At 39.7% G+C, this 107,658-nt stretch overlaps 1 protein-coding gene across 1 annotated transcript; it reads right to left on the bottom strand.

Moving 5' to 3' along the window:
• Window positions 1-7,802: 7,802 nt before the first annotated feature.
• ndrg2 (NDRG family member 2) lies at window positions 7,803-85,839 on the bottom strand. The gene is made up of 15 exons (XM_038291913.1): window positions 85,554-85,839; window positions 30,609-30,694; window positions 21,695-21,739; window positions 18,979-19,084; window positions 18,771-18,891; window positions 18,265-18,327; window positions 18,088-18,148; window positions 12,591-12,677; window positions 12,331-12,387; window positions 12,133-12,236; window positions 12,018-12,056; window positions 11,884-11,935; window positions 11,747-11,794; window positions 11,629-11,664; window positions 7,803-7,916 (listed from the first exon to the last, which is right to left on the bottom strand). Exons 2-15 carry the CDS (start codon window positions 30,681-30,683, stop codon window positions 7,818-7,820), a joined length of 993 nt encoding a protein of 330 aa, XP_038147841.1. The 5' UTR covers window positions 30,684-30,694; window positions 85,554-85,839; the 3' UTR covers window positions 7,803-7,817.
• Window positions 85,840-107,658: the final 21,819 nt, after the last annotated feature.

Raw genomic sequence — 107,658 nt, 5'->3', positions numbered from 1 at the left:
AATTCTATGGGTTCATTTTTTCAAATGTATCCTAAAAGTCTACAGATGGTTCCATCTCTTAACCATTACACATTTTGTTCCAATTATAAGTGAAAACGTTGATGTTTGGTTGAATTTAATTTAAAGAAGAATCTGGTTCTAAATACAATCAGTGAAATGCAGCAGTATTTTAGCCGCTTTGCTCTGAAAGCCTCAATTAAGATGCTTAATTAATAAATAAAAATAGATTAATAAATGCAGACCATATGTGAGCAATTCAGTCTCACTATACACTGGTCAAAGAATTTTTGGTGAACAAACATCTTCGTGAAGGTTAAGTAAAACAGCAGACTGGTTGGGAAAATAATTTTAAAGTGTTAGTTATGTTCTAGAACAAGCTGAGCTTTAGATTCTCTGCAAAGAAGAAAAGACAGAAATGTGCGTCTGAAGCTGCTACAGCCAAACCACTACCCACATGCCGCTGTAATTGCAGGTTATTACGGCTTTGCAAACTATTGACCCAAAGGGGATGAATATTAAGTATATTGTTTTCTTTTCACATCAAAAAGCAATAAAATGCAGTAAAAGCTTGGTTCTAAGTTTAAGAGATGTTTAAAAGATAAAAGTTTTGAAATGTTTTCAAAGGTTTTGTAAATAAGGGATAGAAATCTGGAGTTAAAAAGTTCATTTGAACACCAGGTACGTATCAGAAGCAGAACAGTAAAATATTAACTTTCTTTTTTTATCACCTGCAAGTAAATATTAGTTTTTTGCTTGTCGTCCTTCTTAAAGCCCCCAACAGTTCAATCTTCAGATCATAGTTTTAGGAAGAGAGATCAGGCTCTAATCAATCCCATAAAAACTTTACTGCTAAGAGCAGGTGGAATGGAAGGTTCAACAGAGCTATGGCTCTGGGTTTATGCTTTCAAATGGCTAAACCGACAAAATATCTTTGTGATTATAAATAAGATTGATTTTATTAAAACTAAGATCATTAGCACTCCTCTGTCTACGACTGGTTTGTCTCTCAGGAGGTGAGGCAGCATCTGAGGTAGTCATGGAGTCTGAACCGGGTTTAGACTGCTTTGATCCAGTTGAACTTTCAGAGTTAGCAAAAATATTTTCATCATCTAAGCCTTCAACTTGTATTTTAGATCCAGTTCCAGCCAGGTTATTTAAGGAGGTATTCCCTTTGCACTTGCCGTCCATTTTATCTACTTGCTCCCCCTCGGTCAGATCATCCGCAACCACGGACTCAGTTTCCACTGTTACGCAGACGACACCCAACTGTATGTCAGCACTACGCCCTCCTCACAACTCCCACAAATACAACTTAACCTCTTACACCCTAAGGGGGTATAAATAAATTTCTGCCTGACAAAAACACACAAAAGTAAATAACTTATAGCCTCAAAGCTATTAGATTTAAGAAGAAACTTTTGGTACGTCTGTAAAGGTAAGATGTCATAGAATGGTTTTCTGGTGTCGGCACCATTGTAGCTTTGACCCTGCCTGAAATATTAGGGACAAAATACAAAATATTTTGCATGTTTTGAACCTCGCCAAAATTTTCTTTGAAATAAACATTGCAAAACACTACCAAAATATTATTTATAGCACAAAAAAGTAGTACAGACTTTCAAATCTAAATGTTGTGTAAAAATATACAAAATGTGGACTCAATCAGATGAATCATATTTATTTTAGAATGGTATTAGTGAGAAATTTCTTAGGCGGAGAGGCCATTTTGGCACATTTATCCATAAATGTCACCAAACTGTGCCAAATATGTTTTTTACATCAATACTGAGGGTTTGGTAAAACTACGAGGTCATGTAGCAGCTGGACCCGCCGGTGGGTCCGTAGGGTTCAAGGGGTTAACAACTGTCTCCTTGATATCAAAACCTGGATGACCAACAACCTTCTGAAACTCAACACCCACAAAACCGAGCTCATGGTGGTGGCCCCAGCACCGCTGCTCAGGAAGGTTGGAGACCTCACCTTGGTCATTGATGGCTGTTCCACCTCCCCATCGCCCAAAGTGCGGAACCTGGGTGTCATTTTGGACTCCACACTCTCACTCAGTTTCCACATCCAGAGCATCACTAAATCTGCCTTCTTTCATCTCCGTAACATCTCAAGACTCCGGCCGTCACTTACCGACTCAGTCACCGAAACTCTCATTCATTCATTTGTCACCTCCCGTCTGGACTACTGCAATGGTGTCCTGTCTGGGCTGCCCAACAAAGCCCTAGACAGATTGCAGTATGTCCAGAACTCAGCTGCCAGGGTGTTAACCCACACCAAGCCCTGGCAGCACATCACCCCCATCCTCAAGAAACTCCATTGGCTGCCAATCAAACAACGCATAAGCTACAAAATCCTCCTCCTCACTTACAAAGCACTTCATTCTCTGGCACCCAAGTACATCACTGACCTTCTTCACCCGCTCACTCAGTCACGGTCCCTGCGCTCCACCAGCAAGAACTTACTTTCTATCCCCCGTACCAGACTCAAGACCTTTGGCGACAGGGCTTTCTGTGCAGTGGCCCCGGCTCTTTGGAATGCCCTCCCCCCTCCTATCCGTTCCGCAACTTCCCTGACACAGTTCCAAAAGCACCTTAAAACACACCTTTTCTCTCTTGCCTACCCTTCCTAACCCCCTCCCTGTCCCTTACCCCCCTTACTTCACCTCTTGTAAAGCGACCTTGGGTGTCCTGAAAGGCGCTATATAAATCAAAGTTATTATTATTATTATTATTATTAGATGTGGTTAATCTATTCCTGTTAGAGAGATATATACCAAAGGCTTTTAAGGTTGCTGTAATTAAACCTTTGCTTAAGAAACTGTCTCTTGAACCAGATGACTTGGTCAATTATAGACCTAAATCCAAACTTCCTTTCTTATCTATCTATATCTAATGATATTCTCAGGGCCTCAGATAATGGACTTGTATCTGTGCTCGTCCTGTTGGATCTCGGTGCTGCATTTGATACAGTTGACCATAATATTCTTTTAGAAAGACTTGAATATTTTGTTGTAATTAAAGGAACAGCACTAGACTGGTTTAAATCATATCTATCTGATCGAATTCAGTTTTTTCACGTTAATGGTTACCTGTGGAGTACCACAGGGATCAGGGCTAGGCCCAATTCTCTTTACTATATATATACATATATATATATATATATATATATATATATATATATATATATATATATATATATATATATATATATATATATATATATATATAGATAGAGAGAGAGAGAGAGAGAGAGAGAGAGAGAGAGAGAGAGAGAGAGATGTTGCACAGGGAAAAATATGATTTATGTTTTTCTTTCATTTAAATGTTATTTTTTTTTGCTTTGCATGTTTGGAGGGGAAGATATGATTTGTTTTTCTTTGTATTTTCTTGAGCTTTGCATGTTTTGATGTTTGTTTATATGATTGTGTTTTCCTTTATTTAGACTTTTGAATTTTTCCTGCATGTTGGGTTGTTTTGGTTTTTGTTTTTCCCTTGTGACAATCCATGTGCACTGCACTGAAGTGGTTGTCTGGGGAGGCGGAGTGCATTAATTGCGCTGCCTAATTGCTGCGCTAAGGTGTGAGCAGGAGCTGATTAAAGCCGACATAAAAGGAGTCTGAATGAAAGGAGGAGGAGAACTGAATCTGCAGGTGACAGAGACGGACGTGCTGCCGGAGGAGAGGCAGGCGGGATCCGCGCGCCAGGCACATCCCCGGGAGCTGCACAGACGGTCCAGTAAAGAGTATCAGGGCAGAGGGGGAACCTCTGCCCGCGCCTATAAGTAGCGCTTCCTCTCGCTTTCAGCATAAATGGGAACATACACTATATTGCCAAAAGTATTTGCTCACCTGCCTTGACTCACATATGAGCTTAAGTGACATCCCGTTCCTAATCCATAGGGTTCAATATGACGTCGGTCCACCCTTTGCAGCTAGAACAGCTTCAACTCTTCTGGGAAGGCTGTCCACAAGGTTTAGGAGTGTGTTTATGGGAATTTTTGACCATTCTTCCAGAAGCGCATTTGTGAGGTCGCACACTGATGTTGGACGAGAAGGCCTGGCTCTCAGTCTCCGCTCTAATTCATCCCAAAGGTGTTCTATCGGGTTGAGGTCAGGACTCTGTGCAGGCCAGTCAAGTTCATCCACACCAGACTCTGTCATCCATGTCTTTATGGACCTTGCTTTGTGCACTGGTGCACAGTCATGTTGGAAGAGGAAGGGGCCAGCTCCAAACTGTTCCCACAAAGTTGGGAGCATGGAATTGTCCAAAATGTCTTGGTATGCTGAAGCATTCAGAGTTCCTTTCACTGGAACTAAGGGGCCAAGCCCAGCTCCTGAAAAACAACCTCACACCATAATCCCCCCTCCACCAAACTTTACACTTGGCACAATGCAGTCAGACAAGTACCGTTCTCCTGGCAACCGCCAAACCCAGACCCGTCCATCAGATTGCCAGATGGAGAAGCGCGATTCGTCACTCCAGAGAACGCGTCTCCACTGCTCTAGAGTCCAGTGGCGGCGTGCTTTACACCACCGCATCCGACGCTTTGCATTGCACTTGGTGATGTATGGCTTGGATGCAGCTGCTCGACCATGGAAACCCATTCCATGAAGCTCTCTGCGCACTGTTCTTGAGCTAATCTGAAGGCCACATGAAGTTTGGAGGTCTGTAGTGATTGACTCTGCAGAAAGTTGGCGACCTCTTCGCACTATGCGCGTCAGCATCCGCTGACCCCGCTCCGTCAGTTTACGTGGCCTACCACTTCGTGGCTGAGTTGCTGTCGTTCCCAAACACTTCCATTTTCTTATAATACAGCTGACAGTTGACTGTGGAATATTTAGGAGCGAGGAAATTTCACGACTGGATTTGTTGCACAGGTGGCATCCTATCACAGTTCCACGCTGGAATTCACTGAGCTCCTGAGAGCGACCCATTCTTTCACAAATGTTTGTAAAAACAGTCTGCATGCCTAGGTGCTTGAATTTATACACCTGTGGCCATGGAAGTGATTGGAACACCTGATTCCAATAATTTGGATGGGTGAGCAAATACTTTTGGCAATATAGTGTATCTTCCGACGGGGTTTTGGTGCGTGGATGCTGGCGTTCTCCCTGTTTCTCTTTTAGCTGGATCGGTCTGGAGAGGGGTGTGGCACGCCAGAGAGTGGAACAGTGCTGGAGCGTCGCACAGTCAGCTGTGGATCAGTCAGAACGGTTCGGACGTTTTCATAAACCGTTCCATCCCTACATTAGATTACAGGCATGTCTCGAAGACATAAAAACATGGATGACTCTTAACTTTCTGCTTCTGAGTGCAGACAAAACAGAAGTTATAGTCTTTGGACCAGAGTCTTTGAAAAAGAAGCTGTCAGCTATCAGGAAGTCCACAAACTGTAGTTAAAAGCCTTCAGCTGATCCAAAATTCTGCAGCCAGAGTTCTGATGAAAATTTAAAAAGAGAGATCATATCTCTCCTATCCTAGCTGGGAGGCAGATCTTTTAGTTATCAGGCTCCTCTCCTGTGGAACCAACTACCAGTTTTAGTCCGTGAGGCAGACACCCTGTCTACTTTTAGGGCTAGGCTTAAAACTTTCCTTTTTGATAAAGCTTATAGTTAGAGTGGCTCAGGTTATCCTGAGCTATCTCTATAGTTATGCTGCTATAGGCTTAGATTGCTGGAGGACATAGGGACCCCCATTTCATCTTTCTGCTTCATTCTCTCTCTATTCTCCTATTCTGCAGAATCTGTTAGTTCAATCTCTAACGTTCTGCTCTCTCTGCTTTTTCTCAGAGTAGCTTTGCCTCGTCTGTTCCTGTTTGGCTGTGACACCATCCTGGAGAGAAACATCAGCTGTGCTGCTGCCATTAACACCCTTGTTTATAGATGCTGGAGATCAGCCTGTTTTCCAGTGTGGTCCTGTTTCTCTGACTGTGACTGGCTGGATGTGCTCTCTTCCTCCTCTGACATGGGAGTTGGCCCGGACTCTGCCTGGCTGTGTGTTTCCTGAACAGGGCCTCCTTTTATAGCTGCTTTTTGTATCTCTGCTTCTGTCTCTTTGAACCACAGTCGGCCTCGACAGATGGCCACTTAAATTGAGCCTGGTTCTGCTGGAGGTTTCTTCCTGTTAAAAGGGAGTTTTTCCTCTCCACTGTCGCTACAAGCATGCTTAGTGTGAGGGATTGCATTCGGGTCAATGAGTCGATGCAATAAACTAGTTTTCCTTAGATAGGAAACTTTGAATCAATTTGACTGTATGATCTGATGGACTGTAAAGTGCCTTGAGATGACATGTGTTGTGAATTGGCGCTATATAAATAAACTGAATTGAATTGAATAAAGGATTCTGAAAAAAATCTGATGAGGCCAGTTTCATGGTTCAGTGTGTTCATGCAAACTGCAGCTTTCTTTTTATGATGAGGCCGTAGCTCCAGCTTCCTCTCTATGTGCTCTTAGCCATCATGCTGCTGTTTACCTCTCATAAGCTGCCTGCGGTTTGGGTGTGGTGCTCGGGGATGGTCAGAGCGCCACCAAAGGGCAATATGTAATACAGCGTTTCTACACTTGTGAGGATGTAGCCATTTTCTTATCAATTTGGGGGAGAAAAAAAAAATATGTTTGACTGGACCTGATTCTCATAAGGTGGAAAACTGACTAACCACCCTTACCTTTCTAATGAGTTATATAGAAAGGTAATATTTATAGAATAATTTATATAATGATACCCAGTAGCCTGGCAGGCCTGACTGACTTCCCCTGTATACACAGTGTGTTAAAGGAGTGGGTAAAACTGATGTCAAAGGCAGAACTCAGAGGAAACACAACTAGTGATGTTATCAGATGAGCCGTGTGTTGAGTAGAGGAGGGAGTATTTCCACCAAGTGCGTATTGAGGCTTGAAATGGATGACGTCTGAAGTCTCGCTACCGCCATACCACATGACCGCTTCAGGAAGTGGTTAGGTTTGCCCATGGACTATTACAGATATTTCAACAGCCTCAGTATTTATTGAAGATGAGGCAGTTAGTAGGAGAGTTACGGTCAGTTGGACAGAGTTTGGAAATATTTTTATAGATTGATTAGAAAAATAACCAATCTAATATTAAATAAATATTTGAACTGTATTGATCTCACATTGGGGGAATTTACCTCTGCATTCAACTCATCCCCTTGGGGAGCAGTGGGCTGCCGTCGTGTGGCACCCGGGGAGCAGTGTGGGGTTAACGGTCAAAATAAAAATGAATGGCTGACTGTGTCATTGTATCATAAAGACAGACACCATATAAAAGTTTATACTTTATGAATAAGCATCACAAACATCATTGATGAATTCATTCAGTGCTCCAGACACCAAAGCCATAGTGTCATAATCAAACTGCACGTTTTACATTTATTGTCCACTTGATGGCACAATAGAGCAAATTAAGCTTCTTGAGGCTTTGAAACATGAACAAAGCAAATGGATAGAAGGCTTCAGTGCTTTCTGAAGCTTCATCTCCAGTCAGAACCAATCAGTCACCTACAGCTGTGACGCAAGTTTTTTTTTTTTTTTTCTATAAAGAAAAGCTCTCTCAGAAGCCTGTTTGAAAGATATACTCTCATTCAGGATATAATAAAATGGGAGCCGGACTGTTATGGTTACAGTAAACCACTGTTGCATTATGGGTAATAATGGAATAGTGCTTATAATGAAGCTAACTCCTGAATGCTGTGATTGGTCTGGTTACTTTTTACAGTATAATAGTTGTTAATCAAATACAGTTCAGTGTGGCTTTATACAACATGAAACATCACATGGGAGGTATGATCAAGGACTAGGATGTTTCACTATGAAATGATTGATCAGAAAAAATGAACTTACTGTAGCCCATGCCTTGGATGAAATATTTGAAAGCCTCAGTGAGTTTAGCTGGCTGCAGACATGGAAAAAAAACAACATCAGGAAAAATGTAAAATATAAAAACAACAGTTATGTTAAAAAATAAAGTAATTTCAGAGGAGATTTATTAACAGTAAAAGCAGCTTCCTCACAAAAAATCTAACAAACGTCCACTTCTGCTGCAGAAATCAGATAAAAGTCAGGATAAAAACAGAAATAAGTGGCAAATCCTGTAAATGTTTCGGTCTCTGCTGGATTTAAAGTAGAGCAGGGAGAGATCAGATCAAGCTTTTAAACCCGTCAGGACTCCTGTTTTTGTGTTTGTGTTTGTCTCTCTTCATCCACGAGAAGGCGCCTGGTTCTGGTCCGCCTCCTCACACACCTGCTGATGGTTTCCTTGTTAAACGGAGCGTTCTTAAGCTGCTGACTGCCACTACTTCGACGCTAGAGTGTTTGCCAGTTTAGGGTACTCTAGCCAAGCTGAGTTTTTGCTGAGTCAAGCTGAGTTTTTGTCAACCTGAGTTGACAAAACTGCCTCTTGGCAGGAAGTCATCCTACAAACTGGATTTCTCTGACCTTCACTCCCTGGAAGGATCAACAGAACTTCAAACTGAGCTGGGGTTCAAAGAGGAGGTTTGGATCCACTTTCCCTAAGAGATCATTTGAGCTTCTCACTGAGAAAGGGATTATTATCCACTACGACCCGTTCAAGTACCGCAGGAAATCTGAGTGGCAGTAAGTTTCTCCGTTCACCAACTATCAACCGCATTCTGGGTAAACCCTGTTCCGCCCTCCACCGAATCACACAAACACTGGAACCACGGCACACAGACAGGAGTCAAGGATTCAACAACTTCTCTGGAAACGTGAGTCGGCAACCAAATCCTCTTCTCCAAGCTCAAGAGTCATTTTCCCCACTGAGCCTGAATTAACTGCTGTGTCTTCCCCTCACTTTACAGTTCCGGTTGAGCAGTGTTCAGAGCAACACTTCTCCCTCTGTTTAACTTCTTCAATAAAACCCGTTAAACCTTTCTCTGGTCTCTCTGAATTGGTTTCTCTGCATGTGGGTCCAAGCTTTAGAAAAGATCATGACAAAACCTGAGTGTAATAGAAGTGAAAAGATCGTAGGAATTTTATTCTTAATGCACCTTTTTCCTAGCCTGGGTGCCAGTCCGAACTTAGTCCCGCCCACAAGGTTTGAGTTCGGGGAAGTTCGGTCTGGCTCTGCTCCATAGTAGCGCGAGTATGATCGCCCACTGTCAGGCGATCCAATCAAATTGTCAGGGCGGGCTTTATACGATGATGGACAGATGATCAAGAGTAACGTAATCAACCACGTGACCAAAGCGCGCTTGGGTGACAACAATAATGGCTGCCGCTGGAGAGTTTGGGTGAGTAGATTCTGCTATTAGGTCTGTTCTAGAAGATATCGACAGCAAATTAATTTTAAAAGAGGAACAGAGAAACGCGATCAAGTCTCATCTTCTCATTCTAGGCGTGAAACTGCACGCTTTGATTTTTGTGGACAACAACTATGCCTCGCTTAACATACGTCACGCACTCCGTTGCTCTTATTGGTTGTAGATCTATCCAATTAAGTGCAGAGGCATTTTTTTTCCTGGTTCGTTCGAAACACGCCCCATAATCACAGCTCTATGGAGCAGTATCAGACTCATATTCTGACTAGAATTGAGTCGGACTACGTCAGGCTACCTTTTTCCCCCTTGTTTGCACCTTATATATTCACCATGCCAATTTGTGATGAGAATTGAATGAATGAATTTCTCCTCTGTGAGATCAATAAAGCTAATCTAATCTAATCTAATCTAATTATAAAACACAGCAGGACATCTATGTATGGAGGTTACACAACTGTGTAGATCTACGGCAGATGAAGCATCGTATTTCAGCGTACTTTGGCTGAGCTCCCAGTATTAACCAGAGCGTCGTCAATTTAAGTTAGTTGTTTGTTGTTTATCCATTTAACTTATTTTGCTTTCTGTTGTGATTTTTGTCTGATTTTCAAGATGGAAGTGAACATTTGTTAGATTTTGGTTCTGGTTCTCATGTGCCTAAACATGTGATCCACATGGTAAGGCAGATGAGAAACAGAGAATGAAAAAACGTCATAAAAACATTATCTCCTTCTGTCTCTCTAGCTGCTGTCTATAGAATACATTTTAGCCTAGATGACAGTGAATAAAAAAACACTCCCAGAATGCACTGCAGTCTGACATCTGTGCTCAATCCATATTATTGGTCGGATTGTGCAAACAATGCATTTTAGAATAATTGGATAGAAAACCAGAAGCTCTACATTAGTGAAAGACACTAAAGTAAGAAAAATACCAGTGTATTGTTAAGTAAATGGTCACAATCTAAATTAATTCCAGGTTCTAAATCTAAAGGGTCAAATAATCACATTAACCCCAGATTTGTGTGGTAAATATGTTAAAATATTCTCCTAACTTAACAGAAAACGCTACAAAATCCCAGTTATTCAGGTGTATTTAACTGATATAAGCTAATTAAAGTATGGCAGAGCTACTAAAGGATTTATTTTTGACCTTTTGTTGAGATATAAACATTTTTACAAAAAAGGATCAAATTAAATGGATTGGGGTGGGGGGTGGGGGGGATTCTTTAGCACAAAAATCAGGGATGCCACATTCTTAAAATGAAAAAGCATTTCTGGAAATGCTTTTTCATTATAAATATGTTAACGATTTGCTTCCATAGCAAACAGGCTAGACCTGTTTGAATTCACAGCCAAAACTCAGGTCTGCTTATTTTCGAGGACTTTGAAGGATCAGGTCCAGCTGGGCCGCGTCTGTTGGGATCCTCAGGCTGGCCCACCAGAGGGCGCCGAGGATCCTCTTCTGCTCTTTGTTGTTTTCTTTCAGGACTGGAGTTACTGTTGGGATCTGGAGATTACCTTCTGTCTCCAGCAGAGTGCGCCGTGGTTCTCCTAGGGCTGGAGTCTTCCAGCACACCTGTTATGCATCTACTCATCAGGAGATCTCCCCTTTATAAGCTCCTGCCAGACCTTGCTTCCACGCCGCAGTGTTGATCTTAGTTTGGTTAGCAACCTGAGCCTCTGTTACTGGAAGAATCTTAGTTGTCTCTAGTGTGAGATCAGATTCTAATCTCTCCTTTGTCTGTGCCTCACAGGAAACCTGTCGCTAGTCTGAAGCTCTGGGTGAGCTTAACCTGCTAATCAGCCCTGGTTAGCCAACCTGAAGATTCCTATGTGGAATTAACCTGAAGACTCCTATGTGGAGTTTACCTGATGATTCCTAAGTGGAGTTAACCTGAAGATTTCCTATGTGGATATCCCCTGCTGTTCTCAGTGAAGAGCTGGTAGCTCAGATCAAGGTCAGCAATGCTAAGTCTGAAGCTAGATGCTTTAGCTCCTCATGAACTCTGCTAACCAACAGTCTCTGGTCCCAGTCAAGACTTCTGTGAACCAGCCCAAACCAGTTCCAGATCAGTTCATATTCGTGTGTTTTTGTGAAACCTTAATAAACTCTGTTGAACCTTTATCCAGCCTCCGTGTGTGTTCTGCATTTTGGGCTAGCTCAGATACCCATCATGACAGCGTCATTGGAAGACGCAGCCCATGAATTCAAACATAGCCAGCATGTGCCCTTTTTTCCATACCTGCCTTTCAAAATATCTGCGTAGACGTATGTTCTGCAGCCCTGCTGAATACTGATATTTCTAAAGCTTTCAGGGCTTTCTGTTACCTGAGTGAGCTGAGGTAGGCCGCCTGCATCGGCCATCTGCAGAAGGGAAAGGTAATAAGAGTTAAAGGAAGAAAACTGAATAAGAGAAGCTTAACAGAGGCACAAAATGATGTTTGACCTTCAGGAAGGAAGTGGATGTTGGGTCCAGCTTGCTGTTGCACTCCACCTAGTATACAAAGGAAGAAAAGCATGTGAAAATTCTATCAGTGTAAATCACAGAACAGAGGAATGTCTGGAAAGAGGTGGGTCACTTACAGCGGCCTCTTCGTATGGAGCCTGATCACCCACCACCAGCATCACTGGACACCTGATAAAGACACACATTACAATCTCAGATCATCTCCACCCAAACATCAAAGTCATTGTTAAAAACAGAAAGGTGTAGTCACTTGAAGGTGTAGTTGCGATCCAGGTTCAGATCTCTGCGGCTGCGTTGGGCAGAAAGGCGGGTTTAGTCTGCGTTTGATTTAAGTTAGTATACTTCCCCCTGATGGACGTTGTTACCTGTTGTACGTTTTCCAGAAGAGCTCAATGTTGGCCAGATTAGGCGCTTTGGAGATGCGCTCTCTGTGAGACGTCACTAAGTCTGTGTTCGATGACAGCTCCTCCTACATTACAAAAGAAAAAGTAAAACATCAGGACATAAACATATGAAGTGATTTTCCGCCAGATGAATTGTGCCTCTGTTTGCTGTGGCTGTACCTGACTAAAAAGGTGACACAGGATCTGCTCTGTGAGGGAGGAAGTCACCGAACTCAGCTACAGAGGACAGAAAGAACAAAGATTAAAGCCTCACATCATTAACATAAAAACAATCAATAATACAGTAAAACAGAACATGCCCAAATGAATATCCTTAAACTGATTAACAACTCTCATCTGGCCAGACTCCATTAGTACATCACATTTTTATTGTCCTGTCTCGGCAGGAAGACACCAAGTCAGAGGACAGGGAGACGAACCTTGTGAGCGGCCCAGTCCATCCATCCTTTAGCGTTAGTGTCGATGTTAATCAGAACCAGACCCTCCACTGAATCTGGATTAGCGAGCTGTGGACAGAAATCCAGTTCAAAGCAGATAAAACTTCTACGTATACATCTGCCCCACACAGTTTCCTGTTTTATCTGCTTTGTTTGCAGAGTTTATTATACAGGACTTTAGGCTGAACGTGATATAAAAGACAGAACAATAAGCTTTTTAACACTTTGTAAGGCTCACCCTTTTCCTTTGAATCAATGTATTTCACCCTTTCAGATTACTCTCTATTGTGAAGATTTCTGAATTAAACCCAATCTCCCACCTTCGGCTTGTTTAAATCTCCATGCAGAAAAGTGTTTTATTTTAAGGTGATAGTGTCATCAGGTCCCTCCCTCTATTCCTGCAATCTTTAGTCACTGTTTCAATGATCATTTGGGCCCCAGATCAAGGGAGATTTGTTCATCAATGGTCTTTAATTTTCCTCCAATTGCTCCCAGAGTCCATTTATTTACGCCAACCTACCTGCCTATTGTAGATTCCTCTTCTCAGCCTACTGCAGGTCTACAGTTTTCTTCCTGCTGTCCTTCGACATCTCTTTGCTCTTGGGCAGGGATGAGACACTTTAATGTACCTCACCTTTCCTGCAGCCTGCTCCTCATTAAGCATTTGTTCAAGTAGAATTACAGCTTCAGCATAATAACCTCTCAGTTTATTCCACTCTTTTTTAGATCCACCTGTTATATACCAATAATGCTGATGTTTTTTTTCTGGTTTTCATCCCAAAATACCAATTACATCATGCCTGCCTGCTTGTATGCGTGTTTTCTATTCTGTTTGTATGAATACATGAATAACCTGCAGATAACGGAACGTTTGATGTATTACTAAATGTAATGAGGCTGACAGGAATATATTGGGGTTAAACTAAGGATAAAAAGCATCTTTTCAGTTAGGTGTCATTCTGTTTGGTGCAGCAGCTGTTAAAATGAGAAGGTGTAGAGATTAAGAGGCCTTAGGGTCTGATCTCAAAGAATCCAAATAAGGAGCTGTGAATTGTGTGGACAAAAAGAAAGCACGTTCAATAAGTGGGCGTGTTTTGGGTGATCTCTAAAGATTGGATAAGCAGGGGTGAAGATATGCAAACCGGTTCGGTCCACGCCATGTAATAAGCACATTGCAAGAAGCCTTCATATAAACAAATTTGTTCTTAACACTTTCATCTGGTTTGGTCTGCCGGCTTCCGTAGCGTCGTGAACGCGCACGCGCATGCTTTCAGGAAATCCTATACACTACTGTTTATGCTCTAAAAACATTCTAAATGACTTTGTTTCGAGTAAATTCTGGATGCTACCCATTCAGGACACTTGGAATACATTGGACGAGCAGTATGGAGGAATATTGACACGTTTTTTGTGGACTTTTATGGACCTTTCTGCCTCGGGCACCATAGACCTCCATTATTTGAATGTCAGCAGACAGCAAGAAGCCTCCCAGATCTCCAGATGCATTTGAGATATCAAAAAAGTACTTGAGAGTGTTGTTCAGCATGGGGGTGAGTAGAAAATGAAGGCTAATCATGTTTTGGGTGTACTATTCCTTTAAGCTGTTTGTACAAAAGATATAGGAAGAAATGACACATTCCATTCAAGAAATCTAAACTAAAATGAACTGTGGATCAGTTTATAGAATATACGTTTAAAACCCCCGCATTGACCCAAATCAAGCTAGGGATCCTTGCAAGCAGTTTCTTTTTTCACATTTGTTTACATCAGCAAATGTAACTCCTGATCCTACATGCAAAATGTTTGGGGTGGAATAAAGCCCTCCACATTTATTTGAACACACCATGTACATTTTAAAGCATGGAGGTGGCAACATCATACTATGTGGATAGCTGTTTTGACAGAATGTGGAAATGATGGGGGTAGAGCAGTGGCAGCTAACCCACAGAGGACGATAGGGCACCGCCCCACCCACCCAATGATCTTGATTAAGCCATTTTTTAAAATAATTCTATTTTTAAATTAAAATGTAAAATATTTTGAAATATATTAGTATATATACAAGATAAATATCTAATCTTTAATGCCTAGTAAATCGTCATACCATTTTTCGTCGAATTGGTGACAGGGGTGGATCTAGAAAAATATTTATGGGGTGGCAAGAGGGGGGCAGGAATTTTTTAGGGGTGGCAACATATGGCATTTGTTTACACTGAATTTAATCACAGTTATCACAGTTTGGTGAGAATAGTATGTACAGTACTAGTGTTTCATGTGAAACAGTTCATATTAATAATACATCGTACAATGTGATCTCAACTGATAGGAGATAGAAGAATGATAACACTACTTCTAGAGGGGCCTTATGACAGGAAAGGTATTAAGGTAAGACACAGGTGCTGAGTCGCAGATGTGTGAGATTAACTGTCAGAGAGGCAGCTTTGCAGCATTTGCACAAGAAGAAACGATAGAAAGAAAAAGTTTCCCATCAGAGATCTATGGACTGAGCTGTACTAAAGTCAGCATAACTACACAGTAGAAATAAATGGGTGAAAGCACCCGAACAAGGTACCGGACATCCATGTATTGTTTACTCTGAACACACATTTACCCCATTTGTTCCTTAGTAACTTGACATACAGCAGTTAAGGCAACATGAAAGGGACATTTCATGCATGTAAATATGTTGTAAATAGAGCTGCATATGGAGGACCAACTCCACCATATTTAAAAATAAATACAGAAATAAATAAATGCTCCATAAATAAATAAGCATACAATTGATTGCCACCAAAAATACAATCAACAAATAAATGTAATTAGAAATTATATTATAATGGCAGGCAGAAATGTTAAAAGGGCAGGCAGAAAGAAATAGCGGCGAAGTAATAACTAGGGTAAAAAAATACAAAGGAAGAATAAAACAGACAAAAATATTATAACATGCACATAAATAAATACTCAAAAATATAAGTAATTAAAAAATGAAGTTGAAGATAATAAATGACAAAAAAATAAATAAGGTAAATATTAAAAAGGCAAAGAAATAAAGAAGCCAATAAAAAGAGTTATATACCTTTATGACTAGCTGTATAATTTAATTTCTACTTACATTTATTTGTTGTTTGTATTTTTGGTGGCAATTAATTGTATGCTTATTTATTTATTAAGCATTTATTTATTTCTGTATTTATTTTTAAATATGGCAGAGTTGGTCCTCCATACTGCTGTATCAACAAATCAACAAAAAGGCAGGTTCTGTATGTTACATCAAAATCTCCACAAATCTGAAAAGAAGCAACATAAAAATACATTTTGCTTGTGAGTAGGTTCATACAGGTAATTTCTGGATAGTTTCATATTATATATACAAAAAAAGAAACAACAACACTGCTTCATATTAAGCAGGATTTACACCAGTATCACATTTTTAATTTTTAACACTTTTGGTTTTATTAAAGGAAATATCAGATTTTCTCAGGTGCCAAAACAAAATGTAACAGCTCTGTAAAGGCTCACCAGAGAGCATAACATAAAGTCAACATGACTATAACAGCTGAATGCAGTGATTTCCATGTTGCTCAGCAAAACGCTTCACAACTTTATTTAGATCCAATGCCTTTGTGCGTTTTGATTTGAGTACAACCAAACTTGATCGTCTATTTTCTGTCATAGTTGACCACAAATATGTCTTTATGAGCCTGAGATGTCAGGCCTAACTAACATCATAGTTAGAGAAATAACGTTCTGCAACCTGATTTTTATCATCTGTAAATCAGCATTGCAGCTATGCTAGCAACATTGTGCTTTCATTATGATTTCATTTCTCGATAGATAGTTAATCAATTTTTACCTGTTTCATCCCGTTTCTCCTCTCCCCATCACCCCTGGCTCCCTCGCTTTGCCCCATTCGGTTTCAAAACTAATCAGTCTCAGTCGCTCTCGCGTCATCTCGTGCTGCATTCACTGCAGTCCGACATTGGAAATTAGCGGTCGTAATTCTCAAATGATCCATAATTTATAAGCCTCGCCCACCCCTACCGCCAACTGGGGTGGCAGCTGGGGTGGCAAGGCTGTCATTTAGGGTGGCATTTGCCACCCTATGCCACCCCAGTAGATCCGCCTATGATTGGTGACATATTTCCACCCTGGAGCGCAAAAATCTTTGGCCATTGACTCTGGTTAAAAGTTGTTGTGCATGTGCAGTAGCTCCTCTACAACACAAAGGCATAGGACAGCGCATGGTGCAGCTACTCTGTGACCTGAGGTGACAGGAAGTGTATTTGCTCACCACCTCCTGCCACGGCGCGGACGTTTTGCGGATGATTGACAGGTCGATTCGCGGTAGTTGGAGACGCATTGGAGAAAGAGAGAGAAATGGTGCAAGAAACGTCCTTTTCCAGGATCCGGTTTAACAAGAAGGCTTGGCTAACTGCATGTAGCGAGGCTAACACTTTATTGTGCTTTCCCTGTTTCCTTTTTTAAACGTCAGGATCTGACCCAAAATGGATAATGACAGGTGTGACTGATTTAAAGCACTTTTTAGAAAAGGCAAATAGGCGTGAACAATCTGGGATTCAAAAGGAAAATAATAGAATATAGTGTACTTTTTCTAGATGTTTGTTAGTTTGGATACTTGCTCTTAAATAAAGACATTCTCAGAAAACAATATATTTTATATATTAAAAAATATAAAACCTAAACTAATAGGTTCTCCATTATCAAAGTGGTGCATTATACTTTTAGGTTTGTGACACCATATTGGACCATGCAAAACAAAGATTTGCCTTCATAAAGCCTCAGAAGGGCAAGATTTATGTACAAAAAGTAAACCTGTACATGAAATAATGTTTTTCTTTTATAAAATGTTTTTATAATGTTTTTTGTTGTTGGCATTCATATGAGTATACTAGTGTGATAACTGAGTATACATTTGATTGGTTTTTGGTATACGTCTATTTTTAATTCATAGCCCCCACTGGAGAAAAGTCCACCAGCTGCCACTAGAGTAGAGCTAAGTAAAGGTCAATGATGGGACCAAAAACCACTTTACACAACTTTGTTTTGGTCTGTAACATGAAATTATAATAAAATCCACTCATGTTTTCTCACTTCAACCAGGAGAAAATTAGTAAAGTTGGTTCAAAGGAATGGAATATTTTCCAAGTCTCTGTACATTCAGGAATAATCCGTCTATTTTTCCGCATTTCTAACATTTGGACAAGCTGAGCAGCAGCTACGAAAATTGTTCCCAACAGTGGTGGAAAACAGGACTGAAAATAGCTGAAAAAAAGTACAGCCAACTTGTTTTTTAGCTGCCAATTAAAACTTCCATCATTTCCCTCCTTCCTCAGGACTTTACCGTCTTCCTCGTCAGCTTGAGAGCTGAAACAGCGTCTGACGATGACAGCTTCTTTAGACTTCAGCAAAAGTCCCTGATGGTAAAAAAATGACAGCTCCAACAATAGAAGCTACTCACTGTGAACTTGGAGAGGATGTACGCTCCTGCTCCCACCCCCACTCCAATGACGGTACGGAAGCTGACAGACGGAGACATGAAGTTAATGCAGCACAGGCGTATCAGAAAATTCAAGAAATAGCTTTATTTAAACAGATTTTTATGCGGAAGGATTTATTCAAATGATCTCCGGCTCACTTGAAAAACTGCAGCACAGCAGGGATCATCTCTGCGATGGTCTCCATGGTGGGATACTGGTAGCTACGAAAGCAGAGATTAATCTCATGAAGTGGACAGAGATCCTCTTTATTTTAAATTAACCAGACTCTATGTTGATAGCTAACAATGGAGAGGCTCTGATGGTTCCGATTTCAAACAGTGGCTCACACTTCCGCTCACATGGATTTAAAATGAAGAAAGAATAAGCTTCTATTGGCTGAATAAGCATCAAACACATCATTCAGATAAACTTAACCACGGAAGAAGAAAGAGGAGCTGAAAGGTTGGATAAGACGCACAGAGAGAGAAGCGAGGATTTTGTTTTCACCTTAGCAATAGCGGGGAGGGGTTAGGAGAGATGGTAATGTTGAGTATTTTTAGCAGGGAGTATTTTACAGCCAGAAGACTGTTCACAGAAATGTACTCTGAGGAAATAAAGGGTTACATCGGGACACATTACTGAGCTGAAGTGGGTGGAGTCATACCCTGGCGGGTAGGCGGAGGCCCCCTCCTCTTGTCCCGGAGCGTCGATATGAATCAGGGTGAAATTCTTCACGATCTCCTGCATCTCCTCGAATTTAAAGAGAGGAGAGAAGCAGCTCTTACCTGCCGGAGAAACACAAAGGGGTGAGGAGGAGGAGGATGGAGGAGAGACGGAAACGAGGAAGCCGAGACAGGAAGAGCTTCACTCACTGTCCAGACCAACGTCGTGGAAGGTTAGGATGGCGGGCCTGCGGGTGGTCCGTGTCCCATGCAGGGTAACACGTAGAACACCATGCGGGGTCTCAACGCTGTGTTCCTGAGCAGAGGAGGCAATTTGGATAGAATTTTATAACAGTGTATGATAAACCTACAAAAGTTAATCCCTGTTCATGTAAATTCCTACCTCACCAAAGTTCTTAAACGCACCATATGCATAGCACTCGATTCAGAGCAGACATCGGTTTAATGACTGCAGTGTGTGCTTCCATAGAGCCGTGAGTTAATATGTTTATGTTGTGTATTTCATGGTAAACAGTTTTATTTGCTGATAGCTGCTAACTAGCAATAGGCTTAGAGTTTTATGTTGCAGGATTGATAATCCCTGTTGATTATACTGTGCATGCTGAAGGCTGGTATGATATTTAGGCCTGGGTTTGATTTATTTTTCTGTTTTCCGAGTCTGTACTGAGTGTTTGTATTTCAGAATTTCACACACGCCCCCACAGATCCTTAAATGCAGAAAAATCAATCAAACCTGATTAAATGAGTCTTCTTCTTCTTACTGCAAGCACCTGAGCTTTCCTACAGTGTCCAGATCCGACACCCTGAAGTGATTGCTGCTTCTAACTTCCATATAGTCAGTCTATCATACAATAAAGGTTAAAGTGGGTTTAGAAACATTTTTTAAATATAGACATTTCTAACACATGAAAGCGCTTTGATTTAAGCAGCAAACGAAACAAACACCATCAGTGTTCAGATAATCCATCTACTTTGATTTTCCAGAACATTGCAGCAAAACAAAGCCATATTTGTATATATATATATATATATATATATATATATATACCATAAAATGTTAATAAATTAGCTTATTCAAAGCTAATGGCTGCAAAACTTCAATAATCATTGAATCCAGAGAAGAAAAACAAAAGTCTTTGCTCCAACTTTATTACCAAAACAGACTGTTTGAATCCAAAGAGCTTAATTTTGACACGTTCTATTCTTTCTGTTTCATAGCATTCAAGCAGAACACAGAGTGAATTCCTTTAACTCTGGGGCCAAGGAAACTATTCAGACATTAAATTAAATCTAGTTCTTAACTTTGCATAGATATTGAATGCTTATCTACAATTATGCCTGATTTTATTCCTAAATTTATTGGTTAATTAAAACAAAGCTTTAATTCAAGCCAATATATCTTTGAACATGGTTTGTAGCAAAGGAAATACAATTGGCTAATTCATAGAGGAATACATCAGCGCAAACTGCAGCCTGCAATATGTGGCTCTATACTTAAAATAGCTAGTATTTTGTTGTTAATTTCTAGAAGAAAGCTTACCTACTAAACCAGTTAGCACCTCCCAGTGGAGGTGTGAAAACGATGAGGAATACTCCGTTTATGTTTATGTTATCAGCCCTAATTATGTGGTTTTATTTACATTAAAAATAACTTAAAAGCGCTACCAGGACAGATGCTTGGTGTTTATAACCGCATTTATAATGATCAGATGGTTTTCTGTCCTTTTAAGCCCTCCTGAATGCATGATAGGGAATCCTTTCTTTTTTTTTACTCCAATTGCTACTGGTTGCAGACTGTTCCCATCAGAGAACCGTCTGGATAATAACAGGCCATTTTTGGAGCAGATCTTAATGAACTGTGTCTCTCTGACATGCCGGTATATACTGGGATAAAACGTAAGGAGTCCTGTCTGTTAATGGGTCTCTGTGCAGCATAAATACACTTCATCTGCACATGCATCCTTTAAAGTCGTAGGGAAGCGGCTGTTCCAACCGTTGCAAGCGACTTTACACGAGTGAATAAAGTGAATCTGATTGGTCGTTTATCGAGGGGCGAGATTGTTGTGGCAGAAGGTTTGCAAGCAGGTTTATCGGAAGCATTTGGCTAACCAGTTAGCAACTTAGTGCTAGTAGGTTCCCAATGGGAAATTCCATTGGGACCAAGTAGCACTAAATTGGTGACTTAGCAACGACACTGTCAAGGAACGCTATGGACAGAGGAAACATGCAAGAGGAGGAGAGGTTTGTATCGGAGGTTGTGGATGAGTCTCCTCCATCCTATATTTTTTATTTAGAGGAGGAAAGCGGGGATGAAGATATTGTGGAAGAGGACGCCAGGGCGACAGACGCTTTGTTTGGTGTAGAATTCTTACAGCCGTACATGTTTGAGCCCTTGCCTCGCAACGCTGCCAGTTCTGTTAGCTCTACGCCTGCCGAAGACACAGATGTCCATCCCTGTGAACACTGGGATGGAGCTCAATGGTTAAGTAATTTATTCTTATCTCTTTTTTCAACCCTAAACCTATGACCAAAAAAATGTTATTGACAGATGGCTGTTGATATATGATTGGCCAGATTTAGGTGTACAAGCTCATTTATAACTAACTGGCCTGCTTAAGATGACAAAAAAACCAACAGATATTAAGACAGTATTTTGTAACGACTAGAAATTGCGTCTTATTGGCAAATATTTGATATTTAGATATTGTTTTTCAGCCAATCTGATGCTTTTATCCTCTAGAGTTGTGTGTTTTTCCCAAAAACTCTTTTCGGGAAAATGTCTGAGCTTCACTGCCTGACAATCTAGTTGAAATCATTTTTTTTCAGAACGGTTGTTTTCTAAACATTTGTTATATTATATTTAAACCCGATACATAAATGATTTATATATTTCCTGCAATCTTACCTGTCCTTGGTCCAGAAGTATCCTTGCAGCAAGTTCAGCTGCATCCTATTGGAAGGAAATAGTTTCATTAGCAGAAGCACAGCTCATGTGTTTGTGTTTTTTATTTTTATACAGTGATTATTTAGGGATGGAAGATTTTTTAATTAGATGTTAAAAAAAAACTAGTAGCGACTTCCGGTTTGCCATGCGGACAGGGTAGACGTAGCAACGAACTGCTCCAGAACAATTCAACCTTTTAACTAAATTCGCCCCACGGAAAGTTAATTTTGCGTCTCCCAGCGATACCAAAACATCTTGAACTGTGCTTTTGTTTAATTATTCACTACTAATGGCCAGCAAAAGCGCGAAAGGAGGGAGGAAAGAGGATGCTACAGTAGCTTAACGCTGGAGGCTATCACCGCACTGCTTCAGCAGCATAGGGAGGATCTGAAATCCGAGTTCAAATCTTCTGCCAACATGCTTAGCTCCAAGCTAGACCAGATGCGGCAGACCCTGGAGGAACAAGCAGAGCGAATCTCCTCCTTAGAACTCGCTACAGAGGATCTGAGCCAGCGAGTGGCTAACCTCGAAGACTCGTGTGCTGCTCTCCGTGAAGACAACGCCAAGTTAAAAGACAAAGTCACTGACCTGGAGAGCCGCAGTAGACGACAGAACATCCGCATCCTCGGTCTCCCTGAAGACACTGAAAGTGGGCGCCCTACTCTTTTCTTTTCCAACCTTCTCTGCGAACTGCTCGGGAAGGAGGCGCTCCCGACCCCACCGGAGCTCGATAGGGCGCACCGTTCCCTGGCAGCTAAGCGACCCGCGGGACGTCCACCTCGGCCGGTTATCCTTCGCCTGCACCGATACCAGACCAAGGACCTCATTATCCGGGAAGCCAGGAGGAGAGGAACGCTGGACTACAAAGGTGCATCTGTTCGTATTGTGGAAGACTATAGCCCAGACGTCCTGGCCCGATGCGCGGAATATAAGGACGCAATGGCGGAACTCTACAGGCGGGGGTTGAAGCCGGCTCTTCTCTTCCCGGCCCGTCTTCGTATTACGCAATCCGCCGGTGCCAAAAAGTTTCTGGGCTCGGTGGAGGAGGCGCAGCAGTTCATCAAGAGGCTCCCGAAACCACCAGAAGACCAATAAAGGAGCAACGCTGTACTGAGAGTTCACTACATAAAAACAGGCGGGCTGGTTTTCTTCAGGGCGCAGTAGGTACTGTAAATACAGCCTGTTAACATATTATTATTTTTTTTTTTTACAAATTGACCTATTCTGGCCATCCCTTTTGTTGGTATTGGACTTTATGAATGAAGGAGCAGCTCTAATAACACTGGTTTGTTCTGTCCCAATAGTGTCGGGAGCCTCCTTTTATCTGGTGTGGTAGCTTAATTTTTTTTTTATTATATTTTTGCCACATTACTATTTTCTCTTGGTGTGCTCGGTGGCCAGTAAAGTACAAGATAAATATTTACGTTGGGGTGGGGGGGTTATCTATTCCATGCCCACTAGGAGCAGTGGTTGGTTTGTTATTGACAGCTGTTTTTTCTTTTTTCTGCTAATCTGAGGTTGTTGATTACTGGAAGATTCGATTTTTGAGAATGTTAATTTTGAAGAGCTTGCTGCCATGTTGTTGTTTGTTTTTTTTTTGTTTGGCAGCTGTTTACGTTTGGAGGGGGGGCTTAGGGGGGAGGCTAAGGTCACAGCCGGGGGTTTCGCATAGTGCTGTAACTGTTCTTTACATCTTTTTTTTCCCTCAATCTCTGCCTGCCATACTGTTATTATACCTATCAAAGTAAAATAGCACCTAAACTTTGAGACCATGAGTCGGTATTTAAATTTTCTAAGTTGGAATGTTAAAGGTTTAAACCACCCAGTGAAGAGAAGGAAGGTTTTCTCTCATATTAAACGATTTAATATAGATGTGGCATTTCTTCAAGAAACTCAAATCAGGAGCTCGGACGGAGGTCGTCTTCTGACATGCTGGAAGGGACAATGTTTTCATTCCCATTTTCAGGTTAAGTCACGAGGGGTCTCCATACTTATCAGCCAGAATACTCCGTTTGAGGCCGATAATGTGGTGGCTGATAAACACGGCCGATTTATAATGGTGAGTGGGAAGCTGCACAACACTCTGGTTGCTTTGGTCAATGTTTATGCTCCCAACATCGATGATGAGAACTTTTTTAAGCAACTATTCTCTTCATTACCAGACCTCAATAAATACTCACTGGTCCTCGGGGGTGATTTCAATTGTTGGCTGGACCCAGCTTTGGATCGCTCATCCCTTAAAAGCAATGTCATAAGCAAGTCTGCATCAGTTATACAATCCTTTCTATCTGAGTATGGGCTGTGTGATGTGTGGCGAACTCTAAATCCCAATAAGAGGGACTACTCATACTTTTCACATGTACAAAAAACATATTCAAGAATTGACTACTTTATTATGGATGCAAAATGGCTACAGCAGATACGTTCCTGTGACTACCAAAGCATAATTATTTCAGACCACGCCCCACTCACTATGTCCCTGTCCCTTCCCCATCTTACCCTAAGAACTGGACAATGGCGTTTTAATTCAACTCTGCTGTCAGATGAAAACTTTGTAAAGTTTATTCAAGGCGAGATACGTTTCTTTTTTGCTACCAACTCTTCCCACGAAACCTCCAGCCTCGTGGTATGGGATGCCTTTAAGGCCTACATCAGAGGGCAGATTATTGCTTATTCTGCAAAAATTAAAAAACAAGCCACCTATGAACAGAACAACCTAACGCAGCAAATCAAAGAGATTGACATAAAATATGCTTTGAATCAATGCCCAGAACTGTTTAAAAGACGGGTTGAACTTAAAACAAGGCTCGACCTATTGACAGCACACTCAGCCGAACGCCTGCTTTTACATAACAAATCTAAATTTTATGTGCATGGTGACAAACCTGATAAACTGTTAGCAAACATGCTCAAGGGTTCTAGGGCAAGGCAAACTATCTCCAGAATTCGAAAACAAGACGGTAATGTAGTCACAGACCATTGTCAAATTAATGATGCATTCAGGGACTTTTATGAGGAGCTTTACAGCTCACAATTACAAACCAATTCTAACATGACTGATGATTTTTTAGCTAAGCTTCACATTCCTGTAATCTCACCAGAATTTAAAAATAAGCTGGATGAACCTATTTCTCTTGCAGAAGTATCCCTAGCAATAGCCTCAATGCAACCTGGCAAATGCCCAGGACCGGATGGTTTCCCTGCAGAATTTTTCAAACAATTTTCAGACTTACTCTCTGTGCAGCTCAGCTCTACTTTTAGTGACTGTTTTAAACATGGATCCCTTCCCCAATCCTTCTACGAAGCTTGTATCACACTTATAAAAAAAAAAGGCAAAGATCCAGTGGAATGCACCTCTTACAGACCTATCTCCCTCTTAAATACCGATGTGAAAATTCTGGCCAAAATTCTTTCCCGTAGACTTGAAGCGGTTTTACCCTCAATTATTTCCAATGACCAAACAGGCTTCATTAAAGGTCGGCACTCATATTTTAATATTAGAAGACTGCTCAATATTGTTTATTCTAGTGCCACGGATTCGGCTGAGTGTGTGGTCTCTCTGGATGCCGAAAAAGCCTTTGACCGGGTTGAGTTCGACTATCTATTTGCAGTCCTTAACAGATTTGGCTTTGGAGGAAACTTCATTTCATGGATTAAATTATTATACCAGCAACCGTCTGCCACAGTTCGTACCAACCTTCAGATCTCAAAACCATTTAAATTACAAAGAGGCACCCGTCAGGGATGCCCTCTTAGTCCCCTGCTTTTCGATCTGGCCATAGAGCCCCTTGCCATTGCACTTAAAACCAGTAAACAGATATCCGGCATTTGGAGGAATGACATGGAACACAAAGTGTCGCTTTATGCAGATGACCTTCTACTTTTTATCTCCAAACCATCAACTTCATTGCCTTCTGCTCTCAATATATTTAGCCAATTCGGTCAGATTTCAGGGTATAAGTTGAACCTTACCAAAAGTGAGCTTTTCCCCATAGGTAATGAAGTTAGCATGTCAGACTTTGCTAACCTGCCGTTTAGTATTGAAAGACAAAAAATGTACATACCTTGGTATCACAGTGACAAAAAAGCATAAACATTTGTTTAAAGAGAATTTGATTAAGCTGTTGAACCAAGTGAAGGAATCCCTCACAAAGTGGACACCCCTTTCCATGTCCCTTGTGGGACGTATCAACTCAATTAAAATGAATATACTGCCCAAATTTCTATACCTTTTTCAGGATTTACCTATTTGTATTCCTAATACTTTTTTTTAATGAGCTAGACTCAACTTTTTCATCTTTCATTTGGCAGGGTAAACGCCCAAGGCTTAATAAATTACAACTCCAAAAACCAAAACCGCAAGGGGGGTTTGCCCTCTCCAATTTTCAGTTCTATTACTGGGCTGCCAATCTTAGATGCCTAGTGTTTTGGTTTTTCTATTATAATCAAGGGGGCTGTCCTGACTCGGTGGCTATGGAGCTATGCAGTGGTAACAATTTGCCGTGCTGTGTTCCCCACTGTCACTCTCCACATCTAACCCTACTTTAAACCCAGTAGTGAAACACTCGCTGAAAATATGGGGCCAGTTTAGGAAACACTTTAAACTTCACGATTTCTCCTTCTTAAGTCCACAATTTTTTTAAACCATCTGTTCAGGATGGGGTGTTTCTAGAGTGGCAGTGACTGTTTCCCAATGAAACAGTCCTTACTTACTTTAAGGACTGTTTCATTGGGAAAAATTTGGCATCCTTTGAGGAACTTAGCAAAAAATATGGTTTACCGGTACCTAAATCCCATTTTTTTTTTAGATATTTACAAACCAGAAACTTTATTCAGTCTCACTTGTCAGGCTCAATCTCTCTGCCAGAGCATACACTGTTAGAAACCATCCTATCATTGAACCCAACTTCTAAAGGGCTGGTTTCATGGCTTTATAATAAAATGTTTACTATGAAAGAGACCTCCACACTTAAACTTAAAGCCTCATGGGAAGAGGACTTGAATATGACCATACCGGATCAGACATGGGACTCTATACTCAAACTGGTGAATACCTCATCTCTATGTGCGCACCATTGCCTCATTCAGTTTGAAATAGTACATAGAGCCCACCTCTCCAAATATAAACTATCCCGTTTCTATCCAGGAGTTAGGGCTGCAACAACGAATCGATAAAATCGATAAAAATCGACTTTTAAAAGCGTTGGCAACGAATTTCATCATCGATTAGTTGTGTCGCGCGATTAATGCGTCATCCGCTGCCGCCATTATCACTGCCACTTGACTGAAGGGGAAGAAAAAAAAAGATACGGCAGAGCGAGTCAGCGCCGCAGGTGCGCAGTGTTTCCAACTCAGCGACTTAGTCGCTATATTTAGCGACTTTTCAGACCCCTCCAGCGACTATTTTTTTTTTAAAAAGTGACTAGCGACAAATCTGGCGACTTTTTACGGTGTCATTGGCGGCTTTTGGAGACTCTTACGTGAAAGCATGTATCGTTCCTACTCTTGTCCTCCAGCGGCAGCTGCTGCCGTGGGGCGCCTCCCCTCTCCCAACCCCGTTCTCCCGCAGGAATCTCTCTCAGCGCTGCAATCAGAGCCGCAGGATGTACTTGGAGAAGCATCCCGCTGCAGCCTGTTTCAGCGTCCAGACTGCAAATGAAGCGCCCATGTGCCGGGATTGACGGTGCAAATTGATCACAATAATTAAAATAGCCTTTATAAATAAATTATCTTGCAAATTATGAGGGCAAGGCTTTTGAAGTTTAAATCTTCTGGCAAAGATAAAGTAAAGAAGATCCTGCAATTTATGGAAGTAAAGCAGAATAAAATCCAGCAAGATCAGTAATATGTCAATTAATTATCTGCCACATTCCCATGTAAATATCTGTCTTTGGAGGATGTGTTTTTTTAGCACCCCTAGTTCTCTCATTTTTATTCCAAATACAATTTATAATTTGAATCACAGGGCTATTTTTATCTCTATGGTTCAGTATTTTCTCAAGTAGCAACTTTAACTGCTATACTTTCCTGTCTTAAAAGGCAGAACTCTTCTAGTAAAAAAAAAAAACTCATTTGTTGAAATGGGGGGGCCTATTGTTTGAACCCCTTAGGGGCTTTAGAAAACAAAAATGCCTTTTTTTGCGCTTTATGAAACAAAGTAGCCTATATTTTGTGGATGTACAGCTACATTTTTCATGTAAGTTTGCGTAGTTTTAACACAAACATTTATTTTTCATATTGCACCAGTACAGTTAATGAGCAACATGTACTTGTGTGCTTGTTTGTTCTGTCTAAAATGTTTATTTTGGAAAAAAATATTAATATTATAAAATATAATATATATATATATATATATATATATATATATTAAATAAAATAAAAATATTTTTTGTCCGATTCATCGATTAATCGATAAAATAATCGGCCGATTCATCGATTTTTAAAATAATCGTTAGTTGCAGCCCTACCAGGAGTCACCCCTTACTGCGATAAATGCAAAACTGCTGTGGCCACACTGGTCCATATGTACTGGTCCTGCCCCGCTCTTGGTCATTTCTGGACAGATGTTTTTCATACAATGTCCGGGTTGGCGGGAGTGGTGATAACACCTGGCCCTCTTCTGGGTCTGTTTGGTTTTAGTGGTGAGGGGTCACCTTTACCGGCCTCTAAGCGGCAGGCACTGGCATTCTGCTCACTGTTAGCGAGGCGCACAGTTCTAACCAGGTGGAAGGGTGCGGCTCCTCCAACTCACAAACAGTGGTTATGTGACCTCATGTCATGTCTGAAACTGGAAAGAATTAAATGTTCTATCCAAAATTCAACTGGTAAATTTGAGGAGATATGGGGGCCCTTTCTTGACTCATTCCAAAACGCAAAATAATGCTCCGGATTATTTATAAAAAAAATAAAAAAATAAATAAAAAATTCAATAAAATGTGTTCTGTCTCAGTAAGGGATAAGAAAGTACAGGAGTGCGCTGACCTCTTGGTAGTGACCTGGGTGGGCTGAATGGGATTTTTTTTTTTTTTTTTTTTTTGTAGGGATTGTTTTTGCTGTATTTGTTTTTATATCTTGTTGGATAATTATATATATATTTTTTGTATTTACAAACTGTATGTATAAAAGGAATACTCAATAAAAAGACAGTGATTAAAAAAAAACTAGTAGCTCAATGAAATAAACTCAAAAAGATGAAAGACAAACAATCAGAAAACAAAACTACTTAAAAAAAAAGCTTAAGTTAGATAATGTAAATGTATTCAGAGTCACATTAATATTATCTGTTATTTTCTGTCACCTTTACCAGCAAAAGGAAAATCTACCAATAAAAGGGAGACAAGTGATTTCAGTTCTGTGTGCTTCTGTTTTCTTTCAAATAAGGCCGTGCATCCTTTAAGATGACGGGCTTTAGACTCTTGTGACCAACCAGGGTTTGTGTCCACTGTGGCAGGAGTGACTGAGGGAAAGTGTGGTGATTTAAGGTCATCCTAAATGTTCACCTTACTGTTTTAAAGATTGCTTCTGTATCCTTATGAGGGACCTTAACAACCTGGTTATTTGCTAAGATTAGAAGATTTTTGCCTTCATGGGGTCATAATAGTTGTAATACCTGGAAGAAAATAACATGAAGGTCACCTGTTAATCAACAATTTTAAGAATATTTTTTCAATGTCTATTTTAGATTTTGTCTCTTGTGTATGTCATGATCGCAGTGTTTTCTGTTTCATTAGTTAAGTCCATGGTTCATGTCCTGAGTCCTGGTGGCGTGCGTGTCGACAGGGTTTTAGTGTTTGCTTTCTCCTGATGTTTCCCGGCTCTTCTCCGCTGAGCCCGTTCTGGTCATGTTTGGTTCGGCGTGCGGGGGAAGCCAGTTTTAAGTCCCGTGATCGTGGCTCCTAGATGAAGCCAGTTTAAAGTTCTGCAGGTTTTCCTGGTACCATGTCTTCTCTCTGTTGCTATCAACCACTGGGCCCGCCTTTCTCCATCTGAGTGTTTCTCTGAGCTCGTTGCTGGGCTCATGGAACTCTGAACCTGCCTGGGCAATCCATGGATTCCTGAAACCCTGGATCTGTCAGTTCCTGTTCGGATCAGAACCCTGGGTCGGGTTACGGATTCCTGGATCTTAGAAGTGTTCGGTTCTGAACTGTTTCCCTGAACTGCATCTGATCCCTGCCTGCTCACTTGGGTTGCAGCATCGGGGCTCGGCTGGATCCTGCCTTCCTTAGAGTGGATGGACTGAACTGTTAAACCAGGTAAGTGACTCACATCATCAATCATCTTTTATTTTTGTCATTGTCTTTTTGTCGCCTGAATACTGGGTCCATCTACCCCATTATATAACAGTTTAACTCCCTTTTTGCATTTTAAATCTTTGTTTAATGCCCCTTTATGATTATCTAGCAGGAAAGACAAACCATCTCTTCCTTGGCTTTTATTTTGATCAAGATCATATCGGCTTTTCTCCTCAATAATCAAAGAAAGATGATCAATGTTTTACTAGGCTGTTGACTGGTGCAGTTCTTTATTTGACCACAAGGTGTCGTTAACAGCTGTTGTTACAAAGCAGAGCAGAGCAGGGTCTGCTTTCGCTCCCTCAGGGTTTGACATCAACGCTGAAGCTCTGCTCTGAAAGCTGCACACAAACCCTCACCTTCTGCACCAACCCAAAGACTTTTCACATTTCTGCCTGGAATACAAGCTGTCTGATAAAGGATTTGCTGAGATTTAAGAGTGCAAACACTGATCTGGGTCACACACAAGTTAGACTTTCTCATTAAGTCTTACTTCTGACTAAATAAGTTCCCCATGCACGCTTATATAAGAAAGTAATAACACAATGTATAATGTGTGTCTATTATATGTGGTAGAAACCGACCTTGGCAGCATCACCCTGACCCGTAAGCAGAGGCTTTTCCTCTGTGATGGCGATTTCCTGCATTTCTGACGTCATGATGGCTCCTCCTGTGGGTAAAGAAAAAAAAAACACAAAATAAATCTAATTTCCTCGTCCTTTTTAAATCTTTAACAGATAGATACAAACATGGATTGTAGCTTCTGCATTTCTGCACAGGAAGTGATTAAATACTGCATGAAGCTGTTGTCCTTTGGGACTTGAAATGGGCTACAGGGCCTTATGAAAGTTAATTAGTAATTAGTGCCAGCAGATATGAACAGAAAAGGATTGTGGGGAGAAAAGGCAGGTCAAAAGGAGCCAAAGGAAGTACTATCAGAGAAGATGGGACACATTAAAATATAGGTCAGAGCAGATTAAAGTATAAAACACAAATATAGGGATAAAAAAAAAATGCAGAAAAATGAACAAACACAGAGAACACAGAGAGGTATAAAATAGCCGAAGAAGAAATGACAACGCAGTGTGAAATGACAGCAACCTAAGGGGACGGCTTATTGTGAGAAACCAAAGCCTCCGACGGGGATGAGAAAAACACCTCAGCAGTATGATGCTGGGTGTTACTGTTAGGGTATGAAAGCAGTCATGAGCTAAAATGACGAGAAGAAAATCAGAATCAGAAACAACTTGTTTTAGTTTGTTTTTAATCAAACAAGAAATTGACTTTATTCGACTGATCATGTTGTAAACAACCAACCACTATCTGTATCAATGACCATACAAGGGGCAACATCCAAACACTTTGTAGTTGATAACTGAGCCAACAGCAGGATTAGCTGATGAGATCTCTCTTGCTTAAGAGAGATCGCTCACACGCGCACACTTTACTTGTAGAACTTTTCATTTACTTCCATTCATTTGTAAACTAATTTCTATGGCCTAACCCTAAACTTAAAGGTATAGTGGAAGATGTTCTTTTTCCGGGTGGATCATCAAAATAAGTGGTCCTCCTAATTGTCAATCATTCTAGTGATATGTTTACATAAGGCTGTATGTTTACGTGCTTGTCTGCATTTTCTCTTACCAGTGGCGCATCTGACATAGTGGGAAAATTTTAAAATCTTCTTTTGGAAAGTTAGCTTGTATGAGCGATGCAAACAGCAACCTTTAGACAGAGCGTGCACGAGGAGAACCTGGCTGGTGTATGCTCTCGCAAGCGTTTAATAGGCATTCCCTCTCTGGAGCGGGTACAGGGTTGTGCATGTGCAGGTTTTAAAAGTGGAGAGGGCTGGTCTTTTCAAACATTTGCGGAGATCCTCCACTATACCTTTAACCCATACTCAATTCATACCTTAGTCCTAAAGCTGACCCCCATTTAAAGAAGAGAACCTGTCCTCATGGGACCAGTCGTTGGTCCCCACAAGTACCTATGAGTACCCAAAATGTAGCACATTCCTGTGAAATTGCCTCCACCAGGTAACAAAACATGGCCACACACACGGGTACTGACATGTGGTATTGCATTACAGTCGCCCAACTGTTCCTCATGAGATACAATGATACAATTGAGGAGGTAATGTCAAAACTAGCCCTTTTCAAAAATAAAGTAACAATTAGCATTAGCTTACTCCTTATCCAGAAGTTATGTTCCATTTTATCCCTCGCCCCCAAAAAAGAAGAGAATTACAAGACGTATGCCAATTTTTCAATTCACAAGAACGCGAGTACGGACCCGTGTTATATCCGAGTGTGTTCTTGAGAAGAGCACAGGAAAATCTGGATTCTGGGAGAATGGGAGCAAGGAGCATAAATATGAATTAATTGGAACAGAAGGGTACTGGTGACGTCTCCACATGACTGGCTCGTGTGCAGCTGCATTTCACCTCCTGTTATTAATAATCTCTAGATAATAATAAATACTTACTTTTTAATTTATTGGGGTGAATAATAATGAACAAAGTCATATAAACACAAATCAAATGAACATTTTGCCAATTAAAACTAAAAACTCGCCATCAGAGCCAGCGGTCCTTCACACATGGCTATGCTGAGAGAGGGCTGCTGCAGACGGGCTGCGGTTAGCCAAGGCTGCTGCTCGCCTCGGAGGTCCGCTGGTTGCCGCGGTCCTCTCAACTTCTGAATTTCTTTTCTAACTACGCATTAAATCGGTAAATGGGCCATATAGTGACGCTTAAAAGTATAATGCTCTCGTCTCAAATGATCTTAAAACAAACTTTTATTGAACAACAGCATCAGAAAAGATAACCTTTAACTTAATACTCTGAGCTCTGTAAGCTGCTTCAGCCGCCATGCATACTGGGACAGCTGTCAATCTGAAGAACGGATAAGTGTGCTTTGATGCATGCTGGGTAAATAGGGAGGGCAAGTACAACATCCAGGGACTTTGTCCGTTCTCAATTGTAGCAGTACTATGGCTGAGGATGATGACGTTTCACGAGCACATGAGTACACATATATAGAAACGGCAATAGTGAGACACAAATGGGGCCTAAGATAAGTTACCACCATCACTGACAAAATAATAACCTGCGTCTTTATTAAACGCAGGTAAGTCCACAGTGAGCACATCCTAACAATATTGTCCAACACTTAAGGCAGACCAAGAATTAACTTCTTAAGTGTGTGGATTAAAATAAAACAGATATCTAAATAATTCAATGTTAGCTAACATTTAGTCACTGACATTAGTTATCTATTACTAACAAGATAAAAAAAAATATTATATGATAATGTTAATGTAATTACAAAGAAATTGTGTTTTCAGATAAAGATTCTGCAACTAGCATTAGATGTAGTTTAGTGTTCCTCTGTTTTATATCAACAGTAGCCCGATTTATACTATCCTTTTGAAACTTTGTTGAGAGTGATCCGAGCACAGTTACCCAGGTAACTGTTGAGTGTAAATGGAAGTGGGCCGTGCAAGACTCAACCAAAACGCGCTAAATCTAGTACTAGTTCAACAGTAGGGCTTGGTTGTGGCTCGGTTGTCTGATATCAAAGAGCGCATGTACAGACCGCGTCATCTCCTTACAGTCAGGTTCCAGTAGTTGGCGGTAATGCACATCAGTTAGCTGCTTGCCAACCACCCGCCGTAAAACAGAAGAGGAACTGTAAACAACGAGTGTAGTGTGACCTTGGATAACGTCGAGACTGAGGCTCTTATCGCGCTTCTTCAACCTGACTCTCTGCAAGATACAAAATATCACAATTGTAATGAAACATAAGGAACCAAGCTCGGCACGGTTAACTGATCCAAGCTCGGTCCGAACTCGGCACGGATCGGTTTAAGCTAAAGGGCTACATGTATTTTTTTTATTGCTTTAATTTAAAAAAGTTAATTATTTATTCTGCAAGTTGTATTAAATAATTATTGCATAAGCAAGAAAAAAAGCTTTTTATTACACATTATTAAACTTATTTTATAGGATTAAAAAGGTTACTGAATAAAAATAACTAGGTCACTCTGACACTGTATCAGACTATTTGACACCAAGTTTTACTTAAGTGGACTCTAACTGTAAGATAGCTCACTTTTTTTAGTTCAACCCAACAGTCTGATGGAAAGATTGTTACTAGGGCTTTTGAACGGGCTGTTGTGGTTGTAATTTTTATTAAGGACTCCCATTAGCAGTTGCTATGGCAAACAGCTAGCTGGCGCTAAGGGGGATTTTAAAACTCGACTCCATACTGTGTATTAAAACACAAAAGCCTTCCAAGACTACTGTGCTTGTTGTTAGCATGTCCTCTTCTTTCTTGTTAAATGTTTTGCTGTAATTGACTCATTTTATCATCACATCCCCAGCTTTTAAACACAGCAGAGATGTTGACGCTACTCCATGATGCAGTCGGAAATTTAGATCACTCTTTACTCATATATTTAGTTATGCTATTTATCCAGGGAAAAATTTTTTTACTCAGTTTGTTTCACCTGCAAGGCTGAAAAAATGTCTGACATAGGGGTGGTTTTAGACAAATCATACTTGTAATTTGTTTTAACTCTGACACAACCTTCACAGTTTTTTCATCAACATAAGTAAGAGGGATAAACTCTGTCTAGTCAGAACAGGGCTGATTACTGTCCCATAAGGACTGTATGATGAACTGGTCTCTCTTTGCAAAGATAAGAAAATAAAGTGCCGACTGAGTGAAATCCATCGATCTCCATTTATTTAACTAGGGTGAATAGTTGAATAATTTTTTCCCTCTACTACAGCTATAGGGGCCATTATTCAGGTGATAAGGAGTTAATTGAGTGTTTATATTTACAAACAGCCAACATAACATGCATCCTGTATCCACCTCAATACTGAACAATGTAAACAAGCCTTAACTTGACTTTCAATCAGTGCATGTATTTCTGCTTAAGCATCCCTCCCTCCGCTCTGGCATTACTCCTCTTGCAAATACCAGTGAGTTTCCACCTAAGGATGAACAGTGTCGCCCTCTAGGGGATGGTCATAAAACGCTAATACTAAAATAAATGTATTTCAAGCGCATGTTATGAACAAATCAGGCACAATATATCACAATCTAATGGTAATTATTTCTTTCACACCTAGTTTGCAATAATTCGTCTTTTCCCGTTATATTTTCTATAGCCCCATTTACTCTAGCCTTCTGAAACTGAAACGAGATTGGTCCGAGCACTGTAACCGAGATAACTGTTGAGTGTAAATGGCAAGCACAACTGAACCGGACCGCACCAGACACAACCAAACCATGCTAACATGGTACTAGTTCATCAGTAGGGCTCTCAGATAACAAAGAGTGCATTAGCAGACCATGTCATCTCCTTACAGTCAGTCTCTGTAATCATGAAATTTCAGACGTGATGATTCTGCTTAGCAGTGTGAATAACCTCAACTCCCGTTGTTCCCTGGGTCTGTAAACCCTAATTAGACTATTGTATGTCGTATCCACTTCCCAAAATCAGACTCTGTCAAGTAAATTCACTAAAGGCTGCCTTCTTCGCCTGACTCTCCGCAATCTTTCTGAATGTTGCGTGCACCGTCATGATGATTTGCGTGTTTACCTCTAAAGAGCAGTAGTACCATAGATCGTCACTAGGAGGTGAAGGAACTGTGCTAGTGTGGTGTGTAAAAGGGTAAAAGGAACTGAGCTCGGCATGGATTGGTTTTCAGAGGGAAGTGTAAATGGGGCTTAAGAGCCATTGGCAGCTTTTGCAGACAATAAAAAAAATATTTAATATTCAAACCACCTATACCTTTAAATAGCTGTTACTATTTTTAATATAGTTAAGTTATTCTTATTATGGAAGTCATTGTCTAACATATCAAAAATCATTCAGAGTGCAGCTTTAGTCTTTATTCAGCAGTTTCATTGTTTATCTGACATTTAGTGTGCATGTGTGGACAACTCATGCTTTTGGAAAGCAATGACTATATTCTGTCTGCAGGTTTGGCATTACATCAGAGGGGAGGAAGAAGAGTTAATGTGTGCATATGAGCATGCACAAAATGAACAGCCTCCCACCCCCGGGGAAAAACAGGGTCCTGTGCGGAAATGATTAGTCACCAAAGGCCAGCATACACTGCTCTCCTGGTCCCTCTTTAGCTTCTATTTTACAGGTTTCTGATTATTTATTTTTTTTGGTTTTTAACTTTATCCCCTTCAATAATTAGCCTTTTTGGGATAATATATCTTCTCTGCCTTTTTTAAATATTATAATAGCTACTTTATTCTATGTTTAGATCAAAACTCAATGAAGGACAGAAGAGTTGTCATTATAAAACCATAATGACCTTTAACTGTATTCTCTTGTATGTGACACAAATGATCCAACAACTTATTAGGCACTAAGCTGAACTGCACATGGATTTCAGAAGGTACTGCATTTGTTTCTTATTTCCATGATGAGAACTAACTAATCTACCCTTCATCATTAAAGACGGACAGTTTATCTCAGATCTAATGTTTCTTCTGACTAAACTAGAATATTCCATTTAATATCAAATACTCTAAAGGCAATTACTGATCTCTACTTGCATATCAAGAGGTAATGAACTGTCTCCCAAGAAGGTTGTTATTTCAAAAAACAATTGCAGAGCAGCAGGGCTACTAAACAACGCAGCAGGCTGATTAATAGGAAAGTCCATCAGAACTGAAGGAGATAAAACACTAAAATTAACAGAGTGTGAAGGCAGCATTAAGACAGTCAGTTGTTTGAATTGGTTCAGTACTACAGCGAGTCTGATGCACGTCCATTTATTTCAACTCATTGAGTTTAAAATCAGACAAAGAAAACCTAAGAAAACAAAATACAGAATTCTGTAACAATTAATAAATAATGAATTAATGTATATTAATATATATCATAAATCAACTGTGTTTTAACATTCAAAATTGATGTCAAATAAACTCATGGTTATTGAAAAGTTAAAAAAATGTTGTAAAAGGCTTTTTGAGGCTTTAGGAATTTAAATGGGGGCTAATCTTCCTAGCCTGGGTGCCAGTCCGAACTTAGTCCCGCCCACAAGGTTTGAGTTCGGGGAAGTTCGGTCTGGCTCTGCTCCATAGTAGCGCGAGTATTATCGCCCACTGTCAGGCGATCCAATCAAATTGTCAGGGCGGGCTTTATACGATAATGGACAGATGATCAAGAGTAACGTAATCAACCACGTGACCAAAGCGCACTTGGGTGACAACAATAATGGCTGCCGCTGGAGAGTTTGGGTGAGTAGATTCTGCTATTAGGTCTGTTCTAGAAGATATCGACAGCAAATTAATTTTAAAAGAGGAACAGAGAAACGCCATCAAGGCTCATCTTCTTATTCTAGGCGTGAAACTGCACGCTTTGATTTTTGTGGACAACAACTATGCCTCGCTTAACATACGTCACGCACTCCGTTGCTCTTATTGGTTGTAGATCTATCCGAGTGCAGAGGCATTTTTTTTCCTAGTTCGTTCGAAACACGCCCCATAATCACAGCTCTATGGAGCAGTATCAGACTCATATTCTGACTAGAATTGAGTAGGACTACGTCAGGCTATAATCTTCCCAGAAGCATAACCAAAATTATTGATAGGTTTTCAAAAAATAAACCAACCTTTTGATTTACAGCAGGGAAATGATGTGAAGCCCACCATCAAAACTTGCTTTGAAAACTGGAAAAAATCGAAACCTAAGTCATTTTTTCTCTTAAAATTAGTGGATTTCCTTATGAATTGAGGAGGCAAGTGAGATACCTTGCCGATGGAACAAGACAATTTACATCTAGAATAAGACACTGTCTTATTTCAAGTGCATATTATCTAATTATCTTATTTTAAGAGTAAACATACCTATTCCATTGGCAAATCATCTCATCTAACTACTCAAATCAAGGGTAAATACACAAATAATGACTTCTTTCTAGATGGTTTTTGGATCGAAAGTTTGATGGGTGCTTTATTATCATCAGAGGGTCACTTCTATGCTAGAAAACTGAACCACTAAGCACAGCGATGTAACAGGCTATTTTAAGCTCATAGCTATTATCTTTTATCAAAATTATATATATTTTTAAAAACAATAAATTGAAGAAATCCTAAAGTGGTGCAGAATAAAACTAATGATATAACTGAAAAGAAATGTTATATTATTTTATGACCCCTTCTTTATGCTGTTAAAGCTTTCAAAATTGATCGCTGGTCAGAAATGGGCCACAGGAAGTGGGTCAGTCCAGCTCTGATGGTTATTAAACAATCTGCCTTACATGGACATTTATATTCACCATTTGTTAACTATATATTAAGTAATTTTAAATAATTATTAGAGAATGGATTAATCTATTGCCTGTATTGCTGTTATATCTTATTTTAATTTGACAGTGGTATTCTAACAGTATCACTGATGGGGCACAGCTACAAATGATTCAGTTAGCTGTGAAAATATGAAAAAATATTAGTATTGCATTGATTAACCTATTCACATTTATGATGTGATTGCCTGTGTGAAAACTTATTTGATCTATCTTTAGTCCTTGACTTTGAAAAGAAGTTGCTAACACATGAATATGATTGAATCTAAACCATTCCACTGTATCTCTTCCTGTCTGTTTAGAGTCATCGACATGCTGTAAGAATAAGATCCAGCCTATGTTCCGTCCAGAATTGCTCTGTTTTTACCTCCATCCATCCTCCCATTAACTCTACTAAGCTTCTTCCTCCTGATGAGCATGATGCTCAAACCACCATGTGCCGATTAATTTAAGGTTGATCTCTGCAGTAATGGTATCCATCAAAAATATTAATTTTCATCCAGAAAAAATAAACTAACAAAAGTTTAATCTCACCAAAGCGTCTTTTTTTCTCCAGCCGGAACTTCCTACTACTTTCAACAAAGTAAAACTTCATTTTAGTCGGGTTAATGTAGTTGATTGTTAATAGCAGTGTTTAAACAAAAATTAGTAACTCTACTTCAATGCTCTTTTAATGCTTTTAAAAAAAATTTAATGCCATCAACAAGTACCCATGACTTGTTATATTTATATATATATATATATATATATATATATATATTAGGGGTGGAACGGTTCACAAAATCCACGGTTCGGTTCGGTTCACGGTTTCGTGGTCACGGTTTTCGGTTCGGTTCGGTATATGTTGATTGTTACACCGAAATACCATTGTAATTATTTTTAATGATCCGCGGAAACCCTGGATCATTTCCGCATGTTTTTCTGCTTTGAATGTAATCATCTCGCGCATGCCCTCTACCATCTCCAAGGAACTCGGAGCGGATGGGAGCCACAGCGGAGGCTGTAGGCTTTGCTTTGTGCAGGCGGTCTGGAGTGCAGTTACACCCGGCTACGCTGCTTCGCTTCTTCTTCTTCTTGTTTATTACTGGTGGTTGGCTTTGGTTGCAGTACCGCCACCTTCTGCTCTGGAGTGAACACACTTCGCCTATGAGAAAAAGGAGCAGCGCATGAACTGAACGCAACACACGCGAATCGAACGGAGACAGTCGAACCGAACGGTTCGGACGGTTTTCATAAACTGTTCCATCCCTAATATATATATATATATATAAAACACAGCAAAATCCTTCCTTCACCATCTTTATTGTCAATGTCCCAAATTCCTCGTTTTCCAGCCACTTTTGTTGAAATTAGCATTTTCCCATTCTCTAGATTTTTCCTGTAATAGGTATCCTGAGAACAGTCCTCCAACCTGAGCTATGGATCTATGAAGCTCCTAATGAGTCACTATCAGCCTCTTTGATGCTGCTCTCAATAATCTTCTCTTAGGCGGAAAGCCATCTGTTGGTATGCGTTTTCCATTTATCAGTTTTCATTATCAAGCTGTGTGATATGGCTGAGAAAAATATCACTTTAAATCAGTCAATATAAATAATTATACATTTTTCATTTTATCTATTTAAAATGAGAACTGGAAGGGAAGGGGCGAACTTAAACTGTAAATCTGTGTTAATTTAATTCAATTCAGTTTATATAGCGCCAATTCACAACATGTCATCTCAAGGCACTTTATAGTTCACCAAATTTATTCAAAGTTTTTTATCTAAAGAAATCCAGTTGATTGCATCGACTCAAAGGCAATCCCTCATACTAAGCATGTTTGTAGTGACAGTGGAGAGGAAAAACTCCCTTTTAACAGGAAGAAACCTCCAGCAGAACCAGGTTCAGTGTGAGCGGCCATCTGCTGAGGCCGACTGGGGTTCAAGGAGACAGAAGGAGAGACACAAAAGGCAACTGTAAAAGGCGGCCCCATCCAGGAATCACACAGTGAGGCTCTGAGCCAGCTCCCGTGTCAGAGGATGAAGGGAGCACCTCCAGCCAGTCACAGTCAGAGAAACAGGACCACACTGAAAAACAGGCCAATCTCCAGCATCCTTACTCCTTACTTCATTATGAGTTGTTTAAAACTCTTAAGCCTTCACAAAGCTCGAAAAGTTGGATTGATGGGATGATTTAATGAAAGCCTTTGGTTACACTCTATTTTTTTTAGAGGTACCACAGAAACAACTGTACATTTTTGTGATGTTTCTTCATAAGAAATTGACTAAAACATGTTTTGTTTTCTCCCTTTTTACATTTATACCATCATTGCTTTGATAAAATGTTCTAATGTTGGAGATTGTGACAGCATGGAGATAAAGCTGGAGGTTTAGAGATTGGAGTGAGATGACAACAGAACTCGTGTAACTCAGCTTTTATATTTACACAGTTCTTCCTGAGCAGTTTGCTGATGCTCTAACATGTAACCAGGCTTTCTCCCTCCACCATCCATCATTGTTTATCTCGGTTGCCTTTCTGATTCCGTGTCTTTCGGAGCGTGTAATGACTGCTAAGCTGCACAGGAGGCAACGTCTGTCACCACGGAAAGAAAAACAGAAAGATTGTGTGATTTTTATGGAGAACTTAGTGAAAGGAGCGCTGAGAAAGGAGGAGAACATGTCGCTGGCTGAGAAAAGCTTCAGACTGGACCGCAAAGCCGCTTTTCAGCTGTCTGACAACAGCTGTTGGGTTCATCCACCCTACGGATCAGGTTTGACATCTCAGCTGTCAGGCTGTGGATGATAATCCCTCAAAATTAGTTTTAGGGACGTTCATAATTCATAATATTAGTTTGTTCCATCCTGTTAGCAGGCCGCCTCAATCCAACGTGTCACACTTTGTTTATATCAATCCCTCCTGTCAGGCGGCGCTCCAATCACACTGTTCTCTGTGGCTGCGTCACGTCGACTCCTTGTTTCCGCCCTTTGGGGCAATGTCACTACAAAGAACCTCTGAACGGCGCTTCCAGCAGCTGCAGCCATCATACCAGAGCCAGAGTTTTATTGATGCTTTTACCAGCTCGTTAAATAAAGAGGCAGTAGACAGCTTTTCAGTTTCACTAGACAGAATTCAGTCACTAAAAATGTCCAATATCATGTTTTGTAGGCCTTTCAAACAAACCAATGATTAAATAATGCCTTTAGAACAATGTGTTTTCTTTACACTCTGATAAAAAAAAAAAAAAACTGCAAACACCAGACGTCATTTAGACGTTGGCTTTTAGGCTTAATCTGGATAGTCTGTCATAGTCTGGATTTAGTCCAGAAATAGTTGTTGAAATTTGGGCTGTGTTTCGTCAGTCTTATTTTGTCCCATTTTAGTCAAATAAAACATGTTAAAAACTGGGCTTTCAATAATATTGCACAGATATCAGTATCAGGGCCCCAATACAGCTCTAAAATGATGGTATCGGCGAGTACCGACAAAAAGGGCACCGATACCATTTTGAGAGCCAAAAGTTTATTCGACTATTTTCACTCATTCCAGGTAAAAAGTTCTACTGGATTCACTTTGCATTAGTATTTTTCCTGCTTCACCAAGGTAGGCAGCAGCTTGACAAAGCCATGATGGCAGTTATTCTACATCCAAGTAGTATGCAGTTCTTCATTAAACAAACACATCAATTTCAATCAGATGGTATCGGTATGGTATCAGTATCGGCCAATACTGCACAGCCAGGTATCGGTTATCGGTAAAAATGGCATTGGAGCAACGCTAGTTTTGAACATATTTTCAACCATCTGAGAATGACTGATTTTCACCTTTCATTTTTCAGCCAAATGTATACATAATTAGGACGTAAATCATCTTGTTTTTTTCAGTGTCTTTACAATCAATTTATACTTGGTGGGTTTTCTTCAAAGCAAGGCTGCCTCCCTGCCTGGGTGATTTACTGACATCACCGTATCGCACCACTGAACAAAGTCTGAGACCACAGCCACATCTCATTGCCAATAAACAGGTTGTCATGACTCAGATATTAGCTACAAAAGAGAGGAGGCTATCCAGAGCAGATTAGCTTTAAAAATTATGAAGTCAGAATTCTGCCTAAAGTGGACATGTTTAATAGATAGAGATACGAATGGATTGCTGTGGATCTAAATTCTTATCACAATAATAATAGTGATAAAATGACAATAAAAACCCTCTTTATGCATTCTTTAGGGTTGCTCTTAGGTAGCTGTGTAGCTGTGAAGGCATGCCACAGCAATTATCTTGAAAAAATAAACCAATTCATAATCGGCTTTATCTGCGTTATTTATATCACTAAACATTCTGTAGTAACCACATTATTCAAATTTGCCAGTGCCCTGATAGAAAACGTAGAAATATATTAAAATTAAAATTTACAACTCACCCATATTTCGAGTTTTTCATCTCTAATTGTAAATAATTGTTTAGACTATAAATCAAGGTTTTTATCGTGGCTAGAAATATATCTAAATAATAATAAAGGATAACATAAAAGACCCCGCCTTGATACAAGTAATTTTCTTTACAACAAATGCATGTAATTTACTCTCTTTAAATGTGAAGATTCAAAACCCATGAGTCGCCCTAATATGTCAGAACCATGAGTCCAAGCTCCTTCTCTGTGCTCCTAGATTACTTTTTATGTGCCTGTAGATTTTTCCTTGTCATGTGTGAACCTGTTTCTGTTTGCTCATATTATTTTATGTCACCTTGAGCAGCGGTCCTCGGTACCGGTGCGTGGGTCATTTGGTACCGGGCCGCACAGAAAAAAGTATATATATATAATTTATAGACGATCAGAGTCTGAGTGATGTTTTATTTTGAAAAATATAAAAAAATTGCGGTATTCTCTCCCAATTACATCAGTCGGTGCATCTGTGCCTCTTGACACAGGTTAAAGCTCATCTTATCTTTAACAACCTATCTTTGTGAAGCGGGATTTTCTGCGGTTAAACAAAGCTACGGAGCAGACTGGACATCAGGAGCACACTTCGTCTGTCATTTTCTCTGATTACGCCTAGATGGGACCGGCTTGTTGTTTTATTTTTATGCTGTTTGTATTTGATTTTATGCCAGTCGTATCATTTTAATTGATCGTATTCCCCCTAGTTCGGGATTGTCCCTCTTGTGCTGTGGTGTGGAATAACATCAAAATCGGGCATAAATCAAAAATATCTGTGTCATACCTGCGACAAGCTCATTGTGACACACTGTTGCGGGAATATAACCAGCCCTTTAGACAGCAGAACTGATGAGGATTACTCAGAGATGCATGAATCAAAGAAAGTACAATTTTGTGTATGACTGTTGTAAATGAATAGCATTAGGATGTAACTAAAGGGTACACATCAAATACAGATAATGTTTCTACAAGAGTCATTTTGTTTAGTTTATAAACTTTTAGCATAAAATCAGACCTTCTGTTGGTTCAAACAAGCACATAAGGATTTAGCTACCATCTAACTCTTGCTTCCATTCTTCTGTCACAAATCAAACCCAATACTTGGCTCCATCTGCTCCATTCTATCTGCATCCTCCTCTTCACCTCTCTTGAGAACTGCCTCCTCGCTGACTGGCTCAGCCGAGCCACTTAACATCATTTAACTTCACTACCTCCATTTCTCGCACGTCTGTCTCTCATTCACCCACTAATGTAGTTTTGCTTCTACTCCACTTCCTTCCTCTCCTCTTCAGAAGCATGCAGCCATCCAGGCTTTCTTCCATTTCCTCCAGACTCTTCCAACAGATCGCAGCATTGTCTTCAAACATAGTCCATGGTGACTACTGCTTAACCATCTCCACTAAATCATCCATTATCACTACAAGAAGAGCTTCTCCCTGATATCATCCCATCCAACCTTTAGCCCAACCCCACACCTCAGCACTTTGCCCTACTATAGCCCACTTTTAACCCTTACTGCTTTTTGAATTTGACTACTCTTATCTCAGATATGACTTATGGTGTTAGTAGAGTGGCCGACAGAAGGAAACTAGCAGCAACGGCAAAACACGGCACAGTCTGTAAAGTGTGCCGCAAAAATACATGAATAATGCAAATTCCAAAAGCGCAAAAACACAGATCAACAACAAAAAAAAATGACTTAAAAAATGAAGAGCAAATAGGCTCTACAAAAGGCCACTTAGTGAAGTCAACCATCAAGCCAGAGGCAGTAATGAAGATAATGGAAAACCCCGAAGAAGGATAGAGGGAAATTTGGGTTTTAATTTTAAAGAACTTGGCTGCAGTCTGGCATATTTTCTGTGACTGCAGCTTTTTCCTCAACAGCAATTTATGATATTTTGCATGGCATCATTTGTGTGTTTTGCCAATTATTGTGCAAGATTTGTGCGATTAAATCATATTTTGCCATTTGTGCCTCCCATTCACTATATATTAGAGCTGCAGCATTGAGTTGTTTGAACTTTCTGACTAAAAAAGCTGTTATAGTTATAAGGCATATGAGTTGCTAATCTAGCTTAAAGCCGATAAACAGATTGAACATATTCTAATATATAATATCACACATGGACCAGCCAAAGTGCCACTGCAATCTTTAGGTAAATTGGATAGAAAACTGTCTTCCCACTTACAAGAATTGGACAAATAACATTTCTTTACTGACTTTTCTAAACAGACGGGATACAAAATCCCAGCTTACAGTTGATTTACCAAAAAAAATAAAAATAAAACGACGTTAGGCTGAAAACAAAATCTGCACTAAGAATTAGGTCGAACTATACTGTAGCTACAAGCTCTCATTTTTTATTTTTTTATTATCTATTTAGTTTTGCTTTTCAGAGTTGACCAACCTGCTCAAGGGTTTAAATACACAATTAGTCTCAGGCTACAATCACATATGTCTATTTATTAATTTTATCTAAATGTTTAGTAAAATTAAATTAGATTTTTTTTATTTCAAATAAATTAATAATTACATTTCCACCAGCTACAGCAAAGCTACAGAAAATAAAACATCTAACACAGAGAGAGGCAGGAAGCATAGACTAAGACTACTGCTTATAAAACACATCTGAACAAATCCGAAATCATCAGAGGGTAAAAAATGATGTCAAACTTAAAGAGGCAGCACAGTCCATCATCTCCAGACTGTTTCCTGCTGCTTTCAGTCTCCACTTCTCAGCATTACAGTAGCAGCCATTCAAAATGGCCCCTCCCAGTCAAACGCCAGCCGAATGGAAGCACACTTCCCTGCAACTCCCAGCAAAATTCCCTCAAACTTTTACTGAATTACAGGGTCTAACCAAGACATGATGCTTCTCTATAGATCTTAATGTCCAGAAATGATGACAGAAAGAATGTTTTAGTACAAAGATTGATTTCTTAGGGGACCAGCTAAGGGTCCATCAAGGAAAGTGGGGAAATTTTGAATGGCTACTACTGTAGGTTGCAAAAAGTGGTCATAACTCAGTCTGGGATCTGCCCCCAGGACAAATTAAACATCGGTATTAATTATCTGTGTTCAACGCCGTCTACAATGCCCCTACACACATGTCACATCTCAGAATATGAGGATATGTGGATAATCTGATAAACTATTATCTAATAGGACTTTTATTTGGAGGAGTTGAGCCAAGGGCAGAGTCTGTGTAAGGCCATAACTCTAAAATAAAAATTCAACCCTTTGCCATAATACAGAAAGGCTGGAGCTAAAGGAGACAGAATCTTCCTGGTCTTTGTAAAAAAAAAACAAAAAAAAAACACTGAAACTTCAACAGAGAAAAATAGTTTCAGTTGCAAAAAAAAAAAAAAACATTTTCAAGAAGCAAACCAAAATTCAATAGAGCCAGAGCCAGAGCCAGCTTATCTCAGATAGGTTTCTGTCATTCCTACACCTTTATTTTATTTTAGATTGTCTCACACCTCTCAGCGTTTCTGACTATTCATCTGTCACTCTTGATTCCCATCAGCTTTTTGTGGCAGATTTAAGACTGCAGCTCTCTATCTCTGCTGGACCATCCTTCTTTCTGTCTCTTTGAGCATTATTTTTCAGCACCCAACAACAACTGAATAGAGGAAATGAACAAACCTTTTTACTGACAGCTTTTTGTCTCATTCATCAGGTATTTCCCTGCCATACAGTAACAAAAAGGTTTAATTCAGTCCCCAGATATTGTTAGTGAATCCGTCCAGATCCACAGTCGTCTAAAGTCAGAATCAAGCATTAATGTCGCCAATATTCAGAGTTGGCTGAAGGCTAAAATGTTAAAATGTAAGACCTGTAAGAGAAGCGGTCTCAGACAAAAGATAATGTAGCAAAATGTTTGAGGTCAGAACAAGAAGGCAGCTTTATGGCTTTTGGATCCTTTGCAAAGTCCCTGACATTTAACAAAGACAGTTGTTTTAGGGCCATTCAATATGCCAGACAAATGCCAAAGCTCGCTGTGTATCTCACCATTGGGCATTCGAACTATCTACACTGGGCTTAAATGCTTCATTGGTCTCTAAAGTTTACCAGTGTCTATTCTTAAAGTCTTTCGTTTTGTGCATTTTTAAATCAGCTGCCCCTGTTCCTTCTTAAAAGGAGAGTGCATCTCTTAATAAATGGATTTCTTCAATTGATAAGTAACTGAATTAAACTTGACTAAATTAACTTATCTAACTTGGCAACTGATTTTAGTGTGATTTTAAACTGTTCATGAGGAATGTGGAAAAACTGTGAGAATATCTAATACAGGCATGTCCAAAGCCTGTCCTCCACGGCCACTGTCCTGCAGGTTTTAGGGGTTTTCCTGCTTCGGCACAGCTGATTCTGATGATTGCAGTTCGGCAAAAGCTTGTTAATCAGCTATGAATGGAAATCAGCTGTGCCTAAACGGGGAAACCTATAAAACCAACTTTGGACTTAATGTACATAAAATAATGTTTTGTCAGAAAGTTTTGCCCCAGTGAGTTAATGCAGGTATTGATTCTAAACTGTGCTTCCACAGTTTATATAGAACAGGCATCCCCAAACTCGGTCCTCAAGGCCCACTGTCCTGCAGGTTTTAGAGGTTTTCTTGCTCCAGCACAGCTGATTTTAATTGAAAGCTGAACAGGCTTTTGGTCTACTGCAATCATTATAACCAGCTGTGCTGAAGCAGAGAAACCTCTAAAACCTGCAGGACAGGGGGCCTTGAGGACCGAGTTTGGGGATGCCTGCCTGATATAGAATACTTGGAGTGACGATTTAACAGAGCTGGCTCCTCAGTGGTAGCCTGGGTGCCATTCCGAACTTAGTCCCGCCCACAACGTTTGAGGTCGGGAAGTTCGGTCTGGCTCTGCTCCATAGTAGCGCGAGTATGATCGCCCACTCTCTTGCGATCCAATCAAATTGTCAGGGCGGGCTTTATACGATGATGGACAGATGATCAACAGTAACGTAATCATCCACGTGACCAAAGCGCGCTTGGGTGACAACAACAATGGCTGTCGCTGGAGAGTTGAGGTGAGTAGATTCTGCTATTAGGTCTGTTCTAGAAGATATCGACAGCAAATTAATTTTAAAAGAGGAACAGAGAAACGCGATCAAGTCTCATCTTCTTATTCTAGGCGTGCAACTGCATGCTTTGATTTTTGTTGACAACAACTATGCCTCGCTTAACATACGTCACGCACTCCGTTGCTCTTATTGGTTGTAGGTCTATCCAATTGAGTGCAGAGGCATTATTTTTCCTGGTTCGTTAGAAATACGCCCCATAATCACAGCTCTATGGAGCAGTATCAGACTCATATTCAAACTAGAATTGAGTAGGACTACGTCAGGCTACCTCAGTGGTGCAGTGGGTAACAATGCTGCCTTGCAGCAAGAAGGTTCCCGGCTTGGTTCCCGGCCCAGGGTAATTCTCCATGGAGTTTGCATGTTCTCCCTGAGCATGCATGGGTTCTCTCTCCAGGTATTCTGGCTTCCTTCCACAGTACAAAAACCTTACTGTTAGGTCAATTGTCTTCTCTAAATTCTCCTTAGGTGTGAGACTGAATGGTGGTTTGTCATAGTGTCACTCTGTGATGGACTGGCGACCTGCCTCTTGCCTGTAGACAGCTGGAGATAAGCACCAGCGACCCCGCTTGGGATAAGTGTGAGAGGAAATGGATGGATCTAAATTAGCTTTTGCTTGTAGAAAAAAAGGGAATATATATTCAGGGCTGCAGGAGTAAAGATCACGAGTTGGATGCTGTCTTTTTGCTGGTGGGGACCCATTTCTGGCTTTAGGTGTTTTCTGTTTCTCCGGTATTACAGTAGGAGCCATTCAAAATGGCCCTTCTCAGTCAAATGCCAGTGGATTGGCAGCCCACTTCCCTTCAACTCCCAGCAAAACCCCCTCCATGAACCCATTGCTCTGACTCCACCCTTTCACTGAATTACAGGGTCTGACCAGGAGATGATGCTTCTATTTAGATCCTAATGTCCGCAAATAATGACAGAAAGAATATTTTAGATGTTTAAAAAGGATTTGTAGGGGACCATCCAAGGACCAGCCAAGGGCCCGTCAGGGAAAGCGGGGAAATCTTGAATGGCTACTACTTTATCTCTATATGTATTCTACTTTTCAGAATTCCTTGAATTCTGAAAACAAACAATTGCTTGAAGGGATGTAAGGATTTGAAAATACACGGGCTTTGATTCTTTGCACATGAGACCCCAATTTCACAACTGTTTTATGGTCAGATAACAACCAAAAAATACTTTTTCATCCTGAAAGTAATGAGGTCAAATGCTATTTAAGTAGCAAGAAAATACGGTTAGATAACTTGACTTAAAGGAGTGATTTTTTTCACTTTGAATAGCTATATATGCTAATAAGATTTTCCACACAAGAAATCAAATTGGGATACCTCTGAATTTCCTGTAAAATTAATATTGTCCGTGGCAGTTAATGGGAGACAGAATCCTGTTATTTTCAGGATGCTTAGCATGAGTGAGGTGGAGGTGTGTTTTATTTACATGCCTCTCAGTCGTTTAAAGTTCTGTTTTTGTTCTGCTGCTCAATTCGAGACTCATTATTGATCCTAATCCAATACACTTTCCTTCATGCACTTATATAATTTACCAGATTTGCTTAATTGATATAAAGAGGCTTAAATAGTATAAGTGTTGCAGTAACTTAACCAAGTTATAATAAATGATAACTCAAACAAACATGTAATAAATTCCATGAATGAAATCCAGTAACAGCTCATTTTCCACGGAAAGCCCCAGGATTTGTATTACCTACAGGTACTCTAATAAGAATCTTGGGTAATTCATCAGTGTACTTTGAAAGACCCCAATCAGCTTGAGAGAACCTGCACTTAACATTCAGTCCAGCAGGTGGCAGTAATAAAAACATACAGCTTTTACCTCGAATGCTGATCAGCTAAAAGTAAATCTATGAGCTTAAAAAGTTTGAGTCATTTTCTTTTCTTTTTTTTTAGCAATCTGCATTTGTTAGTTTCCTATTAACTGTATGATTCATTTAAAATAACTAATAAAAAATATATATTTTTTACACTTATTTGCTGTTGTTATAGTTACTAGGCAAATCTAAGATATCTACAGGCAAAGCATTAATAGAAATAAATAAACTACAGAAAAACATAAAAGAAATAAATGACAAAATAATTATGGATTACATTTTTTACCACTTCATTGCAGGATTTTCCATCGCTTCCAGACGGACCCTACTGCTGACATTAACTCTCACACACACATACAGTGGAGAGCCCCAGGTGTTGAATAGACGGTCACTTTCAGGACTTCTATCTGTCCTCTCTCCTGAAGCGAATCCTGTTAGTCTGCTGGGCCTCTGAGTTGTCACATCTGGGCACCTCGAAGTGCGCAGGGCACCGTTAGTCATGCATTATTATCATCTGCTGAGTTCTTTCATTTGTTCCAACTATTCAGCACAATAACAGGATCATAAACATCTAAACAGCTTTCAGCTATAGCTTAGCTAAGGCTCTCTGCTGGTTATGTGAGGAAGTTAATGTCAGTAAAAGAAGGTCCTGATCCTACAGCCAAACCTTTGCACAGCCAACAACCACTGATATAGCAGGGACTTCCAGTTTGTTTGCTTTATCAGCAAAATGCATCACTACACAAATCCCACTGCCAAAGTAGAACTGCGACAGTTTCAGCTTATTTCAACACACACAAGCTTCGACAAACAGCGAAAATGTGTTGAGAGAAAGAAGACATGACAGAAGCCTCCATGGAGACCCTGAGAGCAGCAGAAGCTTCCAGATCCCTCCCCTCAAAGCTTTCTCCCTCCGTCTCCCTAAATATTCTCAGAAGTCCATCACTCAGAGGCTCAGCTCAGATTTTCTTGTTTTTTTTTTCCTAGGCCGTCTATTATTCCCTCCGTCATGACCTCACCTCTTAGCAGACTTCCTGTCTCTCTTTCTCTTGTGACAAACATTCAAAAGCAGATCATGGCACTTAATCCTCCACCGGGTCAATGTGAAAGAAGTCATGTTTCCTGAAGTCATTTAATGAAATTACACAAATCATGTCAATTACAGGCCCCCATGACACAATGGTTACTCTTCATACACTATCCCAAATGCAGGCCACATTTTCTGCACTGTTCTCTCTCTCCAGCTGCATCACAAACTCCTTATCACTCTAAAGATGCTAGAGATATACAGTCAGTTTGGATCTTCATCCAGCACAGCAAATATATCAGTGGGATTGAAATTCTGCACAAAATATACAACTAAGAACATCTTATTCAACTATATTAAGCATTCAAGTTGTATTTCAGATGTTTTGATAAAGCTTCAGCTTTAAAAACCACTCAATGCATTAATTCTCTAATGCTTGTCTCTTTTAGCTTTGCATAAATCCAGACGCTGATATTTTTACCTGATTTACGCTGCTATTCTTTGATTGCATAGATGGCTTCTCTGATTCAATATTTTCAGATCCTTCCATCACAGTATTTCAGTCTGTCATGATTCTTTAGAACTATACATCAAGTTTTTTTGTTTACTGTCAGGTTTTTGCTCGACGGTAAACAAAATTTAAAAAAAGACTAAAACAGACTCCAGTACAAACCTATTACAATTATTTGTTTGCTTATGTTTATAAGCCTCCTTTAAATTAACATTTTAGGAATATTTGCTTTAAAATACAAAATACACAAAACTATATAAAACCCAAGAACGTCAGTCAGGGAAAAATGCTGTGATAATAGACTCTCATGTATACTGAAACATCAGTATACTCATGTATACTGATGTTTCAGTATACATCTTTTTTTTATATATATATATATATATATATATAGGGCTGTAACAGTTAATCAAAACAATCAGATGAATTGTGATTAATCGATTGTTGAAATCACTGCAATTGGTTTAGTAATTGATTGGTTAATCGTTATCTGGAATATAAAGACCAAAACAGGCCTTTAGCTGACAGAGAAATCTACTTATAGCTGTAATTATACAAAATAAACAGCATAAACATTTTGCATTTAAGCTAAAAAAAAAAAAAAAATAATGTAATCTGTCAAAATGCTCTATCTAGAACTCCTCAAGTGGAAAGTAGTGGGTAAATGTAGTGGGTTAGTTTCATAAGAAATCTTCTCAGGGAGCCTTTTGCTATTCAATTATTAATCAATCAATCGAGAAAAAAAAAAAAAAAAAAAGAAATAAAATATATATATATATAAAGGGTGTGCAAAATAATCGTCATGACGATGCATCACAATTCTAAAAAAAAAAAATGTGAACAAATAAAACACATGAATGGTTGGAGCACATCAGCCAAACCAAGTGGAATACAACTTCCAGTCCAGCAGATGTCGCTGCGGATGTGTTGACGCCCGCTGCCTTGTGTCACAAGCATTTCCAGCCGTGGGATACTGCGACGAGTCATATGAAATAAAACATGGAGGACACTATGAAAATTCGCCCCACGGCTCCATCACATTTCAAGTCAGATGCTTGGATGCATTTTGGCTTTAAAAACAAAGAAGGTAAAAATGAAATGGATATGACGCACGTCATTTGCAAAAGGGGAAATATACATTTGAATGTTTTCGTTTCATTGGTTTAAAGGACCACTGAGGCCATGTAAACGGCACTGATTATCCTTATTTTGTTATTTTAAATTTGGTGAATCCTAAGATCTTTTTGTCAGTGTGTCCACGCCAGTAATATAATATTTCTGTCCAGTATTTGTTTTCATGGCAACACCTCCAAAAGTTGTTTCAGTAAATACAGCTATGTATGAATTCAATTGCTTTCAGTTATGTATCAGTTGAAGACACTATCCAGATCATACCCAGCCAGTCAGCCACTGGTAAGGGCTGTATCTTTTTCTTACAGTGTTCAGTAAAAATATCGCAATGCACCGCGATGCATCGCAATATTTCAAGTATTGTGATGCATCATGTGGCATGTGAATCGTGATTCGAATCGAATCATGACTTCTTTGCCAATACCCACCCCTGATATATATATATATATATATATATATATATATATATATATATATATATATATATATATATATGTATATATATTTTAGGGATAGGACGATTTATGAAAACCATCAGAATCGTTCGGTTTGACTGTCTCGGTTCGGTTTGCGTGTGCTTCGTTCGGTTCATGCGCTGCTCCTTTTTCTCATAGAGGAAGCATTTACACTCCAGAGCAGAAGGTGGCGGTACTGCGACCAAAGCCAACCGCCAGTAGTAAACAAGAAGAAGAAGAAGCGAAGCAGCGTAGCCGGGTGTAGCAGGGAAAAGAATCAGTTGTTGTGGAGAATTGTGTCGGACTGGCGAGTGGGAAAGAACTGGAGTTGGAAGACGCGCCAGCAGCACTTTATAGGTCTGCTGTATGGGAGCGCTTTGCATTTAGAGTGACCTACGATGACAGCGGAAAGAAAGTTGTGGATAAAAGTGCAACAGTGTGCAAGCATTGTGCAACACGTTTTGTTTATGCTAACAGCAACATGTCATGCTAACCCCCGATGCTAATATTTAGAATTTACTCTTTTCCATCTCATCCAGTCGGGTTAGACCTCAAATATGATTGTTGGTAAATGAAACATTTTATCAGCTGATACCTGAGCAACATGACAGTAGCTATTCAACATTATAATAATAACTTTGAAACAACGTTAAACAGCAAATAAATTATGTTTCTGTGAAATTAATCTAGAGAATTGATATTTTGAACACAGCACTATTATAAATATAACATGGATGTGATTCTAAATCAGAGATGAAATTCACACATAAATGGTGTAAACAGCAGCTCAGCCGGGACGAAAAGAATAAAAGCATAAAATGCATCAGTCTTTCATTTCACCACTAGTATGTAACATTTTTTTCTTTCTATACAATATATTTCTGGAATGTAAAGAAACAATCCATTAGGGTGATAAAACCTTTCATGGCCCGTAGTTCAGCCTGGACTTCTGAGAAGTCTCCTCCGCTGCACAGGAGAGCAAATAATGGCGAGCGCGTGCTGCTTCCTTTCTCTCTGTTCATCCATGAAATTCAGAATCTCTCTCGACTCACAGACTCTTTATTTGGCTCGCGCCATAATTTCCCTGTGAACATTCATCAAAGCAGAGCGTGAAGTGAAGCACTGAATAGGCTGAGTGATGCTGCAGCTCATCCTGCTCAGACTGGAGTCTGTTTATTTAGCCATATAAAAAATGAAATATTAAGAGACCTGGACAGCTCAATAGATCTTCTCTATCTGGGTCATGTGCCGCCAGACGAGCGGATGATAGTGGCCGATACAGAGACACACGCTTGCACTAATTGACCTTCCATCCAGGGTAAACTGATATTGTGAGGCTATTGGCTGAGAGATGAAAGAACAACAGCCCAGTGCTCCAATTTACTGCTGCAGCTAAACACACACCAGCTTCCCTTTAGAAAGTGGATCAAGAAAAGACTTTGATCCTATAGAACTGCGACTTCGATTGAAGAAAAGTCCTGTCACTAAATCTTTATGGCTACATGTCTTAAAGTTTGGCAGCGCTAAAAAAGACGAAGCTTAATAAAAGCCATATGAAAGCAGATTAGCTCAAGTCTTACAGTACTTCCTGTAGCTGCTTTGCAAAAAAAATAAAGATTTTTGCCAAGTTTAGTCACATTTACACAGAAGTGAGTACATCCCTCGCAAAGATACAGCTCTTTGATTCAATGCAATGTATTCAGAGTAATGCTTGTGTAAAGTTTCAGTTTTCAAAATAACTGAACACAAAGACATTACTGTCTAAACGCCTGGCAACAAATGTGAGTAAACCACTAATACCGTCCTCATACTGACCTAGTTTTATTCTGCTAAACCCAGACTGCTGATGGAGCTGGTGGCTTTATTCCGCACAATGTTCCAAAAATAAACGGTGTCTGGACAGTTTCTAAGACATTAACCTTTCAGGAAGAAGGAGGACATACTGGATGATCAGACAAAGCAAATCAGATTAGAAATGTCACTGCAAATCTGGAATACTTTAGACTTTAGCCATATTTACATTCACATAATACATTGTTTTTAATGTATATGTGTTCATGTTAAAGTAGGGACGTGCTGATCCGATGCTGATATCCAAAAAATGATATAAAATCAGCCAAAAAAATAAATATTGGAATATATCAGCCTGCATCTAACATGTCTATTGGATCAAGTTTATAGAAACAATGCTTTTCATATCTGTTTTTATACCTATTTCTTCAGTGTTGTTCTCTCTTTGAGTAACAGTTTCTATCATTCCACTAAAGAAAATGAAACATAAAAGTATGTATGACTCATTAATGTTGGAATCGGGTCAGTGCTTAAAAGTCGTAGGCAAATTATATTTAAATGTCAAATCGAATCTGGCTTAAACATGTATATAATTGTACTCTTTATCAGATGGTATTGTCCCAAAATGTAGAAAATTTCTATTTAAAAAAAAATCCTGTCTTAAAATCTGTTTTTTTTTCTTCTGTTATCTTATGCAGGCCAGTTAGTTATATGTTAGCTTGTACACCTACATTCGGCCAATCATATATCAACGTTCATCTGTCAATCAAATTTTTTCAGTCATAGCACCTTGATTCATATGTCCCGGCTAATATACCCACTTAGTCCTGTCCCAGTGTTCACGGGGATGGACGTCTGTGTCTTCAGCAGGCGTAGAGCTAACAGAACTGGCAGCGTTGCGAGGCAAGGGCTCAAACATGTACGGCTTTAAGCCTTCTACACCAAACCAAGGTTCTGCTGCCCTGGCGTCCTCTTCCACAACATCTCCGTCCCCACTTTCGTCCTCTAAATAAAAAATGTATGGCGGAGGGGACTCATCCACGACCTCCGACACTAAACTCTCCTCCTCTTGCATGTTTCCGCTGTCCATAGCGTTCCTTGAAAGGGTCGTTTCTAAGTCACCAATTTAGTGCTACTTGGTCCCAATGGAATTTCCCATTGGGAACCTACTAACACTAAGTTGCTAACTGGTTAGCAAGATGCTTCAGACACACCGGACACAACCAAGCATGCTTTCGATAAACGACCAATCGCATTCACTTTATTTACTTGTGTAAAGTCGTGCATCACTCGGGAGAATTCGGAAATGCAATGGTTGGAACTGCGACTTTAATGCTGCAATATCGATATCATGTCAGAAAGAAAGAGTTTTAGACCTATAACTAAATTCATGCTGTAACCCTGACACCTCTATTTATTTATTTATTTGTTTTTGCACCTTTTGAATTAATTTTGTACTCGCATTACTGTGTACTTTTATTACTTTAATCTGGATATTCATTATGTCTACTGTCTACCTTTCACTGCAAGTATTGTGATTTATATATCCATGGCTGGGGTCAATGAATATAGGTTCGTCTTGATGGGACCAATATTTGTTTTAAAGGAAATGTATCTCTGTTTGCCTGTAATCCCTGGATAACCTGTGGCAGAGCTCGGACTTAAGACTGGTTTTTTGATGAAGGTGAATGTCTAGAATGATCTGCATAAAGATGTTGAGATGCGAAATGTAACAAGAATGGACATGTATAAATGTAGATATAAAACAGTGATTGAAAATTAAAGGTAAAAAAAAGAAATGAATGTGTTCTGACTAGGCCCTCCCTAGTTAAAACACAAAGAGTAGGTTTATTTTAAATTCATTTACAGAGAAAAATGAATGTTCTGAATAATGAAAAACGAATGTTCTGAAGTGTCTGATATATGCCGAATATTCAAATGTCTACTAAAACATGCACAGATATTGCTACATGTGGCGGGAAAAAAAATCAGACTTGTAGGTATGTTAGCAGTTTGGACTCTTTTGAGCGCCTAGAATAGACCTGCAGAAAGTTCTGAGAGCAGCTGAACAACAGGCTCAGCCCTTCCTTTGGTTACACAATGGAAATGAACATTCCAAATGAACATGCAGAGTTGTTTCAGTTGGCCCCAGTCTGGATGGCAGGATCAGAACCATTGTTCAGATGGATGCAGATCAGATTATCGATCGATTTAAACCGAATAAAGGTAGATACATACATCAGCTGGCCCATATATCTGCATCTCGTTCACCAATTTATTAGCTCATTAAGCAATAGTGGCTTAAGATCATGTGAAGCATATGCATAATATTTGTTTGATTTGTTAATAAATGATAAAAGATCATTAGATTGAGATTTGTTTACATTTTTTAATCCCTTAATGTAAAAGGAGACAAAAAAAATCTAAATTGGCTTCAATAATCAGCATTACCTATCAGGGATCTGTTAGATGACAGAATATTTTAATAAATCGATCACTGTAAATCGATCACTTAAAACTAACTAAAATCCCACTGTAATATATGAACTGCAACTTGCACTTGCTGCAAATAATTAATAATAATTCAACTTTATTGATCTTACACTGGAGAAATATACTTCTGCATTTAACCCATCCCCTTGAGGAGCAGTGGGCTCCCATCGTAGGGCGCCCGGGGAGCAATCGGGGTTAGGGGTCTTGCTCAGAGACCCAGAGTGGCAGTCTTTGGGAGTGGGTTTCGAACTCAAAACCTCAGGATTCCAAGCTCTATGTTCTAACCACAAGGTTGCCACTATATGTCACATTATTATTCCAACCAGCTCTTTTTTCTACTAGGGTGATAATATTTCTTTGTTGAAGTATAAGTGCCACCATCCTCAATATTTCTTTCATAGTATTTTAGATCTGTGAACAAAGAGGGTATAGAGTGCTGAAAAAAAGATAGTAATGAGGGATGATGAAACACAGATCAAAATAACCTGCTAAGACAAAGTGGCTGTCGCTTCAGTCTTTCTGCATCCTACTTTCTGGAAGATCCTTGAGGACATTAAAACTTGGAGAAATTAGTAGCATTTTGCAAAACAAAAAGTCCTATTTGTTCAAGAGATGTGCATATAATGAGTAGTCTACATACATTATAGTCATGATTTCAATTAGGGCTGAAACAATTAATTGGATTACTCATTGATTAATCGATTATTGAAATAATCATCAACTAGTTTAGTAATTGATTTATCCTTAACTGCAGTATAGAGACTGTATGTTACCATTTTGCATTTAATATAAAAATCTTTTTCTTCTGTTAATACGCTCTATCCAGAACTCAAGTTGAAAAGTTTTGTTCCATCTGGTTTGATTTCGCAAAAAGTCTTATTTAAAGAACCTTTTGCTATCCAATTATTAATCGATGAATCGGAAAAAAAGTCTACAAGTTAACCAATTTGCTAAATAATTGTTGGTTGCAGCCTTAATCTCAATTCAGTCATCTTTTTTTAACTAAAAGAAGTCCTGGCTTCCGCGGCAATCAAAAGTCAATGAGTATCTCCATGATAGACCATATAATTACTGATTAAATTGAGACATTAGTGCAGACAAAGGGTCTGCTTAGTCAGAGAAATAGTACAGAAATCTTTTCCTTTGGTCGTTGCTGCAGTATCTAAGCAGAACTTCACCACATCATTAGATTACACAAATAAAGTTTTAAATAATTATAAAAGTTATGATTGTAAATCTTTAGTCCAGACAAAGCAATAAAGCAACAGGAGTAATATATAAATGTGGATTTGCATGATGACTTTAAGTCAGAATGCTACTTCTGGGGTTAATAATGTCTAACATTAAACAGCAGCTGCTACATCTGCTAATGCATTCATCAGGTATCTTAGTTTGTTTACTGCTTCTGGTTTTTGGGCTTAAAGAAACTCAGTAAGTTGTGCTTTTTAAATAAAAGATGTACCTAAGGCTGGTCAGTATCATGACGTAAAATGCAAAGCATCAAAAGTGTAACATAAATAACTTTAAATCCTTCAGATTTAAATGCTGATTTAAAATCCTAAGAGGAGATGAGCAGAAAAACTTCTGACTGCCCTTAAAGGAATAGTACACCCAAAACATGATTAGCCTTCATTTTCTACTCACCCCCATGCTGAACAACACTCTGGAGTACTTTTTTGATATCTCAAATGCATCTGGAGATCTGGGAGACTTCTTGCTGTCTGCTGACATTCAAATAATGGAGGTCTATGGCGCCCGAGACAGAAAGGTCCACAAAAGTCCACAAAAACTTGTCAATATTCCTCCATACTGCTCGTCCAATGTAATCCAAGTGTCCTGAGTGGGTAGCATCCAGAATTTACTCGAAACGAAGTCATTTAGAACGTTTTAGAGCCTAAACAGTAGTGTATAGGATTTCCTAATAGCGCCCCCATGCGCGCTCACGATTCTACGGAAGCCGGCAGACCAAACCAGCGCATTCAGCTCGGCAAAGAACTCATGCTCTTCCTCAACACTGAAGTCCTCAGACATTTTTCTTTCGTTGTTTCTTTCTTTGCACAGGTAAACAGCACATTTCTTCTTCTACGCTTGCATTATCGGCAGACCAGACGCTGAATGCGCACTTCCTTCCGGTTTGGTCTGCCGGCTTCCGTAGAATCGTGAGCGCGCATGGGGGCGCTATTAGGAAATCCTATACACTACTGTTTATGCTCTAAAAACATTCTAAATGACTTCGTTTCGAGTAAATTCTGGATGCTACCCACTCAGGACACTTGGATTACATTGGACGAGCAGTATGGAGGAATATTGACACGTTTTTGTGGACTTTTATGGACCTTTCTGTCTCGGGCGCCATGGACCTCCATTATTTGAATGTCAGCAGACAGCAAGAAGCCTCCCAGATCTCCAGATGCATTTGAGATATCAAAAAAGTACTCCAGAGTGTTGTTCAGCATGGAGGTGAGTAGAAAATGAAGGCTAATCATGTTTTGGGTGTACTATTCCTTTAAGGAATACATGCTTTACATCTTTATTGAATAACAGCAGATGAATGAAAAGTGTCCATCATCAAAGTGAAAACAGTTGCTTCAAAGTGGTGGAAAACCACTGATGTATGATGACAGGTTACATGAATGGAGAGACCAAAACATCCTACTCTGCTCCTTCTCCAGACTTCATTCATCTGAGTCCAAAACCACAAGAATTAACATGCATGTTTAACAGCCTCTAATCTAATCTGGCTGGAAGGCTTCCAAAACGACTAGATTTTTTTTTTCTTTTCGAAGCAAACTGCCAACATTTGCCTCCATGACAGAATGGATGCGGTGTGGTGTTATTCCAGAGGTACAGTTTTATACTAAAATCTTTGCTCCGCAAATCTCTTCCTCTGTGACATTCAGTCAGTGTGACAGTTCTCCCATAAATCCTGAAGGCATCTGTGCATCATCCGCCACAAAAATCACGTGATTCGCATTACATGAGTCACCCAAATATGGTCGACTGCATCGTGCGCCATCACAAGTCCCTTCAAATATCCATTGTTTACAGCTCCTCTGTCTCTGCGGTGGCTGATGATGACATGAGAGGAAAATGGTGTCCTGCTTCATGAGCACATAATTAGAACAGTTACTTCATTACTGCAAATTCAGTGAGCATTAAAGCACGAAGCTGGAAATCAAATGATGTGGACCACATGTGAAAATGGGAAACCAGTGGAGTCCTTCATGCGGGAAATTTTATTTTTTTTAAAGCACAAACAATTCTGTGAGGAAGGGGAAGTAAAGATGTGGCTGCATAAGTATGCAAACCCTCAGAAGTAATTTTCTTAAAGCACATTTAGTCACAATATGAGCTTTCAGACAACTTTTATTCATGTTTAATACTAATTAGAATTAGTCTGGACACCAGAAAAAAAGTTACAAAACACATGAAAAGATTTGGCTGAAACTAAGTGGGCAGACAGCTAATACTCTGATTTAAAAGGTACATCATGTTTTGATAATTTATTGTGCCAAGTGAATTAAAAACAGCCTGAATAATATAAAAAAAATAAATGTAATTAAACTAGATATATTTATAAGATAAAACACATTGACACACAAAAGCCTTCCCCTTTTAATATACTCCTTGTTAGCATGTTTTGTTTTATAATGTTCAATTTTTTATGCGTAATGCCCATTAGTTTTTATTATCTTCTCCACCTATGAGCACAGCAGAGAAGTTATGCTGCTCCTCCATGCAGCACAGCTAAATAGCAGCTGTTTAGAGCAGCGGTTTTCAAAGTGTGAGGCGCGCCTCCCCTGGGGGGAGCCAGAGCACCTTAGGGGAGGCGCGGTGCGATAGATATGTATTTAGGACAAAGTTGGAACTGTGGGGTGCGCGTGTGGAGCGGGGATCAGTGGAAATGTTTCCCACCTTAGAGGATGTTTTGGCCAGAGCAGGGCTGAAGGTGGAGTTTTTACAGCAGGCTGTCTGCGCACATTTGGAGGGGATGCGCGAGCAGTTTGGAGAGGAGACAATGGCAAACCAGTGGGTGAGAAACCCATTTTCCTTCCCTGTGACACTCAAAGATGGACTTTAACCAGGAGAGGAAGAGGCTCTGGCTGAGCTGAGCTGTGACATGGACTTGAAACAGAGGATGAGTGACGTGTCACTTGCGCACTTTTGGCTGTCAGCAGGGACTGAATTTCCACAGCTCTCAATGAAGATCTGATCAAAATGTTGTTGTTAAAATGTGAAAACACTGTTGGTATCTCAAACATTAAACTCAGAATCTCAGATGTAACGTTTGTTTGAGAAAACAGCTGAAAAGTCAGTTTGGGGTTGTTCTTATCATTAGAAAAGCAGGCATAGTGCTCCCTGGAAGGGGGCTCAGCCTTTCATACTTTGAAAACCCCTGGTTTAGAGGATAAATGAAAGAGTTTATCAAGTGTTTAAATTTGCAAAAAAATCTATTTTGCATCCTTGTCAGGATTAAACAGTGTAAATACATCTGATGTAGCCTGCTTTACTTCTTTTACAAACAGCAGTGAAGTGAATGAATAATGGCGCCAACTAGAGAGTGGTGCTAACATTACAACAATAAAACAAATTCCCTGTCACTTCTATAATATCATTGATCTAATTAACTGTAGTGGCGATTGTTTGTCAAACCAAACATCCAATAAAGTTCCAATAATCCACTATAGGCACTGGGGTCACGTTTTCTTGACGCAGGCAAAAGAAGTTGAAGTCCAAACTTGTAGATGTTCAGTTGATTTATTTCCTATATTTTTTTGCAACATTACAGAGTTCAAACATTCCTTGCCCTGTCATCTCTCTTGTGCTGATAAAAACCCATAGGCCCCTAACCCAAATGCCTGCTGGTCCTTACTAGGCTCCTACAATTATAGAAAGTGGACGGCCCACATTTCTTCCTGTTTTACATAATAAAGAAAGAAAAAATGATAAAACAACAAAAAATAAATACAGAAAATTCAACAATGGACCTATAAATAAAGTCTGTAAATAATACAAAAAAATATATAAGTTTAGGAATTAACACAATTCAAATGGATAAAGAAATAAAGAATAAATAGCTCCAACGTAACCATTAATGATTGGTAGATATTTTGTTTACTGCCTGTCTTTTAAAGAAATATTTGGCTGAAATCTTATCCTCTAAATTGGCAACATTGATCTTTAACGCATTTAATCCCATCAGCAACAGTTCCTGCCAGTCATTTTTTTAAAACTCTTTTTGCTATAAAAATGTCTTCTTTTAGCTTTGGGAAGCTAATGTAGGGGTGAAAATAAATATAAAAAAACTGTTTATATTCTTTAAATAATGTCAGTTTCATTTAACTGTGGATTCTCTCTTTATTTTCCACTTGCATGTCGCTTAGGGTGACCAGATGTCCTGATCTTGTTTCCCACCATCACACAAATTGAAGCAATTTTCTTGTGTTTGATTCGGTCAAATAAGAAAAAATAAAAGCATAAAATAATTAAAAAATCATAAAATATTCACAGGCACTTATCCTAAATGCTCGATAAGCAACATTGTTGTCGGAGCTGTGCCAAGTCCAACCTGCATACCATGGTCTTAAAATACAATAAACATAAAGTAGTTTAACACTAATAAACAAGAAAGGCTTTAAGAGATTGATAACTGAGTGATTCCAGTCACAGAAAGACTTTCTTCTAATTCTGAAGTTGTTGAGCCTAATTTTCACCAATTATTTTTTTTAAGATCTGGTCACCCTTCATCTGGTAGGAAGAAAATATCATAACTAACAAACATCTTTAGTTAAAGCATAAGAACAAAAGCAGATCTGGGCAATAAGCATCTTGAAAAAAAGAAATGTGTTTCTACACTTAAAACTAACCAGGTTAATGCTCTTTAAATTAAACATTACTTTTCCATAAGATTTGTTTGTCTCTCTATTGAATGGTAACTAATGAAAAATGTGAAAAAAGCGGTTTAATCTCTTCTTATATCAGGGCCTTCCATTTAATCAGTGCTTTGAACCTCTGAGATCTATTCTCTCAATAAATGAGATGAATATCTCCCGTTCTGTTGTATCACACCGGAAAATCTAAGTAATGAGGAGTTAATAATCAGGAGCCAAACTGCTGTGATTACAGTTATCTATAAATGACGCTGGAGCGTTTCTATTCTATTCTTGTCCTCATAATGATTCCCCTTTTTGTTTCCCCCATTGTCGTGGGGACAACTGGATGGTAACGATCCAACACAGGACACAGCAAATTACATTAATGCGCTCAAGTTAGCAATCTGAGCTACACTCATCCTGATTAGTGCTGAAAAAGGTTTGAGCTATGATCTCTGCTTCCAACTGTTCGCTATACGAATGAACACAGAGCTGAGAGAATCCTTTAGACTGGTTTGTTTTTAACAGACCTCACTAACTCAACTAAACTCAACAAAACCTACAGGTATCTCTGTCCTACTTGGCCCTCTGCTGGTTTATACTGTGGTTTAAGGGGTAAACAATTAATCAGATTAATTGTAAATAATCAAGTAAAGAAATAATTGTCAACTAATTTAGAAATCAATTAATAGTTAACTGGCATAAGAAGACTGACATAACAACCCACTCAAAGTGATAATTATTCCTAAACTGTGAAAAATATTCAAATATTTTACATTCAAGATGAAAATGCATCATTATTAGGGGTTGAACGGTTCACAAAATCCACGGTTCGGTTCGGTTCACGGTTTCGTGGTCACGGTTTTCAGTTCGGTTCGGTATATGTTGATTGTTAGCCTGACATGTTGGTCATGTTGCTGTTAGCATAAACAAAACATGTTGCACAATGCTTGCACAGTGTTGCACTTTTATCCAGAACTTTCTTTCCGTAGGTCACTCTAAATGCAAAGCGCTCCCATACAGCAGACCTATAAAGTGCTGCTGGTGCGTCTTCCAACTCCTGTTCTTTCCCACTCGCCATACCCACACAATTCTCCACAACAACTGATTTTTTTCTGCTACACCCGGCTACGCTGCTTCGCTTCTTCTTCTTCTAGTTTACTACTGGTGTTTGGCTTTGGTCGCAGTACCGCCACCTTCTGCTCTGGAGTGTACACACTTCGCCTATGAGAAAAAGGAGAACCGAACGCAACACACGCGAACCGAACTGAGCCAGTCGAACCGAAAGGTTCGGACGGTTTTCATAAACCGTTCCATCCCTAATCAATATGGTCCATTTAGAACTCATTCAGTGATTGTTTTAGCTTCACCTGGTATAAAATCTTCTTTAAGGAGCCTTTTTCTACCCAAATAATAATCAACTAAGCTAGAAAAGAATCAATAATTAATCGGTTAGCAAAATAATGGTTGGTTTCAATCTGGTCTTGATTTGAAATGACCATTGTCATATTCTATGACAGATAATGAAAGAAACTAGCCAGGGATTCAACAATGAATGAATATTGCCATTAAAAGTCAATTGCTCCAATTCAAATCTAAAAGTAAACACAGGCCATTATATTTGTTAAAATAATATAAGAACATGAGTTCTCAGTCTTCTATTATTAGACCTTCACTTTAGCGCGCTCCCTGATAAGATCCAAAGAGAGAAGGCGTTTGCATCAGCTAAGGGATCTAAACAGGTCTTAAAAAAATTTTAATTAGCAAATTTTACTGCAGAAGTTCAACTGGAAGTTCATCCAGAGATCAGATAAAGTCGCTCACGGAAGTCCAAAAGGATGCACATCAGTCTCTTGTGTGATGACGACACCTTTGCTATCATAAAAAAAACCTGAGATCACAGAATCCAACCCTGACTCGTACACTTTATAAGAGGATATTTCAGGAAGATATGGGACAAAAAGTCTGAAGCAGAACTGGATGCTACAATAAGGCAATGAAGCAAAATATTCAAGTCTTTTTCTCAGTCAAACAGGATGGAGCTCTGAAGGTGAGTTCATGCTGAACACGTTTTCACTGTCAAAAACCCTTAAACGGTTGAACACTTGCAAAGTTGCTTTGGCGCTTCGGGGTTTTGGTTCATCGACTCTGTTCTGTAGCTAAAAGCTAAAGAGCAGCTTGGCTTTATTTACTTTTATGGGCTGGAAGATTTGTTTTAACATGTTTTTAAGCAAGAAAGTCCACCTTCAAACATAATCTGTGCAGTCAGTTCATTAGGATTATAATCCCACTCAAATATTCAGTTCTTACTCGGAGCGCCAGACCTCCATCATACCAATGGGAGGCAACGCTGGAGATCTCTGCAGTGGGCAGCCTGTGGGGGATCTCCTGCTGCCGTTTACAACTGCTGACAGTGATTATAAAAAGTTTTTAAGGTTTTTGGTAAAAACTTTTGTTTTTAATTTGGGTATTATATATTTTATTAGAGTAAATAATAGAGCTCACTCTATTTTCCTTGTGCGCAACATTCTCCCAGCTTTTTCTCAAATGAAGACAGTGCTGCAGAAGCGATCACAGCTTCAATGTAGTGTCTGTCTCTCAAAAAACTCCTGGATCAGCTTTTCTGATTGGCTGACGCTCCACGTCAAGCCGATTTCTGAACTCCAGGGTTACAAAATCTGACATGGCGCTCCAGCTGCTCCGACGCACCGCAGGATCTATCGATGCAGCTTGACTCTGGGATCCCGCAGGACACACGCATGAAAATCTGATGTTTGAAGTCCAAAATGCATTCAGTTTAAAAGCACCTTGAGAGAGGTGTTTTTGGGTGATATAAAATATGCTGCGGAGATGTCACTCAAACCTTTCCCAAGTGGAAGGGAAGTGGTTACTCATTTAGGTGTTAGGGAGTGGCCGATGGCTCAAGGCGTCTCGCTGGTTTTACACTGACAGGGTCAGAAGTTGAACACATATGTTTTTTTTTATGACATAATCTTTTAATTTACATTTTAGATTAGCAAAGTAAGGAAAATCTCAAGTATGCCTTGTAAAAGGGAGCCAAAGTCCAAAAGAAAGCCTTCCAGAAAGCCTGGGGAACTATCCATCTTCAGTTATTCTACACCTGACCTTTGGTGGTAAAGCGTTAAATGATAAGTTGTCCCCTCGTTTGTTGCTAGGACCGCGGTTCTCAAAGTGTGTGGCGCGACCCACTGGTGGGGAATTGTGACGTGACAGGTGGGGCGCGCCAAGTTCCGGTGTGTGTGTGTTGTGTGACTATAAATGTAGAACGTGTGAGAGCAAACTGTCCTTATAGCTGTATGTTGCCGCTTTTTAGACCAATCAAACCCACAAAGTAATCATTACTAGCCTACATGCAGTCTAATTAAAAGAACATTATAAAAATTTCACCTGGAACTGAAGTGCCAAAATAATGATTGACGTGACGTCAGCATATTATTTGTAACGGAATAAACTTTCTCGCCCCAGTGTTGCCAACTCAGCGACTTAGTCGCTATATTTCAGACCCCTCCAGCGACTCTTTTTCAAAAAAGCGACTAGCGACAAATCTAGCGACTTTTGGAGACTCTTAAAAGCACGTATCGTTCCTTTTCTTGTCCTCCAGCGGCAGGTGCTGCCGTGGGGCGCCTCCTCCCTCCCAACCCCGTTCTCCCCCGCTATCGCAGGAGTCCCTCTCAGCGCTGCAGTAAGGGACACAGCATGTTTACCCTCAGCGTCCAGACTGCAAATAAAGCGCACATGCGCCGGGATTGACGGCGCAGGTTGATCATAAATAACTGAATTTGAAATATTTTATCTTAAATGAATAACGGCGTTTGATTCACACAGCAGCATGTTCATGTTTCTGGTTTGGAGTGGAGAGGGAGTATCCACTCATCGGGCAGAGAGCTGTGTGCATTCTTCTTCCCTTTGCCACATCATATCTCTGTGAGATGGGCTTTTCAGCTGTTGCTTCACTGAAAACAAAGCATGACTTGAGAGTGGCAGTATCAAGCCTGCAACATCGTTTTGAGAAACTGTGCAATGCAAAACAGGCTCATTGCAGCCACTAATGCAGGGATAAATAGACCTGTCTTGCCAGATGGATTTCACTTCTTTTCTTTTATTAACAGATTGCAGAGTGGCACTTTAATTTTTTCTATCTTTGAGCTTGATACAAATTTTGACACAGCTGCATTTTTATTTTCTTTATTTTTGAGCTTGCTGTTATTTGATGTAGATAGTTTGTATTTAGATACTACTTGTTCAATAAAATTGGAACATTTTAAGATTGTTTCATATTTCATTAGCATTGTGTTGGGGCGATGGGGACAGGCGGGGCTTGAAAATTCCCCCTTGTCCAAAGTGGGGAATGACAGAAAAAGTTTGAGAACCACTGTGCTAGGAGGTTAGTGATGTACATGTACTGTATCCCTCAGATGGATACTGGACATATGGGTTTGTGCTGGTCTCTCATTTGCTCTGCCCCCATCTCTCCTGTCAACCAGAAGATCTATTGACAAACACTGCTTATGTAACACTCACACATGTGGTGTGGCGGACATTTTGGACACATCGGTCCGCAACGTAAAACAGATCAGTTAGAGAGGGAGGAACGCCACAGGAAACTCAGCTCCTCAGATCCAACCTAGGAAGTATGAATGGAGTTCGGCCTGCATGGTTGCCTATAAATAGGATGTTGTGAAGGGCTGTTAGAACCAGGGGGAACAGACGGAGCATTGTGCCGCCTGGCCTATCTGTATCTGGCCCAGTGGACTGATGTGTCCCCCCCACAAACCCACACTAGCCCGCACACACACAAGTAGCTACATACTTGCAGGCAGCTTTTATACACCTACTCAGCTTTGAATCCATATGCACTGACCCAGTTGCTGAGCCTCTTACGCACACTTCCTCCTACTCAGGATATAAATAACAAAAAATCCATATTCTTATTCAAACTGGCACATCCTAGACACTATCATTGGCTGGGACCGAAAAAGAAAATCTAAGGAGGATATTGTGTGCCAGTCACATGGCCAGAGTTTATTCAGACTAGACTGATCTGAAACACCCACGCCATGAGCGTTGTTCCGAGCCATTTCAGTCACCAGCTAATGTGCTTCTCTTTGCTTTGCGGACTGTAAAAATAAAGCTGAGCTTATATTTCAAAAGATGTAACAAGTGTTTGCAGTGAGCAGAAAAACACGATGTGTCGTATCGGAGAACCCGGCTGGAAGGATGTTCAGTTGTAAAGGGAACTGAGTGTTGAAGCACACAGATTTCCAGCTTAAGAGAATGATCTAATAATGTCATTTTGAGTGCTTTAAACAGGATTTATTTTTTAGGGAATAAATATGCCATGATCTCCTCTGATGAGAAAAAAAAATCTATTTTAATTGTAACACTTCAGATGAAACGTTGTGCCAAAGTATGTGAGTACATATCCAAATGTTTGAATTTGATTTTGGAAGCTTCCTCGTGTCGCGCTGGCCAGGTTTTAACCACAATGAGCCGACTGCTTGTATCAACAGAGACTAATCTGTGTTTCAGTCTGAGCCAAGAGCCAGAAGTGTAAAATTAAACAGAATTTATAAATAGGAGCAGAAATCAGAGGATTTAACTGGGACATGTAAATAAGGAACCAGAACGGTTTGACTTGATGTTTCTAATCTATAATTAAAGAAACAATTTATTCAAACACCTGATTATGACTATTTTCTTTTCATAGATGAAGACAGCTTTTCATTTTAAGCTGCATGAACAGATAGCATAACCCAAACGGTTCCAAAGAGCTCCACAGTGATGGGTCTGAATGACTATCGGCCAATAGCCCTCACGCCAATAGTCACAAAGTGCTTTCAAAGACTGGTAATGACCCACATCAAAGCCTCCATCGACGTCACTGTGGACCCTCACCAGTACGCCTACAGGAAGAACCGCTCCATAGAAGAAGCCATTTCTTCTGTTGTCCACACTGCTCTCACCCACCTGGAGCAGAAGGACTCCTACGTCCGCCTGCTGTTTGTAGACTTCACATCTGCTTTCAATACAATAATCCCTCAGACCCTAATAACTAAACTCTCCTCACTTGGACTGAGCATTTCACTTTGCAACTGGGTCTTGGACTTCCTGACCAACAGGCCGCAGTCTGTGAAGATCCACAACATCTCCTCCTCCACCACAGTCCTCAGCACTGGCTCTCTCCACAGGGCTGTGTGCTGAGTCCCCTCCTGTTCACGCTGCTCACATATGACTGCTCTCCTCTCCATCCTGGCTGTCATATTGTGAAGTTTGCAGACGATACAGCAGTGGTTGGAAACATCACAAACGGTGATGAGTCCAGCTACAGACAGGAGGTGGAACACCTGGAGGGCTGGTGCAGAGAAAACAACCTCTGCATCAACGTCAAGAAGACGAAGGAGATGATTGTGGACTTCAGACGGAGCAGACACGCCCATCTCCCCCTGCTCGTCGGAGGATCTGCGGTGGAAGTTGTCTCCAGCTACAGGTACTTGGGTGTGCACCTGAGCAACAACCTCCCCTGGAGCAACAACACTTCCGCTCTGGTCAAGAAGGCGAATCAGCAGCTCTACTTCCTCATGCGGCTGAAGCGTGCAGGACTGGGGAGCTCAGTCCTCATCTCCTTCTACAGATGTGTGGTGGAGAGCGTGCTATGCTCCAGCATCAGCGTGTGGTACGGCAGCTGCTCTGCTGCAGACAGGAAAGCTCTGCAGAGAGTAGTGAAGGCTGCACAGAGGACTGTTGGAGTCAACCTCCCCACCACCATAGACATCTACACCTCCAGATGCAGGAAAAGGGCCTCCTGCATCATGAAGGACCCCACTCACCCAGCACACTAACTTTTTGTCCCGCTACCCTCAGGCAGGAGGCTGCGGAGCATCAAATGCAGGACAACCAGACTGAGAAACAGCTTCATACCAGAAGCTGTGAGACTCTCAAACTGTCCCTAACAATAACTTGGTCACTTCAACCCCTAACCCCCCCAATGACACTGTATTTGCAGTTTACACTCGGACACTTTAAAATGTTGCACTGCTAAATTTATCTTCCCACGCTGCTACATTACTCATACTTCATCCATCCTGTACATTCCTATTAATATACATTTTATTCTCTACTTTTTATATACCTGTAAATATTTTTTCTATTTATATAATTTGATCTTGTAGCTAGTTTTTATAATTTATTTTTTTTTATATTCGGATGTAACTGGGGCCGTGCCTCTCAATTCCGTTCTACCTCATGTAACACGTGATGTGAATGACAATAAAGTCTCTTGAATCTTGAATCTTGAAAGGGTCAGAGTTGACATTTTACTCTGTGGGTTCTTTAACAACTCATTCTAAACCTTACAAAAGCAGGTACTCTTCTCCATGATACCCTGGAGCTTTAAGTATGAAAAACACTGATTCAGAACCAGTGGCGGCTGATGGAGTTTTCTCAAGGGGGAGTCTATAAATTCAAAATAGACGTAGCCCAAGAACCAATCAACTGTATACTAAGTTATAACACACATAATTTAAATATTGCCCTTTGGCTTTGTTAAGATAAATCTGTGTTTTGCATGGTCCAATATTGTGTCACAAACCTAAAAATATATTGTACCACTCTAATAATAGAGAAGGTATTAGGTTGCAGCCTAGCTGCGCCCTGAGCTCTCCTATATCTTTGCATTGCAGAGGAGCTACTGCACATGTACAACATTTAACGAGTCAATGGGCAGAGATTTTTGCGCACTAGGGCGGAAATACGTCATCAATCCGACGAAAAATGAAATGACGCTTTAATAGTCATTAATGATTAAATATTTATCTTGCACATCTAAAAAATATACATACAGACTTTAAATGTTAACTTAGAATTAAATTATGCAAAAAAATGTTTGTTTGTTTTTTATGTCTTGATCAGGGTCATTGGGTGGGTCTATGGGGCGCCCTAGCGCCTTCTATTGGCCAGCCGCCACTGTTCAGAAGACTACTTTACCAATTCCACCAATGGATCATTAAACTTTGAATGCACCCTTAAATTTATTGATGTACTTAATTTAGATTGGCTCAGAGTTCTCAACAGGATTTTTATGGGCCTTGCAGAGGGGGTGGGGTGCCTTCCTTCTTTTGCCTCTTTGCCTATAGACCCCCTCTTTAATATTGGAGGCGGTGTTTATCATGCTTCCCTTAATATGCAAACTAACATACTGACCTAGAGACGCTGCTCTGATCCGCCTGCTGCTGCTGTAAGGCGGTTACGCATGGCGCACTGATGCTGTTTTATTGTGTGGAAAGAAAAAAAAACTTTATGGACTGTCCATTGGTGGAATCCTCCTATGCTCGGTCACTTCATTACTGGATTCCTGGCTCTGTCTGCTGGTGGGGGGTTAGCACATGTGTTTATCTGCCTACAGGAGCTCAGGGTGAGAAGATGACAGCGTGTGAAGGAGTTCACTTTAAAAGTCAGTGTATTGGCCTGATTTCAGTGTAATTTTGGTTTGTGTTGAAATGAGCCGGACATGGCTCTGGAGGCAGAGCCCAGATGTCAGTCAAAGGGCGGATACTCATAAAAATGAAGGGGCCTGTTTGATATCATTGAGGGTCAGGTCAGTGTTTAAAAGAACTCGCTAAGGCTAACACGTTTTTTTTTTTTTAGTTTTTTACATGAGAATGTTTAGCGTTAAAATACTATTTTTAAAGGTCAGAGCGCCTGTTTTGTCTGTTTCTCTATAAACGTGTTTGGTTTCATTTGGGAGATAGACTTCTTAAAATTGGCAAATCTAATGCACATCTGATTACTAAAGGACTGTTTTAGTGTCCTTGTTCTCCAAACTGTTCCCCATGGCACCATCAGCTGTGAGAGAGGAATGAATGATGACGTCTCTGTTAAAGTAGAATACGGATCAGGTTTGATCTTTTTAGGAGTAGTGCCACTATGAATATTTTCCCAGATCTCATTTGATTACTTAATTTAATCAGGTGCATATTTATTGATTTTTTTTTTTTTACAACAGAAAAGAAATGTTGGGCAGTGTACACATCATTCTTGAAAAGTACTAGGATAACATATTTGCAATACAGTCTGCAGCCCTCATGGGTCTGTTATCTCAGGAAGACTAAGGTGTTTACTGCAGTGTGATAAGAAGCTGCTTTCCTCGTAATTAAAATAGAACAGAATAGGATTTATTGTCCCCTGGGGGGAAATCTGTCCTGGCCTCTAAGGTGTATAACTGCAGCTCTAAGAGACAATGCATCCTCATAAAAGTGCATGTGACAGCTGGAGATTTAAATGTAGGCTACTTACAAACTCATGAAACATCCATCAAAGAAATTATAAAACAAGAAAAACACTATTAAAGGAAATCAAGCAGAACACCAAATTACGGCAAACTTTGTAGGCCTCAGTGTACAGATATATCTAAGGCTGTTTATTTTAGTTTAATTGATTAGTTTAGTTTAGTTTAATTAATTAATTTATCAATACATTTTCCAATTCATCTAAATTAATTAATTAATCTGGGCAGATTGACTTGTTTTCCAGTGTAGTCCTGTTTCTCTGCCTGTGGCTGGATGTGCTCTCTTCATCCTCTGACATGGGAGCTGGCTTGGGGCTCGTCTGCCTGGCTGTGTGTTTCCTGGAAAGAGCCGCCTTTTACAGCTGCTTTTTGTATCTCTGCTTCTGTCTCCTTTAACCCCAGTCGGCCTCAGCAGATGGCCGCTCACACTGAGCCTGGTTCTGCTGGAGGTTTCTTCCTGTTAAAAGGGAGTTTTTCCTCTCTACTGTCGCTTCAAGCATGCTTAGTGTGAGGGATTGCCTTCGAGTCAATGAGTCAATGCAATCACCCGCTCTTCCTTAGATAGAAAACTTTGATCTGATTGTAGTGCCTTGGTGCTATATAAATAAACTGAAATGAATTGAAGACTGGTTTCCTAGGTTGATTTAAAGCGTTGATTGCGGCGCGTACAATAAAGTATTTGAAATGGTTTATTTCTGCCAGAAAAACAAAAGCTTGTATTGGTTTGAAAGAATACAAGCTCCTAGATGTATCTAACGTCAGTTCTTGCAATCTGACAGTTGTTAAATACTGCTTTCTGTCTGTGTCTAGCTGAAGGTTATTTCCTTTTCACATCAATAAAAAAGAATTCAATGCCTAAGTTCATTTTATTACCAATAATGCTCCTGAACGTCTGAATAAGAGCATACATATCTTTTTGCAGCCTTTTGTAGGAAATCAATACAGAAACATAAAAAATGCATGTCGTGTCTGCGTTTCGAACAAGTAAGATTACTTTGGCTGGAAACAAGGAAGCAGTGCAGGAAATGTAACCTACTCTTCACAGACTCCTTATTCAGATGAATAATCACAGGAATAATCTCATTTATTGAAGATAACTGATTATATCAGGATCATTGATTTTTAACAGGGCTAATTGTCACTTGGTCCAGATTTCCATGGATAAAGGAATAAATCTCCCTAACCATCAGCACATTTAGAAATAACTTGTGACAGAAATGAGACAAAAAAGTTCATCGGCAACGAAAGCTGTCGATACAGACTTAATAAGACATGATATCCAGAAATGAAACATTCTGTAGAGATGACATCCTGCCTGCACAGAAGATCTACATTTCTGTAAACAAAACTTAACTCTTAAGAGGAAATTAAAGCCACTCCATGGCAGCCTCATCACTGGAACGCCATCATTCACTGAACTACAGACCACTTGTGCTCTGTGTTCAGTCAAAACCCAAATCCTAACTACACAGACGAGTATCACACTGGGGGGGTTGCTGTGTATGTGCAACAGCTGGCATTCCAGGCACCCCAGCAGAAATGGCATGAGTGTCTACACGCCTCGACAGAAGCAGACAAGACATTGGCACCATTTACTCTGCTGATATTTTGGGACTTTAATCCTCCTCTGAAGCAACACAGCTCCAGTTATAGCCATTTACTTCACTTCAGATCTAGATAGCTATCTATTTAACAGAGCTAACACTGCCTGATGATGAAGGTAGAATCTACCTTCAGGGCTATCAATCAATGATAAAGGAGCTGCCCTGTTATTGGGTCTGTTTTTAGTGGCATTATGTGTAACATGCATGGTTGGCTAAACATACCATCCTTAACATTGGTTTAGGTTTAAAGATGCTGTATGCCCTTAAGTCCACTGGTGTTTAGAATCAAAGTATTGTTATTGCGCTAAACCAAGTTTACCTAAGTGCTACCAGGTTGCTCCAAGAACAACTCTCTTTAGAGCTCAAGTTGTTCAAGAAGGAAGACAATGAGAAGAAATGCTGGAAGCTTTAGGGGGAAAAAAGAGAAACAGAGACTTCAGTAGGTAACAGAAATGATGAATGAATGGAACTAGAGTTGTGATTTAATTCTTTATTTAAAGTCGTAGGGAAGTCATAATTAAATGTCAAAACATTCTGGCTTTAACATGTATATAAATGTAGTCTTTATGAGACAATATTGTACGAAATTTAGAAAAATTTTAGAAAATCCTATCTTTAAATCTGTGGGTTTTTTTCATTATTTTATGCAGGCCAGCTAGTTATACGTCAGCTTGTACACCTAAATTCGGCCAATCATATATCAACGGTCATCTGTCAATCAAATTTTTTTGGTCATAGCAACTTGATTCATATGTTGCAACTAATAGACGCAACTCTTGAAATAAGAGATAAGAATCATGTAATGTATAATGAAGGAGACTCATCCATGACCTCCGACACAAAACTCTCCTCCTCTTGCATGTTTCCGCTGTCCATAGCGTTCCTTGACAGTGTTGTTTCTAAGTCATTAATTTAGAGCTATTTGGTGCCAATGTAATGTCCCATTGGGAACCTACTAGCACTAAGTTGCTAACTGGTTAGCAAGATGCTTCCGAGACATCGGCCACAACCAAACTTGCTTGCGAACCTTCCGCCACAATATCCTGCCCCCTTGATAAACGACCAATCACATTCACTTTATTTACTCGTGTAAAGTTAGGCACCCCTCGAGAGAATTCGGAACTCCAACTGTTGGAACAGATGCTTCCTGACGACTTTTAAGGTATGGTGGAGGATGTTCTTTTTTCAAAATAAGTGGTCCTCCTAATTGTCAATCATTCTGGTGATACGTTTACATAAGGCCATCCTACGTTCTCGTCCCCATTTTCACTTACCAGTGGTGAGTCTGCTAAAGTGGAAAAATTGCAAATCTTCTCGAGGAAAGTAAGCTTGTATGAGCGATGAGAGCAGCAACTTTTAAACAGACCATGCATGAGATGAAATGGGCTTGTGCATGCTCCCTTATGTGTTTAATAAGCGATCCTTCTCTTTTATAAAGTGGAGGGGGCGAGTCTTTTCAAAAATAAAACTGTATTTTTTAAAGGACTGAAAATATTTAGCTGATTAATCATGATTAATCGATTACTGAAAAAATCGTCAACTAATGCAGTTATCGATTAATTGTCAACTGGATTGTAGAGACTCTAAAACGTGCCTTTAGCTGACAGAGCAACCCAATTAGAGCAGTAACTATATCAAAATTGTGAAAAGATGTATACATATTTTGCTTTTAAGACATAAAACAACTTTTCCTCAAGTCAATATGCTCTATCCAGAACTCCACAAGTCTAAAAGTTTTAGTTTCCGTGGTTTAATTCTGTATAAAATCTTCTTTAAGGAACCTTTCGTAATCCGATTATTAATCCAAGAAAAAAATAATCTACAGATTAATCGATTATCAAGTTAGTTGCAGCCCATATACTTTAAATTTCAGAACAAGTTTGACAGTCTTATGCTTCTGGACAAAATCCACTCACCTAAAAGGCTGAGCCTCCCAGTAGAAAACATTGATGGTTTAGTAAACACTACAGGAGTCAATGTTAATATTGGGTGAGTCAACAGAAAAGGTGACAGAATAAATATACCGCAGTAAGTCTTCAGCACTTCCTGAAGAAGCTAATTTGTTTTCTGCCATATAAAACACTATTTGGGAACAGTTGCCATCTGCTCTTTAGTTTGCTGACCCTGAGTGCAAAATGAACACAGGGAAAGTCAAATGATGTCACAAGAATCAATAAAGATGTCCGATTTGTTCAATGAGGCCACTGAGTTCAACAGTGGAGAGGCAATAGAACATGGCTGTAGCTCTAGACTCTGATAAAATAATATTTATGCCTTTATTTTGATAACTTAATTGGGTTCTTAGTATATTCTTACAAAACGGTTTCTTCGTAACACCAGGGAGTAATGCAAATAAGTTTTATCTCGTTGGATTACTATTGGTCCCAGACACTAAGAGAGGCAGCATCAGGGCAGAGGCTAAGTGTTTCAGCTCGGTGATTATTTCTAAATATGATGGATGTGTATGACTCCATTCAGGAATAAAGTAAGAAACCAAACATACGAGAGCGACGTCTACAGTCTGTTTCACTGCCTGTAAAAGGTTCTTCTTGCTGGTGAAGGTTCTCAGTCATCCAGATCATAGTCAATCCAAATCCATACATGGGTATACATGGGCATTGCAGGCTAACAAAAGAAGCCAAGCTTTGTTGGGCTACTGTATAAAACTTCGAACTCAACGCTATTCCTGACATTTTGAATTGAAAAGGCTTTCTTGATGGGAAGCGAAACATCTTCAAACTTGGAAACAAAGTCCAGTGGATTGTTTTTAATTATCTTCCTTTGGATTAAAAGGTTCATCCTACTTGGTCGGACAGAGTGTGATTGGTCAGCATTTCTGTTAGGATTGAAATCATTTTGCTTTTTTTAATGGAAAACTTCGCAAATTCAGTGACTCAATGATTTTCTCACTCATCATTCAAAAAGACAACTTTGTCAACTCTGAAATTTTAAAAACATATATTAAATAATACTGCTCTCAAAACTTTTCACCTGGCTTTTCTCACACCCACATCAGTCCTGCATAAAGGCCGGGGGGATATGAGCCACACAAGGCATATTTAAAAGTACTCATTTCAATTAATGATGAATCATTCCAGCCCATGAAGAGTTTTATGAAGCAGTGCCAGCGGACAGGAGCAGTTTAATTACTGCTTTTCTTCATGAACTTACAGAACCGGAGGTGTGATGAAGAACCTCTGCTTCTAACCAAATATAGTTACAGAAGAGATCTTGGTTGCTGCCTTCTCTAGAACATTGTTTGATCTTTTTTTAGGTTCAGCTTGCAGCTGAAGTGAAACAATGGGGCTATACAGTAGATGCATCTCTGTGAGCTTCATGTAACATCGCTTTAGAAGTGGCACTACAAAGAGCTGGATGGCAAAAGGCAACACTGTTGTTCGCACTACCAAGGTCTGAAACGTTATGTGACTGAAAGTAATAGAGATTAGGACTGAAACAATCAGAATAAATATGATTTATCAATTATTGAAATCATCGTAAATTAATTTAATATTCAATTAATTGTTAACTGGAGTATAGGGATCTAAAAGATGCCTTTAGCGGACAGAGTAGTAACTATACTAAAGTTGTAAAAAAAAGTCATGATTTTGCATATCAGATAAAAATCTTTTTCGGCTGTCAGTATGCTCTATCCTATCTAGAAGTTTTAGTTTCACCTGATTTCACAGAAAGTCGTTTTTAAGGAACCTTTTGCTATCTCATTATTATTCAACAAATAATCCATAGATAATCGTTTTGAAAATAATCGTTAACTGCAACCCTAATGGAGATTCAAAAAAGTGGCTGTGGACCAGAATCAGAGCAGACGTGTGATGTGATGAGAGTTTATTTTAAAAGCCATGATGGAGTTTTCTAATCATACTGCCACCAATGGCCGAAACACAGAACTGCAGCATGTAGCTTGCGCTCGAAGTTTTGTTGGGGTTTTTTGTACTTTTTTCACCTTACATGGAGTTGCTGTTGATGTCTGAGAGAAAAATCACCTGGAATATAACGCTATGACTGTTTGCTAGGTTGGAACCACTCAACAAGGACTCATTAGACGTCACATCCGCAGAAACAAAGCGGGAAATTCCGAGCCCGAGTAAGTCCAGGAAAATAGGCTACAAGCTTATAGATGCATTGCACCTGAACTATAGAAGTGTCAGTCTGCCCAGCAAACTATGTTTAGTTCTAAAGGGTTAAACAAAAAGGCCATTTCAACAATATTTTTCAGTAAAGAATTACAAACTGTGTCTTTAAACAATCATGCAGGGAACAGCATGGTGGGTAGAAAGGATTTAAACTAACAATAAAAAAATGGAAAAAAGACATTAAAATGAAAGAAAAGGACAAATAGAACAGACTAAGGCTGGATCCAAACACCTAAAATAAGTAAAAACACTTAAGCCACAGTTAAAGTGGGGTCACCATAATAATTAGTTCACTACACTTAGATAACTTTTGTTCTTTGATATTCTTTCCCCGAAGGCTGTAGTCCCCGTTTGACCAGCGTTATTCATGTGGGTGTCTGTTGCGTAATGACTTCCATAAAGCTGAAGGCTGTCTGAATTCAGCATGGATAGAGTTCTGACTGTTGACCATGTGGAAGGTAAAGGGATGGGTGATAGGAACAGGAGGCAGGAGCTACTATTTATGGTAAGCTGATCGAACCCAGAAGATTAGCCCCTTAGCTTCCCAACTTTTTATTGATTGTGTACAACTGTATTGCACAGCCAAATACTATTGGCTGGTCAAATAAGATATAGAAAAAGGGAAGCAGACAGAGAGGCACATATTAACAAAAAAAAGAAACAAGGAATATTTGTAAAATTAGCAAAGAGCGCAATAATAAACTACGATATTGAGCAAAACAGAAAGGGGTTATTATGGAAACTTTTTTCTAAAATCCCAGTTTACACAACTACACTCTATGGGTGAAAATGGAAAAGGTTTGCTGCATTGCACAATTTGAAAATGGGCTGCTGAGTGTAACACTCTGAAAATATTGTGTTGTCCGGGGGATTGCAAAGGACTTCCTTCACTGGTGAGTCTGTTGAACATAACAACAGTTCTGTGGCAATGGGCTCATTTTCTCTTTCAGAGAAAAGAGAAGCAGAGAAAGAGAAAATGTTGAGTCTCAAAGAACATACCGTCAATTTCTAGACAGTCAGGTATAGCACATCATTTTTCTTCTTGAGACCTTAATAACAACACTGTCATGTATTACAAAGATACAGCTTTCAGCTGATTGTTCTCATAAAGCCCCTGTCACACCTTGACGATTTAGACCAGCGTATGCCCGACATAGGAAAAATCTGGCAAAAACGCTGGACTATGTTGGATAAGTTATGGGTATGTTTTGTATAAGTTATGAGCGCACTGAAACACCCTGGCACAGGTTAAAATACGACAAGTACGTCTCAAAATTCCCAAACGTATCCCAGCGTATGCTAATAAGTTACAGGTAAGTTATTTGATCGTTGACATACGTTAATTTTAACTTACTTATAAGTCATGGTGTCTAGCTTATCTAAAACCTTTGAGTAACTTGAGCATAACTTATGTGTAACTTATCAAGATCTTATCTCCAACGAACATTAATCGTATTTGACATGTTCCGGATGACCGCTGAAAATGTTCCTAAATTACAGCTACTGTATAATGCCGTATTGGCAGCATTTTGTTATAAAAGGGGGTTTACAGTACGTACGTTGGCATGAGTGCGTCATTTCATGGGCATTACGCTGCCGTGCCCTATGCATAAGTTAGGCTGTCGTTCGACGTAAGTTCTGGACTTGTTATGAATATGCTATGTATTCGCCCAAAATTTAAAAAATACATAGAATATTTAGCGTATTCCCGTGTTTTAGGAAATTCTGGGACGTCGGCATACGCTGTCTAAAACGTCAAAGTGTTACAGGGCCCTAAAGAACCCTAAATATGGCGAAACTATGAAAAAAATGTGCACAAAAACAAAAATCCTAGAAATTGTGAAATGACCAGTTTTTTTATTTATTTCAAGAGCACAACATTGATATAATTGTTGAAGTGTCAGCTTTATATTCATTAAAGTCTGTATGAATATTTACATTACAAAATAGCCCACTCTTCCTGACTTGTAAGTTATCTGTGTCTTTCATCCTCTGATTCCAGAGACACAAATTTTTATGTGAACAAAGAAATATTGAGTAAAGCTTGCTGAGCTGATCTTTACTGCTATGGGGAGTTAAGGTTATCTTGAAGAAGCCATAACCATGTCAGAACTAATTCAAATCTAGAGGGTCATCCTGACATTTAACCATGACATTATCTTCTGATATTAAAGATGTCTCAATGCTTAGGAATTGTTACACAGTCCATCTGCTGCAATCCAGCATCTGTGGAATAATCATAAACTTAAAGTATAGAAGGAGCATTTGTCTCTGTGACCTAAATAGATAAACCAGATTAGAAGAGCAGAAACGTTTTGAAGTGTACGTTTTGTCTTCCCACTAACACAATCAGCTCCGAAGCAAAAGAAAAGGTTGAAGAACAATAGGATGTTTATAGTGACTTTAGCAGATAGGGATGGGAAACGTGTTGGACAGCATGTAGGGTTAAAAAAACAAAAAAGAAAAATAATTTACGGTGTTCATGAGGAATTAAAGTAATTTTAAATGTATTTAAACCCTATTAAGAGGGAAAAAACATGTGCCTTCACTGCAAAATGCACCAACCAAGTTCTCTCCGATCCAATCGGATATTAACAAACTAGTAGCCATGAATCAGAAAATGCTAAACCAAACTGACACAAGATGAAATGATGTGAGCTGTCCTTATTGTTTTTCTGGATGTTGACCTCTCAGTAAAATATCTTTCAGATGGGATTTTATATCCATCAAAACAAAAAATGGAGAAACCTTTACTGGGAATCAGATATTTGGTTCTTCTCTAACAAAGATTAACACTGAGTCAAATTATAACTCTTTACTTAAAGTTCAGCAAAAACAACTCTTTTTGAGGATAATACTTTTCTTTCCAGAATTGTTTTTTTTCCTAAAGATCTACAACGGTTTCAGATTCCTCATCAACAGTTCCAAAAACCTGCATTATTAGCTCTAGCTTCTCTGACTCTGGTGTTTGACATCATTAGTAGGGGAAAGTACTGTATCGGCGTGGGTTTTGCGATACAATACATGTCACGATACTTGGGTCACAATACGATATTATCACCATATTGCCATATCACCATATATTGCGATATTTTTCTTGCTATCACTCCACCACACAGCTAAAGGGCTCCACAGCACCATCTGCCAGAGTGGCGGTACAAAGCTAGCCTATTTTCCCTCAGTTTCATGCAAAAATGTTTTATTTAAAAAAAAAAATGCTAGGAACTAAAAGATCGATATTATATCAGGCAGCCAAAAATCACTATATATTGCCAAAACTATTTCTTTCCACACCCCTAATCATTAGGCTGATACTGACTTATGCTGGTAGGTCAAATCTGATTTACATCCACTTCCGAGAGGAACCATGAAACTAATTTCCTCATTCTTAGAAAGAATCGCCCTGATATTCACTTTTGCAGGTCCACAGTGATCACTTCTGTTCTCCTTGTCTCTATTATGTCATATAGGTCCTCCCTTATTTTACACCAGGTGACCAAGGTAATCATGATATAAAAATTCACTTTATGGGAATTTACCTTTTGTAAAAAAGGAGGATCTGGGCAAAGTTTTGCATTGCATATTTAGAGTTTATAAATCTTGCAGTTTTTTTTATATAATTGGTGCATTTGTTAAAAATGATACCTCTAATTATATACTGCAAGGCTCATCTAGTTATCCTTCTGGGGAAACTGGTATCTAATGTCATAATACTTATTTAAACTATTTTCTACCAATAACAACATGTGCAGCAGTCTAGTGTCAACTCAGCTCCACTGGTGACCGAAGTGGTTAAAGGACTGAATTAATATGATGCTTTTCTAGTTATATTAACCAATCCAAGAGCTTTAACAGTATCCGCTTCCTTCAGTCATTCAGGAAATGCACACTTTAAAACACTGACAGCCAAATCTGTAAGAAACGTATGGTGTTAAAAGTGCCTTGTCTCAAACTTGCAAATAGTTTTCTTTCCTTTGTTCCACAGTCAACTATTGCTTATAGGTGTCAGCTGTATATCTGTTTGATTTACAACAATACCACTCTAGCTTGTGGGCTGAAATTTACCAGCCACTTTGTAAATTCAGTCACATTTGGCCCCAGGAAAATGCAGGTTTCCATGCCTGACTGGACCACATCAAACTGAAAGGTTGTTTTTTATTAAATGGGTCTTAGTTCCAAGCCGAAGATCAGACCATACCATCAGCCAGTACATGGGAGGGGGGATCTGGGGGGTTTCTCCTTCTGTGGCACAAAGGTTCGAAAAAGTGTGCTAAAGTGCCCTCTCGGGAGCAAAACACATGTTTAGGTGCCTTCCTGGGAGCCAAAAGGAACACTAAAGTGAGCTTTCGGGAGCCAAAATGTGTGCATAAGTGCCCTCTTGTGAACCAAAACGCATGCTCGGTTGTCCTCTCAGTAGCCATAACATGGCTAAAGCGCCCTCTTGGTAGCCAAGCACTTGCTAAAGGGAGCTCCTGGAAATGAAAACGCAAGCTAAGATGCCGTCACAGGAGCCAAAATCTGTGTTCAAGTGCCCTTTAGTAAATATTGAATAAAGAAAATACTGGTTCAAAATGAACTGAAATATAGAAGGCAACAAGTGAAAAAGGAACCACCAATGCAAATTGATGAACTGTCCCTTTAAAGTGGGTCATACATGGAGGATATTTTGCCCTTTTCAGGCCGAATATCCAGTTAAGCGAGATTGTATTGGATCGGGCCGAGTTTCAGCCTTATCGTGCGTCCTGCATCATGTAGTATACAGGTGATAACGAGGGGTGTCAAGCTTTGGGGGAAAATCAAACATGTTTGAAATTCAGTCAGGCGCCGTAAGGTGTTCGTGGACAGATCCTGCTGTTGAGGCAGAGCCATGACCATGAACTAGCCGATTTACCAGAACCTTGTGCACTGCGCATTTGCAAAAAAGGGAGTTCTTCTTCTTCTTCTTCTAGATTCACGAGTCCAACCAGCGCAATCTCTCAGCGCTGAGTCCGAGGTGTGGTTTTTGGATGTAGAGTGTTAGCTGTTAGATCGCATTAGAGTGTTGCGCCGTACATTGTAACAACATGCATCGTAAACTGTGAACTTTTAAACCCTTCGGTCGTACAGTTTGAGTTGTAGCTAAGTACAACGACTGAAAATATGGTACAGTGCCCGGCTTGATGATGATTCCATGTGTTCGTAAAAGTAGCCTACCCCAAAACAGTTTAAAAATACATTGAAAAGACAACATGATTTATATGCAAAGGCTGTCTAGATTTTTTTGAAAAGTGAAGATGAAAAAAAATTTCAGATCGTTGAAAAGACGTTGAAACTGGGTTTGCAACATCTTTTCAATGCCTATTATTGGACTAAAGTGGGACAGAATGAGACTGCCCAAACACAGCCTAATTTTCCACAACTATTTCTGGACTATGACAGACCGACCAGATTTGGCCTAAAAACCAATGTCTAAATAACATGTGCTATTTGATGGGTAGGTTTGTTTGCTCTCATTTATTCTGTTTTTTAGGCTTAAAGGGGTCATAGAATGATTCTATAGGGTATTTGGTGCCGGTCCTTAAGGTCTCTGAATACTGGGTGTAACATTGGTCGGGTTGAAAATGGTATAGTTGCTCTTCTATGAGCCCTAATGCAAGCCTGGTTAAAAGCCCTAGAATGAAATGATAGGTTTTCTTCCTTTTATGGTGTGATCATGAATATTAAGATGAGCTTTGCGCTGATTGGTGGTTTACGCATCATAGCAACAAGCACTCACTCACTGAAACATCAAATTGTTGATATGGTAGGGTGACCTGACGTTCTCTTTTTCCCGGACATGTCCTACTTTTCAAACCTAAAAAAATCGTCTGGGATTTTGGTCGACTACAGTGCAGCACATAGTGGAAACACACCAGGCATTCGAATCAAGTCATCAGGTCCTTGGATGATCCATGAACCCGAGGGGCACCGAGCCAGCGGGAGACAGTGCGACAAAACCCGACCCGGTGACGGTAGCCTAGACACCGTGCGGCTCCGTGCTTCTGCCCGCCTGCCTTACCGGCCCCCAGTCCCCCTCCTCCGGCTGAGGACGGTTGGCTCATGGCTCTCTGGTGAGGTCCGGTCCAGTCAGCGGCCCAGCAGTCGACACTTCGTACCAACCCCCCCCTTTGGGCCAGTGAATCAGTGGGCTGGTCTGTATGTCAATTTCAGGGCGTGACAAAAGTACAGGCCAGAACCAAATAAGGCAACATCCCCGAGTTAAGGTCATCTCGGGACTTCGTTTGGATTCGCCCGTTTTATGTTGGAAGTTTAGAATTGTGAGATTAGCAGAGAAAGTAGGTGTTGACGGTGAGCTTCCCTGAACCTCCATTTCACCCACTGAATGATCAATATTAATCTATGACAATGTAAACTCGGTTTTGCATTCTATGACCCCTTTAAAATATATTATAATGTGAATAAAGGAAAAAGAAGGCCTCTGTAAGAACACCTCTCAATAAGGGACCTTTCTCCTCCTCTCTGTTTGTGTTCAACCTGGGCTCATGAGAACAGGAAATGCACCTGATGCAGACAGGTGCATTTCCTGTGATCGTGAGCCCACATTTCTCCATCCCTGAGAATCTTTAAAAATAAATAAATAAATAACTCCTACTTATTGCAAGGATGTGTGAGTATGCGCGTGCACGCAATCAGCAGGAGCCCCACTTCACTAAAGCAGCGCGAGCCTCTAAATGCGGTATGACTCACAGAAGCAGCGCGCGAGCTTCCCTTGCTGCGTTCCTACTGAATGTGAATAAAACACCTCGCTTCTGCTCCGCGCGCCCCAGATAGCCAACACATGCAACTGGAAGACATTCTCCCTGTGAAACACACACTTAAATATCAGCTCTCGCATCCAACCCAACACGGGGCCCCCCACACGCACACGCGCACAAGGGACACACCTCCATTTGACATTGACACATATTTGGCAATGTGGCGCCTGCCCCTCAGCACCTCCCGTTGGGCGAAGAAAACAACAACAAAAAAAGAAACCTCGCTGTAAATAAAACGCACTGAACCGTAAAACAAGCTGGGATAAAGTGTTAAACAGCACAAAGGAAAGGAGGGATGCGGCTGGAAGAAAAGAAATGGAGGAGGGAGAGCTGGGAGAGGGAAAAAGGAGGAGGGGTCTTCCATTTATCACATAAGTTCATGCGGCAAGAAACAAATGTCAATATTGGCCTATATCCTGCCATGCTGCGGCCACTTTACTGAAGCAAAGCTGGAGGAGAGAGAGAGCAACAAAGAGCCCACTGGCTGTGCCACATGTGCGCATCAATAACAGGCGCTCATAAAAAAAAACTGCTTTCTGTAAACACATCATAAATATTGAGAGTGAAATACATTTTAGCGGATCATCTACTTTAAATTGCTTACTATCAAAACAGGATTTACATTTAGAAAAAAAAAAACAATAAAAAAAATCCCTGGTAATATGTTAATATCCATAATAATAAAAAAAGAAAAGAGAAACATACCTTTTAAATTGCAGCAAACCAATAAAATGAACGGTCTCAGGAAATTATATGGCAACTATCGCTCTCCACTTGCTCAGTTTCTTCTTGATCCCTTTTTTTTTTTTTTTTTTTTTGTCAATCCAGTTTTCCCGCGAAGCTGCTGTAATGACACTTTCTCCTCCACCTCTCTTATTTTCCTCTTTATCTCCTCGCTCTCCTGGTGTCGCTTTATTTCTTTCCTGCAGAGGGAAAATTCAGCACCCAGAAAAACATATATGTAGCGGTCAATCAGAAGACAAAACGGAGCCTCGGATTTCATAAAAAAAGGGGGAAGAAAACAAACTTATCTGCCACTAAAATAAGGAGCAAAACTGATCAAAGTATGTTTGTCTGCTGCAGAAACATTTCTAATTATTTTCTAATATGTGTTACTGTTTACATGTTGGACCAGAGTGACAAAAATAGAGCTTTGATAGGAAAAGCCTGGCTTCACTCGCTGATTTCCCCCCTCCTTTTCTCCGTGAAGGTGGTACAGTCCGTCCTTGTGGAGCTCGCGGAGCAGATACCCCCACCTCCCCCAGCGGTGGAGCATTCCCGCCTGGGACTGAGCAGGCAGGTAAACAAACTCACCTGGAGTTCAGATCGAGATGGAAAAGGTTAGTTATAACTGAGGGGTCTAATAAAGGCAGCAGCTCCAACTCTAAATCCACTCCTCTGGAATGTGTCTAATCTGAAGGCTTTTCCTGGGTCAATATCAACATTACAGATGTTCACATCAAAATATTAGGAAGCTGTTAATACTTAATCATTATAATGAAAAAGAAAATAGTGCAAACATTGTTTTTTATTTGTCAGTATTTAATTCTGATTCAATGGCAGCACATTATAAACGTTTACTTTATATCATACATTCGTTTAAAAAAATACAGCTAATACACCCTGTGCTTTCTTTTTTATAAATATGTTACAACCACCCCTCCTTGCAGCTTCAAGTTGGTTCAAATTGATTTACTAACATCCCGCACACATATCCCATCCTCAGAATTTAAAGGTATTGTGGAGGATCTTCAAATAAAAAAAAAAAATCTGCCATCTCCACTTTATAAAAAATGCACAAACACAACCCTGTACCTGCTCCTGCGAGGAAGGAGGGTTAAGCTGATCTTTAAGTGTCCTTGCTCAGTTAGCAGTTTGGGACTGGAGTGGGGTTTCAACTCACAACCTCAGGATTCCAAGCCCTATGCCCTAACCACTAGGCCACCACTCCCCCCAATGAATAAATGAACTCTGAGGAGGAGGACAGACGATCAAGTAAAATGATACGACTGGCATAAAATCAAATACAAACAGCATAAAAATAAAACAACAAGCCGGTCCCATCTAGGTGTAATCGGAGAAAATGAGAGGATCTGATAGGATGAGTCTTGAACTGAATTAACCTGTGTCAGGAGGCACAGATGCACCGACTGATGTAATTGGGAGAGAATACCGCAATTTTCTATATTTTTCAAAATAAAACATCACTCAGACTCTGATCGTCCATAAATTATATATATATATGTACATATATATATATATATATATATATATATATATATTTTTTTTTTTTTTTTTTTTGTTGGACCCACGGACCAGTACCGGTCCGCGGCCCGGTGGTTGGGGACCGCTGTTGTAGAGGGCCACACTGGATTAACGTAGTGATTTCATCAACTGACACGTGCTTCAAAGACTCCAAGCCGCTTCTTGTAATTGCAGTCATCGACTTATTTCATTTGACCATCATTATCCAGACTTTACATTGACTGACACATACTGACCAGGCTAAACCATACTATGATGCCAATAATAAAGCGACAACATAGCACGGTCAACAGAAATTATGACCACCACCGGCTTCCTCATACATACAAAATTCAGTGCGCCAGTATGACTCCCATTCATACCTTAGTGACACTCACGCCCACCTTAGACACACCCACCACCCAGGTGTCAAAGCTGTGTGCTGCTGCCACATCAGTAATTGCTTATTTTGATTATTTGGCTCTTACAGTATGACCACCATTATGGAAAATGATTCTTGAAGATGGACCAGTTAGAAGAGCGAGGTGCGCAAAAACGCTGGGACCCCTTTTTCCACCTGGATCTTTTCTTCCTCATGTTCCTCTGTTGTCACACAAACTTGCCACCACTTCCTCATCGCCTCGGCCGTATCAAGACCCACAGCTATGATTGGTCCTCTTGCGTTGTGGCGTGGAATAACATAGCACAGACCACGCTTCAATATTGGGCATAAATCAAAAATATCTGCGACAAGCTCACTGTGACACACTGCTGTGGGAGGATAACCAGTCCTTAACTCAGAGAGCCAGAGTGGCAGTCCGTGGAAGTAGGTTCCGAACTCACAACTTCAGGATTCCAAGCCCTATGCCCTAACCACTAGTCCGCCATTCCCACACCGTAACTGACCCTTCGGACAGATGATCACTGCTTTATTGTCCCCGTTGGTCACATAACTCCCCCTACATTGCACAGTGCCTGCGCCATCTTTGTTATTACTCACTGCTGTCAAATAACGACAGCCTATGGTGACAGTAGGCTGCCGTGACAGCAAATCCCATAATACATAGCTAGAAGAGCTCTCTGCGCAAAGCATTCTGGGATATATCTGCCACCTCTGACACCTTTCTTTTCCTCTCATACATTTCTTAGACACTTTTTCTCTTACGACCTTCGGCCATTTTCAAAGAATCTCAGAGAAAAAGGTGAATTTAATGACATATGCTTGAAATTGCGCATTGGCCAGAAGAAGGTAGCAAAGTAGCCAAGCAAAGCAAGCACATAGGAGGGCTTTACGTAAACATATTACCAGAATGACTGACAATTAGGAGGACCACTTATTTAGATGATCCACTCGGAAATAAAATATCTATACCTTGGTTTAGAGAGTAATCACCATGGTGAGATTAAAAAAGCTGCCAGAAACCCAAAACTGCTTCAACTTTTCATACTGTACCAGCTGTGAAGCATAGAGTTGGAAGTGTCATGGTTTTGGCACACTTTGCTGCACCGTCATGAATTCTAATGTGTAACCATGCTGGAGAAGAATGTGAAATCTAAAAGGAATTATACCCTGCATTTACACAAACTAGGAAATAAATAATAAACTGGTACTTACAAGTTTTTACTGTAAAACAAAAAAAAAAAGAAAAGATAAATGTGACATATAAAATTCAAGATTTGGAACCATCATTTTTATCTACAGATACAGACTTTGAGCTACAACATGAAGCATGGTAAATAAAAAAAATAAATAAAAATAAATTAACTAAATTTATTGGACCTGCAGTTTGTAAAAAACTAAGTATCTTTTAACTAAAAAGAGGATCTGCATCCACAACTTGAGTACTCACTAATACTAAAGTTGGAAATGATTTTATTCCTGTATGATCTATTACAACCTGATCAAAATTCACACATATTTATTGCTATTATCTGTTTCTATGCAGTGCTGGACTGGGACAATTATTAAATGACTTTGATCAGTCCTGCGGACAAAAACAATCCTGATGTGGAGATTCTTAGAAAGTGCCAGATCAAGAGCTCCATCAGAGCTTTTATCTTCAGCCAGACTTCAGTGGGAGGCCAAAGATTAAACTGGGTAAAGACGAGGCAAACTTAACTGCTATAACCAATGTTTCATATCTTTGTCTTAGCATAATTTCACACTCAATATTACTTTGTTCTTCCTTTATTTTTTATGAGATGTGTTTATTACTTGTATAATAGAGAATACTTAGATAGCACAAGATAATTAGTGGGTAGAGTTTTATCATTAAGTACAGGTTCATGTCACAGCTATCAAAAGTAAAATTATTGTTTTTTTCGACTGAAGTAGAAAAAGCTCCAAGCTGTCCCTACAGGGTCTGTCCCCCCAGAGCCTCTGATTATCTCTTTCAGGAAGCCATTTTCAGTTGGTGGGCCGTGTCGTCCTCAGTGTACTAACAGTGATGCAAGATAAACAAGCTTGACTTCTGTCCTAAGAGATTTTCTGCTTCTTGAAAGGTTAATCTAAAAAAATATATATAGGTTAAAAAGTTATGAGCCTTTATTTCTCTTTAATAAAATTAATTTGAACGGAGATGGAAACTAAAACCATGTGACAACATAAAGGCATCATGTTGTCTCTTTAGACCATGACAGTGTCATTTTAGAAAAAACTTAAAGTCCATGATTTGGTCTTTAAGAAAATTCATCGTTTAAACGTAATAAATGAAAATGATTACAAAGCATGAGAACGCATAAAAGGAATAAAAAAAAAGATTGAGAGGAAAACAGCATTTAATGAATAGGAAGAGAAGAAAACAAAGTCATTGTTAATAGACTGACTTAAAAAGTCAAAAGTCAGTTTAACTTCTTAATCTCCTGTCTTTGCTGAACTCATGATGGTCCAAATGTGTCATGTTTGGCTTAAGGTTCCTAACCCACATGCAGAACACACTGAGGCTGGAGAAAAGTTCAAAGGTTTATTGAAATAATTCTGTACAAGGAATAAACACATCCAGGGGTTAATCAGATCCAGGACTGGTCACGAGTGGGTTCACTGCAGAGGGGGACAGAGGAGTTAGTGGATGTCCAGGTAATTTGCAGGATGTGAGTGAGCAGGGCAGTACCTGTTCTGGAGTTTGAGCTGAGCGGCTGAGGGGGGGAACCTTGAGGGACCAGAGGCTGTCAGCAGGCTGAGGGCTTGGCGGAGGCAGAGCTTGGTTTGAGTGTTTGCAGATCACAGATTTGAGTTTCCCTTCCAGATTCTTCAGAGAGCGGGCAGGCAGGTCTTAGACAGGAATGATTCTCCAGGGTTCTTCAGAGATCAGACAGGCAGATTTCCAACAGAGAAACTCTTCAGGGTTTCTGGTTTCAGGCAGGTTCAACCTGGGAAGCAGAAAGGAGAAATCAGATCAGGGAGTCAGAGATTCAGACAGGCAGGTTGGCTCAGGCTTGCTAACCGTAACTGGCAAACACTCTGGCATTGGAGTGTTAGTCTCCTCCCCCTTAAGTAGGCCCAAGGCTGATGAGGAGATTAAAGACAGGTGTTGCAGGTAGGCACAAGCCCTCAGGAAGGGATCCTTGGCGCCCACTGGTGGGCAAGCCTCTAGATCCCAACAGACAGCAGAAGCCCTCAGAAAGGGATCCTCGGCTCCCTCTGGTGGGCAAACCTCCGGATCCCAACAAAATGGGGATTATTTATTAACGGTTTGTGATAATTTCTCTACTTGTGTAGCTCTTTAACCTTAGTAATTCAGCTACCTCTGACAAATTACCATTAACTTTTAAATTCTTTGAACTTTTGCCCGAACAAAGGGCAACTCAGGAAAAGGAGCTCAGGGGAGCTCACTATATATATAGTGCAATTAGTCAGTCTCAACCTGCAGACATATTCTTATTGTAAAAAGAGTTTGTAATAATTTTTAAAAGTGTTTATGTAGCTTAAACCCAATTTATATAGAGAAAAATAAATAAACTCTGAGATATTTACATAATGTACTTTTTTTCCCTCTGATTTTGAAATGTGAGATTATCCCTGGTAATCTCTGGCTGTGACTGGCTGGATGTGCTCTCCTCATCCTCTGACATGGGAGCTGCCTCAGAGCTCGTCTGCCTGGCTGTGTTTCCTGGACATGGAGCTGGTTTACAGCTGCTTTTTGTATCTCTGCCTCTGTCTCCTTGAACCCCAGTCGGCCTCGGCAGATGGCCGCTCACACTGAGCCTGGTTCTGCTGGAGGTTATTTCCTGTTAGGGAATTTTTCCTCACCACTGTCGCTACAGGCATGCTTAGTGTGAGGGATTGCCCTCTACTCAATGAGTCGATGCAATCAACTGGTTTTCCTTAGATAGAAAACTAAATACAATGTAACCATCCATCCATCTTTTACCTTTTTCCATCAGGGTCTGTGAAGGGACCGAGCCAGCCAAGCACGAGGACACAGTGGTTATTATCAAGAAAAATGTTTTTTATTTCCCCAAAGTAACGATCATCAGAACAAAAATTACAGGGCCCTTAAAAGAGGTCAAATAAAGAGACTAACTTAGGGCACAAAATATCAAAGTTACACTTAACAAAACCTCAGACTAACTGCACAAACAAAACTGACCTGACAAAAAAGCAAACAAAGGGGACTTAAATACTGGCTGATTCGACCAAACTGACACGCTGAGGAAGAGGTTGGGAGAAGATCTACACAAATTTACCAAAAAAACTGAACAGTTAGATTAAGGATTAAAATTTAATTATTATCACTAAACAAAATTAACAAAATGAGCAAATCACAAAAGCAAAAGAAGAGATTATGCAGCATATTAAAAATGTGGAGTCCATGGTCTTCCCCTATAATGGATCTCCAGATGGTACCACCCAATCAGCCAACGAGTATGTCAGCCAAAGTCTTTTGCATTCTCCCAGTTGACGGTACTCCCACAACACCAGAAAAGAAAGCACAAACAATATTAAGCATTTGACAAAATGAAACATACAAAAGTTAACCAAATGTGCATGCTACAATTGGAGATAATGTCTTCTGATATAGTCAAAACAAAAATCAACAAACCAATAAATGTATGCTACTGTGTATTAAAACTTAAAGTGAAAAAGTGGTTGTGTGTGGGATGGCTGACCATGGGACCATCACAGGGTCACAGGGACATGTTGCAACACAGGTCAACAAAGAAATATACAACCATTCACACAAGACTCTCACCTAAGGGCATTTTAGAGTAACCTGATAGACACTGTATCTATGATTAGATTGATCTGATTATCCTGTGTATAAACTGGATCTGTGCTTTGAGAAAATATTGTGCTGTGCATTTGCTCTACATTAACCAGAATGTACTGATCCTTTACCTTAAGTCAGCATAAAACCTTTGGTTATATAACTTTGAAGCGGTAAACAAACTGAGTAAAATCCACAGTGAGTTGTTCCATGCGGTAGCAAAACGGGAAACATAAACATGATGGGTGTAATCCCAGCTGGGTCTCTGCTGAATATTACTGCGGATTGGATCTATGAGCGGCGCTGCTGCTGAAAGGCAGATCATCACTCATTGGCTCTGGGGTTTCATACGTGGGTTCAAAGTTTCCTTGCAAATGACACATTTAAGAGTCATATTCGTCTTGCCATTAGCTGACCCAATTGTTTCCTTCAAGTGTTTGCCAGCTACAGAGGAAAAAAACATGATGTAATAGTCCTTTGAGGAATCCCAACAAACACTGCAGCGGTTGTAAGATTTTCTTGCAGACTGAATAAATTGCAGTTATTTTATAGACAAGTTGTGTACGCTCTAAATTTTATTTGCTTGTCTAAATAATTCCAGACTTATTTGGAGCGGAAAACTCAATGTGCTTCATAGGCTAAGTTGATTTTTCCATAGTTTTAAACATTCCTACCGTTTCACACAAACCAACCTTATATAACGATCCTGCAGCTCGTGCTTGCTGTCAGGCTGTGGTGGGCCGCATTTTTATTCCACCTCAAACAGACAGATGTTTAAATCTGTGACTGTGTTCAAACTTCAAACTCTAAAGTTTCTGCCATATCCTCAAACTTCCCATCTCTTTTTCAAAGGTAAGATGGAGACCAGTTAAAGTAAAGAAACAACAGTAGCCCTTTGTGTTTGGCGAACCAATTGTTCACAGTTCTTGGTGCTCTAAAAGCATACATGGTGAATGCAGTGATCTGTGCTCACGGCTGCTGTTCTGTGTGCAGATATGTAGTTGGACACTGCTTATCTTGGCTCCACAGCTGGGTCGGCCGGGGTGGATTAAGGGGCTTCCAGGTGACGTAACACCCTCTAGCATGAAACATTTAAAATGTGCCAGATAGAGACAAGAGCTGAATAAGCACCAAAACAAGCCAAATAGATTATATTGAGTAATTTTGCCTTGATATAATGAAGTTCTCTTCTTGCAACATACAATATAAAGCAGATGTTTCTTTTTTTTTCCTAAATGAAATCAGTTTTTTAATCTACTTCTCTCTTTTTTTACACAAAGCTACAGAAAAGGGGTTGTCCTAGTTTTATCTGTTTTTTTCCCATAGTTTGAGTTTTTCAGCTCTTACCGGTAAACATATGGACTCAAAGCAGTACCTACAGACTGGTTGTTTAATCCGTCCTTCAGATTTTATAGCACTCTTCACCAAAAGGAAGTTTTCCCCTATTGATTATCGGAAGGACATCAGGAGAACTTCTTATTGACTTATTGCTATGAGATAATCCAATAAGAAATAGGCAATAATTTGGGACAAAGGAAGTAATCATTACAAACAGTCTAGCAAATGGCACCTTACATCTGTATAGGTATTCTACTCTACATTTTTTTAAATCCCTAAAACAACTTTTATTCTGATTTTTCTGATCAAAATTCAGTCATTTTGTTTTTTGCAAGAAAACAAGAAAAAAAAGTTGATCAATATATAACAGCATCTTAATCTAGCAAGAGCCAGACAGAGCATGCTAGAACTGGACTGTTTCTAAAACCGTCAAAATAAGGTCTCAAAAAATGTGACGAATTTTAACATGTGTTTTGAAGAGAATCCTCATACTTTGATGTTGCATAAAAAATAAAAAAATGGTAAAACAGATAAAAAAAAAGGATAAAAATACATTGCTCTTTAGTTTAATATTGGTACATCATTCTATTGAATGCAATTCAGTTTTTTATCCAATTCACAAGTTGTCATCTCAAGGCACTTTAAATAGAGAATTTAACCTGGTCATAGAGTCAGATTGGTAGAAAGTTTTCTATACAAGGAAAACCAGTTGATTAAATCTACAGCAATCCCTCACACTGAGCAAGGATGCAGCAACAGCAGAGAGGAAGAAACCTCCAGCAGAACCAGGATCAGTGTGAGCGGCTTTTTGCCGAGGACGACTGGGGTTCAAGGAGACAGAAGCAGACATATTAAAAGAACAGAAACTCTGATCTATAAATACCTTCTCTGTTAGAAATGGTAAAATAGACCCATGGGTCTCTGTCTAGGATAGAAACAGCCGAGCAGAAGATCTCTGAGCCAGTTTTCATGTCAAAGGGATGAAGTATCTCTAATAATTAATTTGGATATATTAAGGAAAAATCAAGACAGAGCCTTAAAAACTAATATCAAAGCTATATTCTTTTACTGCCACAACATGAGAAGAAAATACAGAAACTTTAATTATTGATAAGCACTCCATAAATAGTTGCATTAGTCAATTTTTATTAAATAAAGCAGCCTGGCCAGATATTCTAAACTTTAATCTCAAGAAACTTTTATTCGCCAAGTTTTGATGTTTATTTTGTTGCTACTTACTGATTCTATGTGTACATCTTAACAAAGGTGTGAATATTGGAATCAAGATCTCTCTATAACATGAAGTGGCAAAATTACCTGAATGGCTCATTCAAGGCCTTGTTTATTTTCAAGTAGTCATAATGTTCCAGAGGGATGTTTCATGAAGTAGGTTTACCGAAAACTCTAAGTTCTCTAAACCTGAAAACAGGGAAACTCTGACTTTTCCGTTTCAGAAAGAGAGTTTCCTCAACCTCTGTTTCAGTCACCATAGTAACATCTCCCCAGAGCTAAACTGGTCGTTAGCAGGTTTTCTTCAGTAAAGTGTTCGCTGCCAATCACATTGTTTTATTTCCTGATTTAGTCAATTTTTTTGTTGTAGTTTCGTACATAATATATATAGATATATTCAAATTGATCTAATTTGTAGTTGCGGATTTTAATCTCAGTTTGTCAAACCTGCTTCGTGAAATGGACCCCTGACGTTTCCCGGGACCAACTGTGAGGTGTGTTGACTTGCATTTCTAGTCACATGTCTGAAAGCCTTACAGGGATATCACTTCCTGTATTCTATTTAACTTGTCATAAATGTTTGGTGATCTGTGCACCCTTAAACTTTAATTAGTCCTGGTCTGACCTTCGATCATAAGCCAGGAGTGTGCATGTAACTTGCAGGTCTCTGCAAAAAATAGAAAGTAACTTTTCATTAAGATGTTGAATTTTGCCAAGAAAAGGGCACCTTGAGCAACAAAGAGGTCCCAAAGCTACATGTGGATTTTAAAGCTGCTAAATCTGTGCCACAGGCAGGGAAACAAAGTCAAAACACTTGAACAGGACAATTCTAAAAGTTCGTGCAGCCCCAGGGTCAGTTTTAAACTCAATAGAGCAGTAGGTAGCTTTGATTGATGCTGCTTCTGTCCACCCTTCTATTATAATCAAGCTTACCCACTGTGCCAATCAAACTCCAGTGTGTGTGCTCCAACTCACCATGGTGCTGTTAGGAGTTTCAGAAAACCCAACTGTAGCCAGGTCCAAGTTTTTGACCAAACAATCAACCTGATGTTAGAAATAAAATTACATTAACAATGTTAACAATGCAACCATAACATTAATGAATTCTTTAGTGAGTAAAAAGAAAGATACCACAAAAGATGATTAAATAGAAAGACAACCTGACCTTTCACAGAGGTCAAAAGTCCAGTTGCCTTCCTATTTATGCATGGTTTGTGTGTGCCATGATGACCCAGACAGCATCCTGCATAAAAAAAGAAATAAATTAATCAGTGAGTTAATATATCCTTTGATTTCCTAATCCTCGGGTCATAGGAAATCTTTTCATGGACTTAATGTGTCAGTCCAGTTACAGAAATGAGGTTTATCCTAAAACTGTGATCATCTAGCATGTGAGATGTTTTATCAGTTCACTGCTATAATATGCAATATTAGAGCAGGACCAAGTTTTGGGAACATGGATGGAAGAAAGGGCTTCTAAAGCATCAGACAAGTAGCTCATCATCACTGCTCACATTTGAATCAACGGCAGCATGAATACATTGATAATCAGCTAGACAGGTGCCAAAGCCACGAGCAGAAATTCTAGAGAAAAAATATTTTTCCTATGTTTTGCCTGTTTTTGTGTGGAAAAATTTTGAGTGAAACTCTGGTAAAAAGAAAAAAGGTAGCTTGGAGTAGAATCTTTTGGGTTCTTTTGTAAATGAATTCCATTTTCCTGTTTTTATGACCCTGTAGGGAGCTTGTGATGGGATAATAAAAGCTGAAGTGTCAAAATCCTCCAAGCTGGCTGTCATGAAAAGCAAACTCTGCAAAGAAATGTGGACCGAGACTTTTCCACATGGATGGAGCAGATTGAACTTGCTTCAGTTTAGAGGGCAATACTTTTCTTATTTGTTTTGTTTAACAATTAGTTGTTGCATTAAATTTGGTTTTCTTTTTTGTTAAAATTTATTTCATGATTTATTTCATGAACAAGGAGGAACAAACACAATCGGTACAAAGTCTTTTTTTAACAGCTGTGTTCATTAAGCAGCTGCCAGGTAGGGTCTCATAAATCTCCTTATAATTGAAGGTCTCTTTTGATTCAGTATTAATGAATCCCTTTGACCTTTTACCTACAGGAAACACAGTTACAGTATCCGGGGCAATTAACAACATCAGCATCTAATTACCAAATGATGCCTCATCTTCATGTGCTCTGATTCTGTATTATGCTCTCAAAATATTTGCATACCACCATTGCCTGCAGGACATGGACAATCAAACTCTTGTGGCATAGAAGCCAAGTACCATTAAAAATCAACAATAATGACTCAAACTATGAAAAATTAACAATTATACTTTACCAAATCAAATTCTGTAATTATGTTGTTTGTGTTCATGCAGAGGTGCATTGAATCAACAGATTTAATTACTTGTGGACTGTTCAAACAAACTCTCAATAAAGATTTTTCACTCTTCTGTGGTCTTTGTGGCATGACTATTATGAGACTGAAAGTCTGGATGCTCATGCAGAGCCTCCATTCTTCCCTAAGGTAATGCTAACAACATTTTAGCGATATAAGAAAAACATATATAGCTATGTATAAACACAGATACGGTAGAAAAACACCTTTGCGTTTTTTGCAAGAGTGTTTTTCTGGCGAAGCATCTTCTAGAAAGCTTGAAGCCCAGTTGTTTAAACTTAACTTTTCAAGTTTGACCATGACCTGGATGACTGAGAATCTTCACAGATATGTTACAGGACTAAATTGACTCACTATTGAAATGGGCTTTATAAATAAACTTATAAGCAAAACTCCTTCTGATGTTTGGGATCATGACTGGTTCCTTTACTGTAGAGGTGAAATATTAAAGACCTCTTTAGTATGAAACCTATGTGACCATGTAGTTTTCTAAGGTGTTTCTTTGCACCTAACTCCTCATCCGTAAGGCGTGGGTTATGTTATAACTCAAAGCTTATGGACGTGACTCATAAGCATGCTGAGGTTTTTGTACGGCAAGAAAACACACTACATACATAAAGTGATAGCATCTGTTTTTCATAGAAAGAGAGATTATGGCTGTATAGGAACATGTCTGAATGTCTAATGGAAGAAAAAAATGTGGACTCAGAATTTCCCACAATGCACCTTGAAAGGTAATGTACGTCGATAGTCACCAGATCAGCTGTTGTATCCCAGAATGCTTTGCAAGAGCTCTCCTGACAAAGCATCACAGGATTTGTTTTGGCGGCGAGAGAGAGCAAATATGAGAACGGGGAGAAAAAAGAATTGGTCATTTGTCCAAATGGTTAGTTAACTGAACACACAAGAAGAAGAATGGGAGGCAGTTATCAGGCTTCTCTCATGTGAAACCAACTACCAGATTTAGTTTGTGTCTAATTTTAAAGCTAGGCTTAAAACTCCTTTTGATAAATCTTATAGTCAGACTGGCTCAGATTATTACCTCTACCTGCTATTATTGCTAATATTACCTGCTATTATTACTGCTACCTCTACCTAGTTATGCTGTTGTAGACTTAGGCTGCTGGAGGACATAAGGGCTATTTTTCATGCCTCTGTAAGGTACTTCATCTATTCTTCGATTTTGCTTTATTTGTTAATTCATTGGATCTTATGTTCTCTTGTTTTTTTTTACACTTTATTTTAGCCACATCTGGCTAGGAACGCTGTTTAGTGCTGTTTCTTGGAGGGAATCATCAGCTGAGCTGATGCTGCTAACAACTTAAATTACAGGTTATAGTTTGGGCTGTTTTTTTGTTTTCTTTTTTCAAGTTTTTACCCTTTTCTCCTAGACATCAGCTTTAAGCTTTTATTGGAACTAATTGTAAGTGCAATCTTTCATCCCTTTGTCATGAAAAATGGCTCAGAGCTAATCTGAGTAACTGTTCCTGTCCTAGACAAAGCCACCTATGGAGCTAGTTTACTGTTACCTTTTCTAACATAGAAAATATTTATACATCAGTGCTTTTATAATCACTTTTTATGTCTTCTTCTTTCTCGTTTAACCGTAAGTTGCCCTCACAGTCACACTGAACCTGGTGCTGCTGGAGGTCTCATCCTGTTAAAAGGGAGTATTTCCTCTCCATTGTTGCTGCATGCATGCTCATTGTGAGGGATTGCTGTAAAGTCAGCGTCAAAAGGCAAGCAAATATACCGTATTTTAACGACCATAAGGCGCACCGTACTAAAAGGCGCAGTCTCAGTTATGTGTGCCATTTCTGTATTTAACACACACATAAGGTGCACCGGACTATAGGGCGCGTTTTTTATATACAGGTACATGTCCTCTACTACCTTTAAATACCTCACTGCGTATTTAAAAATACAGCGGGGGCAAAACTGAGTATGACTGTGCTTTATTCATGTATTTATTACAAAGTATTAATCAAACCTGGGTGCTGGCCGTGAGACAGACACATCGCAGATGACACAGCGCTGTGATCACTCCTAAATTAACTTAAAATCCTTAAACCTGCCGACGGAATTTGTTCGCTTTTATTACCGGTATCCTGGTGCCTGCAGTTTAAATTATTTAGATGAAAAACACCTGCCAACAGCCGCGGTGAACCTGGAGGCTACCCAGCCTAGAGGCTGCTGATGAAGGGATTTCTACTGTCGGTGCACCGCTGGTATGTGGGGGTCTGAGCGCCTCCGACAGAAATAGATAATCTGGATGAACTGACTGCAATTATGAAGTTTTCAGGTGGACTTTCTCACTTAAAAACATATTAAAACTACTTTATTCCCACTGATCACAGCAAATATAGCTGCAAGATTGAGATTATTTAGATGAAAAAACACCTGCCAGCCACCGCGCTGAAGAGGAGGAGACCCGCCCAGAGGCTGCTGTTGAATTAAGTTTTCAGGTAGAAAAATAGAGCGGGAGCAAAACTGAGTATGATTGTGCTTTATTCATGTATTTATTACAAAGTATTAATCAAACCCATCAAAGTCCTCATCCTCTGTTTCTGAATTAAACAGCTGCGCTAAATCAGACATGCCAATTTCCCCTTCTTCGCTGTCAGAGTCACTTTCCGTGCAGCGCAGCTCCTCAGAAATAATGCCGGCTTTTGCGAAAGCTTGAACAACAGAGCCAGCAGACACGTTAGTCCAAGCATCTACAATCCATCCGCAAACAGTGGCGTAACTTGCCCGGCGCTGCCTTCCACTTATCCTGAAACTGTGGTCTCTGTCGGCCATCCATCGCTCCCACGCCGCTCGCAGCCTTACTTTGAACGGCCGCTTCACACCGATGTCGAGCGGTTGAAGTTCCTTTGTCAGACCTCCCGGGATAACGGTGAGCACAGCAGGGGTTTTTTTCACCATGTTTTTCTCATCAGCTGTGAGACGGGCACGCATGGAGTCACAGATTAACTGCGATGGTGATGTGTGGAAAAAAACACCTGTTCTCCTCACATACACCTCCCTCAGCCACGCTTTCATTATCTCCTCATCCATCCAGCCCTTTTCATTTGCGTTAATATCATATGTCATCAGAGCACTGTGTCTGTCTCGCTGTCAGCTCCCAGATCAGCTTCTCTGATTGGTTGATGCGGCGCGTCCAGCAGCAAAACTTAAATTTTTCCATCTCGAACAGCAGCAGCGCGTTGGCAGATGCTTAAACGCTCCTGCTGCTCAAAACGCGCTGCGGGACCTTTTGCTGCGCCTATACGCGCGTCAACCATTGACTTTGCATGTAAACTCGCTGCTTCTGCTGCACCTGCTGCGTCCCGTTCACACCGATGTCGAGCGGTTGAACAGCGAGCACAGCATTAATTTGTTTCCCCATGTTTTTGACATCAGCTGTGAGATGGGCACGCATGGAGTTACATATTAACAGCGATGGTGATGAGTGGAAAAAAAACACCTGGTCTCCTTACATTCAGCCACTCTTTCATCATCTCCTCAATGAGGTGGTCTCAAAAGTCGCAGTTACAACACACATAAGGGAATTTTGAGGGGAAAAAAAGACGTTTAAGTGCGCCTTATAGTCGTGAAAATACGGTATATTGTCCTTCCATGCTTATTCAGGGGGAGCAAATCCTGCACAGTAATATATACATAGTTCCTTACATAGACATAATTTAACCAATCTCACTGCATGATCTGATTGAATTATCTCTGTAAAGCCCTTTGATGTAATACATGTTTTGAATTAGAGCTATATAAATTAACGGAATTGAAATGACCTGAAACGTATCCTCTTTTGTTACAGCAAGGTACTTCTGTTTTTGAATAAAAGAAGAGATCTTACAAGCATCAAAACCAGAATGTTTATTCTTTTTAGTTAAAGTCTTTTCAGAAGACAGTTTTTTTGCCTTCAGCTCTGTATAAATGTTTTCTTTCCTCTGCGCCACAGACTCTAACTCCAACACTTCCAGACAATCTAAGGACTTGAATGCTTCACTATCGCGTCTTGATGAAGGCCAAGTGGATTTGTTTGATGCTCTGCGTCAAAAGAACATCAGAAATAACTCCCTGTATGCGGCGCAGGCGTCCTCTTTAATGCTGTCTGAGATAAAGAGGAGGCTTAGTTTGGGAGGCGAACGCAGGGGATGAGGCAGGAGGGTGAGAAAAAAGAAGAGGGAAGATAAAAAAAGGACATGGGAAAAGATTTAGAGATGTTCCCCCGTGCCACATTCATAGGGCTTGCTTATTATTGTTCTCCTCTGGTTTCCTAGAGGGTAAAGGGCTAAATGACCTAAAAGGTTCCCAGAAGATTTAGACCGGATTTTTTTTTTTTTTTTAACATTAAATAATATTGAGTTTTCCCAATAGAAAAAAATATATATCAGAGAGCCAAGAAGGCCACAATACAACTGTTAAGAAATCAATTATTTCCTCTGTCACTCCAGTCATTTTATTTTCAATTATAAGGAGAATGATTCAGTACATTTTCTGACTTAGATAAGGTCAAATGTCTCTGAACAAATGCATTTTACATATAGTGTAAAGTGTATAGTATGTTTTTCTAACCCACTGATGCTAATGCAGGTTTGGTACTTTTTAATGACCATATTTAGCCAATATTCCTAATTTTTTTTTAAAAGTGTTTATCTTTGCCGCTGTAAGCACCATGGCTACCCAGGAGAAATTTCCTTTTTTTTGGGGACAAAGAAAGGATATCCTGATCTTGGTCTGTTGCGCTACAGTCAAATAAAATCCTGCAGAGTTGAGAATGTTAAGGAATACAGCTTAGTACCTGCATATACTCGCTGTTTCTTGTGCTTTCTCTATAAAAGAAACGATACAGCTTTAATTCTCAGCTGTTACTGATGGATGATTAAGACGTAGACGACGCAAGTAAATCTTAGATGAAAATTGTGAATCTTTGGGTTTTTGTAATCAATAGGCCAGTTTTCTTGTTCCTATTGTTAATTATTCACAGTTTAGTAAAATCACTTCACCAACTCTTCTAACATTCCAAACAACAAAAAGAGTAATAAAATGATGTAATATTCCTTCTGATATTGTATCAGATCAGGGAAAGATCAATACTCAGAGCTTCAAGCTCAGTTAAAATGTGAGGGATTGCTGTAGAGTAAAATAAATATGTTCAACATCTTTTGCCCACCTTTGTCATTTTCATGACAAAGGTGGGCAAAAATACGTCGATATATCATTACATTGAAAATGTAAAGATTTGCAATAGCGGTATTTCTATTTAAAAAAATCAATTAAAAGTGCATTTGAATACTTTTAGTCACACTATAACTTTGTTTTAAACACATGAGAGATAAACCTTTATTTTGGCCATGGCTCTAGTGGGCCCCACCATCCTCCTCTTCTTTGTCTTTTCTTATATGGTCCAGCTGCAGATCATGTGACCCACATAATGCAAAAATAAAAAGGGTTTCCATTGCATTTTTGTGAAATATAACTATTCTGATTTGACTGAAACACCAAAACAAAGAGTACAGACTTTTTATTGAAACATGTGGGGTTATCAAAAATTGTAGCGTTTCCAATTAAATAATTTATTTTTGTAATTAGAATACCCTCAATTTGATGGTTAATGGAAACATGCCTGATAACTGGATGCCATCAGCTGGGTGTTCTTAGATAGAAAAGTGTTGACCAATCTGACTGGATGATCTGATGAACTCTCTTTGTAAAGTGCAATAATATTGGATATACATCACTATTTGGTCCAAAGTTGCCGGAGGTGGAAATGAGAAAATTGCTGTTTGAATAACATCAGGTTTATTTTATGTCTTAAAGGTTTTACCAGAAATAGCTCTATTTTATGTTTTTTAACAATAATAAGGGGAAATCAAGCATTCATATTATATTAAATTAATGAAGACATGATCACATGAAAGCATTTTAAACCATGCTGGTGATCCAGGTCATAGTCATTCCAAAAAAAGAAAATGAAAAACAATCCCCTGGACTTTGTTTAGAAGTTTGAAGACCTTTAGCTTCCCATCCTGGAAGCTTTGTTTCTCAATGTCAGGAATAGCGTTGAGTTTGAGCTTTTATACAGTAGGATGATGGCTAAGAATCTTCACCAGAATATTGCACGCCATTTTGGGACAGACACCCTCTGAGTAATGTGTGAGTACGAGAAACTTCTTGATGGGCTACTGTATAAAACCTCAAACTCAACGCTATTCCTGATATTTCGAATAGAAAAAGCTTCCTGGATGGGAAGTGAAAAGTCTTCAAACTTGGAAACAAAGTTCAGTGGATTGTTTTTCATTTTCTTTTTTTTGTGGAATTTTAAACCATGGCGTCATTTTGAACTTTATCTGCATTGTGGAGCATTCCCCCTTCAGTTCCCTCAGAGCAGCATCCATGTTTACAGCAGTCAGGCTGTATAGATGTGTGTGCAGCTCAGGGTGTGCATCTTTATGTGTGTGAGACCACCAGCTGTTGACAACATGAGCTGGGATGGGGGGGGGTCAGAGGAGAAAAAAATGGGGGGGTGTCCCTGCTTATGATTGGCCCAGTGGGCTGGCTCCAAAGGAGCTGACATAACAACTTCATGCCTGACCTAGATAAAGCGTCCATGACGTCAGCGCTGTCTCTTCTATTTTGTCTCCCTTGTTTGTTGGTACCCACTTTCAAATCTCTTATACAACTCTTTTCCCTGCCTAACCCCCATCCTTCCCATGAATATGCACTTTTTTCTTCCCTCTTTATAATCACACTGAAGCACAGAAGCTGAGTTAATCAGGGGAGTGAAGGAGAGAGGATAGAGGAAAAACAATCTACCGCCGCCAATAACCCACTTTCTAAAGATTAAAGCTATCCTGATGAATATTAATGCGTTGGAACCTGGAAACCAGCGCCAGCCCTAAAGATGTTACAAAACGAGGAGGCAAGCTTCCCCCATATGGACAGATACACTCTGCAGCTTGTTTTGATTCGGTGTTCTGTGTGTAGCTTTCGTACATATGTATCAAATTATTGTTAGACTGCAAAACTGCTCTGCTACAAAAATAGGTGAGGGTGGAAAAAACAAGCTGTACAAGGCTGGTGCCAACTGCATGAGAAAACAACCACTGGGCTCTGGGAAGATATATTCTGGTGCTTTTGAGTCTTTTTATAGTTTCTTATGTTGCAGCCACAAACTTTAATGAGTTTTACTAGTAATTAGTGAAAAAAAAATCAGCAGAAAGCAAGATATTTCAGAAATAAGCATCTAAAATGTGTGAAATGCATTTGTGTTTAACCCCCTCAGTCAATATTTTGTAGAATCGCCTGCATGTATAGAAGGTGAATATAATTTTCTTTCATTCCCATTCATTCCCTTACAATTGCTTGACATGTAAAATGAAATTTCCTCTATATTTTCCATTAGTCTGGTCATGACAGAGCTATTTGGGCTTACTTATCTGGGCCATGCATGGCTATGATGTGCTTTGCACTCTCATTACCCTGGAACACGGGTGCCGGTTTGTGCCACCTTAAAACCCAATCACTGACTGCACTAAGGGGTCTGCAAAAACTCTGGAACCTGTTTTGATAGATTAACTTTTCATTTTCATCAGCTTATACATCTCATTCATGTCCTGTTCAGTTTTGTGTTCCACAAGGCTGGGTGTTGTGTTCCTGCGGCTATTGCTGTTTCTTATCTACCTGCTCCCGCCTGGTCCATTATTGTCATATTTGATTGATATTTCCTGTTCTTATGCAGATGATATCGGGTTTTACATCACCTTTCCTACAAATAAAGTTTTGAAGCTTCACATTTTACGCAGCTGTCTGGATTCGATTAAAAGCTGCATGTCTTAAAGTTTTCCCCAGTAAAATGAGCACTGCCACTGGTACCTTTCTCTAACAATGCAATGAAAAATTAGATACATTTTGCATGAGTTTCACAGTAAGATTTACTGCAATATACTGTGAAACATATAGTGATTAACTGAAATTTCATATCTGTAAAATTACAATACATTTTTGGAAAAACAACTATGTACTGTAACTTTACAGCTTCAATGACAAAGCAATTACTATTATATTACAATACATTTCTAGACGTGAATACATTAGATTAAGGTCATGGAACTCATTCCAAAGAAACTACATCAGTAGTCCCATTATGATCCAAAAGACCAATCACATAGCATATGCACAACAAAAGGCTCCAACAGTCCACTTTGGAATATGAGCATTAGTGCTCCAACTGGAGATTGCTCTGGTTTGAGCCACCAGAATGAACAAGGGCTCTTGGATAAAGGTGAAGAGCAGTGGCGCACGGCCAATAGAGGGTGGTAGGACACTTGATTAAGACATAAAAAAAACAAATGAAAGTTAAATTATAATATTTTGAAATATATTTAGATATATTTTTTAGATGTGCAACATCTCTCGTTAAAAATGGTACATGCACAGTATCTCCTCTGCAATACAGAAATATAAGAGAGCTGAGGGCGAACCAAAGCTACGTCCTCAGGTGACAGGAATTGTCATGACAGTTGTTGTGTGGGTGATTGACAGGCCGAGTCACAGGAGGGAAGCAAACTTACCAAGAAAAGCTGGAGGTGAAACCGTTTGGACCTGATCAGCTGAACAGCAAAATTAACCAGCAGTCCAAAGACAGATGGAGACGGCACACTCTGTCTTTTTCCAGGACCTGGTTTAGCTACAGGGCTTGGCTAATTGCATGCAGTGAGGCTAAAACTTGAATCTGCTTTCCTGCTTCCTTTTTCAAAACGCCAGGATTCGACCCAGCATGGATACAGACAGGTACGACTGATTTAGAGCATTTTTTTTAGGAAAGGTAAGGAAGCTTGAACAATCTGGGATGCATGTTTTATTTTAATTTGTCACCTGAGGGGGCACTTTTCTACCAAAAACTCTAGAACTTGCACTTTGCTCCTTTAATATGCAGGAACAGCTGTAATTCTGCACATTTCTATCCATTATACTTTACAGAGCAGCTCAAACTCAGTCAACTGGATGAAACATTTTCTGTGAACTTCAGTTTTTCAATCTTGAAACAAAATAATGGGATTTAGTTCCACAGTTTGACTGGACAAATACAGTTTCATCTAAACCAGTCCACTGTAGCACTGGTTGGATGTTGAGGTTGTTTTTCTTCTGGGAGAAGAACCTCCACCTCAGCCTGCAGTTTTATCAGCTTCTAACAGGTTTTCTTCCAGGATTATCTGATCAACAATGACCAGCTAACCTGTTCTTAGTGAGGAGATAGAGCCTACAGAATAGCGGTACCACCATATAAAGAATATATAGAAGTTGAGGTGTTCAATGTGATGTTTTTTTCTCTCAGCAAATTGACCGAGAAAAAGTTAAATTTTTCTGTTATCTGATAAGAGCCCAAGACTCTCAATGTTTGCTGCAGCCTCTGAATGGTGCATGGGGACTTCTAATTGCTTTCCTTTATCAATAGCTTCCCACTCTCCTATAAAGACCAAACTTATAGCATCACAATTATATTTTATGAGCTACTTTGCTTTGATGTATCACACAATTATACACATCACATTTTATGGAATAAATGGGACAGAATCTAAGAGTCCAATGTGCTTGACTTTTAAAAGGCAAGGTGTACTTTTAAGATTTTCTTAATTTTATCAACAACAAAAAAATGTATCTCATTGGAGTTAATATATTATGGGCTGCTAAGTGGCACAGTGGGAGGCACTACTACCTTGCAGCAAGAAGGTTCTAAATAAGATTACTGGCCCAGGGTCTTTCAGCATGGAGTTTGAATGTTCTCCCTGAGCATGAGTGGGTTCTCTCCCGGTACTCCGGCTTCCTCCCTCAGTCCAAACACATTAGATTAATAGGCTTCTCTAAATTCTTCTTGGGTTGAGTGTGTGTGTGAATTGCTGTTTGTCCTGTTTGTCTCTGTGTTGCCTTGCAATAGACTGGCGACCTGTCCAGGGTGTACCCCGCCTCTCGCCATTGACAGATGGAGCCCCCCTCATGACCCCCGCAGGGATAAGCATGATGGAAAATGGATGGATAGTAATATATTATCTTACTACAAATCAGATAATCATGTTAGATGTGGCTGTGATTTAGGATGAAAGAGAGAAGACAAGCTATTTTCAATGAAAAAAAATTCACTTTGATGAAGAATTAAGTATAGAATATAAAATTCCTGTATTGTCCAAAAAAGGGGATATTTTGGTGTTACAGAAGAAAAAGATTATAGCAAAAGTGGTCTTCCAAATGTGAAAAGTGTATAAAAATAACAGACTAGTGAAGAGCCAATAAAAAAATAAACAAATAAAATACTGTACTGCAAGGTGTTTTTACAATATAAATACTGTGCACCTGCATAAAAAATAACCAATATACAGCTGTGGA

This window comes from Cyprinodon tularosa, unplaced genomic scaffold (assembly GCF_016077235.1).
Source record: "Cyprinodon tularosa strain WSP-4 unplaced genomic scaffold, ASM1607723v1 ctg1083, whole genome shotgun sequence".
Taxonomy (NCBI): domain Eukaryota; kingdom Metazoa; phylum Chordata; class Actinopteri; order Cyprinodontiformes; family Cyprinodontidae; genus Cyprinodon; species Cyprinodon tularosa.
Note: the sequence above shows the minus strand (reverse complement) of the source record. Positions and strands in the feature narration are given on the sequence as shown.

Excerpts from the sequence above, each read along its gene's own strand:
- ndrg2 (XM_038291913.1), bottom strand. The coding sequence starts at position 30,683 with ATGACGTCAGAAATGCAGGAAATCGCCATCACAGAGGAAAAGCCTCTG. Across the intron at positions 12,388-12,590 it reads TGGACTGGGCCGCTCACAAG|CTGAGTTCGGTGACTTCCTC; the intron begins GTTCGTCTCCCT and ends TGTCCTCTGTAG. Across the intron at positions 11,936-12,017 it reads GATCGCAACTACACCTTCAA|GTGTCCAGTGATGCTGGTGG; the intron begins GTGACTACACCT and ends TGTCTTTATCAG.